Source organism: Pristis pectinata, chromosome 25, assembly GCF_009764475.1.
Source record: "Pristis pectinata isolate sPriPec2 chromosome 25, sPriPec2.1.pri, whole genome shotgun sequence".
Lineage (NCBI taxonomy): Eukaryota > Metazoa > Chordata > Chondrichthyes > Rhinopristiformes > Pristidae > Pristis > Pristis pectinata.
The window spans coordinates 32,461,016-32,601,935 of NC_067429.1; the positions used below are offsets into that span (position 1 = coordinate 32,461,016).

Here is a 140,920-nt window from a genome sequence, read left to right on the forward strand (position 1 = left end):
TACTGCTGGTGCTCCTCCCTCCTGCACCGTGTCCCAGACCGCTCCCTCCCCCTGCACCTGCAAACACGCTGCCACCTCTCCTGTCATTCGAGTTGCAGCGTGACCATTCACAACTGCTACCAAACCAGCGTGAGCACTTTCAACCGCTTCCCAACGGTGTCACACTTCTGGGCCACCGCGGAGGGGGCAAAGCCCACGCCAGCAGCAGCGCTCGGCGGTTTCCGGCCGCGCTCGGCGGTTTCCGGCAATGCTCGGTAATTTCCGGCCGCGCTCGGTAATTTCCGGGAATGCTCGGTAATTTCCGGCCGCGCTCGGCGATTTCCGGCCGCGCTCGGGTTTGGTCGCTGTCGTGCTGCCGGCCGTTGGGCTCCGGCAGCTGTTTAAATTTGAACCGGCTCGGGCCTGGGCTGTGGGATGAGACGGTGTGTTGCTGCCTCTGCGCTGACTCACACTCCTTGATGATGACGGTGTTGCAGGAACCCGTTCAGGTAAAGTTTGTTGGGCTCTTTCGCCGCGGCCGGTGGCGGCTGCCCGCCCGCCCGCCCCGGTCTCGTCGCAGGCCGCGGCTCTCCCCACACCGGCTCGGGGCCCACCTCCCGCTCCCGCTCCCGGCACTGGCACAGCAGTGAGGTGGCGGCCCAGGGCCGCTGCCCGCCCCGCTCCCAGCACCGGGCAGGGCCTCGGCCGTGGCCGCGCTGGTCTCGCAGGTGGGAGCCTGAGGCGGGGGACGGGAGAAGCGTGGCTCCCGGGAGGGGCGAGGGCGAGGGGGATGTGATCCTGTGCACGGAGTGTGGTGCGGAGTGACCCAGTCCCCCACCCATCCCACATCCTCACTGACCCCAGTGGCACAATTCTCAGTTTGGGAAGGAAAATGCCTCCCGTCCCTCGCACTCCTTCGCCCTGCATTTTTCTCAGTGATGCATTAGGGTAGAGCAGGAACATTCTGAGGTGAGTTAGGGCAACTGTGGAATGCAGCCCTGCCTTGGTTTCGGGAAAAGACCCTCCTGCCTTTTCATTAGCAGATGATGCACAAAGTTGCTAGAAGAGGCAAAACGTGTCTAGCAGGGCGGGGGATAGTGCATGTGGTCCACTGATCATCAGTGGCTCAAGAAATTCTGAATTAATGTTGTTAAGAGTGTACAAGATGAATCATTTTAGCTGACAATCTGTGTGTGATGTTTTCAGAACAATGTTTTAAGTAAGCATGGTGTTTGTTCCTTTCTTGCCATCAGTTTAGCATTCTTACTTAAAATGAATTGTGCATTTAATCCACATCCAATCTTGGATATGATCTTGGCTCTCTCTTTAGGAGGACAGTAAATTTGCATGCCTTTTCTGGATGTGTTTAGATTGTTTACTAATGTGACTCACAACATTGTTAGCTGAAGGGCCTGTTCCTGTGCTGTAGTATTCTATGACCATTTATAGAACATTGGTGTGGCCACAACTGAAGTGTTGTAACCAGCTCTGGGTACCAAACTTTTAGAAAGGATGTGAAGTCTTTCAATAGGATGTGAAAAGGATTTATAAAACGATTCTAATGATTTGGGACTTGGGTTACATGGATAGACTGGAAAAAAACTTGGAACTGAACACATTGGGAGGAGATCTGATAAATGGTTAGGGGAATAGATGAGATAGAGAAAAAGCTATTTTCATTGGCAGAGGGATCAAGAACTGGAGGGCATGGAGTGGAGGTAATTGGCAAAAGTGACATGTGGATCCTTTGGTGAATGTTTGGGGTCTGGACTGCACTCCTGGTGATCCTGGGAATTAGGAGCATTTTAGATTTTGGATAATCATAGAATTGATAAAGAAAAGGGATAGAGAAGAAATTGGTGAGTAATGTGAAAACAGACCTTAAGAGCTTCAACAGGGATGTAAAGAGCAAAGACCAACAAGGGAAAATGTGGTCCCTCACAAAATTTACAAAAAAAATCCAGAAACACTGAAGAACGAAGTCTGCAGTGCAAATAAGATTTTAAAAAAAATTGTATTATTAAAAAAAACTGTACGTTGATGAGTCTGGAAACTAATGATGAACATCCCAGAGCTTTGAAGGAGGTAGCTTTTGAGATGGCAAATGCTCTGGTTATCACCTTCCAACCTATAATGGCAAATGTAACTCCCCTATTTAAGAAGGGAGGGAAAAAACAGGAGACTACCATCCTGTTCACCTGAAATATGCTGGAATCTTTCATTTAAAAAAAAGTGACATTGAGACCTTTTGAAAATAATAATACAGTGAGCAGAGTCAACGTGGATTTTTGTTGGATTTGGAGTTCTTTGAGGATGGCACAGTGTCAGTAGTGGAACCACTGCCTCTCAGTTCCAGAGACCTGGGTTCGATCCTGACCACTTTTTTTTGTTATTTACAGCGTGGTGACAGGCCCTTCCGGCCCAACGAGTCCACTTCGCCCATTTCAAACTCAAATTAACCTACCTGTACGTCTTTGGAATGTGGGAGGAAACCGGAGCACCCGGAAGAAACCCACGCAGACACAGGAGAATGTACAAGCTCCTTACAGACAGTGACGGGAATCGAACCCTGATCGCTGGCGCTGTAATAGTGTCATCCTAACTGCTACACTACTGTGCCACGCTTGTGCTGTCTGTGTGGAGTTTGCATGTTTTCTGAGATTGTGTGGGTTTCCTCTGGATACTCCAGTTTTCTCCCACATCCCAAAGATGTGCACATTGGTAGGTTAATTGCCCACTGTATGTTGCCCCTTGTGTGTAAATGAGTCGTAGATGTGAATGGGGGAAGAGTTTTAAAAAAAATGGGATTAATGTAGGATTGGTGTAAGTGGCTGGTTGATGGTTGGCATGGAATGGCATGTTTCTATGATGTATCTCTCCATCACTGAGGATATAGACCAGATGAGGGGGAGCCAGTCAATGTGATGTATTTGCATTTTCAGACTGCTCTCAATGAGGTCTTTCACAGGGTTGGTGAACAATGTTGGAGAATGTGGAATGGGGGAGGGGGAGCAGTAATTTACCTATATAGATCGAGAGTTGGAGTAACCAGATCTTCCTTGGGTTGGCTGCTTGGGCTCTGACTATTTACAATCAGCACCTACATTTCAGTTGAGGGGCACCTGTGGAACATTTCCAAGGTATTTGGGAAGGCCTTCATTGCTTGAGGATTTGAGTACAAGAGTAAGGATCATGGCACAGTTATATAGGGCCTTGCTGAGAATGATCCTTTTGTCCTTTGGTCAACTTGCAGGTCAGACAACGAACTTTAAAACTAATTATTTTTAATGCTCTTTATTTTATGTCATTTACCCCTCTTAAAAACAATCATTACTTTGAACAATACCATCACTAAATCATAGCTTAGACTTGGGTACTATACAGTTTAAGAGGAATTGGCTGTGTCATTTCCAAGGTTCCTGGTCTTCTCTGAGCTCTGAACCAGTTTTATTTTTCATTTCAAAGATGTACTTTATTCTAAAAATCTATGTAGGAACTACAATACCATCAGTACATGTCTTCCTTTACACTTATTATGCTATCAAACCAATTAATACTCTTCCAAAGCACTAAAGTCACTTGTATTTCCTCTTTTAAACAGTACATCCATCAAGTGTTGAGAGATTATCACACAGGATCCAGCCCCCTCAGTGATCAGTGATGGGAGAACCTTAGACTCCAGTCGATTTTCCCCCACAAAGCCTTTGTGGTGGCTGCGTGGAGGATCAACAGGTTTTGGGCAAACCAAAGTGCATCATTCACCAAGTTTCTGATCTATCAACAGCAGTTGATATTTGTTTTTGTATGCATCCTTGAACAGCCCGTAGATCAGAGTGTTCTCTGTTCCGCAGCTGTTGGGGATGACAAGGACCATTGTGGCTTTTTCCAGACCTTGGTGTACGCACAGTCCACAGTGAGGTGGATGATCATCGCGTCTGCGCCACAGCCATCTTGTGGGCAGTATGCATTGGGAGCAAGACTCCGACTGTGCAGGTAGGGTCTGACCAGGAGAGTCCTTCTCACTGCCAGCCAAGTGAGTTCTGCCGAAGAGGTTCTACTGAACGTCTTTGATAGTCTGCTTGGGGAAAACACCCCATGGGATCCCTCGTGTCCTCCTTCCGCAGGATGTTCTGTGCTGACCAATGCCCGATGGAGAATATTGGTGGCGTGATTAGTAAGTTTGTGGATGACACCAAAATTGGAGGTGTGGTGGACAGTGAAGAATGTCATCCAAGGTTACAACAGGATTGAGATCAAGTGGGCAAAGGAATAGCAGATGGAATTAAACTTGTCTGAGTATGAAGTGAAATTTTGGGGAAATTAAACCAGGGCAGGACATGTGCAATGAATGATAGGGCCTAGAGGGGTGTGAAAGAACATAGAGACCCAGGGATAGAAGTAGATAATTCACTGGATGTGGTGATACAGTTGGACAGGGTGGTGAAGAAGGTGTATGGTATGCTTGCCTTCACTGGATGGGGCATTGAGTACAGGAGTTGGGATGTCATGTTACAGCTATATGGGACTTCGGTGAGACAACTTGGAGTGTTGTGTGCAGTTCTGGTCACCATGCTATAGGAAGAATATGATTAAGGTAGAGACGGTACAGAAAAGATTCACTAGGATGTTGCTGTGACTGGAGGGATTGAGTTGTGTGCAGAGACTGGGTAGGCTGGGACTGTTTTACCTGGAGCGGAGGAAGCTGAGGGGTGACCTTAAAGAGGTTTATAAAAATTGTTGGTGGGGGTGGGGCTGCGAGATAATCCACATTAAACAGTGATATGGGTTGCTAATTCCTGATGACCACCTCCTCTTCTGCTTGTAGATGAGGGTGATGGTACCCTTCCTTGTGGATTTTGACATGTTGCTAACCAGAAGCATAGTGTTGTACACTTCCAACAGATCTGGGCCCATCCAGTCTGACTGAACCAAGTACAACTCCACCAGTAAGCCATCATCCAGGAGCTTTATTCATTCTCTGGGAACAGATGGAACTTCTCTGCTCTCCTATGGTCAGGGGCTGGTCCAGATTCCCCCACTTCCTGTTTTCCACCTCTGATTTTAGATGACAGCTTGTTCCAGAAAGCTGTGCTGTCTATGGCCTTTCTTTCATGTAGACTAGCATAGAAGTATTTGCAGATCCTCAATATGTCCATCTGTGGGGATGTTGCTGAGTCACGCTTTGGATCACAGAGCATATCCCATTCTGCTCCACAGAGCAGCTTGTTCCAATCTCAGGGGTCCTCCCTTCTGTGTTCCTGGGATTGTTGCTGATTCCAATGCTAAGCCTCCATCTTTTTCTATTGAAGCTGCTGTTTGTAGTTGTGAGCTCCCGCAAACATCCCTGCATACATCATTGTCCTCTTTCTTAGGAATGTTGCTGTCACAGACCTCTTCCTTAATTCATTTAAAAGGTTATCAGCACATCCTTATCTCTTTTTTCTGTCTAGTCCTGACTTTCGTTGCTGTGTTGTAAACAAACATCCCATTGTCTCATTGTCTTTTCTTATGTCTTTAATTTTGCCTTCTTTGTGACATGGAAGAATGGAATGTCTTTTCATACAATAGATTGATGCTTACTTAAAATTGCATTTTCTTTCATCTTGTAGAAATTAAGGTTGTATGCAGTTCTGATTGCTTCATTACAGGAAGGATGTAGAGGCTTTGAAGAAGATTGAGCAGAGGTTCACCAGGATGCTGCCTGGATTAGAGAGGATTGGCTAAAAGGAGAGGTTGGTCAAACTTGAACAGTTTTCTCCGGAGTGTCGAACGCTGAGGGATGACCTGATAGAAGTTTATAAAATTATGAGAGGCATTTATAGGGTAGATGGTCAGAATCCTTTTCCCAGGGTGGAAATGTCATACTAGAAGACATATATTTATGTGAGAGGCAGAAAGTTTGGAGGAAATGTGCAGGGTAAGTTCTGTTTTACGCAGTTATATGTGCCTGGAATGTGCTACCAGGGGAGGTGGTGGAAGCGGATGCAATAGTGGCATTTAAGAGGCATTTAGACAGGTGTGTTATAGATAATGTGCAGGCAGATAGGTTTAGCTTAACTTTAGATCATGGTGGCACAGACATAATGGGCCTAAAGGCCTATTCCTGTGCTGTGCTGTACTGTTCTATGGCTGTCCTGGAGTGTTGCATCCAGATTTGGTCTCCTGACTGGGCAAAAGATCTACTTGCCATAGAGGGGAAGGTGTGAAGATTCACCAAACGTCTTCCTGAGATTGCAGGCCTATTCTCCAGAGTTCAGAACAATGAGGTGACCATGCGGAGACAAAACAATTGAGGGCTTGATTGCATAGTTACAGTGAGTACGTTACCCATGTTGAAGCAGTCTAGAACCATAGAACAATATAGCACAATACAGGCCCTTTGGCCCAGCATGTTGTGCCGACCTTTAAACCACACCTAACCCTTCCTCCCACATATCCCTCTAGTTTAAATTCCTCCATATGCTTATGTAACAATCCCTTGAACTTGACCACCATATCAGCCTCCACCACTACCCCAGGCAGTGCATTCCATGCACCAACCACTCTCTGGGTGGAAAAACCTCCCTCTGCTATCTCCCTGGAACTTCCCACCCATTACTTTAAAGCCATACCCTCTTGTATTGAGCATTGGTGCCTTGGGAAAGAGGTGCTGGCTGTCCACTCTATTCCTCCCAATATTTTGTATACCTCTATCATGTCTCCCCTCATCCTCCTCCTCCTCCTTCTCTCCAATGAGAACAGCCCTAGCTCCTTTAGTCTCTCCTCGTAATGCATACTCTCTAATCCAGGCAGCATCCTGGTAAATCTCCTCTGCACCCTTTCCAATGTTTCCACATCCTTCCTATAATGAGGTGACCAGAACTGGACACAGTACTCTAAGTGTGGTCTAACCAGAGTTTTGTAAAGCTGCATCCTTATCTCGCGGCTCTTAAACTCGATCCCATGACTCATGAAAGCTAACATCCCATAAGCTTTCTTAACTACCCTATCCACCTGTGAGGCAACTTTCAGTGACCTGTGGACATGAACCCCCAGATCCCTCTGCTCCTCCACACTCCCCAGAATCCTGCCATTAACCTTGTACTCTGCCTTGGAGTTTGTCCTTCCAAAGTGTACCACCTCACACTTCTCTGGATTGAACTCCATTTGCTACTTCTCAGCCCAGCTCTGCATCCTATCAATATCCCTCTGTCAGCTTCGGCAGCCCTCCACACTATCCACAACACCACTGACCTTTGTGTCATCTGCAAACTTGCTAACCCACCCTTCTACCTCCTCATCCAAGTCATTAATAAATATCACGAAAAGTAGAGGTCCCAGAACTGATCCCTGTGGAACACCACTAGTTACAGCCCTCCAATCTGAATGCACTCCCTCCACCATCTAGAATAACGGAAAGGCTGTTTATGGCTGAGTTAAGGAGAAATTTCTGAACGTGATAAACCTTAGAACTTTCTAACCCAAAAGGATATGGATGCGAAGTCATTATGTTCATTTAGATTGATAGATTCTGGGCACTAAGGGATTAATGCAGGAAAATGGTGGTGAGGTAGAAGTTCTTGTTCGATGATCGAGTCGAATGGAAGAGTGGGCTTGAGAGGCCAATGGATTTTATTGTATTCTTCTAAAGCACTGCGAAGGAATGGTGATCTTTGAATTCAAGTCAAAAATCTAAGTTGTTGAGCTGCACTGTTCCATAATTAGCCTTGCAAATCAGGGGGCAAAACCTCTTCCAAATGGTAAAATTCCTCAACTTTGAATACACTGTTAAACTTGGGCATTCGGACTTGGACAGATTTGGAAGGCCCATCTGTCACATAGTTGCTGAACTCTGCAGGTGAAACCCTGCCTTGCTGTGAGGATGCTACACCTGGTTGGATTTCATTTGGTTTATGGGATTGTGAATTAGGAAAAGGTAATTTCCTTTTATTCTGTTTCAGTGGAATGTTTTCAATTAACGTGTTATTTTAAGTTGCTTTGTGTGTGTCAGAGACCATTTATTAAAATGATTACAACTTTTCCTGCTGGCAAAGCTGGGGCAGGACTTTGGCTGAAAATATTTTTTGGGGTGGAATCTCTTTGCTGCTTGAAGCCTCTGCCACTTCTTATCTCACACTGCTGGAGCCTGGGCTGCATTGCGCCAGTGAATCTAAATCCTGGTCAGATAAGTACTTGTGTTGGGGGTGGGGTGGGGGGAAGGGGATGCAGTCATGGGCTATGATTCAGAGTGTGGAGAGCTGGGCCAGCAAGATACAAACCACTATTGCTCTGTCTGACCACTGAAGAACATTTGAATGGCGCACATATGTTGAATTTGTGCCATGGGTAAGAACTAAACTTTCCACATAACCTTCCACGTTTCACGATGGTATCCTTCAAATGAAAGGTTAGTTACCACTGAACAGGATAATTCCATCTTAAAGCTTTAATTGTTAGTATTTTATATTTCATTTCACTTCATTTCACTCTATTAATCTTTTTATTTACCTAATTTGATACTGAATTTACTCACTGTGAGTTGCACCTAATTCTTGGTAGTTGACAATTGATTTCACAATTCTTTGAGTAAAATCAGGAAAAGACCACTTTTCTAGAGGCCCAAGGTTCCTGGTTTCCTTTACAGCTATTCCTATTTAAATGTACTTTCAGAAGCAATTTGTATACAAAAAAACCTCACTAACTTTCTTGAGCATTTTGAACAAAAATGCAATGCTGTCAGATTACCCACTGAGTGGGCTAGATTGTGCTTTGCCTCATTTGCTTTCCTCAACTGTTCCTTTGTCCTTGCCAACCTTTGAGTCCCATGAGACAAATGGAGCTCTGGGCATCATCATCATCACCCAAACTGAGTGGTCTGCATGGACAACTAGGTCTTGGAGGACTGATCCTGAGGCCCTTCCCTATTCACCCTGGTGGCATTTTGCAGCTTGTGGTAACAGCAAAAATGAAAATTTTGCAAGCACTCAGCAGGTTAAGCACCCTCCCTTGGGAGAGAAACAGGATCTTTTGTCAGAACTGGAAAGTGATATAGCAGTTATGTTTTAAGTTGCAGAGAGGAGGAGAACGGAGAAGAGAACTGTTTTTATGTGCCTATGATTTTATTTTAAGATAAATTTGGAAGCTCATTTAATTTTTAATTAAAAAGAACCTTGAAATGAAATTTCCCCTCAAGATCAGAGATGCTGTTCAAATGTATGTTGGGCAAAAGCTGAGGTGTGAGATGCAAAGTGTATCTGCCCCACGGCTCAGCAAGGCTGAGCTCTGCTTGTGCTTAGTGTTGACTGCAATGTATGGATGCTTTTGTCAGGAACGCACTGATCTACCAACCAGACCTCACCAGCAGTGCTCCTCCGATCATCCACTGAAATGTCATCCGGTCATCCGGTCGTCCAATGTTCATTTCCTCACATATTTAATAACATAGAGCTATGCAATATTGTTTATATACATAGTTAAATCTTTTGATAGCTTCACTCTTTATTCTGTGCAATCTTTTAACATTTATTTTGGCTGCTTCCAGTCTTAAATAGAAGGATGAATCTTCCTAAATTATTAAATAGTTTGCACTGAATACTCTTCCTTCCCCATCTCCAGTCTCTCCTTTCTTGTGCATAACTTAGTAATTATGGTTCTTGTACCTATTTAAAATTCCCCTTTATTTCTCTGTATTTCTCTATAATATTCAATCTTGCACCTCATTCTGAGGTGGATTCCTTGCATACTGTCCTATATGACTTTATTCTTGCCCAGTAACATCAAATATTGATTTCCTTCCATAAGCTGCAGATTCTTAAAATGCAGCTTTCATGTTATTAGTTCTGCTTGATTTATTATGATTGAACATCTTAGAATTAAGATGGAAGAGGTGTTAGATGCCGGGGCATGATGAGGTCTATTCTAGGCTGGAATGGGAGCTGATGGAGGAGATTACTGGGACCCTGACAGAGATTTTTTGCATCATTGCTAGCCACAGGTAAGGTGCCAGATGAGCAAATGTGGTTTCTTTATTCAAAAAGAACAGCAGGGATAAGATAAGAAATTACAGGCTGGTGAACCTTGTATCTGTAGTTGGGAAATTCTTGGAACAGATTTATTTACACTTGGAAAGGCAGGAATTGATTTAGGCATAGTTAGCATGGCTATGTCTGTGGGTTATCTTGTTTCACAAATTTGATTGAATTTTTGAAGCGGTAATTAAATTGATGAGGGTAGTGCGGTAGATGGCATAGATAAAATTCATTAGATGACGTCCATTAGCAATTTGGATATCAACGTAGGAAGAATGATTAGTAAGTTTTCAGATCACATGAAAATTTGTAGTGTTGTGGATAGAGAAGATGGTATTCTTCAGCTCTCATATAATATTGATCAGCTGCAAAGTTGGGCAGAGCGATGACAGATGGTATTTAATCCTGCCAAGTGTGAAGCTGGATGGTCAAATCAGGATAGGTCATACACAATAAATGGTAGGGTCGTTGGGAGTGTTGATGAACAGGAACTTGGCCTATAAATCTAGTTCCCTGAAAGTAGCAGCACAGGTAGAGAGGCTGATGAAGAAAGCATATGAGATCCTTGCCTTCATCAACAGTGGTACAGAAGATGAGAGTTGGGATATCAGGTTATAACTTTATAAAAGGTTGGTTAGGTCACACCTGAAATCTTGTGTTCAGTTCTGGTCGCCACACTGTAGGAAGAATGTGATTGTGCTGGGGAGGGTGTAGAAGGGATTCATCACAATGTGGCCTGGAATGCAACATTTCAATTATAAGGAAAGATTGGACAGGGTGGGTTTGTTTTCCTCAAGTAGAGGAAGCTGAAGTGTGATCTTACAGAGGTGTATAAAATTGAGGACGATAGAGTAAGTAGTAATAAGAATCTTTTTTTCCCCTTGGTATCAGAGTCTAAAACGATGGCATTGATGGTGTGGGAGGAGGTTTGGAGGGGATGTGAGGAAGAATTTTTTTGTACAGTGGTTGGAATCTGGAATGCACTGCCTGAGGAGGTGGTGGAGCCAGGTGCACTAGACAAGCACTTGGCATGGAAGGTTGCAGACCAAATGTGGGTAAATGTACTTGTCTATAGTGGTGCCAGTGGTCAGCATGGACATGGTGGGCTAAAGAGCCTGTTTCTGTGTTGCATAACTCTGATTCCATGATTGCTTTCCTACTCCTTGCACCATGGGTTCTTTGCTTCATTCATTTTGGCCCTTAGCTTCTGTAAATCTTGGAAATAGTTAAAACTCAGTAATCTTTGTGTTGAATATTTTTTGCTTTTGTTACAAAAATTTCACAGCTATTAATAGTTTGTCTTTTATCAACAGGCTGCTATTTGGCATGCACTTAACCACTATGCTTATCGGGATGCTGTCTTCCTTGCAGAAAGGCTCTATGCTGAAGGTATGTAGGAAACAGCCTTGATGTGATTGCATGAATGGTGTCACTTGAGGCTGAACAACTGAAAGTTAAGGTAGCATGATTGTGATGTGCTTTCTGCCTGCTGTCTTTCAACTAAGCCCCAGAATTTCAGCTGGTTGCTGTGCAAGGAAGTGGCCAATATAGCAGTTTGTAGGCAGGAGCTGTGTATTGTGAGAAGTTTTTTTTAAAAAGATCAGTTTCAGAATTTTTCTGAAATTACCAAGGGGAAGGGAAATTAGTTGGGGATCATGATTGCTCTGCAAACTGGTGTAGACTCAGTGGGTTGAATGACCCCACCCCCCCAACCCCATGTCCTAAGGAAAAACATTAGGTTTCCATCCCTATTATAGAGACACCAGAGACTGCAGATGCTGGGACCTGGAGCAATGAACGAGATGCTGGAGGATCTCAGTGGGTCAGGCAGCATCTGTGGAGGGAAGTGGACAGTTTGTTTTGGGTCAAGACCCTGCACCTGGACTGAAAAATAGTGGTGGTAGCCAGTCTAAAAAGATAAGGGGAATGGGTGGAGCATGACCTCGATCCGGATGAGGTGGGGTGAAAGGCAGACAGAAGAGGCTGGGAGGTGTAGGTGGAGGCAATAAAGGGCTGCAGATGATGAAATCTGTTCGGAGAGGAAGGTGGAGCGTGGAACCAAATAAGGGAGGTGGAGACGGCAGATGGAAACATTGGGGGGAGGGGATCCAGTGGGAGGAGTGTGTGCGTGATGGCAGATGGAGTGGGTGGAGGAGGGGAAAACATTGGGGGTGGGGGGGAAGCTGGGGTGGGTGTAGGAGGAACTGGACCTGAAATTGGAGAATGCAGTGTTCATGCCGTTGGGTGTAGACTACCCAGGGGAAATATGAGGTGCCGTTCCTCTAATTTGTGTTTAGCCTCATCCCGGCAGTGGAGGAGACTGAGAACAGACAGGTTGGTGTGCGAATGGGGACGAGCATTAAAATTGCTGGCAACCAAAGATACATGTGGTCATTGCCGATGGAGCACAGATGATCAGCAAAGTGGTTGCCTAGTTTGTGCCTGATCACATCGATGTAGAGGGGAGGTCATATCGAAAGTACCGGATGCAATAAACTAGGTCAGAGTGAATGTCTTCCTCACCTGGAAGGGCTGTGTGGGGTCCTGGATGGTGGTGAGGGAGGGGTTGTAGGGACAGTTGGTACCCTTCCTACAACTATAGGTGTAGGTGCCTGGTGAGGGGGAAGGGATGGATGGGGTGGCATGAGCGGAGCAGGGGATCCTTGAGAGTGATCCTTGTGGAAAGCAGAAAGGGCTGTGGAGGGGGGAGATGTGGCTGGTTGTGGGATCACGTTGCAGTTGGTGGAAGTTGCAAAGGATGATGTGCTGGTGTGATGATAGGAGAGGAGCAGAGGAACTGAGGAACTCTATCCCTGTTCTGTGTCTTTTGGGCGGAGGGGAAAGGGGGGTTGGTGGTGGAATGGGTTAAGAATAGAAGTGTGAGAAATAAAGGAGATGCTGGTGAGGGCACCATTAATAACAGTGGGGGGGGGGGGCAGTGAGGAAGGGGGAGGAATGTCCTGGAGAGGAGGGCCTGGAGTGAAGTGGAATGTGGAAGAGATGAAGAAACTGAGGAAAAAGGAATGGTGTCCTAACAAGATATAGGGTGGGAGGAGGTGGTCTAGGTAGCTGTGGGAGTCACTGGGGTTGTAGTAGATGTTAGTGGATAATTTATCTCTGAGATTAAGACACAGATCAAGAAAGGGGAGAGAAGTGTTGGAAATGGACCAAGAATTAGAGGGCAGGGTGGAAGTTGTTAGTGAAGTTGATGAAATTGAGTTTCATATGGGTGCAGGAGGCAGCACTAATGCAGTCATCAATGTAGCAGAGAAAGAGTTGGGGTGTGGTGCCTGAATAGGATTGGAACATGGACTGCTACAGCTCTCTACGTTGCCAATGAAAAGGCAGATGTAGCTGGGGGCCATATGAGTGCTCAGGCTACATGTTTGATATTATAGACATCAAACTAAGGTCCTATAGTTATCCTGGTCGGTCATGTCTCCAATTTGAAAATGCAGACCACATTAGCTATTTCAAGTCTCTGGGAAACTTTGGATAATGTGAGTGAAAATATGGGCAGGATGCAATCTCAAGCTTTAATGATCTCCAGATCATTTTTTTTTCAAGCCTCAGGAATACCAGTCTTGTAACTTTAACCACTTTGTAAGTGTTTCCTCCTAGGTATTCTGTGAAAGAATATTTTGATTGATATTAATGCTGCCAGCTTTATTGCTGAAGTGATCATCAAATTCCAGTAGTTGAAAGAATATTTTTCTGATTTGAACTGAGTTATCTGTCATCTGATTTTTGGTAGCATTTGGTATTGTTATTTCACTTTCCACCAAGATCTTTGATTTTGAAAGACAAAGAATTAATTTTAAAACTCTTTACTGAGGAAAATTTTACTTTTGAAAAACATTTTTCTGAGCCCCACAGCAAGCTGCAGGTCAGAAATTCAAATTGCCATTCAGTCAATGAAATGGAACCCTGTCCAGTCCATCTGAAACACAAATGATTCTGTTAATCAGTGCTCTTCCTCAAAGGATGTACTGTGAATGTCCACATGAGAACTTTTTCAAAAACAAAATTGCTGCAAGTCCTTGTAGTAGAATGGTGTTCATAGCAGGTAAAATATTGTTTCCTAATCGTCTTGTTATTGCGATTGGCTTTCAGAAAACCTGCACATGTGTCTGATGAGAACTACTTTCATTTTATTCTGCAGTTTGTTCCGAAGAGGCTCTGTTTCTCTTAGCAACCTGTTACTATCGCTCAGGGAAAGCATACAAAGCCTATCGGCTTTTGAAAACTCATAGTTGTACTACTCCTCAGTGCAAATATCTTCTTGCCAGATGTTGTATGGATATCAGCAAGTAAGTAAATGGAAGTTTGAAGATTATAACCTCTAGTTCTCATAATGAAGCAGTCAATGTACAGTTCTATTAGTACTGTTGCCCTTGAGATGGAAATGATTACTTCACTTTTTAATCAGTTCCTTGTTTTTTAAGAATGTGGAGCAACATGTAGGTTTGTTTAACAATGTCTGTGATACATCGAAGGTGACTAATTTTCCGGATGTTGCTTGATTCTCTTGTGGAGTCAGAGAGTAATGTCCTGGAGGGTTGCGCAGAAATTGGTTTTGACAAGGAGAATACAAGAAATTGTACCATCAGGTGGAATGTGTGAGCATAAAGGACTGGCTGCTTTTTTGCACAAGCTGATGAGGTAGTAAAGAAGGTATGTGGAATTCTTGCCTTTATTAGTTGAGGCATTGAGTTCCAGAGTAAGGAAGTTATGTTGCAGCTTATATATAAAAAAAAATCTGGTTGTATTTTCAGAAGGTTGTGGAGGCTATGGTAAGGGCTCAAGAAGTTTTCCAGAATGCGGCCTGGATTAGAGGGCTTGTGCTATAAGGAGACATTGCTCCAGAGGAAAAAAAAAGTTTGTCCAGTGGAGGCTGAGGGGAGATCTGATAGAAGTTTAGACCATAAGATATGGGAGCAGAATTAGGCCATTCAGCCCATCAAGTCTGCTCTGTCATTCAATCATGGCTGATTTATTTTTCCTTCTTGACCCCATTCTCCTGCCTTCTCCCCGTAACCTTTGATGCCCTTACTAATCAAGAACCTATCAATCTTCACTTTAAATATACCCAATGACTTGGCCTCCGCAGCTGCTTGTGACAATGAATTCCACAGATTCACCACCCTCTGGCTAAAGAAATTCCTCCTCATCTCTGTTCTAAAGGGACGTCCTTCTATTCTGAGGCTGTGTCCTCTGGTCCTAGATTATCCCACTACTGGAAACGTCCTCTCCAGGCTTTTTAATATTCAGTAGGTTTCAATGAGACTATCCCCTCATCGTGAACTCCAGCAAGTACAGGCCCAGAGCCATCAAATGTTCCTCGTACTTTAACCCTTTTATTCCTGGGATAATTCTTGTAAACCTCCTCTGGACCTTCTCCAAGGCCAGCACATCCTTCCATAGATATGGGGCCCAAAACTGCTCACAATATTCCAAATGTGGTCTGACCAATGCCTTCTAAAGCCTCAGCATTACATCCTTGCTTTTATATTATAGTCCTCTTGAAATAAATGCTAACGTCGCACTTGCCTTCCTTACTACTGACTCAACCTGCAAGTTAAACCTTAGGGAATCCTGCACTGGGACTCCCAAGTCCCTTTGTACATCTGATTTCTGAAGTTGTGCCCCATTTAGAAAATAATCAACGTCTTTATCCTTTCTACCAAAGTGCTTGACCATGCACTTCCCTACGCTGTATTCCACCTGCCTCTTCTTTGCCCATTCTCCCAACCTGTCCAAGTCCTTCTGCAGACTCCCTGCTTCCTCAACACTACTTGCCCTTTCACCTATCTTTGCATCATCTGTAAACTTGGCCACACAGCCATCAATTCCATCATCCAGGTTGTTAACATATAACGTGAAAAGTAGCGGACCCAACACCGACCCCTGTGGAACACCACTGGTCACCGGCAGCCAACCAGAAAAGGCCCCTTTATTCCTACTCTTTGCCTTCTGCCAGTCATGCAATCTTTTATCCATGCTGGTACCTTTCTTGTAATACCATGGGCTCCTATCTTTTTTAGCAGCCTCGTGTGCGGCACCTTGTTTATAAGATTATGAGAGGCATAGAATAGACGGCTGGTATTTTTTTCCCAGGGTTGAAATGTCTAATACTGGAGGGCATGCATTTAAGGTGAGAGGGGGTAAGTTCAAAGGATATGTGCTGGGCAGGCTTTTTACACTGGTGGGTACCTGGAATTTGCTGCCGGGGTAGTAGTGGAGGCAAATGCGTTTAAGAGAGACACATGAACATGCAGGGAATGTGGATATTGTGAAGGTAGAAGGAATTGGTTTTGTTAGGTGTTTAATTATCTGTTTAATTGTGGGCCGAAGGGCCTATTCCTTTGCTGTACTGTTCTATGTTTGTCATGTGTTTCTCAGAAGTGCTGAAATATCACAAATAGTTAAAACTTAGTTTTGTTATTTTAAGCATTGTCAGTGTGCCTAATGGGAGAACCAGATTTTGCTGAATTTATTTTGTGGTTCTTTGATTTGCTATCTTGATTTCTTTCTTCACATGGACCTGGAACTTCTTGGTTTGTAATATTGAACTGTCTTAATTAGCTGACTATTGGAGATGGCTAATCTACCATTCTTATAACCAATAATGATGGGACAGTAACCAACATAATTATTCTTTGCCTTTGAAGGATAACTCCAGCTATCTTGGAATGGGCAGCTTGTCTATCTTTAAATGATCTTTGGTCCAATCTGTTTTGACCTCAACCTAACGTGCCATTCTGTCGTTGAACTGTTTGGGCATACGCTGTCCCTGTTAATTTTACTTGAGTAATGTCTGTATGATATTTTGGCCTGGTGGAGGTGATTGATCTGTCAGTTTTGATTCGATGTGTCTTAGTAGTGGAACCAAACATCAAAAGTAAATTCCCCTGAAATAAAAATTGAGTTTATCATAAATGTTTATGCCTTTTAGCCTAAATTACTGGAGGAGAATGAGTGTTTGTGTTGTGCTTGAATAATAGGGGTTGACTTGTCCAGGCCATGAATGAAGACTTGATCTTGTCATGTAGATGGGTTGCTGTTTCTCAATAAAATGTTTTCTGGACTGGTTTTTCATTATATAGTAGGAAGTCAAATGGTCACTACTGGTCAGGCAATGATAAAACTCTATAAAGAAAAGAATTTATTTTTAAACACTGCTTTTTATACCCTAGGTCCTGCTTGCTTTAGTCCCATAATATAATTCCTGCTTCTTATTTCTCTAGACTGGCGGAGGGAGAACAGATTTTAACTGGTGGAATACTGAACAAACAGAAAAGCCATGATGATATTGTTACAGAGTTTGGAGATTCAGCTTGTTTTACATTGTCTTTATTAGGACATATATACTGGTAAGGCCATGTGTATTGAATTGTAAATATTGACTGGTTTTGACCCTGAAATCAGGGACTAGTTAAAGATCCTGAAACTCCCATGGAAGAGATGTATTGATCTCTAGAGTAATATCATGTTAGATTATTGTGGTATAATGCAAGCTTTGCTGCATCTGTTCTAAAACGTTAATCTGAATGTACGTTCAAATTTGACCATTTGCAGTTGGAGAATTTAAATTTAAGCAATTACATAAATTTGGAATTCAAAATGGAGACTGATAAATTTTTGGAGACGAGAATGCAGATGCTGTAATTTGGAACTAAAAAACCAACAGCTGGTCAAGCAGGATCTATGGAGACTAAGGGCTAATTGATGTTTCTAGATGAGACCCTGTATCAGAATAGATTTTTGGTTACTCAAGGAATATAGGAATGGTGGAAGAAGTTTTCTGAGATGAAAGATTGGCCACCAAATAATGGAGAGGGTCAAGAGGTCAAATGGCACACTCCTATTTCTTGCATCCTTGACCTCTTGATAAAATACCTGATTCCAAGACAAAGTAATTAATATTTAATTCACTGGCCTTGTAATTTTTGAACTTCAGTTCATTGTTTTCAACAGTTAACGTAACAGATCTTGGTAAATACTGAAGAGTGTTCTTCAAGAAATGGGCTGGTTTGCAGTACCACTAGCATTTATTTCTTATAATAGGTGTAGACTTCTATTCCATCCCAACAATCAGTTTCAAATTTTAGTTTGTCTTGATGATAGTCGTCTTGGTGTGTTCAAGCTGTTGAACCCAGAACTTCAATGCAGTGAAGAGTATGCCTTGGCTCACAATTGAAGGAGAGGATTTTTTCTAATATGCACATCTTTGGATTGATGATCTATTGTAAACTGCTTGTTAAAACACCTAATGAGATTTGAGATGCTCTAGTGCCTGTGAAGCTGATTAAAAAGTTTACACAAGACTGTCGGTGCTGGAGGGCCAGGCATCTGTTGAGGGAAATGGATTGTTGATGTTTTAGGTCAAGACCCTTCATCTGGACTGAAAGAGAGGGGAGATAGTTGGTATAAAGGGAAGGGGTGCAGCAAGAACTGGCAAGCTATTGGTAGATCTACGTGAGGTGGGATGATGGGCAGATGGTGTGAGTGGAGGAGGGAAGAGAAACAGGGTGATGGTGGGTGTAGGTGGAACTGAGTAGATTAGGAGAAGAGGGGCTGAGGGGGAGCATTTTACCTCAAGTTGGAGAATTCAACGTTTATGCTGTTGGATTGTAGGTTACCCAGGCAAAATATGAGAAGCTGTTCCACTAATTTGCGTTTACCCTCACCCTGGCAGTGGAGGAGGCTGTGGACATGCGGGTTGGTGTGGAAATGGGGAGAGGAATTAAAATGGCTCGCAACTAGAACCTTCAGGCGGCCATGATGATTCTGCACTGGGGAGACAGAGTGCAGACTAGGTGACTGGTTTGCTGAGCACCTGTGCTCTGTCCAGCATGAATTGTAATCCATAGGTGCCATCTCCCCTCTACCCTTCAGTCCAGATGAAGGGTCTCAACCTGAAATGTCAATTGTTCGTTTCCCTCCACAGATGCTGCTTGACCTGCTGAGTTCCCCCAGCAGCTTTTTGTTTTTGCAATCTGATAAATTTATTTCACTTGTTCACAAAACAGGTTGGCCAAATGCAGTGTTGATGAGTGTGAAGATGGCTGTTAAAGCAGCTCGGGAATGGAGGAGGGCAGAGTGCATACAATTGAGGGAGAACCCTGAATTTGTGATGTATTTGGCTTTTTGCTTCTTAGTAATTGAAGTAAGAATGTGTCCTTCACAGAATTGGCTTCAATGAGCCCAAAAGTCATATAAATGAGGCCGACTCCTTTGGAAGAAATTGGGTCATTATATTAGGCCATTGTCATTTATGGCAAACTAAATTAATTTCCAATCCATGCACAAAATTACTTTGCAGTGTGCAACTTTTTTGTATGTCTTTATATTGGTGTTTTCTGCTGAATGGCTTTTAAGGGATTTTAAATTTAGAAATCTGCATTTTACAGAAAGGGTCAGACACTTGTAAATTTGGGTAGATGCAGATATTAAAATGGAACTAGAGAAACAAACTGAAAGGCATTACTGTGAGGAGGCAGAGAAAATCCCAAGGTTGCAGAGTACAAGTGCCTTGGTGCAACAGGTACGAAAGGAATCCAGGCGTGTGCAAACTTGAACATGAACCAGGAAATGCACACCTGTTAGGTTAGAGCATCCATAAGAATAGAATTTCATATGTAGGTTATGAGGAAGAGTAATTGAAAGGAAAAGAATGAAATGAGTAATTGTAAATGACTTCTGACTCTATCAATTTAGGACTTCCCTGAAAGGCCAAAGTTGTGGCATGGTGTTGGTTTCAGTCCACTTGTGCTGAATTTGCTGATTCCTTCACTGTTGTTAGTTGAGTGTGCAAAAATTAGCCTTAGTTCCTGTGAGTAATAGTTGGAAAAATCTGCCCAGATTGCTGCAATTAATCACTATTTAAGTGTTGACTTTAATTGTGATAATTTGGAACAAGAACATTTTTAAGTATGTGAATTTGGCTATAATTTCTAATGATCAGTTGTTGTGATCTCATGATTGTAAATATTTTTCCTTGCAGTAAAACGGATCGAATGGCCAAAGGAGCAGACTGTTACCAAAAAAGCCTTAGTCTAAATCCCTTTCTTTGGTCCCCTTTCGAATCATTATGTGAAATAGGTATGCAGATAACATATTATCTTTTTTCAATGTTTGTTTAAAAAAAAGTTAAAACTGAATACTGTTTCCACCTCTCCCTTTTATTTTAGGTGAAAAGCCAGATCCTGATCAGACATTTAAATTAACATCTCTCCAGAATTTTAGTAGTTATCAGCCAAGTTTATGTATGCCTTTGGTTTTGAATCACGGTGTGCAACATAACAGGCAACCTGACACTGTCCTGATGGAAACGCCACAAGACACTATCGTAAGTTTAATTCTTTCTTCCAAACAGCTGCAGCTTCATCACTAAAACTACTCTTTCAAATCCTTGATGTTCCTCTGTCTGCATGTTAACAAGAGATTAAATGACACATTTTAATTAGCACTTTTAATCACAGTCTGGTCCTAAAATATTATACAGTTTAGAAGACCTGACTTGATATTTGGCTCATCAGTTGAAGTTTGAGGGCTTTTTGATGAACTTCATGGATAATTATTACTGCTTTGATCCTAAGACATACAGTAGGCTTTCTTTAAATAAAAAAAGGACTAAATTAAGCAACCATTAGCTGGTGGAGAAGCACTGTGTCGTCAAAACAATCTTTTGATCTTTGAGTTATTAAAAATATAGCTTGCTGGTTTTGAATCCATGACTGAACGCAACTTTCTCAGAGACCATTCTTTGGAGAGCAGTTCTGAAAGGTAGGCTGCAATCCCAGTGGTGCAGCAAGTAAAGCTGCTCCCTCACAATTGAGTCTTGACCTCCGGCACTGTCTGTGTGAAGTTGGCATGTACCCCCTGTGACTGCATGGGTTTCGTCCAGCTCCTGTAGTTTCCCTTGAAGTGTCAAGGCTAATGTAAAATTTCCTCCAGTGCAGGTGGCTATTAGAATTGATGGGAATGTGGAGAGAAAAGTAAACAGTGGAAATTAATGGGGTGATGGGATTGCTCTGTGAACCGGCACAGACTTGATGGACTGAAAATGCCGCCTCTTGTGTCATCAGGAAATATCAAGGCTCTCCTGATGTTGATGGTATTACTTCAAACAACTAGCAGTGAGTCTAGTAGACTGTTCTAATGTATAAGAAAATTAATATTTGATGTTAATTTTGCTTGAAAAGTCATAGATCCCAGAGAGAAGTGGTGTTGCCATGTACAAATGCTCCCAGATCTAATTTAGAACATTGTGGTTTCAAGTAAAACTTCAGAGGCTTTGGCACATATCCTAGACAGATGTTTCATCTTTGTACTGAGAGAGTACTGGTCTTGTTTGCAATGAGATGTTTAAACATCTCTCTGAAAGGAATTGTGGAATCTTGTTGAACTTTTTGAAGAACAAAGTTAAGCCAAGCTTCCTGATCAAACATTATCACATTGCCATTTGTGGCAGTTTGCTATCTGCAGTTTTCTACATTACATTAGTAATTGCATTTGCTCAGTGAAATTTTTAAGTGTTGGGCAATGGAGAAAAATTAGGGTAGGATAGAAAAGTGGTGTTGAGGTGTTGCTTAATGTTAATGAATGGTGGTGTGAGACTGAATAGCTAACTCCTGCCTCTACTTGCTGTTGTGTACACTCAAATTGTGATCATTGTTTGAGATTCAACATGACTCATGTTTTTGCACTTTATTCTGACTCTAGTAAACTGAATACTGTACATGCTGTATGCTTTTAAAATTGCTTCCTCAATCTTTTCTACAAAGATTGCACATCAAAATGTACTTTTCTACTCTGCATCCATTATTAAGATTGTGTATCTTTTTTTTTATCATTCTTCCTACCAAAATGTATCAATTCAGCTTTCTCTGCATGAAATCTTGCCCATTCGGTCTCCCTATTCCATCATGCCCTTCATTTATATCTTACTGTCTATTTGGGATAGAGGAGAAAAGTGATCTGAGTACACTTAAAAGTTGTTTCATGAGTTAGCAAGGTCACTAAAAATAAAAACCAAGCACTAGTGTTTATTTTTGGAGGGATAGAATTGAAGAACAGAAGTTATGTTAAACCTTTTTCAAGCCTTACTTTGAACCTGGTGTGTGGTAGAGGTCAATGTACTCTGAATAGGATAATGAGACACTGGGAGAACACAGACAAGATTTACAAAGAGGATATCAGATATAAGATGTTTTATTTATCTTTTAAGGACTTGGATATTACTGGCTAAGGCTAGTGTTTATTGACCATCCCAAATTATCCTTGAAAAGTTGATGGCAATCTGCTGCCTTGAGTGTTGCAGTTTTTCTGGTAAAAATGCTTCAACAATGTTTTTGGTGAGGGAGTTTTGAGATTTAGAGTTTCGGTAAAGAACAATGATAAATTTCTAAGTCGAGATGGTGTGCAGCTTAGAGGGGGAACCTGCAAGTGATTCTGTTCCAATGTGCCCAGATCTTCCCTGGTGGTCAAGATCATGGTTTTGGGATATGCTATTGGAGTAATGTAGGTGAGTTACTGGAATGCATTTTGAGAATGGTGCATACTGCAGCCACTGTAAGCTGTTGATAGAAGAAATATATTTTGAGGGTATTGGTTGGAGTATCTTTTAGACAGGCTGCTGTGTCCTTAATGGTGTCAGGCTTGTGTGTTGCTGGAACTGGGCTCACCCAGGCAAATGGGGACTAGTCCACGATGTTGCTGACTTGTGTATTTTAAATTGTGGAAATTCACTTGGCCTACCCTGCTTTTATAGCTATTTGACCACATGCAACTTGTTACCAACCACTTACCAGCCCATAGCAGTATGTTCTCTAGTTTTGCTGCTTGCAAACATGGGCTGCTTCACTTGCTAAGGAGTTGTAAAGTTAATTAAATGTTGTACAATCAGCAAGCATCCCTGCCTCTGACCCTTGGGTTAGAAGTAAGGCAATTGATGAAGCAACTAAAGAAAGCAGCCAAGGACACTGCTGAGCAACTCCTGCAGTGACATCCTGAGGCTCTGGTGATTGATCTCTAATAAATGCAACCATATTTCTTTGTGAGGTGTGACTCCAACTGTTGAATTGCTATCCCCTTGATGCCCATTGACTTGAATTTTACCGGGGTTCCTTGATACACACTTGGTCAAATGCTGCCTCAATGTCAAGAGTGGTTCTCTCCCACACTGCAAAAATGCTTGTGCTATGGTCACTGAAGTGCCCCACCTAGAGTACATTCTATGCCCTAGCTACATCCAAGAATTGGATTTAATTCTTTTTTCAATGAAATTGCAGTGGTACAACAAAATGTCTTGCTTGGCTATTTAAGGACTCATTTAGAAGTCAACTGCTTTATTGGGTTTGGAGGCAAATGTAGGACAGCATGGTGGATTTCAGCCACGTTAGTTCTTTTGTTAGTTGTATTTTTTTCTAAATTCCAGATTGTTTCCACTGCTGCCGTGATAGGAATTAAACTCGTCTCCACATATTCCAACCCTCTGGATTACTGGCCCAGTAACTTGAGCATTGTGCCACCGTTGTGTATATATCAGGAAAAGAAAATGCTGGTTCTCTTTTCTCTTGTAAAAAGACGAGAGGTGATTGAAAAGAAACTTTTAAAAGGAGAAATTTTGATAGAGAAAGAATGCTTCTACTTGCAGGGAATAAGAGCAATACTTGAGTCAAATCAATATACAATGTTGCTACCACAGAATGGATGAAGCTATTTGTGTAGATTCTTCAAAGCTGCAGTTAGAAGCTGATGAGGGAACCAAGGGTTTGTGGCGACTCACCGTCTAGTCGGGCGAACCGGCTCGGCAGTCGGGTCGCGCGGCGTCGGAGCGACGAGGCCCAAGATGGCGGCGGGCCTCGTCTTTCCGAGCGACAGGGAGAACCCGCGCGCGGGAAAGTCCTGATGACGTAGGACTTACGTCATTGCTGGTTTTTTGGGCGGGAGTTTTTCTCCCTTAAAGGGCCCGCACAAGGCGGGAAAATAAACCAGTTCTGTTTGGCAATCCTCCGAGTAGAGTCTTGTTTTATTCCGCGGTAGCAACCGCTACATTGGTGACCCCGACGGTCCAAACGGCTTTTGGACCCGCGAAATGGACGACAGCGCAGCAGCCAACGCAGTGGCCCTCAAGCTGCCCACCTTTTGGACACTTCGGCCCAGCGTCTGGTTTGACCAGGCCGAAGCACAATTCCACCTTCGGCAGATCACCTCCGACTCCACGAAGTACTACCATGTGGTTAGCTCTCTGGATCAGGAGACAGCCGCCCAGGTTGGAGACTTCATCCAGTCGCCTCCGGAGGAAGATAAGTACCCGGCTTTCAAAGATCTTTTGATCCGGACCTTCGGCCTCTCCCGTCGTGAGCGCGCCGCCCGCCTGCTTCATCTGGATGGCCTGGGGGACAGATCCCCATCCGCCCTAATGAATGAGATGCTGGCATTGGCCGAGGGACACAAGCCATGCCTGATGTTCGAACAGGCCTTCCTCGAACAGCTCCCCGATGACATCCACTTGTTGTTAGCTGACGCCGACTTCAGCAACCCCCGTGAGGTGGCCGCCCGGGCAGATGTCCTGTGGAGGGCCAAGCGCGAGAGCGGTTCGTCCGTCAGTCAAATCACCAGGCCGCGAGCCCAACGCCCGCCTCGCCCGGCCCCAGCAACCGAGCAGCCACGCCCCAGGAACGCAGACGACGACACGGGTGACCAGCTGTGCTTCTACCATCAGAGGTGGGGTGCGGAGGCCCGTCGATGCCGCCCACCCTGCAAGTCAGGGAAACGCCAGGGCCAGCCGCCGCTGATGGCTACGGCGGCTGGCCGCCGACAGAGCCTTCTCTTCGTTCAGGACAAGAAATCTGGACGGCATTTCCTCGTTGATACTGGAGCGGAGGTCAGTATTTTGCCACCGACAGGCCGCGACACTCATGACAGGCCACCAGGTCCTCTACTCAATGCCACCAACGGTACAACGATACGGTCTTTCGGCACCCGTACGCTTCAATTACACTTTGGCGGCAGCCGTTTTACCTGGACCTTTACCCTTGCCACCGTCGTCCGACTAGACGGTGAGTCGCCAGACAACCCCCCCCAGAACTGGCGAGACAGTCCCCAAGGTCCGTGGGCTGTGCCAGCTGCCGCTTAGGGGGGCGGCCTCTGCGTCGTGGCGTGGCAACCTCGTGGGCCCTCTGCCGGTTTCAAGAGGAGCCCGGTACCTCCTTACCATCGTGGACCGGTTCACGAGGTGGCCTGAGGCAACCCCCCTGACTGACATCACAACTGATTCCTGCGCCCGAGCGCTGCTCACAACTTGGGTCTCACGTTTTGGCGTTCCGGCCCACATCACTTCAGACAGAGGCACCCAATTCACTTCCAGTCTCTGGGCTGCATTAGCGAACCTGCTAGGGACGCAGCTGCACACCACCACGGCCTACCATCCTCAATCAAACGGGTTGGTGGAACGTTTTCACCGCCATCTAAAATCGGCCTTGATGGCCCGCCTGAAGGGTCCTAACTGGGTTGACGAGCTGCCTTGGGTCCTGCTCGGCATACGCACTGCCCCCAAAGACGACCTCCGCACTTCGTCAGCTGAGCTTGTATACGGGGCGCCACTAGTTGTCCCCGGGGATTTCATACCTGCCCTTCAGGACCAAGGGGAACGACCCCCAGCAGTTCTACAAAGACTGCGCGAGAAGCTCGGCGCCTTGGCCCCGATTCCCACCTCACGGCACGGTCAAGCCCCATCCTGCCAGCCCAAGGAACTACGGGACTGTAAGTTTGTTTTCGTTCGCAGGGGCACACCTCGGGCGCCATTGCAACGACCATATGAGGGACCGTTCCGAGTCATACGGAATAACGGATCCACTTTTATTTTGGACATTGGAGGCAGGGAACAGGTTTTCACGGCGGACCGCCTCAAACCGGCCCATTTGGATCTGCAACAGCCTGTCGAGGTTGCCACGCCACGACGCAGAGGCCGCCCCCCTAAGCGGCAGCTGGCACAGCCCACGGACCTTGGGGACTGTCTCGCCGGTTCTGGGGGGGGTTGTGGCGACTCACCGTCTAGTCGGGCGAACCGGCTCGGCAGTCGGGTCGCGCGGCGTCGGAGCGACGAGGCCCAAGATGGCGGCGGGCCTCGTCTTTCCGAGCGACGGGGAGAACCCGCGCGCGGGAAAGTCCTGATGACGTAGGACTTACGTCATTGCCGGTTTTTTGGGCGGGAGTTTTTCTCCCTTAAAGGGCCCGCACAAGGCGGGAAAATAAACCAGTTCTGTTTGGCAATCCTCCGAGTAGAGTCTTGTTTTATTCCGCGGTAGCAACCGCTACAGGTTGGGTGAAAGGGAAGATAGAAGGTGTGGCTGGAGCAAAACAAAAGCTTGCACTGCTTGGGCCAAATGCCTGTCGTAATGCCATCTATTCCATGTAACTGTATGCAAGTCAACCTCTATCCTCTCCATTTACTTTTCACTGCCTTTTACCATCTACAGGTTTAAATGTATACTGTGAATGGTAGTATGTCACAGGTCCAATTTATTTGTTATCATGTGAATCTCAAGCAATCTTGTTTTTACTTTGTAAGTGTTTACGTTGTTGTGCTACTTGTAGGAGAAACTGCTGGGCTTATTGTCTATGGTGCAACAGATGATAAATGCCTTGTATATTGCTCATTTGCTTCAATTACATTTTCAAACAAGTTGTAGTCTGATAATTGCTGAGTACTAGCAATTACTACAGAGCATTACTTTTGATTGCCAAGCCTACAATCTCTATTTGATTGTTCCACACGGTGTCTTCAATATATGTGTTACAATACGGAAACAGCTGTTTGACCAACCAGTCTATGTGGGCAGTTTTCCTCCATTTAAGCAAATAGTCCTAATCACATTTGTCTGCTCTGTTTAACTCTCCTGGAAACTTGTTTCATAAATCTAACTGTGTATAGAGAAGACAAAGAAACTTGTGTAACCTGGGAAATTCCTTTCTAAAACTCATTTTATTGTTTGGCAAATCTTTTCTGCCACTTGGAATTTTGACTCTTCTGACATTCTCTTTTTGCCCATCCCCGCCCTCCAAATTAAGCTGGTTCTTGCGCTTAACAATGAGAACTGCTTCAACTGTTTGCAGGCTGAACACCTGATCAACCATTATGTAATTTCAGATCAAGGCATTTAGTTTGCTGGCGTAGTAACATGGGAATAGATGGTCATGTTAACTGTGAGCTGTTTTTGGAGCATTTTATTTGTGTGCTGAAGCATGTAGTTTCCCCCAACCAGCTGAGTAGGTTTACTTTCTACTGCAGAAAAGCATGCAATTCAAAAGGAGACCATCCCAGGAATTGTACTGGTTACTCAAAAAAAATTCTTTTTTTTTGTAGGAATTAAACAGATTAAATCTTGAATCTTCAGCCAACTCAAAATATTCCTCAATGATGACTGATTCTTCAGTATCGTTAATTGACGCATCTGTGATTTCTCCTGATGCTCTGCCACTTGGTTCTGGAACATCAGTATTGTCCAAGCAACAAGTAAACAAACCAAAGCCTGGAAGGAGCTTGCTTGGTGGTCCTGGAACTCTAAGTCCTTTAACTCCAAGGTAAAGGTTTTTTTAAACTCTGCAATCTCAAAACCAAACTGCTTTTGTGTGCTTGTGTTCAGTCTTATTGCCTTATTCCAAACGTACGGATCTTTATTATTGGATCCAGGGATAAAACACGGCTCTTATGACAGCCATTTGGCTTCTTGGCCACTGGAATGCTTTCGCCTTGCTTGTTTTTGCAGAACCAGTGCTGATTGTGAACCTCCCAGTTTTTTTATTTTGTTTGATACAATGTTATTTAGCAGTTGGTATAGTAAAGAATATTTCTACGCTTATGGGTGGATTTAGGCTCTACTGGAAACTTGTACAGAAGGACTAAAAGACACTGTAGGCTTTGCTGGTCTCCCCTTAGAGACACCAGTGTATTCTGGGACATTCCGTTCTCTCTCTGAAGACGTTTACAATCAATCTTTTCCACTGACTGCCTGTGATATCCAACCTCGACAGCACGTAATTTTCTGCACCTTGGTTTCGGTGACCATTCCACCCTGACTTAATTGTCCTCCTGTTTTCAGAATCAGTTTTTTCCCTTTTTTTAAGAGCTAGTTTTTTTTTCCCAGAATTTAAAATGCAACTCCCTCTTCCTTCCATAATGACTGTGAAGACTTGGTACTATTCCAGTGGCATTTCTGAACTTTCTCCCAGGCCACCTCTTCCACACCAAACATCTGGGAACATTTTGCATTTCATATACTGGAGATAGTGTCACCTAAATCTAATGCACTGCATTTATCAACATTGCCACATTGCCAAAAAGATTCTCTGTATCCACTCCGCAATCTATTTTTCTGGAGTCCACACTTCTGCTTGGATCTTGATGTCATAAAAGTTGGATACAAGCCACATCCCAGAAATAGCTGTAAATTGGGAAATGGAAAGCAGGGTGGAACTTGCTGAAAATTAACAAGAAGGCAGTACTGAGCAAATTGTTGGGAGCTGTTATGGGCTGACAAGTCCCAAATCCTGAGGGATTTCATCCTAACATCTTAAAAGAAAAGGCTAGTGTGATGGATGATGCATTGGTTTTAACTTTTCCACAATTCCAAAATACATTTGGGAAGATCCTATTGGATTAGAAAATAGCGAATGTAGGTCCTTTATTCAAAAAGAGACAAAGCCCATTGACTTCTGTCATGAAGGAAATATTAGAAACTTATTAAAAATATTATGGCAGGTTAGGAGGCAAACTTAGTTTTGTGAAAACAAAATGGTGTTTGACCAATTAATTGGAGGTTTTTTTTCCTGAAGAAAGAACATATGAACATGTGTTGAGGATAATGAGCAACCTATAGATAAACTGAGATTTCCAGAGGCCACATGTCAGGCTGTGTCAAAGGTTATTGTGGGAAAATAAAGTTTTATTGTGCAGTATGTGTTGGTGTGGATGGAAGATTGACTGGCTACCAGGAAACAGTTGGAAAAATTCGTCTTTTCTGTGGTTCGCAAGATGTAATGAGTGGTGTGCTGCAGGGATCAGTGCTGGGGTTCAGTATTTTCTAGTTTTTTTTACATAAATTACTTGGTAGGGTTGCTAAATTTATTGATGACACGATAGGAAAGTAACTTGTGAAGAAGATGCAAGCACACTGCAAAGGGGCTTGGATAGGTTAAGTGAGTGGGCAAAGACTGGGCAAATGGAGTATAATATGGGCAAATATGAAACTTGCAGGAAAAATGAAAATGCATATTACCTAATCAAGGTGAGATTGCAGAGCTCAGAGGTTCAGAAGGATCTGGGTTTACAAGTGCTTGATTTGTAAAAGGTGAGTATGTGAACACTACATGTAATTAGGAAACCCAAGAAGTAGGGAGGTTGTGTTTTAGTAATGTACGTTATTGGTAAGACCAATCTGGAGTACTGCATGTGGCATTTAATGAAAGTAGTAAAAGTGTGGACACAGCTCAGAGAAAGTTAGAGTTGCAGAGTCAGAAACAGACTCTTGGGCCTACCATGTCCATGCCGACCATTGTACTTTTCTACATTAGTCCCATTTATCCTCTTTTGGTCCATAGCCTTCTCTGTTTTGGTGATTTCAAGTGCTTGTCTAGGTTGTCAAATGTGAGAGTACCTGCCTCCACACCCTTGGGTAGTGCATTCCAGATTCCAACCGCTCTCCATGTGGGGTGGTGGAATTTCTTTCCCCCTCACCTCCCTCCACATCGCCCACCACCACCACCACACCACCAAAATCTCCTTCCTCTCCCCTTACACTTATGCCCTCTTATTTTAAACACATCCATCAAGGGAAAAAGATTCTATCTACCCTCTGTCTCCATCATAATTTTATATCCCTCTATTGAGTCACCCCTCAGCCTCCTCAACTCCAGGGAAAAACAGACTTAGCCTATCCAAAGTAACACACAGCACTGGAGGAATTCAGCAGGTCAGGCCCACCTCTGGATCCCACTCTGGCCCCCACCACCATTGGTCCCCATCTCTGCCTTGGCTGCCTCCAATTTCTTGTATCTCCATTTGGCCTATCCATACTCTTTTTATAACTGTAATTGTCTAATCCAGACAACATCCTGGTGAATCTCCTCAGCACCCTCCCCAGCATAATCACATCCTTGTTATGGTCTGGCAATCAGAATTGTGCACAGTACTGCAGATATGACCTAACCAACGTTTTACAAGGTTGTTACATGACACCCCTGCTCTTGTACTCTATGCTACAGCTGATAATGTAAGCATCCCATAAGTTTCCACCAGCCTAGCTCACTGTGCTACCATTTTCAGTGATCTATGGACACATTCCTCTGTTAATTAACACTCCCTATGGACCTACCATTTACTGTGTATGTCCTACTTGTATTTGACTTTCCAAAATCATCACTTAGCACTTGTCAGGATTAAATTCCATCTGCCATTGCTCTGCCCAACTTTCCAAGTGATCAATATCGTGATGTAGCCTAAGATTATCCTCCTTGCTCTCCACAAACACAACAAATTTTCTTGTCATCTACAACTTGCCTATCATACCTCCTACATTTCCATCCAAGTTATTAACAAATAAGACAATATCAAGATTGCCCGCACTAATCCTTTTTGTATACTTCTTGTCGCAGACTTCCAATTAGAAAATTAACCCCCCATCGCCACCCTCTGCTTCCTATTAGTAAGCAAATTCTGGATCCCATGGGTTTTAATGTTTTCGGACCAGCCTGCCATGCAGGAACTCATCAAAGGACTTGAAGTCCATGTGGACAACATCTGCTGCACTGCCCTCATTAGTATATTTAGTTACCTCTTCAAAAAGAGCAGATAAAATCAGTGAGACAGGATTTCCCACATGTAAGTATGTCCCTTCTGATGTAAGGGTTACTGGTCTGTTGTTACCTGGCTTATCTCCGCTGCCTTTCTTGAATAAATGAACCATATTTACTATCCTCCAGTCATTTGGTACCTTGCCTATTGCCTGCTTGTACAAGTGCTACCCGTCCCAGAAGTAATTGGAATAATCCATCAACAAACAATCTGTTGGAGGAACTCAATGGGTCGAGCAGCATCTTTGGGAAGATTTAAAAAATTTTTTAAATGGATTTTAAGAGGGATTAATATCAGTCATGAAAGAGATGCGTGATTAGCTCCTGTTCTCTGCCCTGCACTCCAAGCTCCACATCGATTTTTTTGTTTTAATCAATGCCAGGCTTACTCCCACTCCTATTTCCTTATGTTGGGGTTTTATATTCAGATAAAATATTCCCATCTTTAGTGTATTAGGCGAGGATGGTAACTCCAAGAAAAAAAAAACCAAAATATGCTGAAGACTTATTGTTTTGAAAACACCAAGGATTGGGTTTAGTTCCGCAAGCCATAAGGTGAAACATGAGCAAGGGCTTCTTCAACAACCACCGTTGTCTGAAGATAAGATGTAGATGTAGAAAAACATAGAGAGAGTACATACGAAATCCAAATGTTCCACGATGGAACCCAAACGACACTTCAGTGTTTACTCGGTAGTGACTTCCTCACCCCGAAAAGCATCCGAACCGTGGTCGTCCACACACAAATACCTGTTTCCTTCTACAGGTCAGCAACAAAGTGAACTCCACCGGATTACTTCCAACTTCCATACATGGATTTCAGTGGCAAACACAGTTATTGTTTCTCATCCATCGATAGAGAAAACAAGCAGGCTGGTGTCTCTCTCCCTTCTCTCTCTCTCTTTCTTCTTCTTCTGACTTCTTCAACAACGTCATTACATCCTCTCACCCTATGTCCAAACACAAGCTCAAACGGACTAAATCCTATTGACTCCTGGATCGATTCTCTAACGGCAAACAAAAGTAAATGGATACCTTCTTTGTTGATGTTTCTGGTCAAAACTCTGCATCAGGAACATCTAAGAGTTTTGTTTGCAGCCACAGAAATGCTCAAGTGTTCTCGCTGTCAAGTTTCCCTACAGTTCTTTTCCTCCCCTGCTGTCCAGCAATGTCAATATGATGCCACAAACCTGGTTGTTGCTGCTTTTCCCTGGGAGGCTATCTTCCCCCAATAATATCCAATTGCTATAACTGTTTGAGGAGGAGATGGCCATAGGGAACTCCTGCACTGTTTGTCTGTACCTGCTGCTCGTACTGGTGGCTATCCATTGTCTTTCTGCCTGTGGATTCCACATTCAGCCAACTAGTCACTACCTCGACCACTGGGTTCTCAGTAAGTTCTTGAGCCACAGGTGAGGTTCTGCAGGACTGGTGAGTAGCTAATGTTACTCCATTGTTCAATGAGGGAATTGGGATAATCCTGGAAATTATAGACTGGTGGGTCTCACCTCAGTGGTAGGGAAGCTATTGGAGAGGATTCTTAGGGTCAAGATTTATGAGCATTTGGTAAACCATGGCCTAATTAGGGATCCTTAGCATTGGCTTTGTGCAGAGCAAATTGTCTTTCACTTTCTTAAACAAAAAATCAAGAAAGAAGTAATTGATGAAGGTAGAGCTGTGGATGTTGTCCGCATGGATTTAGTAAGGTGTTTGACAAGGACCTTCATAGTAGGCTTGCCCAGAAGATTGAGATGCATGGGATCCACAGTGACTTGGTTATGTGGATTCGGAACTGGCTTTTTCATAGAAGATGGGGGTAGTGGTCGATGGGAGTTATTCTGGTTGGAGATCTGTGAGTAGTGGTGTTCGGTAGGGATCTGTACTAGACCTCTGCTGTTAGTGATATATATAAATGACCTGGATGAAATGTGGTTGGGTGGGTCAGTAAGTTGGTAGATGATACAAAGATTGGTGGTGTTGTGGCTAGTGTAGAAGATTGCCAAAGGATACAGTGGGATATAGATCAGTTGCAGATATGGGTGGAGAAATGGCAAATGGTGTTTAATCTGGCCAATTGTGAGATGTTGATCTCCCAAAATGCAGATGTAAAGGGACAGTACATTGTTAATGGCAGGACCGTTAAGTGTTGATGTACAGAAGGATCTTGGTGTTTAAGTCCATAGTTCCTTCAAGGTGGCTGCATGGGTTTATAAGGTGGTAAAGAAGACGTATGGCATGCTCGCCTTTATTAGTTGAGGCACTGAATTCAAGAGTTGGGAAGTTAAGTTGCAGCTTTATAAAACTCTGGTTAGGCCACATCTGGAGTATTGTTCATTTCTGGTCACCCCATTATAGGAAGGATGTGGAGGCTTGGGAGAGGGTGCAGAAGTTTACCAAGATGCTGCCTAGATTAGGGCGTGTGCTGTAAGGAGAGTTTGGATAAACTTGGGTTGTTTTCTCTGGAGTGGCGGAGGCTGAGGGCAGACCTGATAGAAATTTATAAGGTTACCAGAGGCTTAGATAGAGTAGACAGCTGGTGTCTTTATCCCAGGGTTGAAATGTCTAATACTATAGGGCATACATTTAAGGGGAGAGGTGGCAACTTCAAAGGAGATGTGTGGGGTATGTTTTTTTTAAACACAGAATGGTGGTGCTTGGAATGTGCTGCCAGGGGTGGTGGTGGAGGAGGCAAATACAATAAGAGGCTCTTAGATATGCACGTGAATGTGTAGATAATGGAGGGAAATAGACATCTGTGTAGGCAGAATGGATTAATTTAGTTAGGTGTTTAGTTTGGCCCAATATAGTGGCCTGAAGGGCCTGTTCCTGTGCTGTATTGCTCTGTTCATTGAGGATGCTCCATAGTGAGTTCATCTGCAGCTCCAGCTGCACTATGCAGTTGGGGGCTGCAGCCAGACACAGTTCCCGCACACATGGTCACCAGGGATATTGGCAGAATCTCTGATTTCCCATCCTATGTAGGAGAAGCACACCCTGACTTTCCTGCCGTACCCTTGGATCACCACTTATAATTTGGAGTACCACACTAATAACCTTCCTCTGATTTTAAACACCAACAACTGCACCAGTTACCTTTCTCCAATTTTAAACAGTAAATAACCATAAAGAGTTACAGAAAAAAAGGAAAGTACTCGCCAATCACCCTCATCGTCAAAGCCTGCAGTCTGTGACTGCTGCGCATTGGTACCGACTGCAGGATTACACTGTGGCTCACTTGATGTTTCCTGGAGGGGTGGGCACAGCCATGTGGGTTTATAGCCTGTGGATCCAGCATGGGCCAACTGGCCTTCAGTGTTATAAGTAATATAAACCAAGCAAAAAAGGGGTTGCCCATTTAAGTTGACATTTTCTGTCCTGTTGGTTAAGTGTCTTTGGGATTCCTCAAAGGGCAGTTGCTTTGATTATTTTTTTTAAAACGGATAAATTCTTGGTTAAGTGAGTGAAAGATTACTGTGGCAAGATCATAGAACTGAGGTTGCACACAGATCAGCAGTTATCTTTACGAATGTTGAAGCAGGCTAGAGGGGTCAAGTGGTCCAAATTTCTATTTTTGTATTTCTGATGCTATCATCCAAATCATTGATGAAGTGGAAAAAAAATATTTTCTTGGAAAGATTTTTCTGGGTCGAGTGACATTGTTTCATTTCTTAACTTTTTAATCTCTCTTTCAGAGAAAATAAAGCTAATTTATTATGAAGCTCATTGATTTTTCTTCAATTCAAACTTCTTTTCATAGAGCGCTCTTCTCTGACAGATCTGTATCCATTTAAGGCAGCAATATTCTGTCCACTGGGTGGCTAGAACCAAACATCTGGCACAGCTGGAAACTTGCGCTAGTACGAGAACCTGGTTGCAATCCATTTTATTTTTCCCTTCCGTTGTCTGAAACTGCCTTGGCCACTCTTCCTGGTTTCTAAAATACATTGGAGTGAAACCATATTTTTATACCACTATTTTTAAAGTCTGTTAGATTAAATTGCATTTATTTCAATGCAAGAGGCCTGACGAGTAAGGCAAATAAACTCTGGCTTGGATAGCTATGTGGGATTAGGATATTATAGCCATTACAGAAACATGGCTAAGAGACGGACAGGACTGGCAGCTTAACATTCCAGGATACAGGTGCTTTGAGGGGCATGGAGGTGTATTTCTGATTAAGGAGAACATCATGGCAATAGTCCAAGGTGAAATTACTGAGGGATTGTCTTGTGAGGTCTTGTGGGTGGAGCTGAGAAGTAAGAAGAGGGTGATCACCTTGTTGGGATTGGACTATAGAGCCCCTAATAGTCTATGGGAATTAGAGGAACAAATATGCAGGGAGATTGCAGAAGGTTGCAAGAATAATATGGTTGTCATAGTAGGGGATTTTGACTTTCCTAATATAGACTGCAACTGTCAAAGTTCTAAGGGCTTAGATGGGGTGGGATTTGTGAAGTGTGTTCAGGAAAGTTTCTCAGTCAATATGTAGAGGGCCTATCTAAGGAGAGGGCAAAGTCTGTCCTACTCTTGAGTAATAGGGTGGGGCAGGTGACTGTGGTGACAGTGAGAGAGCACTCTGGGACCAGTGACCATAGTTCTGTTAGTTTTAAAATAGTTATGGAAAGGGGCAGAACTGGCCCATGGGTTCAAGTTCTAAATGGGGGGGGGGGGGGGGGGCGGTGGTGGCTAAGACAAATTTTGATGGTATGAGACAGGAGCTTGCAATGGTTGATTGGAGTAGGACCTCCAGCAAGTGGGAGGCTTTTAAAAGTGAGACCATGAGAATTCAAGGTCTGCGTGTTCCTGTTAGAGTGAAGGGCAAGGTTGGTAAGAGTAGGGAACTACTGATGAGATAATGATGCCCTAGCCAGGAAAAAGGAGGAGGTGTGGGTCAGGTACAGGCAACGAGGATTAAGTGAATCCCTGGAGGATCATAAGGGATGTGGGAGTGTACTTGGGATGGAAATCAGGAGGGCAAAAGGGGGTATGAGATAACTTTGGCAGAGAAGATTAAGCAGAATGCAGAGTTTTTAATAAGTATATTAAGGGGAAAAAAGTAACTGGAGATAGAATAGGACCCCTCAAAGACCAAAGGGGACATCTTTATGTGGAGCTGCAGGAGATGGGCAAGGTCCTCGATGAATATTTATCCATTGATTTTCCTATGGAGAAAGATGTGACGTCTTCAGAACTAGGGGAAGTTAGTGGGGAGGTCTTGGGGATAGTCCGCATTACAGTAGAGGGGGTGCAGGATGTCTTAAAACTTATGCAGGTGGACAAATCTCCAGGACCTGACCAGGTATACCCAAGAACACTGTGGGAACATGGAGAAGGAATTGCAGGAGGCATGGCTGAGATATTGGCATGATTGTTAGTCATAAGTGCTGGAAGACTGGATTGTGGCTAATATTTTGCCTTTAAGAAGGGCTACAAAGAAAAACTAGGAACTTGTATACCAGTAAGTTTAACATCTGTGGAGAAGTTTCTGAGGGATAAGATATACATGCATCCGGAAAGACTGTTTGATTCGGTGTTAGCAGCATGGCTTTGTGCGTGGGAGATCATATTCTGGGAACTTGGTTGAGCTTATTGATGTGATCAAGAAGGTCAGTTTGGGCAGGGTAGTAGATGTTGTCTATATGGACTTCACTAAGGCCTTTGATAAGGTTCCAAATGATATGCTGCTCTGGAAGGTTAGATCACATGGGATCCAGGGAGAGATGACCAATTGGATACTCAGCTGGCTTGATGGTAGAAAACAAAGGATGATGGTGGAAGGTTGTTTTTCAGACTGGAGTCCCATGACTAGTGGTGTGCCTTTGGGTGGGTGGGGGGGGGGCACGGGGGTGGTGGAGTTGCGGGTCAGTGCTGGGCTTATTGGTTATCAGTATCAATGATTTGGATGAGAATGTACAAGGCGCGGTTAGTAAGTTTGCAGATGACACTAAAATAGGTGGTGCCATGGACATTGATGAAAGGTCATCAAAAATTACAGGGGGATCTTGATCAGCTGAGCAAGTGGGCTGAGGCATGGCAAATGGAGTTTAATTTGGATAAGTGTGAGGTGTTACAGTTTGGAAAGGAAAATCAAGGTAGGATTTCCATAGTGAATAGTAGGGCCCGGAGTAGTGTTGTAGAATAGAGGGACCTATGAGTACAAGTACATGGTTCCCTGAAAGTGGAGTCACAGGTTGATCGGTTGGTGAAGAAAGCTTTTGGCACACTGGCCTTCATCAGTCAGGGCACTGAGTATAGAAGTTGGGAGGTTATGTTTCAGTTGTACAGGATGCTGGTGAGACTGCATTTGGAGAATTGTTCAGTTTTGATCACAATGCTATAGGAAAGATGTCATTAAACTGACAAGAGTGCAGAAAAGATGTATGAGGGTGTTGTCAGGACGCAAGGGACTGAGTTATGGGGAGAGGTTGGACAGGCTGGGCATTCTCTTTCCTTGGAGCCTAGGAGGTTGAAAGGTGATCTTGTATAAGTAGTGTGAATGCACTCGGTCTTTTTCCCAGTGTTGGGGAATCAAGAACTAGAGGGCATAGGTTTAGGGTGAGAGGGGAAAGATTTAAGAGGAAATAGAGGAACACTTTTTTTTGGTTACATAGAGGGTGGTCAGTACATGGGACAAGTTGCCAGAGGAAGTGGCTGAGGCAGATATATTAACAACATTTGAAAGGCACTTGGACAGGTAGATGGATCAGAAAGGTTTAGAGGGATGTGGGCAAATGGGATTCGTGTGGATGGGCACTCTGTTTAGCATAGACCAGTTGGCCGAAGGGCCTGTTTCCTTGCTGTATAACTCTAAATCAATGCTTTTTGTAGCTTTGTTCAGCCAGCAATAACCTCAAACAAATGAAGGCTTCAGTTGTGTAATCCCAGTAATGAACTGGCAAGCTCATTGTTGGAAATTGGAGTGACTGGTTACTATACAGTGGAAAGGTATGCTTTGACTGCTGCAGACAAATATTGAAATGAAGCCTTTGTATAACCTAATGGTTTCTGATTTTATTTTTACGTTTTTAGCTTTGGAGTCTTGCCCCTGGATACCCCAAGCCCAGGTGATGGTTCTTTTTTGCCAAACTATACAAATTCTTCTTCTGTAATTGATTCATCCTCCACAGGGGCCCCCACGAAGAAGGTAAGGTTATTTATGAAATGAGGAAGAGAATTTAAACACTTTGTTTTGCTTGCAATGTGTGTTACTGGTGTTGGCGGGTATTTACTGAAAAAGTAAATCCTATCTTATTTTCTCCTTTCATAAGTCTGTAGCGAGAATAACGCAAGGTGGAACCAAGTCCGTATTCGCGCAAAGTGGAAATAGCCGTGATGTAACTCCAATTCCACTGACTCAGACACAGTCTTCAGGCCCACAGACCAGGTTGGCGTGCAGCTGTGTATTGACATGTCTTACTCTTGGTGTTTAGTTCATACTGTGCCTATGGACTTGTGAAAACAAAAGTAACAGTTGTAATAAGCCAACCAGCCTTACAACCTGGCTCTGCCATTCATTGATACGGTAGCTGATCTTCTATTCAGCCCCACTTTCTTGCACTATTCTCATACCCCTCTTCTCTTGACATTTTGCAATCTGTCAGTCTCTGTTCTGAATGACAGCAGTGATTTGGCCTCCACAGACCTCTGGGTAGAAAATTCCTGATAGTCACCATCATTTATGTGTAGAATTTTCTGTGCAGCTCGATCCAAATGGCCTATCCTTTATTCTGAGACTGTGAACCCAAGTTCTAGACTTGCCAGACAGAGAAAAGATTCTTCCGGCATTGAAGTTTTAGTGATGTTTCCTCCCTTTCCTCTAAATTCCAGAGATCGCAGGCCTAGTCTACTCGGTCGTCTTCATGGAAAGAAACAAAGGTTCATTCTATCAAGTCCGTACTGCATCCCAGGGGAGCAGTGGCATTAATCCTATTTCCACCTCTCCTTCTGTGCCTGCAACTTATTCTCTCTCTCTCATCCATCAATTGCCCTTTGATTCTTTTGATCATTTAGCTACTATAAGAGGTAATTTACTATCGCCATTTAACCTACTGACATCCCTTTATGAGGTGTGGGAGGAAACTAGAGCGCCGAGAGGAAACCCACAGGGTTGTGGGAAATGTATGCACTCTCTCTTTGTAACAGGACACAAGGTCAGGATTAAAACCAGGTCACTGGTGCTATGGGGCAGTGGCACTAATAGCGGCACCATTATGTCACTTCTCACCATCCCTGGAGCCAGTACAATGAATCCTTACCACACTCTCTAACAAGTATATCCTTGGGTAAGGAGCTCTAAGCAATGGGAAATGAGTTAAGGCACCAACCATCTATGATCCAGTGGAACAATGCAAGAGATTTGATTGGCATGCACTGTCCATTCCTCACTGACATATGAAGTACATTACAGAAGTGATCAGTGTAGCTTTAAACTGTTCCACACTTGACCTGTGGTTAATTGTCACCTTATGAGATATTGTTAATGTTGTGCAATCATTGAAATTGCACATTAAACTCTGGCCTTGGCCAATTTGACAGAACCAGCATCAGTAACAGTAAGAGAGACAAATGTTTAGCATCCCCTTAGAGCCATCAATTGAATGCCATTGCTAAAGTTTTTCCAAGGCTAAGCATGCTCATGCCATCTCTGTAGTTCACAGTAAATAAGTCGTGCGTGCACGGGATTCAAACCTGTGTGCTTGTTTGTTGCTGAGGAGAATGAACGTTGACCTCTTGAGCACTGAGAGCCAGAGTTAACTTTGCAACGTTTTTGCTAAATTAGAAAACCATTTTGATACTGTATTGTACTAGTTTATTATTGTCCATGCACCAAGATACAGTGAAAAGATCTTGTTTGCATGGCATCCAGACAGATCATGCTATACTTTCAGTACACAGTGTTGAATGTTCTTTTTCTTTATATAAAAAAAAAAGTGCAGAATATAGTGCTGTAGTTACAGAGAAAGTGCAGTCCAGGTAAAAGTGCAAAGGCCATGACAAGTTAGATTGGGAGATCAAGAGTTCATCTTTACTTCATGAGGGGTCACTGAGTATGATGACAGCAGGATAGAAGCTCTCCTTGAGTCTGATTCTATGTGTTCTCAACCTTTCGTATCTTCTGCCTGACAGGAGAGGGGAAAAGAGAGAATAATCGAGGTTGGAGGGGTCCTTGATTACGTTGGCTACTTTCCTGAGGCAGGGGAAAGTGTAGACTGAGTCAGTGGCGGGGAGGCTGGTTTGTGTGATGGATTGGGCTGTGTTAGCTGGAGGAGTTTGAGTACTGTGGAAGTTAACTGTAATTTCTCTTGATCTTGTTCAGTGCAGCACAGGTACTATTTCCAACAAGCACAGCCCCCACCAATGCACCAGGTAATGCACCGCCCCGCCGAAGTTCCAGGCTCTTTACAAGTGCCAGTTCAACTACAAAGGTAAGAAACTCCACCAGCTGTTGATTTCTGAGCAACACAGCAACGGCTCTTTCACTGTATCTCATTCATGTTCCTGAAGCACTTTTATGATTCCATCCTAACTAACATAAAGAAAAAATGTAATAGATACTTAACATCTAACAAAAGCATATTAGAAAAACTCAGCAGGACAGCATCAGTAAGGAAGCTGAAGCTAATGCTTCATACTTTTGGCCTGCCTTCTCTCCCACAATGATGTTCTCCAGTGGTCCTACATTTACCTTGGTTATCCTCTTCCTTTTTATATATCCACAGAAGCTACGGTTTGTTTTTGATGTTACTTGCCAGTTTACTCTGTTGATCAATTTTCTCCTTGTTATTAGTTTTTATTTTGGTCCTCCACTGCTGGTTCCTGACTCTGTCCTCTGGTCTACCACTAGTTTTTGCTACTTTGTGTGCCTTCGTTTTTGATCTGATATTTTCCTTGACCTCCTTTTATTAACCAAGGTTCATCTTTCTCGTCAAGTCCCTCTTTCTGATTGAGATAAAGTTCTGCTGAGTATTAAGAACCAGCTTCTTAATTGTCTGCCACTTTTCATCTACTGACCTTTTCCTTTATCCTATTTACCCAGTCCACTCCAGCCACTTTTTTCCTTCTGACCTTTTTGTAATTGCCTTTTATTTAAGTTGAGGACACTGGTTTTTGGACCCCAGGTGTTTGCCTGCAAACAATCTGGAATCCAGAATGTTGTGATCACGATTCTCTAGATTCTTAACTCTATTTCTCATTAATTCTAACTTGTTATACATGACCAAATCCAAAGTAGTCTCTTCCAGGGTAGGTTCTGTAATGTATTGCTACAAGAAACAATACCTGATGCATTGCACAAAAAAAGTCTTTACCTTGGAGTGAAGAAGGCTAAGGAGGAATCTTACTGAGCTATAGAAAATTGAACACATTGATGGAGAGAGGGGTTTTTCCTTGGCAGAGATATCTATAACGAGAGCATAGGGTTAAGTTGAAGAGGAACAGATTTAGAGAGGATTTGAAGTTTCTTTTTTGCTCATGGGGTGATTGAAATCTAGAGTGGGTTGCCAGAGAGAGAGTTGTGAAGACACATACACTTGCAATATTTAAGGAGTGTTTGGATGGGAATATTTGAGAAGGGCAGGCAAAATGGGAGAGGAGCACTGTTTGTTAGAGGAAATGAATGCAAGAGTAAGTAGATATTAGCTCAGAATTTGTATGGCTAGAGCAGAGAAACACCAAGGGCAGAAAAAGTCAGGGGGAGTTGTATGAAGTCCCCAAACATTGATGGTGATGCAGGATGGGACATAAAACAAGAAATTAAAGATGCATGAAATAAAGGTACAACTGTAATTACAGACAACTTGCTGCATATAGATTGGGCGAACCAAATGAGCTTTGGTACTGTAGAGAAGGAATTCCTCACATATTTGTGGTGGTCTTTGGACTAATACGTTGTGGATCCAACTAGAGAACAGGCTGTCCGATTCTGGTTTTTGTGCAATGAGGAAGGATGAATCTTGTTGTGCAGGGTCACTGGGGAAAAGTAACCATAGCATGATAGAATTCTTCATTTAAAATGGAGAGTGGGAGAGTGGATTTCGACTCTGGGGTCCTGAATCGAAATAAAGAAAATGAAGGTGTGAGCTGCAAGTTGGCTCTAACAGTTTGGGGAATATAATGGGTTGATAATGGATCAGCAAAAGTTAACATTTAACGGGTGCATGGATGAGTTACACCAGACAAGAACAAACAAATGTAAAAAAAAACACAAAGTAAAATGGAAAATTGGGGGAAAAAGTCTGCAGGTGTTGGGAACCTGACAGAAAATGCTGGAAATACTCGGCAGGTGAGGCAACATTCAGAGAAAGAGAAACAGAGTTAATGTTTCAGGTTTTGAGACCCTTCAGAAGTTTTTGTTTGTAGAGAAGATGGAGAAGAGATGGGCACAACAAAGGGAATCCCTCTGAAAGGGTGAGACCAAAAGGGTTAGGTTGGCAGTTAGAAGCAGATTTTAGTTTTGTCTGTAGTTCTTCTAGTCACAAACCAGGAAGGCAAGTTATTATCTGAATGGCAGTCAATTGGGAAAGGAGGAAACTGCAACAGGATTTGGAGTCGCCAAAGGTAAGCATGCAGGTGCAGCAGGCAAATAGTCTACTGGCCTTGGTAGTGAGTGGATTAAAGTATCGGAGCAGGGATGCCTTACTACAATTGTGCAAGGCTGTGTTAAACTATACATTAAGTAACGTGCAGTTTTGATTTCCTCATCTGAGATCTATCCTGGCCTCAACTCCTCTGTGCCAGTTCCCCACAGCTCTCAATTCACTTCCTTGAGTCTGGTTTTGGGCAAGCAAATTACATGCCTGCTCTTTTGAGCCAGTTGAGTATAACTTGGGCCTTAGCCCTTAGTGCTGGGGATGTTGGTTTGCTCGTGGATTAGGAGGATAGTGTGGGTGGTACCCCTCTAGTTCCTTTGGGTGATTGCTCAGAACCTGAGAGAGAGCAGGGATTCACTGCTGTCTGGTTGGTTATGAGGTTTGCACACTTGTAAAAACACTCTTTCCCACAGTTGGCCTTCATTGGCTAGATGGCCTTTGGCCATGATGAATTTTTTCATCTGTTTTCTTTTGTTGAGAGGTGATCCTGAAATATGGGTAGTGGCCTCTGTTTCCCTGGGTCTTGATACAGACCTTCATTGTGTCAGTACAGAACTGTACAGTGAGAGAATTTGAAAGAAAACCTTATTTGGCATATCGTAAGAGTAAGGCCCATTCTGTTGTGTCCTTCAGTGAGCAAGTAAATAATGACTGAAAGGAGTGCAGGAGCAGAGGGACCTTTGTGTGTGCACAAGTGACAGGGCAGGTTGAGAGAGCAGTTAATAAGGCATGCAAACACAAAGATTTAATTGTGCTGCAGAGGAGATTGATAGGTTGCTATTTGGACTGAAGCATTTTCGTTGTATTGGATAGGCTGGGTTTGTTTTCCTTGGAGAGGAGGAGGCTGAGGGGTGACCTGATAGAGAGAGACAAAGTTATGAGGGGCATAGATAGGGTAGATGGTAAGAATCTTTTTCTCGTGATAGGGGCTCCTGAAACAAGAAGGCATGGTTATAAGGTGAGAGGTAGGATGTTATAGAAGGGATCTGAGGGGAATTTTTTGTACACAGTGATTGCAGTCTGGAACGTGCTGCCTGAGGTAAATGTTGTGAGGCAGCTACTCACAACATTTAAGAAATGTCTAGATAAGCAGTTGAATGGTCAAGACGTAGAAGGCTATGGACCAAATATGTGTAAATGGACTAGTATAGGTGAGTACAACAGTCTGCTTAGACATGGTGGGCTGAAAAGCCTGTTTCTGTGCTGTATGGTCCTGACTCTGACTAATGCTGGGCTTTATCGATAAAGGCATAGTGTTTAAAAGGAGGAAAGTTGTGTTGAACCTTAATATAAAACTGATTCGGGTTCTATTGGAGTCCTGTGTTCGGTTCTGGTTGTGCCAAAGTAGGAAAAGTTGGGTAGCATTGGGTGAGATCCAGAGGTGGTTTATGAGAATGGCTCTTGAGATGAGGGACAACATCTACAAGGAAAGATGAGAGAAGCTGGACTTTCTTCTTTAGAGAAGGCTTGGAGGAGATCTGTTAGAATAATATAAAATTGAGGGGTTGGGACAGGGTGGAGAGTGGGAGGCTGTTCCAGTTGGTGGAAGGATGGAGGACTAGAGGTCACGGGTATGAAATGGAGAGGAAGGGAGCTGAGTGGCGTTGAGGATGAACTTCTGCACACAGTGTGTTTGGAATCTGGAATGTACTGCTTGCAGATGAGGTGGAAACTGATTCCAATGTGGCTTTCGAGGGGAAATTGAATAAACGTATGATGAGGAAATATTTGCCATGCTATGGGGAATGGGACAGTGGATGGAACCGGAGAGATGTTTTGATAGAGAGCTGCATGGACGTAATGAATTGTGTGGCCTCCTTTTGTTCTGTAATTATTCTAAGACTCTCTGCTTCAAAGATTCTGAGTTCAGTCTCTGAATTGTGCACACATGTAAGTGTTACCCGTATGTTGCAGTTTGACAATGATGTTGGGGTGAATCTTGTTCTAGATTGGAGGCAATGTCATTTCCCTCATGTTCTGTAGATGAGCTTCACTCCAGCAGGAAGCTTTTTGGAGGTGAGGCACATTAATGAAGCAAGCAAGATTGAGAAAAGCATTGGGCCTGTATCAGCAATCTGCAGAGATTGGCACAAGAAAATTAACTTGAGGATCTTGCAAACACTTTTTCTTTAGACAACGCGTTACAGACAACCTGACTATCCCCACCTATGGGTAATGTGTAAGGCATCTGGAATTTTCTGAAAAGACTCTTGGATTTTCATTCTTAGGAAACAGTTCTGTTGTTTTCTGGTGGGAAATCCAAGATCCAATTACTGACAAATGCAGTAAGTTTTTTGGATTGAAAACCTCACTCCAGGTATCTTAAGGCTGAGGTCTAACAAAGGCTGAGGTCTAACAAAGTCTGAGAACCAAAGAGAACATGGTGAGTGAGTATAGGATTTGCAGCAACTTGCTATTAACGCAACGTGTTGATTCTTAAGTGTTGTCAAGAGCATCTATGGCCTAAACATCAGAGCCCAGGTCGATTGGGAGTTAAGAATGGCGAAACACTTATCAAGGACCGAGGCAGTCAGGGTCCATAGTGAGGTGCACTTCAAATAACTCTGACAAAGTCTGCCCTTAAGTCCTCCAGCCTTGCATCCTCCTGACACTGACAATAAATCCAAAGACCAAATGGCAACTGAAAAACACAAAGGTATTGGAAGTAAATGCTATCCCTGGTCAAATTCTGAAGCTTGGCAAAGACAAACTTAACTTCAGTCACATTTGCAATCTCGTCCCGTGTGTCTGGGAAGAGGAATAAATGCTGGCGGTCCTTTTGAGACTATAATTGTGACCATCTTCAAAAAAGGAGACAAATTGGGTTGCAGTAACTGCAGGGGATCTCTCCACTATTTGCCACTGGGTAAGCCATTGCTAAGGCCCTCCTCCCAATGGACAAAGAGCTGCTGAGTTGGAGTGTGGTTTGTTTACCTGTGGGCACAACACCAATCACACTACACAGCACTTTTTGATCTCATAACCTTTTTCGTGAATGAGGAGGAACCACAGAGCACATTCCTCACATGTGACTGCCTGCAGAAATTTGTCTCTGTGTGCAAGTTGTTTCTTCAACCTATGGGTCTACAAGAGATGCAATATCTATTTTTTTCCCCCTTTTGTTTTTATATTTTAGTTGTTTTTTTTTCACTCTGCTTGTTTCTGGAAATACTGCCAGTCCTTGGGCCTGCCATTCATTTATTATCTTCCTTAGCAACTTTGGTTAGCTGCAATAGAAATAAAGAAAATGCTGGAATCATTCAGGAGGTCAAGCAGCATCTATCAAAAGAAAAATGGTTAATGTTTCAGCTCCGCAACCCTTCATTGGAACTTGTTAGAATTGTGACAGTTTTCAAAAAATGGAGACAAATGTGTTGTGTTAACTACAGTGGGATCTTTCTGCTATTTGCCACAGGGCAAGCCATTGCCGAGGTCCTGCTGCAGTGTTTGTTTCCCCACAGGTAAACAAACAACACTGCAGCTCAGTTCTGATCAAGAGTCCCAGACCTGAAATGCTATCTGTTTCTCTTTCCACAGATGCTGCCCGATCTGTTGAGTGTTTCCAGCATTTTGTGTTTTTTATTTCAGATTTCCAGCATCTGCGGTTGTTTTTTTATAGTTGGATCACTTTTCCCATGACATCCTTCTTATTCATATTTTGGGAAGTAGGAGGTCATTCAGCCCATAGTCTAAACCAGCTTTGCAGAGCAATTCCATGAGTCCCAGCCCCCTGCTTAGTTTCCCAGTTTTCTCCCTCATTCCCATCAATCCTAACCCACATCAATTCTGCTGCCATTTACACCAGCCAAATAACCTACCAGCATGTCTTTTGGATGTAGAGGAAGGTAGAGCACCTGGTTACCAGGAGAGTGTATGATCACCAAACAGACAGCACTTGAGGTCAGGACAAACCCACATTTCTGGAACTATGCAGCAGCAGCACCAAGACATGTCATCTGGAATAACATCTGAGAAAAATTGTGAAATTTCTTCAAATCTCTTGGTGTATATATCAGCAAATCTTTTGATCTAATCTCCTTGGCTAACTTGATCCTTCCTGAAACATTAACTCTCTTCAGATGCTGCTTGGCCTGCTGAGTACTTGCAGTATTTTCAGCTGTTTTACATATTCATTTTTATTTTAGGTGACCAGCATCCAACAAATTCTTTCTTTTCACCACAGTATAATTGCCTTAAAATAAATTTGAAATTCTATGCCTGAAGCAAGAGTCGGATTTGGTTTGAGAGTAACAATTATCAATTTTTGGGTTTGCTCTTCATCAGATCCTTTGCGTGATAGATGTAAAATACCATTGTTCTGAAAAACTGTCCTGAATGGGTTGTCATGGACTTGCTTTTCGACCTTGCTCTCACCTTTGCTAACTTGAAGTGCCCTGTTGACATGAAAGTTGGTCTCCCATAATTATTGTGTCACCTTTATGTTGCAAACACTCGTTTTTTTTTCTCGTTCTTTTGAACAGTATAGCTACTTGTAGGGGGCCCGTCATAGAACAGAGAAAAACTACAGCACAATTCAGGCCCTTCAGCCCACAAAGCTGTGCCGAACATGTCCCTACCCTAGAAATTACTAGGCTTACCCATAGCCCTCTATTTTATTCAGCTCCATGTACCTATCTAGCAGTTTCTTGAAGGACACCCTATCGTATCTGCCTCCACCACCGTCTCCGGCAGCCCATTCCACGCACTCACCACTCTCTGAGTAAAAAAAACTTACCCCTGACATCTCCTCTATATCTACTCCCCAGCACCTTAAACCTGTGTCCTCTTGTGGCCACCAATTCAGCCCTGGGGAAAAGCCTCTGACTATCTACCCTATCAATACCTTTCATCTTAGACACCTCAATCAGTCCCCCACCCCCCCCCCCCCCACCCCCCATCCTCCGTCTCTCCCTCCAAGGAGTAAAGGCCGAGTTCCCTCAACCTGCTTTCATAAGGCATGCTCCGCATTCCAGGCAGCATCCTTGTAAATCTCCTCTGCACCCTCTATGGCTTCAACATCCTTCCTGTAGTGAGGAGAACTGAGCACAGTACTCCAAGTGGGGTCTGACCAGGGACCTATATAGCTGCAACAATACCTCTTGGCTCCTAAATTCAATTCCCCGATTGATGAAGGACAATACACCATATGCCGCCTTAACCACAGTAATCTATTCTCTCCAGTGTCTTCAGCCCTTTTGTCATTCTGTACTCCACCCAAACTGATTCTGCTTGCTTTCTAAAATTGAGATTATTTCTTACTGCTGTCCTGTTAATTTTATGAGATTTGCCCTGTCTTTTCCCCCCCACTCCCCCATACTTTGTGTACAGGCCATCTTTTCCTATTCATTTTCAGCTTTCATCACCTTGCAATGGTTTATCTGTTAGAGGTCTGTTATTAGACATCTATTCATTAATGCATGGATTTCATGTACCTACATGCACACTCAGATGTGTATTTGTTTTAAAACAGGAGAATAGTAAAAAGCTGAAGATGAAATTTCCACCTAAAATTCCCAACAGAAAGCCAAAAAACAAAACCAGTAAAGGAGGCATAACGCAACCAAACCTCAATGACAGCCTGGAAATCAGCAAGCTTGACTCCTCTGTCATCCCTGAAGGCAAAATCTCCTCAGTCACACCTCAAGTGCAGGCCTTTAATATACAGAAAGCAGCTGCAGGTAAGCTTTATCCCTGGCAAATACAACTGATGAGTGGATTCAGTCTATTTTCAGATTCATTGCACTGCTGGTAATGAATTCCTCATGGTGTAGGTAGGTGGTAGGAGATTCTGGCTGTGGGAGAGAATGCGTTTTGGGGAAATGCGTGAGGGAATGGGGTCTATTTAAGAGCTGGCGTACACGTGATGGGCCAAATGACCACCTTGTATGTCATAAGAATGTGGTAATTCTGGTGGTTTGATTTTTTTTTTGTTTGTGTGTGAGTGCAGCAGAATGTATTTGATCTTTTGATTTTAATTTTAAATATGTGGAACCTTTCACCAGATGATTATTGAAGTCATTTGGTTCATTTGCATGAACACTTCCTTTTTCTGACTTTATTTACTGTGCCTCATTTCTTGGTTATTGGGTACTGGGTGGGAACAAGTCGCATATGATTTCTGCAAGCCACACCAATGTTTTTCACAGACTTGGAAGAAGTGGGTTTTAAGGTATATGTAGGGGAGAGAGGCAGAGCGCTTTGAGGGCTTTGACAATTGAAGGCACAACTGCCAGCGATGATGTGACTGAGATCAAGGATGGTAGGAGATCAGAACTGTACTACCACAGATTTTTATTTCCCCATAGGTAGGCTAGATTTCTGTGTCAAATGGCCACTTAATCTAAAGTAACCAAGACATCAAAACCTATTTGAGTGAATTATAGCATATGCATATTCAATCTTGGCCTTGCCCAAATTCTCAAACCCTTTGCATCAGGGGTGAGCTACCAGTGAGGTGAGAGAATTTCACAATTTTTGGTGATCTGTGTACCAGGCATGTGTGAGAGCAGAAGAACAGCAGGCTGGTGCAGCTTCCTCACAGTTCTAGGAACCTGGGTTCTATTTGGATCTTGGGTGCTGTCTGTGCACATTTTGTTTTCCCCAGGTGCTCTGTGTTCTTCCTACATTCCAAGAACATGGTAGAATAACTGGCTATTGTAACTTATTTCTTAAGTGGCAAAAAAGTCAAAAGGGGATGGGCATCAGAGAAAATAATTAGAAAGGCTTCAGGGAAATAAGGAGAGGGGCGGGGGATAGGACTAATGGGGTTGCTGGACCTAATGGACTGATTTGGCTTCTTTCTGTGTTATGATAAGTAATATTCCTGTCTTGAGCAATTGTTGACTTTTGGGCAGGAAACAAACAGCTCAAATGTATGTGAACCCTGTCCTTCAGGCTACCAGTTAGGTCTGTAAACAGTTACTGGGAATCCCCTGGACAACCCCAGCTTTTTTATAGGTCCTGATGGTGACATTATCCAATAGAACCACCCTTGGGAGCTGGGAGGAGAGTGGTAGAGGTAGGACTTGACTCTTCCTTGTGGGCAGTTTCACCTTTTGGCTTGTTTGCTGGGTTTTTCAATGACACCACCTGCCCACCACCACCACCACCCCCCCCACCCCCACCCCCAAGTCATCCAACAGTGCTACAATTATCTGTTCCTGAGCAAAAATCAACTTTATAAAGAAATTAAGGTAGAGACAACAAATTTTTCAATGGCCACAACTTGAAACAAACCATTACACATAATATAGCTATACAACCTCAAAATAGGGGGTTGACCATTCAATTTCTTCATCCATAGAGCAGGGAATCTTTGGAATTCAATATGCCCAATGACTGCAGAGACCCTATTGCTGATCATACTCAAGAAACTGATATATGGATTTTTTTGTTAGAGATCGAGGGATGTTGTGCAAGAGCAGGAAAGTGATGCTGAGGTAAAGGATCGGCCATAATAGCATGAAGGGCTGACTGACTGCCTCTTTGTTTTCATGGGTTATGCTGGCAAAGCACTGGTGGCAACAGAATATATTTTATTTAAAAATACATCTGATTCTGTTGTGGAAATCCCATTATATTGGCTTTTGGTGTTTAATATATTAGCTTAGAAATTCAGCCTCATGGATTCTTGTTTATCAGCACAGTGTGCCTGAAAATCACTTGGTTACAATGTTGAGCATGATGGCCCTACAGAAATCTGGATATTTCAAACCTTTTGTCTCTCACATCAGTCAGAACCTTATTTCCCATGTTAGTTTTTCACAGGCTAGGTCATGTTTATCTGAGGAGACCCTGTTGTTGAGTATGCCTGAAGCATGGAAGCAGTGTTGCCAATGTTTCAGTTTTGCTGCAGGTGCTAATTGTTATCAAAGTTTATTGGGAGCTCGTGCAATGCTGCTCCACTTCATGTTTCTAAAACTGAAGATATTGGAAACAGTGCTCATTCAGCTTTTGTCCAGAACACCTTTTACTTTGTTTTGTTCACCTGATTTGCAGTCTAGTTCAATTTACATTTCCAAATTGTGATGTTGCATGAATCTCTCTGGAAATTAATTGTCTTTACATTTGAAGCGTTCTGTTCTGTTTAGCTGGGGGAGTTCTGGTTTTAGGAACCTGTAACTGGTAGCACACACTGTGTAATACAAAATTATCCTTGTGGCTGACCAGATGGTGCAACTAAAATGGATCACAGAACATTGTGTTTGGAAACTTTCTGCCCCAGTAATCAAATGTATTCAAGCTTTTGCTGAAGTAACGCTCTTTTGAGGGTTATGTTCTAATGTTTTTGCTGCAATGGTGCTGCGTTGACTTTTAGTCCGCCAATAAAACTTCCACTTTTTTTAAATTGAATTTTGACAATGCCAGATGGACTGATGAACCTTCTGCGTGAGATGGGCAAAGGATATTTGGCGCTTTGTTCTTACAGCTGCAAGGAAGCTATTAGTATCCTGAGTCAGTTGCCTTCACATCACTACAACACTGGTTGGGTACTATGTCAAATAGGAAGAGCACACTTTGAGCTGGCTGAATATATGCAGGTAAGTGTCTGTCTGAATTAATGAAAGCGTGTTTAAAAATTGTCCTTGGGGGAAATCGGGATGAGCTTGCTTATTGATGGAAAATGAATGATGGCTGATAAAGCACAAAGTTACCTGCCCAAAGACCAAAAGGGAATTTTCCAGAATTAACAGGAAATATCAGGTTTTGAAACATTTAAGGTAGGAATAGTTCTAAAGAAGGAACTTGTGGGAAACAGTCTCAACAAAAGATTATTTAAGCTAAGCCACTGTGAATAAAGAAACCACCATCAACCAAGCCATTCGAAAGACTGAGCAACTTCCTGTTTAGTTCTGTAGATGGACATACTATATTTAGTCAAATGGCTATTTTCTATTAAATTAGATGGGGAAGGAGATTTTACAAGAACTTTACTCTTGGTTGCCACTTCTCCATTGTCCTCCTCCTTCCTGCCCCCACCTCATTTTCCCTCCCCACTCACTTTCAACAAACCTGTATTTTCTATCCTCTTTCATCCTCTTCTCCACCCACTCACATAAATTTGTTAAACATTGTTCACCACAGAACAATCAGTAATGACACCATGCAATACTGAATGAGTTGTTCAATCAAGCAACAGGTGAGGTTTTCATGGAACATTTTGAAAGAAAAGGAAGAACTCCTGCGATGTCCAGCTGAGATGGCCCTTAAGAAGCCATTAAGAGGTCAATTATCTACTTGGATGTTTGTGAGACCTATATTCTGATATATTCTGCTGAGTGAGTGAGTGACACAGAAACGCTTTGAACTATGTGAAAACCCTTCCCCCACCCCTCCTCTCACTCTATCAGTTAGAATGCTGCACCATAAAATGGCGATTAACTCTTGCCACAACATGACAGGCACCACATTTTCCTGACTTCTCAGTTTCAGCCTTGGCCCAAGCCTGGGTGAAAGGGCTGAATTTCAGAGGCAAGGACTGCTTTTTCAAGGCAGCTTCTGACTGAGGCCTGAAGGAGCCCTTGTGCAAATGGGCATCGAGGAGGAAACTCCACTATCAACAAGGATAATTGTAATAGTTGTTGGTCAGTCACCTTTGCTACAACTCATCACAGGAGTTCTTTATGGAAGTGTTCTAAGGCGAGCAGCTTCTTCATTACCTTCACTGCATCATAGCTTAAGTCGAGATTCTATAATGTTTTAAAAGGTGCATGGGATGATGTACCTGGTTTGTACACTGTCCACAAAATATACTGTAGTTACTCGCCAAGCTCAATGTAACAGAGTTCCAAGATTTGGAATATAGCACAATTAGGGAGGTCAACTGGTGTGTGGCAACTGAACCACATACAATCCTCTCCAAATCATCCTGCCTTCGAAATGTTGTTGCTGTTCCTTCAAAGGTAATTAGTCAATTTCCTGGAAATCCCTGCCTAGAAAGACAGCAATTCTTCAAGAAAGCAGCGTTCCAACTATGCTTCAACAAAAACCACTAAATAAATAACACAAAAGTGGAAAATACCACATTGTCAAACAGGAATTTAAGCTACATAATTGTTGGATTAATTAATTACTTCTCGTGCTGAAGTGTAAGAATATCAACCAGTACAAGATGATGCACAATATTTCAAAAGCAAAAGCCTGCATGCAACTTCTATGAGCTTCTGTGTATTATGGGTGTTTGTCTGAACAGATTTCTTCCCATCTTTCCACTATTGATGTGGAAACAGTCTTCTGTGCAAGGCAGTGGAGAAACTTGGCAGAATATGTAGTATTTCAAGCTGCAGATCACAGATGAAAGCAGTCCTTGGTTTTGGTGTGCAGTTGTGATTTTTATTCAATCTCAATCCTGTTTAATAGCTGAATATCTTATTGAGTTCGTGGAGGTAACAATAATTTGTCCTGTCTCTATTTAACATTCCTAAGGTAAATAATTTCCTTTTTCTACCATGCCACTCCCCTTTTCCCCCAAACAAGTTCAATGTGTTGAAGAACATGGAGTTCAGAATATCATGCTCGAGCAACCCAACCATATCCCACAGCTTGATTTTTTTTAACAAATGCAAATTGATGCTCCCATAAAAGTGAAGTATGATTTGAATAACGTTCAAAAGCAATGGTGTCATTTCATTGTTGCAGTTACATTTAACAGCCATTGAAAGTCCAGTCTTATTGGCTAGCCAGCAGGAGCTGCTGACTGGTCAAGCAGATGCTGAAGATAGCTCCTCCTGAGCCACACTTCCCCAGCCCTTGTCACATCTGAAATCTTGGACCTCTGACTACTGACTGTCCACACACTTCATTTGATTAGAGCTATTCTTTGCCTTGCTGGTGTCATTCTGTATCAAAAACTTTTCTCGTTCTAGGCAGAGAGGATATTTTCAGAAGTGAGGCGTATTGAAAGCTATCGAGTGGAGGGTATGGAGATTTATTCCACCACATTGTGGCACCTGCAGAAGGATGTCTCACTCTCTCTTCTTTCCAAGGATCTCACAGAGATGGATAAAAATACACCAGAGGTGAGTTATTTTACAATTTCTTCATGGCTATTCATAGCTTTTTTTGGAGGTTCTTTTCAGCATTAACCAGGTGGGAAAATTTGATGGGTGAAAAGTATCATCAGAGCATAAGAAATGGTAGTGGATATATGTCTCAAGCCTGCAAGATCATAGAATAAGATCATTGCTGATCTCCATCTAAAATCCACATCCCTGTCTGATCCCAACATAGCCATATCCTCCTTGAATACTTTGTGGTGAAGAATTCCAAAGATTGTTTCTTCTGCACTTTTTCCACATTGGCTAACCCCCTTAACCTGAAGCTGTACTCCCCAGTTCGAGTAGCTGGAGCAAAGTGTCTCTCAACATCTGCCCTGTAATCTCAATCAGAATTTTATTTTGTTTCAATGGGATGTCCTCATTTAAACCAAGGGACAGGCCTATCCTACCTAATGCTCCTCATGGGCAACTCCCCCATCTCAAGAATCTACACCACCACATCCAAGGCAATTATATCCTTGAGCATGGAGATCAAAACTGCACATAACACTCCAGGTGCACTCCCATCAAAGCCCTGTCTCCTGCGACAAAGGCTGGCATTGCCACTTACCTTCCTAATTATTTCTTTTTGTTTACTTTTTGAATCTTATGAAGCAGGACTCCAGGATCCTTCCATATAATAATATTTAAGAGATTCTTGCTAGAATGAATAAGTTTACTTTCTCATTTATACCTCAATTTCCATTGTTTTGCCTGCTTTCTACAGGTTTTCAACTTTTCGTTTGTAATTCAGTACTTTAGCTTCCACCTTCTCTAACCAGCCAATTTGTTTCTCAAAAAAAACCTGGATTTATCAAACTCCATTCCCCTTTCATAAAACCATTTGAGTCTCTGCCTTTATTCCCAATAATATGTCCAGGCAGTGAACTGGATGAATAATATGTCGGCACGATGGCATAGTGCTTTACAGTGCCAGCGAATCAGTTCAAATCCGGCCACTGTGTGTAAGGAGTTTGTACGTTCTCCCCGTGTCTGTGTGGGTTTCCTCCGGGTGCTCCAGTTTCCTCCCACGTTCCTAAGACGTACGGGTTAGGAAGTTGTGGGCATGTTATGTTGGCGCCGGAAGCGTGGCGACACTTGCGGGCTGCCCCCCAAAATCACTACGCAAAAGATGTATTTCACTGTGTTTTGAAGTACATGTGACTAATAAAGATCTTATCTTAACTGAGGGCACAGACAGATAAGTGATTGCAGAAACCTGATTTGAAGAAGAGTAGGAATGGCAGCTGAACTTTCCATGTTGCAGAATTTTCAGGACGGTTAAATAGGAGGCATAGCGTTATAGGTAAAGAATGTGGTGTAAGTTGATTATGTATTGGCAAGGTCAACAAATTGGGACATATGGGTTGAATTAAAGGGCCAAAAAGTAGTGTGGTTGATGGATGCGTATTGTAGGCTTCTTAGTGGGAAACTAAAAAGCAAATGTGTAGACAAAAAATCCAGAGATGTGCAAGTGAAGATACAGCAGTGAGAGATGGGGTTTCTGCTATCCTGATGTCAACTGGGACAGTTAAAGAGTTAAGTAAGAGTGGAATTTTTGCAATGCATTGAAGAAAACGCCAGCATTTCAATATGAAACAAGCCATTAAAGAGAGTGTAGTTTTAGGGAATGAACTTGTGTGTGTTAAAGAAAACAATGGAAGTGTGAGAAGGCATTGGAGGCAGCAATAATGATTTGTTATTTATGGACAAAAAATAAGCAGCACGGGTGGACTGCAAGCAGCTGCTTGAAGATAAATTAGTGTTGGGGCAGTGCGAGGCATTCAAGGGTAAACTGGTGAGAACTTGAAGAGAGTGTACCTATTAAAGAGAAGGGAAACGCTTAGTTCTAACTCTTCCTACCCTAAAGATATCAGAACGTGCAGGAAGCTTTTATGACTGATCTGGAGAGGTCAATATTGCAGAAAGTTCAGAGGAGTATACCAGAAGGCAAAGGGGTACATGAGGAAATTATTGGCCATCAAGATCAATTATTTTGCTCAACTTTGGAGAGGGCTATGAACCAAAAGGTGGGAAGTAATATTAACCTCTAGTCTATTTCTAGCTGTCATGGACAGAATGGCTGAATAATGCCATATGTTCCTCTGATTCCTAAAAACAGGCTGTCCCTGGGTTACATGAGGATTCCCTTCCTGAGAACTGTCCGTAAGCCAACGGCTTTTTACTGTACATCAGAAATGAACAATTTCATTGAGGATCAATTAACATGAACATTTATTTAGCGTCTTCTCCTGTGTGGTTAGAATTGTACAGAATCAGAATGTCCCACATCTAGTGGCTAGTTTAGATGCCCTTAAAGTATCAACGGATGTTACATTGTTTGAAGTATTTTACAAGTGTCAAGAAGTGAGTGCCTTGTCAGTTTCCAAAGCAAGTTTCATAAGTAGCCTCCTGCTCTGAGCTGGCAGCTGGTGCACATGTAAATGGTTTTTGTTTGAAGACTGGTTGTCTTTTGAATTAACTAGCTGCTATACCTATTCCATAACTCCTGAAGATAGTTGAATTTTTGTAAATAACTTTCCTATCTTAAAAAAAATTTATGGGAGAATTTGCATAAAGTCAGATTTCTGCAAGTTGGGCCTTCTGTAGCCCAGGGAACCCCTGTACACTGTTAGTTTCCGCAGTAACATGGCTCAACATTAGATCAACCAGAATTTCATGTGGTTTTCCAGGTGTGGTCTAACCAAGGTTTGATACAGGCATGGCATACCTTTTCTCATGTGCAATTCTATCCCTCAAGAATCAACCCCATTGCTTAGTTTGCTTTCTAACGTGGCACAGTTTTAGTGTTTGGTGCACATGTGCTCCATGATTCCTTTGTTCTCCCCACCTGGGCTTGCATTCCAAGTAATAAGTGACTCCTTCTCAAAATGGACAACTTAATATTCTGTGAACTTTACCTAATTATTTTCTAAATTTGTTGCAATCCCTAGAATCAACTATTTCCCCCCACCCCTAAAATTTGGCAATGTTTGCAAATTTAGGCATTTTGTTTTAATCCCAGAGTCGAACTTGTTCAGGTAAAATGTTATCCCAGCACTGAGCCTTGTGGAATCCCACTTATCCATCTTCCACTGCGAATAGCTGATTTTTACTCCCACTCTCTGCTGCATTCAGGGCAGAAAGTAAACAGTTATTCTGCTACTTTTCCTTTGACTCTGCATTCTCTTTACTCTTTTATGTGGAACCTTCATCAAAGCCCTTCTGGATATCTTTTGTATACAGGAGTAAATGCTATTCTAGTCTTCTTGGTCTTAGCAATTCAATCTTGTCTTTTTTTTTCCTTCCTCTTAATCTATGTCATAAAATTGTCGCATTGTTTTGATGCACGAGGAGGCCATGCAGCCCATCATTGTTTTATAAAGGGTTAAGTGCGACTTCCCTGCCTCTCCACGCCTCTGTTGATTAAGCCCAGAACTGTGTATACCTTATTAATTACTTTCTCAATCTGACCTGTCACCTTTACCAACAGTTGGTCCAAAGCCATCTATGTCCTGGTGATTCAAGTGCTCATCCATATACTTTTAAATGTTGTGATAGTGTCTGTCTCCACCCACTTCTCAGACAGTGGGTTTCAAATTGTAACCGCTCTGAGTGAAATTCTTCCTCGGATCCTGTCTAAACTCCTTGTTCTTCACCTTAAACCTTTGCTATGGGGAGAAGTTTCTCACTATTTGCCCTGTCTTTGCCCACTCTTCCAGGAGCACAATGGCTCTGAACTCACTATTTTCACTTTTAAAAGGCTCCCACTTGTTGGATGTAGATCTTCCTGCAAATATCTGCATCCAGTCTACTTTTGCCAGGTTTCTGAAGCCCATTAAGAACCCTGATACTTGGGCTATATCGTCTGTCCTTATTCTTTCTGCCAACATGTATCCCTTCATGTTTATCAGCAGTAAATTTCAAATGCCACTTGTCTACTCATTCTGTCAATCTAGCTATGTTGTCTTGCTGTTTATTACTATCCTCCTCACTTTCCCACACATCCTAGTTTTGTGTGGTCTGCAAACTTGGAAATTTTATCCTGCGCCCTCAAATCAAAATGACTTGTATGTCGAAAATGGTAGCATCCCTGGCAGTGGTGGCCGGCCCCTCAATTTGCACAACTTCAGCTTTCTGCCATTTAAGGCCGTTTCTTACACTTGCTCTGTTAACCCTTTAATTCCATGGACGTTAGTTTTACGTAGAAGATTTCCTGGTTTTTAGAACTCCCAATCCTCTGCTTACTATTCTCTTGTCATTAATATAAGCCTTTTTTAATTAGCCTGATTACACTTCTCAATATCTTCAGATAGCCACCCATAATGTTCTCTCGTGAAGATCTTATTTCAAAATAGAATATATTTCTATAGAAATGTTTGGACTACATCTAGGGCTTCAATGTTTTAGGAAAGAGAGGGAGGTAAAAGAGGTAGATAGTTACAGATGAGAACAAGTATGGACCTTGCAGGAGAGTATTAAGTTTGAGCAGGGCAAATTACGAGAGTATTAGGCAGGAACTAGGGAGAGTTAATTGGCACATGTTTTTGGGCAAGTCCACATCTGATGTGGAGGGTGTTTAAAGACCGACTGCACAGAATACAGGACAGGTATGTTCCAGTGAGAAGGCTGGCAAGGTAGGGGAACGTTGGATGTTGAGAGAGGCGGTGAATACAGTTAAGAAGGAAAAGGAAGCATATGAGGTTTAGGAAGCTAAGATAAAACAGTCCTTGAGGATTATATAAAAGCTTGAAAAGAATTCAAGAAGGGAATTGGGAGAGCCAGGAGAGGCCATGAAATATTCTTGGCAAGAGAATCCCAAGGCATTCTGTATGTGCATCTAGACCAAGAGGATAAATGGGGAGAGAGTAGGACCAGTCAAAGGCAAAGGAGGAAATGTATGCTTGGAGGCAAAGGATGTCGGTGTAGTCCTAAATGACTACTTTGTCGGTATTTACCAAAGAAAAGGAGGACAGTGAGATCGGTGTTGGGAGTCCTAATATGCTAGGTCATTTTGAGATAGATAGAGGTAGTATGGGTCTTTTAAAGAACATTAAGGTAGATGTCCCCAGAGCCTGATTGGATATGTACCAGGTTATTGAGTGAGCCAAGTGATGAGATTACTGCGGCCTCTTCGTGTCCTCTCTAGCCACAGGCAAGGTCCCAGAGAACTGGCAAGTAGCCAATGTTCTTCCATTGTTCAAAAAGCGAAATGGAGATAATCCTGGAAACTACAGACCGGTGAGTCTTGCATCAGTTGTAGGGAAACTATTAGAGAGGATTCTTAAGGATAGGATTTGTGAGCATTTGGAAAAACATGGCCTAATTAGGGATAGTCAGCATTGTTTTGTACAAGGCAAGTCGTGTCTTACTAACTTAATTGAGCTTTTCAAAGAAGTGACACGGGTGATTGATGTGAATGTTATCTACATGGATTTTGGTAAGGCATTTGAACAGGTCCCTCATGGGAGGCTCCTCCAGAAGATTGAGATGCATGGGATCCATGGTGATTTGGCCATTTGGATTCAGAATTGGCTTGCCCATATAGAAGACAGAGTAGTGATCCATGGGATTATTCTGGATGGAGGTCTGTGACTAGTGGTGTTCTGCAGGGATCTGTACTGGGACCACTGCTGTGTGTGTGTATTAAAAATGTGGATGGGTGGGTCAGTAAGTTTGCAGATGATACAAAGGTTAGTGGCGTTGTGGACAGTGTAAAAGACTGCCAAAAGGTATAGTTGGATATAGGTCAGTTGCAGATATGGATGGAGAAATGGCAGATGGAGTTTAATCTGGCCAAATGTGAGGTGTTGCATTTTGGGAGATCAAATGTAAAGGAATAGTACAATGTTAATGGCAAGACCCTTAACAGTGATACAGAGGGATCTTGGGGTCCATGGCTCCCTGAAAGTGGCTGCACAAGTTGATTGCATGGTAAAGAAGGCATATGGCATGCTTGCCTTTATTTGTTGAGGCACTGAGTTTAAGAGTTGGGAAGTTGTGTGGCAGCTTTATAAAACTCTGGTTAGGTCAAATCTGGAGTATTGTATTCCATTCTGGTCACCCATTATAGGAAGGATGTGGAGGCTTTGGAGAGGGTGCAGAAGTTTACCAAGATGCTGCCTGGATTAGAGGGTGTGTGCTATTAGAGGTTGGACAAACTTGGGTTGTTTTCTCTGGAGCAGCGGAGGCTGATGGGAGACCTGATTAGAATTTTATAAGATTATGAGAGGCATGGATACAGACAGCCACTATCTTTCTCCCAGGGTTGAAATGTCTAATACTGGAAGGCATGCACTTAAGGTGAGAGGGGGTAAGTTCAAAGGAAATGTGTGGGGCAAGAATTTTACAGTGGTGGGAGTCTGGAATGTGCTGCCAGGGATGATAGTGGAGGCAAATATGACAAGTATTTAGGTGGTACATGAATATGTAGGAAATGGAGGGATATGGGCGCTGTGTAAGCAGGAGGGATTAGTTTAGTCAGGCACCTAATTACTGGTTTAATTAGTTTGGCACAAGGTCGTGGGCCGCAGGGCCTATTTCTGTGCTGAACTGTTCCATGTTCTAACATCCTAAGGCATACTTGCCCATTTTTCTTTTGAGTGAAGTTTTAATCTAATTTCTCTTAGCAGTTTGTACATCTCGTAATTGGCTTTCAGTTCAAGTCAGAATATGTAGCCTTGTGCATTATGTTAAGGAATTGGTTATTGGAATTGGTCACTTGTACTGAGGTACAGTGAAAAATTTGTCTTGCATACAGATCAATTGTGCATTGAGGTAGTACATGGGAAAACAATACAGAGTGCAGAGTAGAGTGTCACAGCTGCAGAGAGTGCAGTGTAGGTAGACAATAAGGTGCATGGTCATAACGAGGTAGGTTGTGAGGTCAGAGTCCATCTTATTGTACTAACGAACCATTCAATAGTCTTGTAACAGCAGGATAGAAACTGTCCTTGAGCCTGGTGGTACGTGCCCTCAGGCTCCTGTATCTTCTGCTTGATGGGAGAGGGGAGAAGAGAAGAATGTGTAGGGTGGGTGGGGTCTCCAAGTATGCTGGCTGCTTCACCAAAGCAGCAAGAAGTATAGACAGAGTCCATGGAGGGGAGGCTGGTTTCCATGATGTGCAGAGCAGTGTCCACAACTCTCTGCAGTTTCTTGCGGTCACGGACAGAGCAGTTGCCGTACCAAACCATGGTGCATCCAGATAGGATGCTTTCTATGATGCATTGATGGTCAAAGGAAACATGCCAAATTTCTGTAGCTTCCTGGGGAAGTAGAGGTGCTGATGAGCTTTCTCGGCCATGGTGTCTTTGTGGTTGGACCAAGACAGGGCATTGGTGATGTTCACTCCTAGGAACTTGAAGCTCTCAACCTTCTCGACCTCAGCACAGTTGATGTAGACAGGTGCATGTGTACCACCCCCCCCTTCCTGAAGTCAATAACCAGCTCTTTTGTTTTGCTGACATTAAGGGAAGGTGTTGTGACAACAGCCTATCTCACTAAGCTCTCTATCTCCTTCCTGTACTCCAACTCATTGTTATTTGAGACATGGCCCACTATGGTGGTGGTGCACTTCTGAGGAAGAATCAAAATGGAAGCCATGTGCATTGTAAGACTAAAAATGCATCAGACCGGAGAAATTGGGGTTATTTCCATTACAGCAACAGCAATTGGGAAGGATGTAAATACAAACTTTTAAAAATAGTAAATTGCAACTAGGGAATGAATTGAAATGGTAAAAGAATTTTAGGTGTTTTTTTTTGTTATCCTGATGCTCATTGGAACATGTTCATTGAACTAAAGAAAGCAAAATTCATCAACTTTTTAAGGAAAGAATTTGATTTCCATTTTGTTTAAATAAGTAAGGGCCCTTGTCAGGGCACTTGTTCCTTAGTCATTCAAGTGTCACACTTGGTCCCTGTTTTCCTTTGCTTTGGCGTTGAAAAAGTTTATTTTGAAAAGCTTTCCATATTCTTAGAATTTCCACAATCTTGATTGCTCTCTGTCGTGTCTCCTTTCTAGTTCCTTTCTCCTCTGTCCATATCCTTATAATTATGTGCTGATTTTTTTCTGCAGAGTTGCTGTTCCTTTTGTCTCATTGTAAGCCTGTTTCCATGATGATCATAAATGAAACCTTTCCACTATATCTGGATTTGGGGAAATGTCCATCCCTCTCCACTTCCCGTCCGAGCTTTCTAAGGGTTTGGATCAAATCAAAGCTGTATATTTTGTTCCAGTTTGTAGATCTGCTAAGTTATTCTAGATCAATGCAATTGTCAGATAACATTTGGTCCCTCAATGCTACCCTTATTTGACTTCCTGATCTGTTCCCTGATATTTGCTCTGTTCCTTTCTCCCCTGATTAAAGTTTGTTTGTAATCTCCATGTCAGTTTGCATTCCTTTACCTTTTCAAACCTTGCAAATTTCATCCCGTTCACATCTGCGGTCTGATCTGCTTTCATTAACATCGATCTGCAGATTTTTTTTTTCTCTTCCATTGCACTGGACCTTCCTCTGTCTCTGCTTCCATTGTTTTTCTTTTTTAAAAAAAACCTATTGGCCAGCTTTGCTTAGACTTAACCACTGCACCCTTTGTACGTGGACAGTGATCAGAGCAGCTCAAATGAAGTGCATCGCTGTTGCAATGCCAGCTCTGAAGCTGATACAGGAAATATGCTTGAAGGATATAATCTTGCGTTAGGCTGTGTGCAAAAGGTGTTCTTGAGTGTATAATATGTTTACACTAGACATTGAAATGAAGATGAATTGAACAGTTCCAGATGCTGAGTAACTTGCATTTTAATATAAGATCATAATTGCTGTAAACCTTGGTATCTTTGTGTTGTTTGCTGGTTATGTGTCCTTAACATAGTTTATGCCTATGGAATTGATACTGCCAGTGTTGCTGTGTTGAATTCTTTCCTCCTCCTAACAGGCTTGGTGTGCAGCCGGGAACTGCTTCAGCTTGCAGCGAGAGCATGATATAGCAATCAAGTTCTTCCAGAGAGCCATTCAAGTAGATCCAAACTTTGCTTACGCATACACTCTACTTGGTCACGAGTTTGTATTAACAGAAGAGTTGGACAAAGCACTGGCCTGTTTCCGAAATGCAATTCGTGTAAATTCCCAGCACTATAATGCCTGGTAAGCACAGGTTATTAATGTCTGGAAGTAACTTCTCATGGGCTCTGTGAGGTAAGAGTTTTAGTAGCCCCATGGTGTGTTTCAGCCTGTGGGTAATGCTGCTGTATGTACTAAAGGAAGCACAAGTTTTCCTGCCTTGGGTATGACATTTTTTTCTTCTGACTGAGACTAAGGTAACCTGTGTGGCATGTTTAATAATACTTAAGTTTTGCTTAAAACAATAATAAATTGTACAGAAATTTTTTTAAGAAATATTTTCTTACATTGAAACTCGTATCTTTTGGTTTATCAACTCAAAAAATATTAATTTGTCAAGATTTAGCTTTAAGGAAGGACTGCTTATTTAGATTTTTGATTAATTAAAAGTACAACTTTCCAACCAGAGTTCTAACCCTCATGGTATTGCAATGAATATACTTGACGTTTAGTTTGGAGAACTGTAAATTGTTTTGTTCTGCTACTTTTGGCAATTTTATTTTGCACCTCCTGCCACATTTTGTCCTGTTAAAGCATGTTCCTACATTTTTTTCCAAAATTCTTCCACGTGATGTGTGTTATATTTACACAGTTCTTTGGAACAATGGGATATGGTTATCGTGCACATTCTGTGTCTTAATTTTTTTGTTCTAACTTTCCATTCAAGATTGCTTTGTTTGCACACGTATAAAATAGTCCATTATTGCTTTCTGGTATTGAATTTTGGGTCATCTGAATCGTACTGCAGTCTGCAATTCCTGAAAGCTTCTCTTCAATAATTTGTGCTGCTTTTAGATACTTGTTTTTACTTGTGGAATCCTTGACGTGTGGGCCAATATTCAATCAGTTCCTATGTATAGGGCACAATGTGTTTTGAGTAGAAGCAGAGAATACAGCTACTAGTAACAGGTTAACACACTTCTGGTACAACTCGCCTCTTCCAAAGACAGAAGAAACTGCATTGTGAAGCACATTGGAAAGGATTGGTTGCTGTCATGGGAGATCTGGATTGCCTGGAGAGCAAGTAGTTTCTACTGTTGTGCCTAGCTTTTAATATTTGCTGAACTGCATGATTGAATGTACTTAACCCTTGGAGACACAAGACTGAAGATGCCAGCCCAGATGGAGGGTCTCAACCTGAAATGTCGACTGTCCATTTCTCTCCATAGGTGCTGCCTGACCCACTGAGTTCCCCCAATGCCTTTGTGTGATACTTAACCCTTGGACTACTTTATTTGGAGAACCTCTGTAAACCAGTGTAATGGGAGCTCTTTTTTAAAAAAAAACACACTTTTTCACCCTCAATGTAATCTGCTTTAAATTTACACAGCTAGAAGAGGGAGTAAGAAAACAAAATGCCCTTATCTTGATCTCTTGCTGTCTCATCTTCCAACCTGCTGCTTTCTCTTAATTGTCAGAAATTAAAAATTACATTGAATAAGGACAAAATTAATTTCTTGATCACGCGTGACACAATAGAAAAGCAATAATGTTATTGATTAGTTGAATGAAAGACCAAATGCCAAGGCCACTTGGGTGTAACATGGGTTCCTGGGAGGGGTAATTGCTGATGCCTTGTGGTATTTCCAAAGTGGCCGATATGTGATTCCAAATCCACAGCAACAGTAGTTGATTCTTTACTGCCTTCTGAAGTGGTTTAACATGGTTGAATCAAACCATTACTGGTCCTTGAGTTGAGGTTCTAAATTGGAGAAAGGCCAATTTTGTGGAAATGAGCAGGGATCTAGGAAAAGTGGATTGGGATAAGTTGTTTATTGGCAAAGATGTGTTCAGTAAGTGGAAGGCCTTCAAAGGCGAAATTTTGAGAGTGCAGAGTTTGCATGTTCCTGCTAGGATTAAAGGCAAAGTTAACAAGCACAGGGAACCTTGGTTTTCAAGGGATATTGGTGCTCTGGTTAAGAAAAAGAGAGAGGTGTATAGCAGGTATAGGCAACAAGGAACAAATGAGGTACTTGAAGAGTATAGAAAATGTAAGGAAATCAGGAAGGCAAAAAGAAGACATGAGGTTGCTTTGGCAGATAATGTGAAGGTAGAAACCCTTTGGGTTTACAAGTCTATTAAGAGTAAAAGGATAGTAAGGGACAAAATTGGTCCCCTAGAAGATCAGTGTGTCGTCTATGTGTGGAGCCTCAAGAGATGGGGGAGATCTTTAAACAGTTTTATTTTGCATCAGTATTTACTCAGGAAATTGGCATAGTGGATATGGAAGGAAGGGAAACGAGCAGTAGTGTCACGGAGCATATAGAGATTAAAGAGGAGGAGATGCTTCCTGCTTTACAGCGAATAAAGGTAGATAAATCCCCCGGGCCTGACAAGGTATTTCCTCGGACCTTGAGAGAGACTGGTGTAGAAATTGCAGGGGCCCTGGCAGATATATTTAAAATGTCCTTAGCCATGGGTGTGGTGCCGGAGGACTGGAGGTTAGTTCATGTTGTTCTGTTGTTTAAAAAAGGCTCTAAAAGTAAACCAGGTAATTACAGGCCAGTGAGCCTGACATCAGTAGTAGGTAAATTATTGGAAGGTGTTCTGAGATCAGATATACAAATATTTGGACAGCCAAGGGCTGGTTAAGGATAGTCAGCATGGCCTTGCGCGTAGTAGATCGTGTTTAACGAATCTTGTCGAGTTTTTCGAGGAGGTTACCAAGAAAGTAGATCAAGGAAAGGCTGTGGATGTTCTCTCCATGGACTTTAGTAAGGGCTTTGACAAGGTCCCACGTGGGAGGTTAGTTCAGAAGGTTCAATCACTAGATATCCATGGAAAGTTTGTAAACTGGATTCGAAATTGGCTGTGTGGGAGAAGACAGAGTGGTAGTGGATGATTGTTTCTCAGATTGGAGGCCTGTGACTAGTGGTGTGCCTCAGGGATCTGTGCTGCGGCCATTGTTGTTTGTTGTCTCTATCGATGATGTTGTCTACATCGATATAGATGATGATGTGGTAAATTGGATTAGTAAGTTTGCGGATGACACTAAGATTGGAGGTGTAGTAGACAGTGAGGAAGGCTTTCAAAGCTTGCAGTAGGATCTATCTGGACCAACTGGAAGAATGGGCCATAAAATGGCAGATGGAATTTAATGCAGACAAGTGTGAGGTGTTGCATTTTGGAAGGACAAATCAAGGGAGGACATACACAGTAAATGGTAGGGCACTGAGGAGTGCGGAGGAAGAAAGGGATCTTGGAGTTCAGATACATAATTCCCTGAAAGTGGCGTCGCAGGTAGACAGGGTTGTAAAAAAGGCTTTTGGCATCCTGGCATTTATAAATCAAGGTATTGAGTATAGGAGTTGGAATGTTTTGGTGAGGTTGTATAAGTCATTGGTGAGACCAAATTTAGAATATTGTATGCAGTTCTGGTCACCGAACTACAGGAAGGATGTCAGCAAGATTGAAAGAGTGCAGAGGAGATTTACTAGAATGTTGCCGGGTCTTCAGGAGTTGAGTTACAGGGAAAGACTGAGCATGTTAGGACTTTATTCCTTGGAGCGGAGAAGAATGAGGGGAGATTTGATAGAAGTTTACAAAATGATGAGGGGTATAGACAGAGTAAATGCGAGTAGGCTCTTTCCACCTAGATTAGGAGAGATAAGTACGAGAGGACATGGCTTTAGGGTGAAAGGGGAAAGGTTTAGGGGGAACTTCTTCACTCAGCGTGGTGGGAGTGTGGAACGAGCTGCCATCTGATGTAGTAAATGGGGGCTCACTCTTAACTTAAGAATAAATTGGATAGATACATGGGCGGGAGAGGTCTGGAAGGTAATGGACTGGGTGCAGGTAAATGGGACTAGCGGAATACTGTTTCGGCACAGACTAGAAGGGCCGAATGGCCTGTTTTCTGTGCTGCAGTGTTCTGTGGTTCTATTACACTTACATAATGTAACAGTTGTAGAGAAAATGGCTGCCACATTTCCTACTTTGTAACAGTGACTGTATTTCAAGCATACAGTATTTTTGGGATATTGCTGCTATGAATGGCACATAAGATGTAAATATTAACAATCTTCATAAAATTGAGGGGGAAGTATAAATAAGTAAGCATTGACACATGTACCATTTATCTTAAAAAAAATAATTGGTCATAGGAGTTTCACATTAAAGTGGAAGATGTTAGGTTTTGGCTGACTGGAACAGCAACGGTTGTATTATGAATGGAAGAAAAGGGAAAGGAGCTGGAGGTGGTGGAGGGTGAGGTATGAGTCATTTTGCAGGAAATTAGAATGCCGTCACAATAAAGCCAAAGGAATAACACGAAGACTTAAAGTAGTAATGCAATGAAAGATGAAGAATTTTTTTGGAATGTTGGAATATGCTATGACTGAAGGATCATTCATTTTTAACAATTCTTAAATGTGCATTCTCCAGGGCATATGTAATATCTGTTGAGTGTCCAGCTGTTCTGTGTTTGTTTTTCTGATCACTCCCTTCCAGTTGTAGAAACCTGAATTTCTGATTTCCTGCCCTAGTGTCTGATTGACTACCTGCATTTAGCAGCCTCAAAGATGTTCACAGCTAGCGAATTACTGTTTTAAAAGTATCTAGGACAGGTGTCTGAAATTGGAAGAGCTGTCCCGTAGACCGGTCAAGCAACAACTTAACACATTCATCTGGATAGTATGCCAGGTTTCTCCATTAGCCCCTGGCTGCATTTAGTCCTGCAGGATGAGACCCATCAGAGGGGCACAGTGGGTGGGAGAAGCCTTTGACTTCCATGCATTTTGAAGTCATTATCAGGTCAGACAGCACAAGGAGCTGTCCTCCTGATTACCACCCACCATCCTCCCTCATCTGATGAATCAATGCTGCTTCATATTGGATAACCCATGGAAGAAGCACTGAAAGTAATAAGGGCACAGAATCTACTCTGGGTAGGAGCCTGTCACCCAGAATGGCTTTGTGCCTTTTACTGACGGAGCTGGCTGAGTCCTGAAGGGCACAGAGGCCAGATTTGGCTTGTAGCAGGTAGTGAGTGAGCCAACACAAGCGATGAGCCTACTTGGCCTCTTCCTTGTGGAAGATGTAATTAGCCTTATTAGACACCCACCCACCCCCCCCCACCCCCAACAAGATGCATTACCTCATAATTATCAGAATTAAGTTCCATCTGCCCACCTTGCCAGTTGAGCAATATCATTCTGTGATCTGAGACTGCCCTCCTCACTATCAATAACACCACCAATCTTGGTGTCATCTACAAATTTGCTAATCGTATCTCCTACATTTGTATCCAAATCATTTAACGTATAAAGATCCGAGCACCAATCCCTGTGGTACACCACTAGTCAGGCTTGTCATCACAAAAGCAACTGTTCATCTTCAGCCTCTGGCTTGGTAGCAGGAGACAATTTTGGATCCAATTTTCCAACATGCCTTTGATCCCATTGGCTCTAGCCACATGGGACCTTTTCGCTGGTCCGGCAGAAGTGCATGTAGACTCCATCAATCACACTGCCCTCGTCAATATTTCATTACATCAAAAAAAAACTCTCTCAAATTTGACAGAGAGAATTTCCCAGCAACGGAGATGTGCTAACTATCTATGATCACCCCTTTCCTTTCTAGACCAGTCCCTCAGAATTTTTTTTTTGTCTAATAACCTCCCTACAGCTGATGCTAAACTCACTGGCTTGGCTTATCCCTGCTGCCCTTGAACAAAGGTGCCACATTGGTGCATGGCAGGTCATGTCTAACCAATCTTACTGAGTTTTTCAAGGAGGTTACCAGGGAGGTTGATCAAGGGAAGGCGGAAGACATTGCTTACATGGACTGCAGCAAAGCCTTTGACAAAGTCCCGCATGGGACGCTGCTTCAGAAAGTGAAGTCATTTGGCATTCAGGATGAAGTAGTCAATTGGATTAAACGTTGGCTTAACGGGAGAAGCCAGGGTGGTGGTAGTAGATTGCCCCTCTGATTGGAGAACTGTGACTAGTGGTGTGCCACAGGGTTCAGTGCTGGGCCAGTTGTTGTTTATCATCTATATTAATGCTTTGGATGATAATGTGGTAAACTGAATCGGCAAATTTGCAGATGACACCAAGATTGGGGCCGTGGTGGACAGCGAGGAAGGCTATCAAAACTTGCAAAGTGACTTGGACCAGCTTGGAAAATGGGCTGAAAAGTGGCAGATGGCATTTAATGTGGACAAGTGTGAGGTTGCACTTTGGGAGGAAAAACGAGTGTAAGACTTAGAGTGAATGGTAAGGCACTGAGGTGTGCGAAAAGGACCTGGGAATACAGATCCATAATTCCTGGAAAATGGCATCACAGTTCTGAAAAGAGCTTTTGGCACAATGGCCTTCATAAATCAGGTCATTGAGTACAGGAGTTGGGATAGTATGTTGAAGTTCTACAAGATGTTGGTGAGGGTGAAATTGAGAGTATTGTGTGCTGTTCTGGTCACCTACCTACAGGAAAGATGTATCAATAAGCTTGAAAGAGTGCAGAGAGAGTTTACGCAGATGTTGCCGGGACTTGAGTTATAGTGAAAGGTTAAATAGGTTAGGACTTTTTTCCTTGGAGTACAGGAGAATGAGGGGCGATCTTATAGAGGTATACAGAATTGAGGGGTATAGATGGGGTGAATGCTGGTGTTTTCCCCTCTGGTTAGGTGAGACTAGAACTAGAGGTCATAGGTTTAGGGTGAAAGGTGAAATATACAAGGGGAATCTGAGGGGGAGCTTCACTCAGTGGTGCGAGTGTAGAACGAGCTGCCAGCGGAAGTGGTGGATGCAGGTTCAATTGCAACATTTAAGCGAATTTTGGATAGGAGAGGTAAGGAGCGCTATGGTCTGGGTGCAGGTAGATGGGACTAGGCACAAAACCAGGCTGCATGAACTAGATGGGCTGAAGGGCCTGTTTCTGTGCTATACGATCCTTATGACTCTCTTTGCTGTTCTCCAGCCTTGCTTGTGGCCAGTGAAGATGTAAAAATCCATGTCAGGGTCCAGCAACCATTAGCAGCCTGGGATATACATCAAGTCAGGCCCTGGGAATTTATCCATCATTATGCCTGCTGGGTATGAGCAGCAGCAAAAGTGTACACAGCCACAATTTGTAACCTTGTGGCCCATTATGTCCCTAGTTCAGTGAGGAATGCAACAGGGCCTGGCAGGAGCAGTCTGTGTGCCTAAAGATGAGATGCCAATCTGGTTAAGCTGCAACATAGGAAACAATAGACAGAGTAAAGAAATGTCACAATGGATCAGACCAATGACTGAATGTAGACTAATTAGGGCTATAAATAGGTCCCCAAAGGGGAGGGAGAGCAGCCAGAGGTCATGGTGCATGTTGGTACCAATGACATAGGTAGAAAGAGGATGAGGTCCTGCACAGTGAAGAGGGAGTTGAGACAGAACCTAAAAAGCAGGACCTCAAGGGTAGTAGTCTCTGGATTACTCCCAGTGCCACATGTTAGTGAGGCTAGAAATAGAAATGTATCTCAAATGAGTCGGGGTGACCTGCACAAGGGAGATGGGTTGCACCTGAACTGGAGGGGGACCAATATCCTGGCTGGGAGATTTGCTAGTGCTACTCAGAAGGCTTTAGAGTGGCAGGGGGATGGGGCCCTGACCAGTGGAGTGGCTGATGAGAAATCAAGGGATAAAACTGTAGCCAAGGAGAGCAAATTTAGTCATCAGGATAGACAGGAGCACCGTAAAGGGAGAGGGAAGGCCATTGGTTTAAACTGCATTTATTTCAATGCAAGGGGCTTGCCAAGTAAGGCGGATGAACTCTGGGTGGGGATTAGGATATCATCTTCATAACAGAAACATGGCTGAGTGAAGGGCAGGACTGGCAGCTCAGTTTTCCAGGATACAGATGCTGCAGGTGTGACAGAGGTTCAGGGAAGAGAGGAGGGGGAGTTACCTTCTTGATGAAAGAGGACTTAGTGGTTCTTGGAGAGGATATTCTTGGGTGTTCATCCAGTGAGACCATATTGGTAGAACTTAGAAACAAGAAGGGGATGGTCACTCTGGGACTATTATTGGCACCGCCCCCCCCCCCCGGCCAAGTAGTTGGTGGGAAATGGAGGAGCAGATATGTAGAGATTGCAGCTAGTTGTAAACAATTGGGTAGTATTAGTGGGAGATTTTAACCTCCCCATTATTGACTGGGCCAACCATAGTGTGAAAGGCTTGGATGGAGTGGAATTTGTGAAATGTGTCCAAGAAAGCTTCCTTGATCAATATATACTAGGGAGGGAACAACACTAGGCCTCCTGGGGAATGAGGTAGAGCAAGTGGCAGAAGGAACCGCTATACTACCGTGCCGCTATTACAGCATCAGCGATCGGGGTTCAATTCCGGCCGCTGTCTGTAAGGAGTTTGTACATTCTCCCTGTGTCTGCGTGGATTTCCCCCGGGTGCTCAGTTTCCTCCACGTTCCAAAGATGTACGGGTAGGTTAATTTTTTTAAAATTTTATTTACAGGATGGTAACAGGCCCTTCCGGCCCAACGAGTCCACGCCGCCCATTTTAAACCCAAATTAACCTATCAGTACGTCTTTGCAATGTGGGAGGAAACCCACACAGACATGGGAGAATGTACAAACTCCTTACAGACAGCGGGAATCGAGCTCCGATCGCTGGCGCTTGACGTGGGCGGTACAGACTTGTTGGGCTGGAAGGGCCTGTTACTGTGCTGAAAATTTTTTTTTTGAGAAGTGTCTGTTGGTGAACACTTTGGGTCCAGAGACCATAGTTCTCTTAGCTTGAAAATGGTTATGGAGGAGGATACAACCATTTCACAGGTGAAGGTCCTGAACAGGCATGGAGCAAATTTTGGAGCCATCAGGCAGAATCTTGCAGAGGTTGACTGGGTGAGATTGTTAGCAGGGAAAGGAGTGTCTGCCAAGTGGGAGGATTTTAAAAGAGTAATGTCAAGAGTTCGGGGTCTGCGTGTTCCTTTTAGGGTGAAGGGCAAAGTTGGCAGGTTTCAGAAACCTTGGTTGAAGAGAGATATTGAGGCTCTGGTTAGGAAAAAGGCCACAAGATGTAGGAGCAGAATTAGGCCATTTGGCCCATTGAGTCTGCTCTGCCATTTTATCATGACTGATTTATTTTTTTCCTTTTTTAACCCTCGAGGGAGGCATACACTGCATAAGCAATTGGGAACTCGTGAATCTCTTGACTACAAGTTAGGAGAAGTTAGGAGGGCAAAAAGAGGATCTGAAAGGGATCTGGCAGGCAAAGAGAGACAAAATCGGGCCTGCCCCCAGCACATTCTCAGGAATGCAAAAAGACACATTTCACTGTGTTTTGCTGTACATGTGACTAATAAGTAAAAAAAAAAACCTTTAAAAGAAAAATCCCAAAAGATTCTATAGGTATATTAAGAGTAAAAGGGTGGCTTTGGAGAGAATAGGTCCCCTTAAAGATCAGCATGGCTGTCTCTGTGTGGAACCAAAGGAAATGGGAGAAATTTTTAATGAATATTTCTCTTCAGTTTTTACTGTAGAGAGAACAATGGAAGCTAAGGAAATGGGGGAAATGAGTGGTGACATCTTGGACCACAAATGAATTCGCAGTGAGGAGGTCTTGGAGGCCTTGAAGTGTATTAAGGTGGATAAAACCCCATGGCCTGACCTGATGCATTCTTGGACCTTGTGGGAAGCTAGAGAAGAAATTGCAGAGGCCCTTGCTGAGATTTTTGATTCATCTCTGGCCACAGATGAGGTTCTGGAGGACTGGAGGGTAGCTAATGTGGTACCATTGTTTCAAAACAACAGGGTAGCTAAACAAGCCAGGAAACTACAGGCTGATGAGTCTGCCATTGTGGTGGGTAAATTGCTGGAGGGGATTCTGAGGTACAAGATTTACCAACATTTGGAGAAACGGGGTCTGATTCGGGATGGTCAGCATGGCTTTGTGCAAGGGAAGTCGTGTCTGACAAACCTCTTGGAGTTCTTTGAGGAGGTAACCAAGGGGGTAGATGAGGGTCGGGTAGTGAATGTTGTATATGTGGACTTTGGCAAGGCCTTTGAAGTCCCTTATGACAGGCTAGTCTGGAAGATTATATCACGTGGGACACAGAATGCTGGAGGAACTCAGCAGGTCAGGCAGCATCTATGGAGGGAAATGAATAGTCAACATTTCGGGCTGCGACCCTTCATCAGGACTGGAAAGAAAGAGGGAAGAAACCAGCTTTTTGTGTGTGTTGCTCCAGATTTCCAGCATCTGCAGTCTCTCGTGTCTAGATTGCATGGGATTGGGGGGGGGGGGGGGGGGCGTGGGGGGGTTGGTAGCTGATTGGATTCATATTTGTCTCAGTGGTAGGAAGCAGAGGGTGATGGCTGAGAGTTGTTTCTTGGACTAGAGGCCTATGTCTAGTGTTGTGCCATCGGGGTCAGTGCTGGGACCTTTGTAATTTATGTAAAACAATCTGGATGTAAATGTACAAGACATGGTTAGTAAATTTGCAGTTGATACCTAAAATAGGTGGTGTTGTAGACAGTGGAGAAGCTTATGGAAAATTACAAGGGGATCTTGATCAGCTAGGTATGTGGGCTGAGGATTGGCAAATGGCTTTCAATCCAGATAAATGTGAGGTATTACATTTTGGGAGATCAAACCAGGGTAGGACTTGTATAGTGAATGGTAGGGCCCTAGGTAGTGTTATTAGAACAGAGGGACCGAGGAGTGCAAGTTCCTAGTTCGTTGAAAGCAGCATCACAGGTAGATGGGGTGGTAAAGAAAGTGTAAGGCAGTGTTAGTTCTTCTTTACCCTTCAACAGTCAGGGCATTTAAGTATAGGTTGTATAAGTCATTAGTGAGGCTGCACTTGTAGTACTGTGTACAGTTTTGGTTGCCCTACTGCAGAAAAGACATGGTTAAACTGAAAAGATTCACCAGGATGTTTCCTGGACTTGGCCTGAGTTACAAGGAGAGGTTACATCGACTAGGACTTAATTCTCTCGAGTGTAGGAGATTGAGGAGTGACCTGATAGAGGTGTACAAGATCATGAGGGGCATAGGGTGAAAGCACATTATCTTTTTCCCAAGGAGGTGGGTGCTAAAAGCAAGAGGCATACGTTTAAGATCAGAGCTGAGAGATTTAAAAGGGACATCACGGCAGCCTCTTCATGCAAAGGGTGGTGCATATTTGGAATGAGCTGCCAGAAATGGTGGTTGAGGAGGGCATATTAGCAACATTTAAAAGCCATCTAGGTAAGTACATGCATAGGAGGGGTTTTGAGGGCTATGGGTCAAAGGCAGACAGATGGGACTAGCTCACTGGGCAGCACAGTCGGCATGGAGTAGTTGGGCCAAAGAGCCTGTTTCCATGCTGTGTGACTATGACTTTAAATAGCTTCATTTAGATCTGTTCTGCTTTCTTGAACAGTATAACCCTGGACAATTTTCTATCTTGGGTTCTTCCTGAGATCCCCACCATTCCAGAAGCTGGTTTTCAAACAACTTAATTCCTTCCACATGATCCATGGGATATCCTACCAAGAAAGTGGAATGCATCTATTCAGGCTATTTGCTGCTCTCATCAGTCTACTTTTGGCAGAAGAAATGAAAGGTGTTATCGGTAGTGCTGTCTGGTGGCACTTGCTCTCCAATGAGCTGCGCACTCAATTCCAGTTTGGATTTTGCGCGGACCACTTGGCTCTGGACCTCATCACAGCCTTTGTCCAAACATGGACCAAAAAGCTGAATCCCAGAAGTGTGGTGAGAGAGTCTTCCCTTGACGTCAAGGCAGCACTTGTCCAAGTCAATGGGCATCAAGGGGATAGCAGGCCAACTGTCAAAATTGGATCTCTCTCAAAGGAACATGGTGTAGTTATTAGAGGTCAATCGTCACAGTCTCAGGCATCATTTGCAGGAGTTGCTCAGTGAAGTCTCCTTAGTCCAAGTGTCTTCAGTACACTTGCAATGTTTAAAAGGCACATGGACAGGTTTATGGATAGAAATTTAGAGAGATGGGCCAAATGCAGGCAAATGGTCAGCATGGATGAGTTGGGCCGAAGACCCTGTTTCTGTACTGTATAACTGATTCTGACTCATTTGCCTTATTTCTAACCCAAGGTCAGAGGCAGGGATGTTTGCTGTTTATAGAACATTTAATTTTCTGTGCAACTCCTCAGCAAGTTAGCTGGTCCATGCCTGTATGCAGTAAGGCCTAGAGAACATACTGGCATGAGCTGATCAGTGGCAAGGAACATTCCTGCAACGGATGTCCCAGACAGTGACCATCTCCAACGTGAGCGAGTCCCCTACCAGCAACATCCTGGTGCACTATTGACTCTAAATTCATCTGGACCAGCCGTTCACATTCTGTGACTGTAATCAGAGGTGAATGACTCTCCTCCTAACATCATCCACCATCTGAAAGGCACAAGTCAGATGCATAATAGAATGCTCTCCATTTATGTAGATGACCCCAGATTCAACATAGCTTGACACCATCTTGACACCATAAAGCAGCCTACTGGACTTGTGTATCATCCAGTGCCCTAAAAATTCATTCCCTGTACATCTGGTTCTTCATGTCTGCAGCGTGTGCCATCTGCAAAATATATTACAGTTACTTCAAGAGCATCTCCCAAAACTGACCACCTGCCAGCTAGAAAGATCAGAATGAAGCATGTGGGAATTCCACTAAGTGCAGATAAATCTCCAAGTGACATTTCTGGTCTGAATCCTCACTCCTACCCAAAAACACTGGGACTAACTTCAGAAAGGCTGCAGCAGCGTTTGGCAATAAATGTTGGCCTTGCTAGCAATGCTCTGATTCTGAAAACGTAAAACATAGACAGTACAGTACAGCACAGCACAGGAACAGGCCCATCTGCCCACAATATCTGCGCTGACCATGATGCTGAATTCAATTAACTCTCTTCTGCCTGTACATGATCCATATCCCTCCATTCCCTGCATATCCATGTGTCTATCTAACGGCCTCTTAAATGCCACTACTGTTTCTGCTTCCACCACTATTGGTATTTGGTTTATTATTGTCACTTGTACTGAGGTACAGCAAAAAAAAACTTGTCTTGCATACTGTTCGTACAGATCAATTTGTTACACAGTGCATTGAGGTAGTTCAGGGTAAAATCCAGGCACATGCCACTCTGCTTTTTTTAAAAACAAAACGACTTGCCCCACAGACCCCCTTTAAACTTTTATCCCCTCAAACGAATAAAAAGCTGATGGTGGACTCCTTGTATGTCTCATTAGCGTTGGGTTATTTCAACTGATGAGTGATGAGATGTATATTTCTCTTCATGGTACATTCCTGCTGTGGTTTAGAAAGGCAGTGAAGTGAGGAGAGACTGTCTGATGTTGCACTCACTCGCAACTGATCAAAGCAGAATATTCCCTTTCCAATGTGCTACTTGATTGATTTCATCAAGAATCTCGGAATGTGCAGTTGCCATAATGACTCAGTGAGCTTGAGGAGGCCCAGCAATAATAACAACAGGGCCCACAAGGTTGGTGAAGTTTTCCTCTGCATCTCACCCATCCCTCTCTGCCTTCTCCATTCTTGCCTGGTCTTGTTATTCTGATCATTTTATTTGGTGGCTGGGGTGGCAATGGGGTGCTTGATTGGTGGGTAACATTTGTAAGTGAAATTGGAGTTGTTGGTTTCAACATCAATTGTTTTAAACTCGTTTGTTGTCTGTGCACAGATGTACACTAGTTTGAGATGGTGGTGAGGGCTTCAAATACTTAGTGCTTGGTTTGCACAAGTAAACCAAACTTTTAAACAATGTACTCTTATATATAAAAAAAAGATAAACAACAAATCCAAGAGCTGTTGACCAAGTCTGTAATGCCCTCTGAAATGGAGAATGAGACTTGTGTAACCTTCTTTCCCTGCAGGTATGGTTTGGGGATGATCTACTATAAGCAAGAGAAGTTCAACCTAGCAGAAATTCATTTCCGAAAGGCTCTTAATATCAACCCCCAAAGTTCTGTGTTGCTGTGCCACATCGGTGTGGTAAGTAAACCTAAAACAAAGGGTCTCCTTTGTTCCCCTTACTGTTGTTCTGTCACCGTGTGCTATTTTGAAGCAGGTATAATCTCTTGCAACATTGATCTATTTCTTTGAACATTTGCAACTGCAACCAAGTGACCATTGCTTTTGTCACCTGTATTGTCATTGACAAGAGAGAGAGGTCTGTGCAATCACACCATTAAACATTGCCTCTTGGTGTTATTTGTCCCTAATTCACTCTTGTCATAGTTGGTTTGTCTAATGCTATTGTAGTGAGATGGGTAAAGTTATTTGGGGCAGAGTTGTCAGTTCTTGCAAGTAATTCAGATATAATGAGTTAAAGCCTTGTGACTTAGACTGCAAGAGGGCATGAGGTTGTAGAATGGGCAGACAAGAAGCAGATGAAACTTAATATAGACAGCTGGTGAAGTGATGGATTTTGAAGTAGCGAAAGAGACAACATGAATAAAGTAGCATAGTTCTGAAGTGTGCAGCCTGTACAATTCTTCAAAAGTGGCAGGATCTGTTGAGAGATGAGCTTTTTTAAAAAAAAATTCCTAAGATTTGTAAATAGAGGCATAGTTACAAAAATAGGAAGTTTAAGTTTAATCTTAAAATGATTTGCTGAACAGGTTCCACTGAGAGATTTCAGCTGTCAGATTAGATTGGAGAAAAGGAGAGAGGGGTATACTGAATGTTGTCAGGCTTACACAGGATCATGGAGAGCAATTTGCATTTATGGATGGCTCTTGGATTAAGGAACATTTGATTCAGGATGGTGAACTAAAGCCATGGGTTAGGAGGAAAAGCTTTCTTGAGGCAGTGGTTATGATCTTGAACTTGCTACCTGTAAGTTGGGAAGAGTTGATTGTAACTTTCAAAAGTATTTGAATGGCATTTAAGAGGTTTTAAGGACTTTTGGGGAAGAGCACAGTGACACGACTAGTAGAACAGCTGCCTCACAGATCCAGTGACCAGGGTTCCATCCTAACTTTGGGTGATGTTTGTGTGGAGTTAGCAGTGCTCTGGTTTCCTCCTAGATCTCAAGATGTGCAGTTGGCCACAGTAAATTGCTGTTAGTGTGTAGGTCAGTGGTAGAATCTGAGGAGAATGATGGGAAGTGGAGAGAAAAGAAATGGGATTGGTGTCTGAGAGCTTGATGGTCTGTGTAGACTCGGTGTTGAAGGGCCTTGTTCTGTGCTTTATGGCTCTATGGCACTAGTAGGTTATTGGGAGTGAACAAATCTGCAGAATGCCTAGGTGACCTCTTGTGCCTAGGCAAATTCATTTTAATGAGTGGAACAAACAGGTGTTTCTGTGGCTGAGAGTGAGACTCCAGAATGGTCTGTTGCCTTGTTAACCAGCTATCCAGTATGTCAACAAGTTTCAAGTCACGTTTGCAATAATGTTCTAGTTCTTTTGAATTTGGGGCCCCAATGCCTCCCCCAGTGTAGTCATTTGTTACATAGGCCAATGTGGTGGCTGATAGGAAAGTTCCATTAACAGCAGGTGAAGTTGATAGTTTGGCTATGGTCAGAATGTGGAACGCCTCCCTTTAATGTCAGGCACTGAACACTTGGTTGGATGTTAGAGGCCCCATTATTATGTTGAAAAGAGCTTATTGATGTACCCTGGTGTTCAATGTAAATATATTGAATTCTAAACCTGATTTGTTCCTGCTGATTTGGATTATGAAGCTAACTGATGCTCACGTGGTTTATTTTCCAGGTCCAGCATGCATTAAAGAAATCCGAGAGTGCACTTGAAACACTAAATAAAGCCATAAGTATAGATCCAAAAAATCCCCTATGCAAATTCCACCGAGCCTCCATTTTGTTTGCGAATGAGAAGTACAAGGTAAGTGTGTTGGTGGGTATCGTGTAAGGCATTCTTTAGGTACATGCAGTCATGGTTTCAACACCCAGTGATGTCTCTACTCTTTTTAATAGGCAGCTTTGCAGGAGCTTGAAGAACTGAAACAAATTGTTCCCAAAGAGTCACTTGTTTACTTTCTAATAGGAAAGGTAAGAGATTTGATTTGCCTCTTCATTCAGAAGCACTGTATAGTTCTTATTCAGAAAATCAATATCTGTGATGGAGAGCTGTTGATGATTTTGAGAAACAATTTCTTTAATCCTTAATGCAATGTTTGCTATTGTTACAATGTCTTGGATTAATGTTATTTAGCCAATGATGTAAGACTTTGAATATTGTCTCCTGGTGATGAGACCAGGGGTTTGATGAAAAGTCCAAAAGTGAAGCTGGAAGGAAATAATTGTGAAACAGTTGTAATGTTTTTCATTTTATGAAGATCATGGCAACCTAGGGTCCAAAAAGTAGCCAACAACATCCCTGCATGCTGCTGATATTTAGCAGAAAAGAACTCTGAAGCAAGTTAAATAATAATCAGTGGTTTAGTATATTTCCTCCTACAAATATTTGGACACCAGGCCCTCTTTGTATTCAACACATCCTCCTCCTTCTGCCAACCTAGTAATATCACCCTTCTGGAACAAACCATAATGCTGGTAAAACTCTGCATCCATGCAGACAGAAGGTATAAGTCAATGTTTCAGGTCAAGACCCTGCATCGAGACTGAGAGGAAAGATTGCCAGAATATATCAGTATGAGTGGGGTGAGACAGAAGCTGGTTATGGTAGGTGGAACCAAGTGGGGAGGAGATGATCACCAAAACATTGACATTCACCTTTTGCCTCCACAGATGCTGTTTGACCTGCTGAGTTTTTTCTAGTGTTTTTTGTTGTTCCAGATTTCAGCATATGTGGTTTTTTTGTCCTCGTATACCTTTTTGTTTTGTTGTCCCCTTTCAATCTGTGTGTCCAATTGGCCTTTAATGCAAGGATTGGCTTTGGCTCAAAGGTAGCATTCACCTCAAAGTCATAGATTGTTTCATATCCTACTGCAGAGACTTGAATCCTCAATCCAGGGTGACATTCCACTTCACTGTTCAGTGGGTACTGCACAGTCACAAATGCATTTGCTCAAATTACTACTTTTGGCAGATGTTGTGGATCTGATGGCACTATTGGAAAAAGAGTGGAGATATGCCTAGCCTAAAATGTATCCTGGATTAGCATCAGTAAAACGGGTTCTGTTTGCTTCATTTGTTGTTGTTATCTCTGGAACTTTATGCAGAAATGGTGTATTTGTTTCCAACATACAGTGGTGGTATTTTGGCTGTACAATGGTCTAAAATTGAGAGCCAACTTTGTACTTTCATATGTCAGTATTGCTTTTGACTACATTGTTATTTCATCATATAATATTTGATTAAATATGAACTTCCCTTCATAAATTTGTGTAGAATACTGTTGTATTGTTTCTAAGTGTTTCATTTAATCTTGTCACCGAGATTCTAGAATGTTTTTGTTGCCTGTGAAAGTTTTGTTTCACAACCCTTGGACCATGGGCATTACCATTGTTCTTTGTCAACTGTTATGACACCATTCCTTTTATTTCGGGATCCATGGTAACTTGGCTGATTGGATCCAAAATTGGCTTGCCCACAGAAGATAGAGGGATGGGTCTGATTCTGGATGGAGGTCTGTGACTAGTGGTGTTCTGCAGAGATCTCTACTGGGACATCTGCTACTTGTCATGTGTATATGATTGATTTGGATGAAAATGAGTAAGTTTGCAGGTGACACAAAGATTGGTGGTGTTGTGGATTGCATAGAAGATTGCCAAAGGATACAGCGGGATATAAATCAGTTGCAGATATGGGTGGAGAAGTGACAGATGGAGTTTAATCCAGGCAAGTGTGAGGTCTTGCACTTTGGGAGATCCAGCATAAAGGGAGAGTACACAGTTAATGGCAGTATCCTTATCAGCGTTGATCTTGGAGTCCAGGTACGTGGCTCCCTAAAAGTGGCTGCACAGGTTGATCGGGTGGTAAAGGTGGTGTATGGCATGCTTGCCTTCATTAGTCATGGCATTGAATTCAAGAGTCAGGAAATTATGTTACAGCTTTATAAAGCTTGGGTTAGGACACATTTAGAGTACGGTGTTCGATTCTGGTCACCTCATTACAGGAAGGATGTGGAGGCTTTTGAGCGGGTGCAGAGGAGGCTTATCAGGATGCTGCCTGGTTTGGAGGACGTGTGCTGTGAGGAGAGGTTGGCTGAGCTGGGGCTGTTTTCTCTGGAGCGGCTGAGGGGAGATTTGATGGAAGTTTATAATATTATGCAAGGCATAGATAGACGGCCAGTATCTTTTTCCTAGGACTGAAATGTCTGGTACTAGAGATCATGTATTCAAGGTGAGAGGGGGATAGCACAAAGGAGGTGTGTGAGGCATGTTTGGTTTTTTTTTAAAGAGAGTGGTAGGGTCCTGGATTGCACTGCCAGAGATGGTGGTAGGGGCAGATAGCATAGGAGCATTTAAGAGACTTGTAGGTAGGCACATGAACATGCAGAGAAGGGAGGGAGTTATCAATGTGCAGGGAAGAGGGATTAGATTAATTAGGAGTCATTGGTTTAATTAGTTTGGCACAATATCGTGGGCCAAAGGGCCTGTACTGTTCTATGTTCTCTATTTTTTGGATATCATTGAGTAATGAATAGTCTGCTTCCTCCTTCCTAGTTTTTGAGTGTTCAGTTGCAATCTATCTAGACCTAGGATCTTCCAGTTTCTTTCATTTAAATAATATCCCTTCAACCTCAATCCTCAACTCCACTGTTCTACTTTCTTCCTTACCTCAGTTTTCATAAGAGCAAATATCAATGTGTCTGTCCCTGTCATTTCAGTATCATCAGTGCATTTCCCACTCATTCCTTAGTAACCCCATTTTTGCCTTAATTATAGAGTCATACAACACACAAATGAGCCCCTCAGCCCAACTCGTCCATGCTGACCAAGATGTCTATATGAGCTTGTCCCATTTACCCAGATCCCTCTAAACCTTTTCCTATCCACGTACCTGTCCAAATGTCATTTATACGTTGTAATTGTACCCACTTCTACCGCTTCCTCTGGCAGCTTGCTCCACATACCCACCACCTGCCATGGTAGAACTTGCCCCTCTGTTCCCTTTTCAAATCTTTTCCCTCTCACCTTAAACCTATGCCCTCTAGTTTTAGATCCTGTACCCTGGAAAAGGACTGTGACCATCCACTTGCCCCTTGCCCCTCATGATTTTATACACCTCTAAGTCACCCCTCAGCCTCCTAAGCTCCAGGGAAAACAGTCCCAGCCTATCCAGCCTCTCCTTATAACTCAAGCCCTTCAAACCTAGGAACATCCTCGTGAATCTTTTCTGCACCCTTTCCAGCTTATTGACATCCTTCCTATAGGATGGCAACCAGAAATGCATACAATGCTCCAAGTGCAGTCTCAACAGAGACTTGTACAGTTGCAACATGACATCCTAACTCCTGTATTCAACTTCCTGACCAGTGAAGGCAAGCGTGCCAAACGCCGTCTTCACCACCCTGTCTACCTGTGTCGCCACTTTCAGGAAACTATGTACTTGTATCCCTAGGTCTGTCTTCTGCAACACTCTCCATGGCCCTGCCATTTACTGTGCAAGACCTACCCTGGTTTATCTTGCCAAGAAGCAACATCCTATACTTGTCTGAATTCCATCTGCTATTCCTTGGCCTGCTTCCTTATTCCCCTAGGTCCTGTTTCAACCTTAGATAACTTTCTTCACTGTCCACTACACTGCCAATTTTGGTGTCATCCACAGACTTACTAATCATGTTAACAACATTGTCATCTATATCGTTAATATAGATGACAAATAACAGTGAACCCAGCACTGATCCCTGTGGCATGCCAAGGCCTCCATTCTGAATAACAAACCTGGACTAACACCCTCTGTTTTCTACCATCCCAGTTGGTTAGCTCACCCTGCATGCCATGTGATCTAACTTTCTAAACTAGCTTACCATGCAGAAGCTCGCCAAGGACCTTAAGACAGCATCTACCACCCTGCTCTTGTAAATCCTCTTCTCTTTTTAAACAAAAAAAAATTCAATCAAATTTGTGAGTCACAATTTCCCATATACAGAGCCATGCTGTCTATCCCTTATCGGTCCTTGCCTTTCCAAATGTTAGATCCTGTCCTTCAGAATCCCCTCCAGTAACTTTCCCACCACTGATGTTAGGCTCTCTGGCCTGTAGTTCCCTGGCTTGTCCTTGCAGACCACCTCAAATAAAAGCACCACATTAACCGTCCTCCAGTCTTCTGGTACCTCTCCCGTGGCTAAAGATGATACAGATATCTCTGCCAGGGCCACTGCAATTTCTTGAGCAACACCTGAAATGCTGGAGGAAATCAGCAGGTCAGGGGAGGGGAATGGACAGTTGATGATTTGGGCCGAGACCCTTCATCGGGACTGGAAAGGAAGAAGGCAGAAGCCAGAATGGCCCCTGCAATTTCATCCCTAGCTTCCCACAATGTCCTAGGATTCTCTTGATCAGGCCCAGGAATTTATCCACCTTAATATGCCTTAAGACTGCCAGCACCTCCTCTATTGTAATGTGGATCTATTCCAATACATCACTGTTCACTTAATTCCTTAGCTTCCATGAGCACCTCCTCAGTAAATACAGATGAGAAATATTCATTTAACACCTTGCCCATTTCCTGTGGCACCGCATTTAGACGACTATATTGATCCTTGTGGACCTCCTCATTCCCTAGTCATACTTTAGCTCTTAATACACTTGTAGAATCCCTTGGGATTCTCCTTTACCTTAGCTGCCAACACTGTCTCTGTGTCCTCTTTTTCCTCTCCTGATTTCTTTCTCAAGTGTACTCCTCAAGGGACTTGCTTGATCCCAGTTCTCTATACCTATCATACACTTCCTTTCTGCTGACCAGTTCTGCAGTATCCCTCGTCAACCAGGTTTCCCTAATCCAGCCAGCCTTGCCTTCACTCCAACCTAATATGCTGTCCCTGAATTCTCCCTATCTCACTTTTAAAAACCAGACTTGCTAGACCTTAAATTTGCCTTGCCCCAATTTAAGATTTAACTTGTAGATCAGTCCTATCTCTTTTCATATTTATTTTAAAACTAATAGAATTATGGTCACTGGTCCCAAAGTGCCCCCCCACTGACACTTACAGTCACTTGCCCAGCCTCATTGACCAATAGGTGGTCCAGTGTTGCTCCCTCTCTATAGAGCATATTGTTTGTAAAAAAAAACTTTCCTGTACACGTTTAACAAATTCCACCCCATCCAAGCCCTTTGCACTCGAGTAGTCCCAGTCAGTGTTGGGGAAGTTGAAACCACCTACTATTGCATTCTCTATTATTCTTGCAGCTATCTGTGATCTCCCTATATATTTGTTCTTCTAATTCCCGCTGACTGTTGGGGTGCCTATAATACAATCCCATCAAAGTGATCATCCCCTCTTTATTTCTAAGTTCCACTCATATAATCTCTCAGGGAGGATATTCATGGGGGATCTTCCAGGGTATTGCCATGACATTCTCCCTAATCAAAACCACAGCTCCCCCTGCTCTCTTACCTCCATCTCTGTAGCATCTGTATGCTGGAACTTTGAGCTGCCTTTTTATGCATTGAGTAAATTCTTTACAAAACACCAGTATTTTCACTTAATAGGTATTTTCCTTCATATTACCATTTTACTCATGGCCTTGAATGTGTCTTATTCCATTCTTTTATTAGGGAGAAATGTCAAGAAAGGTATATTGAGGTAGGGTGGAAGGATGTTTGCCTTGGACTTCTTCAGCCAAGTGAACTGTTTGTGTTGAGTGTATATATTCTATCCTATATTTGTACATGTCATTATTTTCTTGTTCTCCATTTTATCCATTCTCTATCTATCAAGAGCATTTCATTCCTGACATGTTTTCCTTTCTTTTCATTGGAATGTAGCTTTCAAGGTGTCTCATTCTTGGTTTCAAGTGTTTTCCTACTTTTTTGACATTGATTTCTTCAGTTCACATACCAGAACCCCTTCCTCATTGATTTGTTTTTCCAATCTCTTGTTTAGGTCTTCTAACTGTATATCTCAATCTATTGAGATATTGTTATCACTTGCTGGATATGGTTCTACTCTTTCTTTCTCCACTTCATAGACTTTTGGTGTGCTGAAGGGCCTGCTTTTGTGCTGTATCGTTGTATGGCTCCATGTTCATGTCCACCATCAAATCCTCTCTTATTAATCCCATTTACTAGCACTTTGTATATAGTTGACCATCCCTTGACAATTCAACAGCTTGTCTAAATGCTGCTTAAATGCAGTGAGATTACCTACCTTCACCCACCTTCTCGGGCAGTGCACTCTAGATTCCAACCACCAACTGGGTGGGGGAAAAAACAATTCTTCCTCAGATCCCCTATAAACCTCTTGCTCCTTAAACCTATGTCCTTTGGTCTTAGTCACCTCTGCCATGGGTAAAAGTTTCTCAATCTCTACCCTATCTGTACCCCTCTATCAGCTCCCTCTATCAGAGGCCATCAGGTCTGCTGCTCCAAGGAAAACAAACCCAACCCATGCATTGTTCCCTCATAACTGAATCATTATATCCCAGGTAACATCATGGTCAAACAATCAGTCTGCTGGAGGAACTCAACAGGTTGAGCAGCATCTGTGTGTCGGGGGGAGGAATTGTTGACATTTTGGGTTGAGACCCTGCTGAGTTCTTCCAGCAGATTGTTTCTTGCTCCAGATTCCAGCATCTGCGGTCTCTTGTGTTGACGTACTAGTGAATCTCGGCACCTTCTCCAGTGCAGTCATGTCCTTCCTATAGTGTGGTGACTGACATTGCACACAGTACTGTATACCAGCTGTGGCTTAACAAATGTTTTATAAAGTTATACCATAACATCCCAGCTCCTAAACACTATGCCTCACTTAATGAAGTCAAGCATCCTACATACCACCACCACCACCCTGATTACCCATGCTACCACCTTCAGGGATAATTGGACTTGTCCACCAAGGTTTCGCTGGTCTTCATTACTCCCTAAGGATGAGCCATTCATGGCATTTGTCCTACCCTTAGGAGATTTCCAAAAAGCATCACCTCACACTTGTCAAGATTAATTTCCATCTGTCAACTTCCTGCCTAGCTTCCCAGCCAATCAATATCATTTAGTTGCCTAGGACTACTCTCCTCACTGAGTTTTTGTGTCATCTGCAAACTTATTAATCTCACCACTTTTATTCACATGAATTTGTTAATGTGTCTGACAAACAGCAGAGGTCCCAGCACCAATCCCTGTGATACACCACTGGCCACAAGTTTCCAATAGCAAAAACTGCCTTCCACCCTCATCTGCTTCCTATTACCAAGCCAATTTTGGATCTAAATTGCCAACTTGCCTTGGACCTCATGGGCTCTAATCTTGTGGACCAGCCTTCTGTGTGGGACCTTGCCAAAGGCCCCACTGAGGTCAAGGTAAAGTGCATCTACTACACTGGTCTCATTGTGTTTAATTAACTCTTCAAAAATAAACTCAGACAGGATCTTCCACCTACAAATCCATGCTGACTATCTCTGATCAATCCCTACCCCTCCAAGTGTAGATTAATTCTATTCCTCAGACTTTCTAATAATTTCCTGACCACTGACATTAGACTCACTAGCCCATGATTACCTGTCTTATCCCTGCTGCCCTTGAATGAAGGTGCCACATTTGTCATCATTCTGTCAAGGCCCCAGCATTTCCTCTCCGGCTCCCCCAGCAACCTGGGATACATTGCAAGCCCTGGGGTTTATTTGCCTTTACACCCACTGAGACATCTAACACCTTTTCAATCTTAACATGCTCTTAGAAATGCATTCTCCCAACTGAAATCTCCAATTATAATGTCTTTCTCCTGAATGAATGCAAATGAAAAGTTTGCCCATGTCCTCTGGCGCCACTTTTGATCTCAATGGTCATCCTCTTGCTCTTAGTATACTTACACGGTGCCTGGGGATTTTCCTTTTTGTTATTGGCCAGCAATAGTTTGTGACTTCTCTTTTCCCTCCTAATTTCTTTTAAGTACTTCCCCCACCACCCCACCCCCCCCCCCACACTTTCTTTACTTCTGAACAGCCCCCTCTGTTTTCAGTGCTTCATACCTTCTGTATACTTTTTATTCCCTTTATCAAGCCCGCTATCCCTTGACATCAAGAGTTCTGAACTTCCAGTCCTTGTCCTTCACCCTTAAATTGGTAAATTGATTTATTATTTTCACACGTATTGAGGTACAGTGAAAAACTTGTCTTGCATACTGTTCATACAGGTCAATTCATTACACAGTGCAAGGTAAAACAATAACAGAATACTGACTATAGTGTTACAGTTACAAAAAGTACATTGCAGGTAAGACAATAAGGTGCAAGGTCATAAAGAGATTGTGAGGTCAAGAGTCCATCTTATTGTACCAGGGAACTGTTCAATAGAAGCTGTCCTTGAGCCTGGTGGTATGTGCTTTCAGGCTTTTGTATCTTCTGCCTGACGGGAGGTGGGAAGAAAGAATGACCCAGGTGGGTGGGGTATTTAATTATGCTGGCTGCTTTACCGAGGCAGCGAGAAGTATAGACAGTCCATGAAGGGAAGGTTGGTTTCCATGATGTGCTGAGCTGTGTCCACAACTCTGCAGTTTCTTGTGGTATTGGGCAGAGAGCAGTTGCCATACCAAGTCGTGATGCACCAGATAGGATGCTTTCTGTGTTACATCAATCAAAATTGGTGAGGGTCAAAGGGGACATGCCAAATTTCTTTGGCCTCCTGAAGAAGTAGAGGCATTGGTGAACTTTCTTGGCCATGGTTGGACCAGTTCAGGTAATGTTCTCTCCTAGCAACTTGAAGCTCTCAACCCTTTTGACCTCAGCACCATTGATGTAGACAGAGTGTGTGCAGTGCACCCCCCGCCCCCACCCCCCTTCCTGAAGTCAGTGACCAGCTCTTCTTGTTTTGCTGACATTGAGGGAAAGTTGTTGTCATGACACCATGTCACTAGGCTCTCTATCTCCTTCCGGTTCTCCGACTCATCATTATTTGAGATACGGCCCACTACCATAGTGTGATCTGCAAACTTGTAGATGGAGTTAGAGCAGAATCTTGCCACGCAGTTGTGAGTGGCAAGGGAGTAAAATCGTGGGTTGAGGACGCAGCCTTATGGGACACCAGTGTTGAGGATAATCGTGGTGGAGGTGTTGCTGCCTATCCTCACTGTTTGTGGTCTGTTGGTCAGGAAATCAAGGATTCAGTTGCAAATGGAGGTGTTGGGTTGCAGGTCTAGGAGTTTGGTGATTAGTTTGCTTGGAATTATGGAATACATTGAACATTCACTATTTCAGTTTTAGGAGACTCCCACTTTGAGGATGTAGATGTACCTGCAAGTCTCTGCTTCCAGTCTACGTTTGCAGGTCTTGCCTAAAGATGTTGAAATCGGTCTTTCCCTAATTCAGATATTTAATTTCAGGACTACCCTTATCCCTTTCCATCTCTACTTTGAAACTTACCAAGTTATAATCACTCTCTACAAAGTGCTTGCCCACTGACACTTCACTCACTTGCCTGGTTTCATTCCCTGGGATTAAGTCAGATGTGACCCCATCCCTAGTCAGACTGTCTGTATACTGGCACAAAGCTCTCCTTGAAAAATTCCACCACGGCGAATGCTTTCGGACCAAGGCGATTTGAGTTAATAAGAGGGATATTGAAATCATCTAGTGCTGCAACCCCATGCCTCAAGCACCTCCATGTTTCTGTTATGTATTTGCTCCTCTGTCGCCTGCTGACTGTTAAGTCTGTAGTGCAATCACAACAGTGATCACCCTTTTTATTTCTAAGCTGTATCCAAATGGCCTTGTTTGAAGAGCCTCCTTGGTATATAGAATTGAGGGGCATAGATGGGATAGACTGCTGGAATCTTTTCCCCTTGTCAGAGGTGAATAAAACTAGAGGACATAGATTTAGGGTAGGGAGTAAGAGATTTAGAGGGGATCTGAGAGGGATGTTTCTCACCCAGAGAGTGGTGAGTACCTGGAATATACTGCCTGAGAGAGTGTCACTGACGGCATTTAAAACGTGCCTAGATGTGCACTTGAATTGCCCAGGCATAGAAGGCTCCGGGCCAAGTGCCGGAAGGTGGAATTAACATGGATGGGTGCCCACTAATCAGCATGGATGTGGTGGACCGAATGGCCTGTTTCCATGCTGTATGACTCTGACGTCCTCCTTCATTACTATAATGATGGTCTCCTTGAACAATAATGCAATGCGCCCTCCCCCACTTCTTCCGTGACTGCAGCTTTGCACTCTGGAATATTGAGCTGCCAGTCCTGCCCTTCTGAGAACCATGTTCTAGTGGTTGCACCAGTATCACATTCATCGCTGCCTTCTTACCAGTACAGGGCTACATAGTGGTTCCTCTTGTGTTGCATGACTTGCTGGGTCAAAAGTATTCTAAATAAGCTTTTAACTCCATTCTTTCTCCTACATAACTGGATAATTGAAATCCATGATTTTATTGGAAACTATTTGTATGAATTCTTTTCATGATGCATCTCCTTTTCATTTCTTTCATCTGTAGTCAAAGTGTATACCCTATCAATGTGACTGATCTCTCCTCTGTCTTAATTGTCTCTCAAGTGGTTTTATTTTCCTTCCTATTGCTGTCTCTTTAAGATGAGAGTTGACCAGGGTTTCTGTCTCTACAAGAGTATTTGGGTGGTTGTAACATTTTTCTTATTTTAAAAGTAGTTTTTTTTTCTCTCCTCCAGGTTTACAAGAAATTAGGGCAGACACACCTAGCTCTGATGAATTTCTCCTGGGCAATGGATCTTGATCCAAAGGGAGCCAACAACCAGATCAAAGAGGCTATTGACAAACGTTACTTACCAGATGATGAGGAGCCTGTAACAAATGATGGTCAGCACAGTGAGGGTTACCAGTATGACACAGGTTAGTATTGGTGAATGATTGTAAAAGAGCCTTCATTGCAAACATTCTGTTGGGTTCCAGGCCAGCCCATACATGCTATAAGTCCATAATCATGAGCATATAAAATGTAAACTTTTATATAAAAATTAACAGTAAAGTTCTGCATTGCAACATTGACGGTAGTCACTGCTGCAAAACTATTTGCTTTGTCCAGAAGAGCATGTGTCTAAGGTTTGCTTTGGCTATCTTAGTACAGAAAGTGCACTTGATTGACCAGAATCCTGTCCAGGATCACAAGCATCAGTACCTAAGCTGATTGTACTTGATATTCTACTGTGGCTTAATGTTGGATCTCTTCAAACTACCATGGGCCTGTATGAGTTCCTTTGGATCTGGAGAAAGTAGGTGTAGTTGAAGGAGAAATTGTTCAGTGTGAGGACATTACGTTGGGTGAACGAGTGTGTTGGTGGAGGGGGAGCTGGTTGGGCCTCTGTCCAAGGAAGAAGTGGAGATCCCTCAGGCTCACGTAATGTTGGATGTAGATGTCGAAGGATTCTCTGTCTGTGGTAAAGATAAACCTGTTAGGACTAGGGAATTAAAAACAAAACTGTTCAAATGGCAGAGAGCATCCAAAGTGTCATGGATGTAAATGGGAAAGGACTGGATCAGGGAAGAAAAGATGGAATCAATGTAGGCAGAAATGAGGTACGTGGGGCAAGAATGTTCTCCTTTGCTGGGGGAGTAGAATACCAAAGATGGGAGATCATGCTTTAGTTCCACAAGGTACTGGTGAGATCACATCTGGAGTACCGTGTGCAGTGGTCTTATTTAAGGATATGTTGGAAGCAGTTCCAAGAAGGCCCACTGGACCAGTTCCTGAAATGGGTGGATTATCTTGTTTGGAAAGCTAGTATCCCCTGAACTTTGGAAGGGACTTGACAAAGGTGGATTTGGAGAGGATGACTAGATTCTCCTCTTACAGGAGAATCTATTAATAGGGTGACCTTTGTAAAATACAGGGTCTCTCATTTAAGAAATGAAGTGAAACTTTTTTTATTTTTTGGAGGATTGAGGATCTTTGCAACACACTTCCTCGGGACAAAGGAAGCAGAGGTTTTGAATATTTTTAAGGCAGCATTAGATTCAGTAAGATTATTGGGAATGCGTGGGACTGGAGTTGAGGCTGTAGTCACGTCAGCTGTGATCTGATGAAATGGTGGAGCAGGCCACTCGGCCCTGAGTGTGTATTCCTATCTCCTGAAGCATGGCCTCTAGATACTGTATTGTGTCTGTGTGCCATGTAACACAAAATTGCTCGTTTGGGAGCCTGAAGGTAGAATGGAACACTTCATGAATGACCATCTCCACTTTTTTGCCTTTCCTGATCTGTTTCATGCAAAACGTATCCTCTGGCCAGAAAGGTGTCAGTTGGAAAGCCACAAATATTGTAAGACAAGGGCACCATGTCTGCTCAAGTGTTACGTACAATGGTTTCAGAAGGGAGGAGTCACAGATTCATTACTGCTTAAATTTCAAGATTGGCTCCATTACATGTCGCTGTCTGGACCCCTGTCAGTCAAACTGTATGTAGCAATGAACCTCAACTCTGCACAGGCTGACCTTATCCTGAGATGTGAAAGTTAGCCAGACTAATGTAAAGTGGGTGTATGGGGAATGGGGAGATGATACCCAAGCAGGTGACATAAAATATAAACTTTAAGTGGGAGAGGGGTCATGTTGACTGTAATTGCTACATTAGTGGTTAGGCCGAATAACTGTCTTTCTCTACTGGATAGCTTGAATTACCCAGTACAGAGACATAACCTCATGCTGGGCATGACTGGGAGCTGAATATTCCACGTTATCGGATCTTTGGAAAGGACCAGGAAATTGAGAAGAAAATCTGGAACAGCAACAGAAAGCATCTTTGAAGCACAGGATAAAAGAGTGATGGGCAGTAGAATTGTAATAAGGTGAAAGGAAAAGTGAAGGAGACAAGATGGCTACGTACCTGCTGCTTCGATAGAGTAATTGAGCTGACAAAAGATTTGAGGTTTAAATTGTGGCAAAGGACACACGTAATGCTCGATAACCAAACTGGCTAACTCCCGGAAAGGCTGCCACGTCAATAGTTAGCTGCTTCCTGCAACTAGTCTTCATGTTGGTGCAATGTCACCTGGTTTCTTTTTATTGTGTCTCCCAAATCTATGGGGATATTTTTTTAAAAAAAAACAAGTTGTTGCCCATTTCAGACAGATGAGGTGAAGATTTTTCACTCTGGGTTGAGTGTCTTCGCCTCTCAAACATTGAGAAAGAGAGTTGCAGAGCCTTTGCATATTTTTAACGCAGATAGATTCTTGGTGAGAGGTTACTGGGGTGAATGGGAATGTGGAATAAAGTCATCGGAGCAGCAATGACCTTAATGGATGGCAGAGCAGGTGTGAGAGCCCACGTGGTCCACTTCTCCCTGCTCCCGATTCGTGTGTTTGCAGACCTTCTAGTTACCTTGCTAAAAATCGGCACTAATTGTAATGTTCTTACAGCTGGAACAGATGAGTCCCAGGAAAGCAGCATGACTGATGCTGATGACACCCAACTACATGCGGCGGAGAGCGATGAGAGCTTCAATTTGTAAATGCCACCCCAGCCAAAACATGGCTCCAGAGCAAGAGCTGCTACTCCCTGGCCTTTCCCTCTCCTCTCTCATTAGGTCTGTACTTCTGCTTTGAGCATTTTGAATGATGCAGTTTGCCAACGTTATGAGCGTAGGCTGGAGAGACCTATCACTGGGTCACGAGGAAACCTGGCACCGACAACTTTTAATTTCCAGCCTCAACAATATTTGTGTTGAACAGGGGGCTTTGTTTTTAAATGTAATTGTTAAAAATGATCTGAATGTGAACTTGCATAACTCCCCTCTCCCTCCTGCTACTTCTGCTCATGCAAACCTTGACCTTCACAAAAGATCACAATTATGCTGCTGTTATTCACATCTTAAAAGGGGGTAAGGGGAGGGGGGTTGAAAGTCCAGTGGCTGGTGTTACCTCAGTGATTAACCAGCAGAAGGTACAGGTGGTCAAAATGGCAGCCACTTTCGAGCAGCACTTTGTTCATAGTGGCTAATGTACTGCCTTTGGCCACTTAGTTGCTGTGAATGGAGGTATTCTCTCATCTTGCTCATCTCCTGTCTTTATTTCACCATAGAGTGCAGTGCAGCCTTTTCTGTAAAATGCACATGCTGATTGCATACAGTGGTGGCACCCTTTTATGGTCTTCCTGACACGAGGAGCCGCTATCACTTTGTGCAACCAGAAAGTGTTAACGAATGGAAAATGCAATGTGTGTCTGTACGTGTGGATGTGTATGCGCATGGGTGTGTGAAATCTGGTCTATTTTTTTAATTTCATTTTTCATTTAAAACTGTAACTTGGTGTCTTAAGTGGATTTTTTTCTGTTGCTTATCCCTTTTTAATTTCAGATATTTGTACAGTCTTAGAAAAAGTCTTTTTGTTAATATATTTGCAACTCGGTTTAATGATGTGGAAAAAAAATCCAAAATAAAATACTTTGAAAACCTTTTAGCTGCTGGATGTTGATGCTGGGTATCCCCTCTTAAACATTTGGGAATTGTAGAGTTATTCCAACACAGAGGCCAATTAGCCCATCAAGTCTGCCATGACCTATACTGTCAGTGTGAGGAATAAAGGCTGCTGCCCAGCAAAGATTAAAAACCCACATCAGTCAATTGCTTGAAGCTTAAATGTTACATTTTCTTGTAGTCAGTACCCATGTTACAAAGGATGCCTACATCTCATGGATTTTTCAGTCTTCCAGGTCACGACCTTCCATCTCACAATCTTGCATTGCAATTGCTTTTAAGCTTGACCTGGGGGCCATTATCAATGTCTGCTCACAGGTGGGTGCAGTGTGTGAAGTCCCTGTGCATGCTGTTCCTATTTTCACCCTATAATCTTCAGCCTGGTTTTTAAACTGCTGTGGTCACCCTCGTGTTTGCTGACATTATCTTCAGCTCAGAATGCCTTCATTTCATGCCTTGCTTTCTGCTTGGGTCAAGGCAGCATGAAGTAGAGCTGCAAAGCCTCCTTTGTCATTTGCAGCTGTGCCTTTTGCTGCTTGGGTCCAAGCATGAGAATTGGCCCTCAGACCTGGTCTCTCTTTCCCCTTGCCCTTGGATAGTTGAACACCTGCCCTAAGAGGTGCATTTTGTGACTTTTTGGACCTTGGCATTAAATTCAGTCAGTTATTTGATATTCCTGTTAATTTGAGTCCTGGAGGCAGGAGATTTAAGCAGAGGGTTGAGGAACAATTTCTGATTAGCTAATTGTGAGGCACATCAGCCAATAAAAGGAAGGCAGGCTCTAGCAGAGCAGCCAGTGTTTGAGTGGTAAGTAAAGAACCTTTGACTCGTGAGGCTTCAGCAAGAGGAGGCTGAGCAGAGATGCAAATGGTGCAGATCCTTCCATTCTCTGTATATTCATGTGCCCATTTAAAAGCCTGTTAAACTCTTTCAAGGTATCTGCCTCCACTGCCGTCCCTGCCCGTGCATTCCATGCACCCTCCACTTTGTTAGTGTGTGTGTCTCTTTTATTTTACACACACGCACACGTACTTACGTACGTACCCTGCACATCTTTGAACTTCTCCCTCTCACATTAAGTGCATGCTCTCTAGTGTTAGACATTTTGACCCCGGGAGAAAGATCCTGGCTGTCTGTCTATGCCTCCCATAATTTTATAAACTTCTATCAGATCTCCAGAGAAAACAACCCAAGTTTGTCCAACCTCTCCTTATAGCACAGACTCTCTAATCTAGGCTACACCCTGGTGAACCCCCTCCAAAGCTTCCACATCCTTCCTGTGATGGGGTGACCAGAATTGAATGCAATACTCAAGATGTGGCCAAACCTGAGTTTTATAAAGCTTCAATATAACTTCCTGAGTCAAACTCAACACCTCAACTAATGAAAGCAAGCATGCCATATGCTGCCTTTACCACCCTATCAACCTATGCAGCCACTTTCAGAGAGCTGTGGACTTGGACACCAAGATCCTCCTATAAGGGTCCTGCCATTAACTGTATTCTTTCTCCTTTCTTTTGTTCTCCCAAAGTGCAACAGCTCACACTTGGCTGGATTAAACTCCATCTGCCAGTTCTCTGCCCGTGTCCGCAACCAATCTATATCCTGCTGTGTCCTTTGGCAACCAACAGTGTCACCAATCTTTGTGTCATCAGCAAACTTACCCACCCACGTTGTCATCCAAGTCTTTTACATACATCACAAGCAGCAGCGGTCCCAGTACGGATCCCTGCGGAATACCACCAGTCACAGATCTTCATCCAGAATAAGTCCCATTGACCACTACCTTCTGTCTGCTATGGGCAAGCCAATTCTGAATCTGAATGGTGAATTCACCGTGGATCCCATGCATCTTAATCTTCTCTATGAGCCTCCCATGAGGTACCTTGTCAAACGCCTTACTAAAGTCCACGTGGACAACACCCACAGCTCGCCCTCATTGATCACCCTCGTCACCTTCTCAAATCTCAAGTTAGTAAGAAGTGACCTGCTTTGCACAAAGCCATGTTGACTGTCTCTAAATAGTCCATGCTTTTCTAAATGCTCATAAATCCTATCCCTAAGAATCCTCTCCAATAGCTTCCTTGAAGACATGAAACTCACCGGCCTATAATTTCCAGGATTATCCCTATCTCCCTTCTTGGACAACGGAGCAACATTAGCTAACCTCCAGCCCACCAGAACCTCACCTGTAGCTAGAGAGGACACAACGATCTTGGTCAAGGCTTCAGCCACCTCATTGCTCGTCTCTCAACCTGGGGTATATACACCATCAGACCCTGTAGACTTATCCACCTTGATGTTCTTCAAGAGACCAAACACTACCTCTTGCTTTACTTCAAAATACCCAAGTATATTATCGTGCTCCACACTATCCTCTGCATTTTTCTCGGTGAATACCAACGAACTCATTTAGAACTGCACACATCCTCTGCCTCCCAGCACACATTCCCATCTATATCCTTGAGTGGTCCTACCCTCTCCCTGGTTATCTTGATGTATGTATGGAACTCCTTGGGATTCTCTTTAATCCTACTTGCCAAAGATGTTTAATGGCCCTGCTAATTCCCTTCTTGAGTTCTTTAAAAATATTAGTTTTAATATAGTTATGGAAAGGGACAGAACTGGCCCACCGATTCAAGTTCTAAATTGGGGCAAGATGAATTTTGATGGTATAATTTACAGGAGCTTTCAAAGGTTCATTATAGTAGGTTGTTTGCAGGCAAAGGAATGTCTGGTAAGTGGGAGGCTTTTCAAAGTGAGTCAGCAAGAGCTCAAAGGTCTACATGTTCCTGTTAGAGTGGAGGGCAAGGCTGACAGGAGTAGGAAACCCTTGATGATGAGAGATAGAGGCACTGCCCAGGAAGATCCAAGAACACTGGGAAGCTAGAGAAGAAATTGAGGGAGCCCTGGCTCAGATCTATGCATTATCAATCACGATGGGTGAAGTGCTGGGTGGTTAATATTGTGCCTTTATTTAAGAAGGGCGGCAAAGAAAAACCTGGGAACTATAGACCAGTAAGCTTAACATTTGTGGTAGGTAAGTTACTGGAGGGGATTCTGAAGGATAAGATGTACATGCATCTGGAAAGGGAGCGGTTGATTAGGGTTAGTCAGCAGGCTTTGTGCATGGGAGATCAGATCTTACAAAATTTGACTGAGTTTTTTGATGAAATGACCAAGGAGATCGATGAGGGTAGGGCGGTGGACGTGGTCTATATGGACTTCAGTGAGGCCTTTGAGATTGCACAAGGCAGGCTGCTCTGGAAGGTTAGAGCCAGGGAGAGCTGGTTAATTGGATACACAGTTGGCTTGATGGCAGGAAGCAGAGGGTGACGGTGGAAGGTTCTTTCTCAGAATGGAGGCCCGTGACTAGTGGTGTGCCTCAGAGGCCTGTTGTTTATCATCTATATCAATGATTTGGATGAGAATGTACAAGGCGCGATTAGTAAGTTTGCAGACGACACTAAAATAGGTGGTATTGTTGACAATGAAGCAGGTTATCAAAAATTACAGGGGATCTTGATCAGCTGGGTCAGTGGGCTGAGAAATGGCAAATGGAGTTTAATTCAGATAAATGTGAGGTGTTGCATTTTGGAAAGTCAAATCAAGGCAGGATTGTCACAGTAAATGGTAGAGCCCTGGGGGGTGTTGTAGAACAGAGGGACCTCGGAGTTCGGGTACATGGTTCCCTGAAAGTGGAGTCACAGGTAGACGGTGGTGAAGAAGGCTTTTGGCACACTGGCCTTCATCAGTCAGGGCACTGAGTATAGAAGTTGGGAGGTTATGTTTCAGTTGTACAAGGTGCTGGTGAGACAGCATTTGGAGTTTAGTGTTCAGTTTTGATCACAATGCTGTAGGAAAAATGTTATAAAACTGGAAAGACTACAGAAAAGATTAACAAGGATGTTGCCAGAACTCAAGGGACTGAGTTATAGGGAGAGGTTGAACAGGCTAGGACTTTATTCCTTGGAGCGTAGAAGATGAGGTAATCTTATAGACATGTATAAAGTCATGAGGGGCATAAATAGGGTAAAATGTGCACAGGATTGGGGAATCAAGAACTGGAGGACAGGTTTAAGTGAGGGGAAAGATTTAATAGGAACTTGATGGGCAACTTTTTTTACACAGAGTGCTCTGTACATGGAACGAGCTGCCAGAGGAAGTGGTTGAGGTAGGTACGATAACTTTTAAAAGACATTTGGACAGGTACATGGATGGGAAAGGTTTAGAGGGATATGGGCCAAATGCAGTGTTGTGAGAAAGATTCTTTTGGTATCTTAAAGATAAAGGTCTGGACACACAGTCTTTGTAATTTAAAAATGGTTTATTAACAAAGACAAACGTGGGGACAGAATGAATGGGAACAGATGCTCACTTGCACACTCTCAGGCAGGAGATTGTGAACGTGGAGGGAAATCGCAACAGAGGGTGAGGCGCGCGCACACACACACACACACACACACACACACACAAAAATAACTGGGTACAAATGATCAAGGAATAAACTATACAATGTTTGGACACCCTGATTCTGGACAAACATTGGCTCTCTGGTCTCAGGAGTCCTTAACTAACTGCCCTGGAGTAGTGCACAGCTCACCTCAACATCCTCGGAGACAGAAAGAGGTAGAAAACCAAACATGCAGCACTTTTATACTGCTGGGGGGCTGGGTGGTCCAGCAGGACAAAGGTGTTTAAACAGGCCAACAGTAGGTGTGCCCAGGACAAAGGTGCTCACACAGACCAATCCGTGGTCCACCTAGTGGGGTGGAGCCAAACCTTGATTGACAGTGGTGTCACTTTCGGCCATGTGTTCAATGATGTCATCCCAGCCAGAGGGGTCAGTGTTGTAACGGTCACATGACAGCCATGACCTTTTACACTACATTCTACCCCTTGAAAGCTACACCACCCACCAGTCAAGGGAATAACTAGAACTAAGCTAAGAAATATACATCAGGGTGCAGTACTAATGGAAGGCAGAAGTAGCTCTAATAACTTGACAAAGCACAGCACAGAATACAAAATACCATAACAGCTGAAACGAGGGCGAAAAACTATAACAACTAAAAGGGGAGCAGTGGCCCAAACAGCCACCTGTTTCCCCATGAGGTGTTGTGCTGGAGGATCTAGTCCCTCACTTTTTGAATTTTGGCCACCGAGTCCCTATCGTGAGCAGCCAGGCTGGTGATGTTGCTGGATTCATCAGGGATAAAAGTGCAGTACTCCTTACTAATCACTGCACACGTACCACCATCCGCAGCAAGTAGGTAATCCAGGGCCATCCATTTTTGCAGGGCCACCAGCCTGGCGGCAGCCAGCTCCGCTGCCATCCTCGTTTCGTTAGCCAGCGTCTGGATCACGCTGGTCATTTGTATGACCTTACAGGATGGTCGGGCTGTGCCATACGTGGGGAAGGCTATCATCCAGAAGCTCACTGCCTCCACGATGGCCCTTCTGTCCCTGTGGCCGCTGCATGCTGGGTTATCCCCAAGTTCATCAAGAGCGTGGATGTAGGGCACCACGAACACAGGAAAGCAGCAGCTGTACCAGCTCGTGGGGAGCCACCGGTAGGCACGGTAGCCACAAATCCAATGGTTCCCGTTCAAAGTGCAGGGAGCCCCCAGCTTAGCGGCACTATCGGCAGTGGTCACGGAGGCACTTGGATACCAGTTTCGCTCACACTCATTATGGCCAACTGAAAAAGTGGAACTGTGCTCATAGTGGAGTCTGCACCACCATTCCCTCGGCTTACTCAGCGTCTGTGGGATGGCTTTGAGGGTCAGGACTCGGGTGGAGGTCAAATTGGAGGAAGGGAAATACCAGCTCCTGAAACACCCACCCCATCGGGAATCTCTGGAAGGACTGTGCTGCACTGGTGGGGAACTGCTGTCCGGCCCCCTCCCAAACCGAAATACCGAACCCGACAGGCGTGAAAGGAAAAGGAAAGTCCATGGGAACAGTTCATTCGAAGAGTATCCAGGGGGATCTGTGTTAGTGGTAGAGCTTCACCGGCGTGTGCAGGGGTTTGGGCGCAAGTCCCACAGTCTGATTGATTGCAGGTGCTGGAGAATTCATAAGCAGCTCTGCGCCCTTGGATCTTCCGCCAGAGGCTCCATTCGGTGACCGTCTCACTGGCCGAGACCTGCAATTCAAAAGGGACACCTGCCTGGTGGGGAGTAAGTGGCAGTGCTTGTCCCACAGCTTGCTTTGCTGCTTCAAAAGCGGCCTGTTGTTCAGGTCCCCATAAGAACATGACTGTTTTACGAGGGATTAGGCCATGGCAGATAGTGGGGCTATGAATATCTAAATCTACCACTGCCTGCCAAGGCTTGTCCAGGCTCCCTGCAATGGCCTCAGTGATATCTCTGCATCTCCCTGGCACTCTGTACTGTCGGCTATAGCCAACTTTGGAGGGAGGGGGAACAACTGGTTCACATTTGGCTGCCCCAACCACGACTGTAGCCCGCGTGACCCCAAACGTAAACTTGCCCCGGTTAGTATGGAGGGACTGTCCCTTTAAGACATTGATCCCTAGGATGCACTCGGGCAAGTTTGCTATCAACACTGTTATGGGTCGAGGGGGTTGGTTCCCAATGGCCATGCGGACCGTGGCCTCTCTTGCGAGCAAAAGGGAACCCCCCCAACCCCTCTATCTGCATCTGTGCCCCCGTCCATGCGGCGGGGTTACCCGGGATGATGGTGTGTTGGGCACCCATGTCGATGAGTGCCATCCACCTCTGTATGTTCCCCCTTCCCCAATGTACAGCGATGGGTAAATGTGGCCTCAGATCTCCCGGACAGGAGAGGGCAGTGGAACAAATGTGCCGGGACCCCTGGCCTTCATCCTATGGAATGGGGGTGGGGGTTTGCCACCCCGTGGGTGAAGGTTCCTGCGGGCGGAGATGGGCTATTTCCTGCCTCAGCAGGTCCCGGAGCTCAGCCTTGAGGGCAGGAGAGATTGTTTCCAGTGGGGGAGGGACAGAGGCAGTGTCGTTGGGGGCAGCCTGTGTGGCCTGGAAGTTGGGGGTGCCCCCGTGTCGGGCTTGATCCCAGGGTGGTTATGGGTTTTCCCCTGGCCAGATGTCCCCTCGCACTGCTCTTTCCAGAGCACATAGATGGTGGAGGTCGGGATCCCATCTACGCTGGCATGGTCCACCCCTGCGCGCAGCGGGTCCAAGAATAGCCGCTTGTGTGCAAAACTGGGGGGTTGTGTCTCCAGCCTTCGTCTTTGCCCTATGGACCTGGGTGGGCTTCCCCCGCTGCAAGAACTCTAGCCCTTCCAGGAGGGTGATGGCGTCCTGCACGGTCTTCCCATTAGCCGGTCCCATGAGGGGTAGGACCACTGGCCTCAAATCAGGGCGCGCAGTGGTGACCAAGTATCCCGTTAGCGCTCTGGTCACCCTGGTGTTTTCTAACAACCCGCGATCGCCGGGCCTCTCATAGATGCCAGTCACCAGTGCCCATTCCCTGACGACCCCGGTGCCCTCACTGACTGTGCTCCACTGCGGTCACCCATATAAGTCCCATTTGAGGAGGGCAGGGTACCGGACCCTCACTGCGGTCACTACCCGATCCCACAGGGTAGTGACGTTCCCAGTCCCTCCACGTGGCGCCTGCAGGGCATTGTTAATGCTCTGTTAGTCAGACAAGCTCCCTAGGGCACTCGATTCCTGGTGAGAGAGGCTCACATTGGGGGGCCCCCTCACAGTCGGAGCAGCCATGTAGCCAGGTGCTCGCCCAGCTGCTGGCGGTACTGGTCCGCCAGCTGGGTTAGCTCCTTGATGGAGAAATCCTGGGTCTCTGTAGTCTCGGAGGGACCATGGGCACTTTCCCCTGTGGGGGCCTTATCCTGACTCCCCTCCCCTCTGTGGTGGACCTGGGACCGCATGGTGGGTGGGGGGGGAGGGCAGGCGCGAGGGAGCCCCTTCTCATCCAGCGCCCCCTCATCGTCCGTATCCATCCATATATCCCCATCCCCCAGCCACGCATCCAGCCCGTCACCAAGCCAGACCAGGGCTCAGATTTTAAATGGATCTGGCTGTCAGCCAGCCCTGCGGGCGGCTTGTGCCTGCTGTGCCTGAACCAGCCGGCAGGCGATGTCGGTACCCCAGACCTCGAGGTCATTGGCCCAGGTCTGAGTTGTTTGGGCTGCCTCTTGCAGCGTGCAACATCGTTGCCGGAGGGTCTCCATCTCTCTTTCCTTCTGCAGGCAGGTATCCTGCAACTGGCCAGTAATCTCGACCTGGCGCCTCAGGAGGGAGGCCAGGAGCCAGAGGGCCTCCCTTCGGCTCCCCTTGGCTCTGGGGAACCTTGACTGCTGGAGGAGGGCCACCATGTGGTGTCCCAGTTTTTCACCACGTGGATCTAACTGCTCAGCCCAGTCCACTGGCTCTCCGTGGTCTGCCAGCATGTTGGCCAAGCTCCCAAATCCCTCACTCTCGTCTGTCCATCCTGGGATCCTCTCCTCAGTGCCTACACTTTCTTTCTTCCCCTTGTTCCAGAACATCCCACCCGCGTCTGTGTCCAGCCAATACCCTCAAGACCCTGCTCGCAGCGCCAAATGTTGTGAGAAAAGTTCTTTTGGTATCTTAAAGATAAAGGTCTGGACACACACTCTTTGTAATTTAAAAATGGTTTATTAACAAAGACAAACGTGGGGACAGAATGAATGGGAACAGATGCTCACTCACACACTCTCAAGCAGGAGATTGTGAACGTGGAGGGAAATCGCAACAGGGGGTGAGGTGCCCATGCTGGGGGCTGGGTGGTCCAGCAAGGACAAAGGTGTTAACCTAATGGGGTGGAGCCAAATCTTGATTGACAGTGGTGTCACTTTCGGCCATGTGCTCAATGATGTCATCCCAGCCAGAGGGGTCAGTGTTGTCACAGTCACATGACGGCCATAACCTTTTACACTACACATGGGCAAGTGGGACTGGCTTGGATCAGTTGGGCCGAAGGGCCTGTTTCTGTGCTGTATGTCTATATATATATATACAGGAAGTCCCTGACTTACCAACGCCCGTACTTACGAACCGACCTTCGTGGTCAGTTCGTAAGCGGGCCCAACCCCTGATCCCACCATGGCGGCAGTACACCTTCTTTGGCCCAACCCCGGGCCAAGTGCGTATGTGCGGCTGGGGCCATGTGCGGCCGCGATCCCCGGCCCAAGTGCGCACACGCGGACACTGTTCCCAGTTACATACAAAATCAGGTTACGAACAGTCTCAAAAACAGAACTCGTTCATAAACCGGGGACTTCCTGCGGTTAGCTTTGGATACATTCAAGGTCAACTACGAGCTGCTGACATTCCAAGCAAACAGCGGATGGCAGTGTAAGCCCAGTGTTTTGCTCGTGTGTTCTTGCACAAGGTAACATTTACTGCTGAAGTTGTGTTCTGAGTTACAAAGGTTGAAATCAGAAACAAGTGGGCACTGGGTGACTGTGGTATGGGGGCAATGTGCCACATCTTCAAGTCCCAAAGTCTCTCAGTACAATCAATCAGTGGAGCAGCACTTGAGGGAGTGCTGCATTCTCAACCCCAGCCAGCTGTGGAGGCTGCCACTAATTGTACAGATGATAGATTTCTAAATGCTAAAGGAACTGGAATAGCATTACTGAGGGAGAGATGCAGCACTGGAGGAGAACCACATTATCTAAAGGGAAATACTGGGTGACAAAGTACTCTGTGTCGGAGGGGCATCACGGGGAGCTCCACTCTATCAGAGGGGAGCAGTGAACACTGGCCTAGTGTAGGGGCACTGGAGAGCACTGCACTGCTGTCCTCCTTGTGACATCAAACTGCAGGTTCCCTCGACTATCCCACTGCAACTTTGGAAGAGCAAAACCGTTTTCTGCATGAATAAAACAGAAATAGGACGAGACCACTGAACCCCGCCCTGCCTGTAATCAATGCCTGAGCCTCCGCATCCTCTGCAAGTTTACTAATTTCTGTCCAAGTGGCCTACCCTTTATTTTGAGACTCTTGATCTCCCAGTCTGAATTCCTTAACCAAGACAAACATCTCCCAACGTCTGCTCAGGCCTAGTAGATATTTGACATCTTTCAATTAGGTTATCCCTCCAATATTCCAGCAATCTTCACTTACTTGGATACAATAAACCTTCAGAGAGACCACATGTACAGAATCCTCCAGGTCCTCCATAATGTGGTAAGACATGGTAATGACAAATTCTTGTATTCAAATCCTCTTGTGGTATTGGCCAAGAATCTATTTACCTTCCCAACTTACCTGCTGCACCTGCACGGGGCCTCTCTGCAAGTTCTGAAGGACATCCAGGTCCTTTTGCACATCACGTTTCCCACTCACTATTGAAATGATACACAGCACTGAAGTTTTGACTTAGTTTTCCACCTTGTACTGTACATTGTACACAATCTGCCATGTTGTCCACTTGTCATCTGTATCCCCTGAAGCCCTTTGCATCCTCACCATGACTTGAACTCGTGTCATGAACAAATCTGGAAATGTTACCTTTAGTTCCCTCAGCCAAATCATTGACACAGATTGTGATAGTTGAGGCTCCAGCAGCGACCCCTGCCGTGCCACGAGCCACAGCCTGCCAATCTGAGAAGGACCCAATCATTCCTACTCTTTTTCCTATCTGTTTAACACCCTAGTCAATTACACACAATCCCGTGTTCTCGAACTTTGTGGAACCTTATCAAAAGCATTCTGGAAGACCAAACTCCACTGGTCTCCCCTCAGTTGGGCAACTCAATATTACCTCCCAAAGTGCAACACCTCGCACTTGCCCAGATTAAACTCCATCTGCCACTTCTGTGCCCGTATCTGTAACTGATCTACAGCATAAGATATAGGAGCAGAATTAGGCCATACGGCCCATCGAGTCTGCTCTACCATTCAATCGTGGCTGATTTATTTTTCCTTCTTGACCCTTACTAATCAAGAACCTATCAACCTTTGCTTTAAATGTACCCAATGACTTGGCCTCCGCAGCTGCCTGTGACAATGAATTCCACAGATTCACCACCCTCTGGCTAAAGAAATTCCTCCTCATCTCTGTTCTAAAGGGACATCTTTCTATTCTGAGGCTGTGTCCTCTGGTCCTAGATTATCCCACTACTGGAAACGTCCTCTCCATGTCCACTCTATCCAGGCTTTTCAATATTCAATAAGCTCCCCCCTCATCCTTCTAAATTCCAGTGAGTACAGGTCTGGAACCATCAAATGCTCTTCATACATTAACCCTTTCATTCCCAGGATCATTCTTGTAAACCTCCTCTGGACCCTCTCCAAGGCCAGCACATCCTTCCTTAGATATGGGGCCCAAAACTGCTCACAATACTCCAAATGTGGTCCGACCAACGCCTTATAAAGCATCAGCATTACATCCTTGCTTTTATATTCTAGTCCTCTCAAAATGAATGTTAACATTGCTGCTATCCTGCTGTATTCTTTGATAGTCCTTTACACTGTTCACAGCCCCACCACTCTTGGTGTCATCCACAAACTTGCTAATCCACCAGCCACATTTTCATTCAAATCATTGATATACCGTAAATCACAAACAACAGAGGTCCCAGCACCAATCCATGCGAAACACCACTGGTCACACACCTCCAGCCAGAATAACAGCCCTCCACCCCTACTCTCTGCCTTCTATGGGCAAGCCAGTTCCGAATCCGAATGTACAATTCACCCTGGATCCCCTGCATCTTTACCTTCTGAATCAACCTACCATGAGGGATCTCATCAAATGCTTCACTAAAGTCCATGTAGATGACATCCACTGCCTTCTCCTCATCAAGCAAAAAATTCACAAGTTCACAATGACATGCCCCACATAAACCCATGCTGACTGTCCCTAAGCAGGCCGTGACTTTCCAAATGTGCATAAATCCTATCCCTCAGTATCCTCTCCAATAGCTTCCCTATCACTGACATGAGGCTCACTGCCCTATAATTACCTGGATTATCCCTATTTCCCTTTTTGAACAAAGGCACAAAATTTGCTACCCCCCAGTCCTCCAGGATCTCACCTGCTGCCAGGGAGGACACAAAGCCTCCCTTGTCAAAGCCTCTCCTCACTTCTTTCAATATTCTGCGATAATATGCCATCAGGCCCTGGGGATTTATCCACCTTAATGCTTTTCCTGATGCAGGCTTTTCAAAAGAAATTCAAAAGCATTTTGAACACCAGTTTTATTTTTCTTTGTTTCTCAATCACACACATATGTAGCTTCAAAAATCACCACAAACTGATTCCATGTGCAACTCAAAGCTTCTTCATCCACTCGAGGGTAGGCCCAATTTTCTCACAAGGGTGCGAAGGAATATCCGGCATATTCCCATCATCCCGGACAGGTACTGGTGGAAAACACACAATAAAGCAGTAACTCAGAGGAGAGGAATAAACTTAAACAACAGATTGCCCCAGAGTGATTTTGAGAGGGGTATCAGCTGGATTAGGGTGACGCTGGTACATCAGTGTCACAGTGAGGGTGTGGGCGGTGGCAGTGTTACAGTTATACTGGAGATCAGACAGTCACCATAGTTTAGTGAAAGTGAAATTCAGCTTGACCAATTTATTGGTGTTCTTTGAAGAAGTAACTTGCTATGGATAAAGAGGACAGCTGGTAAGGTCACATTTGGAGTATTGTGTGCAGCCGCACTATAGGAAGGATGTGATTAAGCTAGAGTGTGTACAGAAAAGATTCCTGAGGATGATGCCAGGACTCGAGGGCTTGGAGAGGGAGGATAGGCAGGGACTGTTTTCCCTGGAGTGAAGGAGGCTGAGGGGTGACCTGATAGAGGTTTATAAAATCATGAGAGGGCATCGATAGAGTAGATGGTCACAGTGTTTTTGCCAGGGTTGGGGAGTCTAAAACTAGAGAGCACAGTTTTAAGGTGAGAGAGGAAAGATTTAAAAGGGCTCTGTGGGGAAACTTTTTCCACACAGAGGGTGGTGGGTATGTGGAAGGAACTGCCAGAGGAAGCTCTAGAGATGGTTACAACTACAGGTACAACCATGGACTGGAACATGGAATAGAAAAGGTTTAGAGGGATATGGGCCAAAAACAGGCAAATGTGACTAGCTCGGATAGACACGAGATCCAGAGGGGTGTTGGGAGGATGTGGAGAGAACATTCCCCATCTGGGAGAACCTAGAACTAGGGTCACTTTAACAGTAAGGAGTTGCCTGGTTAAAACTGAGATGAGGCAAAATATTTTCTTTCCATGAAACTTTGGGACTGTTCTTCAAAAAATGAAGGGAAAGGAGGCAGAGGGAAGTTGGTTTTTGGAAAGCAAGAGGGTGAGGGGACACTGTGGGCGGACGGGAGTGTGCAGCTCGCACTCAGATCTGCCATGGCACCACATGCAGTAGCAGGTTTGAGGAGCTAGATGTCCTTTGGCTGCTTCTAATTCACCTGTGTGTTGTGGGGTGTACGGGAGGGTCACCGTGAGGGGTGTGGGATATACCCCACACATACACTGATTGCAATGAGTCCTGACCTGGGTACTGGAAAGGTACAGCACGATTCATCCGTGTCTGATACTGGGTAAAGGGGCTCAGCAGTGGTGTCAGAAGAGCTGAAACCAGAGCACATGGACGTTAGTCACTGATCACTTTCCCCCTCCCCCACCCCTCTAACTACTCCCACCCCCACCTCTCTACACCTCCCCCCACCCTCTGTTCCAAACCTCTCCTCTCTGCGCCCTCACCCCCAACACTCTCTGCCATCACCGCATCAGCCCTTCCCTCCATCAGCCCCTCCCACCACTCACCAACGATGCCGATGGCGAACGAGGTCACGATCACCGGCTCCTTCGCCCACGCCTTCTTCAGCAGGGCGGCCACATCTGTACACAGTCCAGGGGTCAGTGGGAGGTCAGTCCGCACCCCCTCCCCAAGCACCGCACCGAGTCACTGCAGACCCGGGAGGTGCCACGCCCTCCCAATTCCCCTACCCAACCTCCCCCATCCTCCCCCATCCTCCCTCCTCCTCCTCCCCCCTCCTCCTCCTCCTCCTCCCCCCTCCTCCTCCTCCCCTCCCCTCCCCCCTCCTCCTCCTCCTCCCCTCCCCCCTCCTCCTCCCCTTCCCCCTCCCCTCCCCCTCCCTCCCCCTCCTCCTCCCCCTCCCTCCCCCTCCTCCCCCCTCCCTCCCCTCCCCCCCTCCCTCCCCTCCCCTCCCCCCCCTCCCTCCCCTCCCCTCCCCTCCCCTCCCCCCCCTCCCTCCCCTCCCCTCCCCCCTCCCCTCCCCCCCCCCCCTCCCCTTCCCCCCTCCCTCCCCTCCCCCCCCCTTCCCCCCTCCCTCCCCTCCCCCCCTCCCTCCCCCCCTCCCTCCCCTCCTCCCTCCCCTCCCCTCCCCCCCTCCCTCCCCTCCCCCCCTCCCTCCCTCCCCCCTCCTCCTCCTCCTCCCCTCCCCCCTCCTCCTCCCCCCTCCCCTCCCCCCTCCTCCTCCCCCCCTCCCCTCCCCTCCCCCCTCCTCTTCCCCTTCCCCCTCCCTCCCTCCCCCTCCCCCCCTCCCCCTCCCTCCCTCCCCCTCCCCCCCTCCCCCTCCCTCCCCCCCTCCTCCCTCCCCCCTCCCCCCCCTCCTCCCCCCCTCCCCCCCCCCTCCCCCCCCTCCCCCCCCTCCCCCCCTCCCCCCCCCTCCTCCCTCCCTCCCTCCCCTCCCTCCCCCCTCCCCCCCTCCTCCCTCCCCCCTCCCCCCCTCCCCCCCCTCCTCCCTCCCTCCCTCCCCCCTCCCCCTCCCCCTCCTCCTCCCTCTCCCCCCCCCGACCTCACGGTGACCCCCCGACCGGCTCACTCACTCCGCACACCCGCCATCTTCCTGGAACGTCACCGCGCAGACCCCGCCCCTAGTCCGTGACGTCAATACGACGAGCCTGCCCCGAGATCAGCGTTCAGACCGCGCCTCTCCCCGTGACGTCTCCGCGCAGGCGCCGCCGCGAAGCACCGCCTCTATCATGACGTCACCTAGAAGGCCCCGCCCCTGCCTCAGCACAGCCGGTTGGTGCCGTGACACGTGACCCTGCGGCCCGTCTGTTCCCCCCTCAGCCCCGCCCCCTCCCCCTCTCAGCCCCGCCCCTCCCCCCTCCCCCCCTCAGACCCACCCCCTCCCCGCCCCTCCCCCCCTCAGCCCCGCCCCTGCCCTCTGAACCCCTCCATCGTTCCTGCCTCTACCGGCTGTCCGCTCTGTCCCTGCCTCTGGGGCAGGTCTGCCCTCAGCCCCGCCGCTCCGGAGAGCACAACCCAACCTTGTCCAACCCCTCCTGCCCTGTCACCCAGGCAGCGTCCCGGTGAACCCCTCCTGCACCCTGTGCACAGTCTCCACATCCTCCCGGAACGGGGCGACCAGAACTGAACACCACACTCCCGATGCAGCCCGACCAAAGCTGCACAAAGCTGCAGCCTGTTTCACCAACTTTTATACTCGGTGCCCTGACCGATGAAGGCAACTATGCCGTACGCCTCCTTTACCACCCTGTCTGCTTGTGTTGCCACGTTCAGAGACCTTGACCACATCTCATCTATCTCCTTCACCAGCGCTCTCACCCCTGGATAGGTCCTCATCTTCCATCACACCACCTCATCCTTCACAATTTCTGCCAGCTGCATGAAGATTCCACCGCCAGACACACCGTCCCCTCTCTTCCCCTCATTGTTTCAAAGGGACTATTGCCTTCATGATTCCCAGGTCCACCGTTCTGTCCCCACCCACACTTCTCCATGCAACTGCAGGGAGATGTAATATCTCTCCCCTTTCTTGTGTACTGCCAACGTGTTCACTGTGTGGTCTGCTCGCCACTGGAGAAACAAATGCAAATTAGGTGATTGCTTTATGCAGCACATAATCAGTCTTCAAGAGTGTCTCAGAGCTCCCTGTTGTTTGCTGTTTCAATTCTCCATCCCTCTCCCACTTCGCATGTGAAAGACTGCCTGACCTGGAAGGGCTGTTTGGGGCCCTGGGTGGTGGTGAGGAAGGTGGTGTAGGGGCAGGTGTTACACCTGCCTGAGGAGGGATGAGTAGACAAGGGAGTCACAGAGAGAGAGTGATCCCTGTGGGAAGGTTTTGTGGGGGGGGGGGGGGGGGGGGGGGGGGGAAGGGAAGGTAGATGAGTTGGTGGTGGGATCCTGTTGTAGCGGGCGGTAGTTGTGAAGAATGATGTGTTGGATGCATAGGTTGGTGTGGTGGTAGGCGAGGACCAGGAGAACTGCCTGGGATGGGGGTGGGGGTGGTAGAAATGGGGTAAAAGGACAGAAATGCAGGAAACAGAGGACCTCTGGGTGAGGGCTCCATCAGTAACAGTGGGGGCGGGGGGGTGCCCCATTTTCTTAAAAAGGACATCACCATTCCCATCTGACAGAAGGGAATGGTGCCCTTGCAAGTGACAGGGTGGGTGGAGATATACACAAGGTAACTGTGGGTTTGTAGCAGATGTCGGTGGATAATCCGTCTCCTGAGATGGAAAGGGGAGAGAGGGGTCAGAGATGGACCACGTGAAGGAGGGCAGTGTGGAAGTCACTTAAGAGGCACTTGGACAGGTCCACGGATAGGAAAAGTTTAGAGGGACATGGGCCAGACGCAGGCAAATGGGACTAGCTTAGATGCGCAACTTGGTCAGCATGGATGCGTTGGGCCGAAGGGCCTGTTTCTGTGCTGGGACTATGACTTGGGGGCTGATTACTGGGACCTGACCCAGCACCAGGACCACCTTATTTGTGCCACTCCTACTAACAAAGCAAGTGGTGAACATACTGGCCGGTCCTTCCCACAGTTCCAGGCTCGAGTCTTCAGCTGCACAAACTGTCCAAACACAATGACTCAGGGATGGTTAAAACTAAGCGTAGAAATTAAAGAGCTGACAGCTACAAGGAAGCACAAAATTATTTCTAAAACAAGTTTATTTTACTAAACAAAACCGGAGGTTGGGCTGAGGACATCACTCGGTGTGATCCAGCTCGCCTGCTGTGTTGGAGTGATCTGACTCGGTCTCTGCTTTGTGCTTCTTCATCTTTGCTATCAGTTCTGAAACATAAAGAAAATTGCATTACACACCTCCCAAATCATCACTGCAGGCACTGGGTACATCAGCACCGGAAATGACAACAGCAGTGGGCCATTCACTCTTGTGTCTGCTCCTCCATTCATCAAGATCATAGAGTTAGAGTTATACAGCACAGAAACAGGCCATTCAGCCCAACTCATCGATGCCGACCAAGGTGCCTACCTGAGCTAGTCCTATTTGCCCACATTTGGCCCATGTCCCTCTAAACCATTCCTATCCATGTACCTGTTCAAGTGCCTTTTAAATGTTCTAATTTTACCCACCTCTACCACTTCCTCTGGCAGCTCGTCCCACACACCCACCACCCTGTGTGTGAAAAACTTGCCCCTCAGGTCCCCTTTAAATCTCTCCCCTCTCACCTTAAACCTGTGTCCTCTAAGTTTTAGACTCACCTACCCTGGGAAAAAGACCGTGACCACCCACCTTTTCTCTGCCCCTCATGGTTTTATGAACCTCTGTAAGGTCACCCCTCGGGTCTCTTTCACTTCAGGGAAAACACTCTCAGCCTCTCATAGAGCCATAGGGTCATACAGCAGAGAAACAGGCCCTTTGGCCCAACTGGGCCTTGCCGACCAAGACTCCCCTTTAAACTAGTTCCATTTGCCTATTTCTCCTCACCACTGCAGTGCTCCAGTCCGGGTAACATCCTCGTGAACCTTTACTGAAACCGTTCCAGGTTAACGACACCTTTCCTATAGCAGGGAGACGAGAACAGCAAACAATACTCCAAGTGCAATCTCACCAACTACCTGTACAGTTGTAACACGGTGTCCGTACTCCTTCACCACCCCATGACACCACTTCAGCAAACTATGTACCTGTACTCCTGGTGCCTCTGTTCCACAACACTCCCCAGGGCCTGACCATTCACTGTACAAGCCCTACCCTGGTTTGAGCAATGCCTCACACTTAGCGGAATCAAAAGCCATTGCTATTCCTCAACCCACAATCAGTATAATCCTCAGTTCACTTAATCCCCCTGTAATTTTTGATAACCACCTTCACTGTCTACGATACCACCTAAATTTAAAAGTTAAATTCCTTGTTGGAGTTAAAGTCCATCCGCCATTCCTTTGCCCACCTGATCCCGTTGTAACCTTAGACACTGTCCACCACATGACCAACATCTCCCGACATCTCCTTGCACCATCCCACATCCAAGGATATCGCTCAGTTACGGATATGGGCGGAGAAGTGGCAGATGGAGTTTAATCTGGGCTAGTGTGAGGTTTTGCACTTTGGAAGATCAAATGTAAGGGGAAATTACACAGTAAATGGCAGGACCCTCAACAGCGCTGGTGTATAGAGGGGACTTGGGCTGCAAGTCCATAGCTCCCTGAAAGTGGCAGCACAAGTAAGTAGGGTGGTGAAGCACTTGCCTTCATCGGTTTGGGCATTGAGAATAAAAGTTGTAAATTATGTTGCAACCTTGATTACACCACATTTGGAGTACTGTGTGCAGTTCAGAGGTTGGACAGACCTGGGTTGTTCTCTCTGGAGCGGTGGAGGCTGAGGGGAGACCTGATAGAAGTTTATAAAGTTCTGAGAGGCAGAGATAGGGTAGGCAGTCAGAGTCGATTTCTCAGGGAGGAAATGTCAAGCAGTAGAGGGCATCGGTTTAAGGTGAGAGGGGGAAAGTTTGAAGGTGATTTATGAGGCAAGATTTTTCTCTCACACACACGCTGACAGGGGAGGTGGTGGAAGCAGATACAACAGACGTTTAAGAGGCCATTAGACAGACACATGAACAGGCAGGGAATGGAGGGGCATGGACCATGTGCAGGCAGATGGGATTAGCTTAATTTGGCATCATGTCCAGCAGCACAGACATGGTGGGCCTGTTTCTGTGCTGTTCTATGTCCCTCAATCATTTAGCATCCAGCAATTGATGTGTGTTTGGAATTAACTCAGTGATTGAGTCTTTGGGATAGAGAATTCCAAGCACTCAGCACTTTCTGAGTGAAGAAGTTTCTCCTCATCTCAAGAGCTGACCCCTTAACCCAAGGGTGTGACCCTGGCCTCTGCTCATCCACTGACCCAGCTTTGCAATGATATGAAGGTGGAATTGTCAAGAGTGGACTGGAAATAGGCACAAAGACCCTTATGACACCGTTGAAGACACTAGTGTTGGACCTGGGGTGTTCTCCCTCAAACTGCTACCACGTTGTGTCACTTCTTCCTTGGCAATCTTTAACCACAAGATCACTTATTAATCCTTCTTCAGTACACACGGCCATACCTAAAGCAGCTTGTCCCCAGGTAGGTTTTGTAATGTACAGCTCAGAGTAGGAGACGGATAGAAAGATGTTTCAAATCCAGGTAAGCTGGCAATATCCCCAGAGCCTCTCAGTAACCACGATTTCACCAAGTAACAGGACATGGGACTTTCTGGATCAATGACCAGTGGGAAGGACAGACTTACAACACAAACTAGTTCTGAGACACACATCATATATCAGGAGGGAGATGTATTCCAGCATTGAACTTGGCACCTTACACTGATCTCCAGACTGGGGAGAACTGTGCACCCAAAGAGAGGGGAGACACCAACATCCACCAGGAAGTGAAGCAAGAGGCGATAATGGCCCACACCCATCGTGCTGGTCAGGACGCAGCCCAGAGCTCCACATCCCCGTACTGAGCAGCTAGCCCCTGCCTGCCCAACCACAGACTCTGCAGGAAGCCTGTGTGCTCAGTGGCTCACTCCATACCAAATGTTGATGAGATCACGTGAAGTGTTTCATTGGCGCAGGAGTGCCAGAGGAGGGCAAGCCCTCAGCCCAGCTGCCAGGACACCAGCGCCATCAGTAACAGATCTGTCTATAAACTTTACTGACGATTCCAGTGCCCTCACTTACTGGGAACACATCCCAAGCACCGCCAGGTGCCCGTTGTACACAACTGAAAGTCTTTCTTTTGTTACTACACAATTTCAAATGAAGAGTTCTATGAGCAGAGGGTAACAACAGTTTTGGAGAGTAACACAGTTTAAATATTCTTAAAGTTTTTTTTTTACTCGTCTTACAGCACCTTTGAAGAGCTGTATTGCCCAAACCACAAGTGGAGATGTAGTGGACACAAGACATGCTGTACAAAAGCAAAATACCACTGTTGTCAGAAACCTGAAATAAAAGTGGCCGTGCTGGAGGGCCAGTGAGCAAGGCAGGAGAAACGGCACTCGAGTTCCCCACATCCCGAGACCAGGAACCTGGTTCCAGACCCGAGTCAGGGCACACACCCTCCCCATATCCAGACTGTCAAACCTCTCACAATACTGAGCATTTAATGAGATCTCCTCCCACTCACCAGTGAAAACAGGCAGTTGGTCCAATCTCTGCCCACCACAGAAATCAGGGCACACCTGATCAGCACCTCCTCATTGTCAGAGACACAGAGCACGGAAACAGGCCCTTCGGCCCACTGAGTCTGTGCCGACCACTGATCCTACATTAATTCCATTTTTCATTCTCCGCACCCTTTCAGCAATTCCTCCCAGATTTTACCACTCAGCTGCACACAAGGGGTAACTTATAGCAGCCAATTAACCCACCAACCCCCTTGTCTTTGGGACGTGGGAGGAAACCCAGGTGGCCACAGGGAGAACGTGCGAACTCCATGCAGGCAGCACCCAGGGTCAGCATGGAAGCTGGGGGGCTGGTGCTGAGGTAGCAGCTCTCCCTGTTGTGCACGGTGCTGCCCAGGTGATTCCTGCTGGTTATCAATTCTTCTTCTCTCTCCTGAAGTAATTTTCTCCCCAAATCTCACCCATGTTCATGGCCAGTGTCCTGATGTCAGCACCACCATCGCCGGAAGGCAATCCCTCCATTCCCTCTCCAAACTACATTTCTCCAGTCTGCCTCTCGAAAATTCTCTTAAAACTGTCCACTGCTCTTTTAAATTCCCAGTTATTTAGAATTTCGACAGAAAATATTGGCAATTGGTTCTGATTAGAAGTCACCTATCTCAAACATTAATTCTGTTTCTCTTCCCGCAGCTGCTGCCTGACCTGTTGAGTATTTGGTGGTGTTTCAGATTTCCAGCATCTGCTTTGTCCCAACTATTTACACCCAGCTCGGTGCCAGATCTGGCTGTCAACGATCTGCTAACACATCGTTAGAAAGGGGGATGAGGTCCGGTGCAGAGAGTATAGGCAGGTAGCAAAGAGGCTGAAAAACAGGACCTCAAAAGGTAATAATTTCTGGATCAGTCCCGGTGCCACGTGCCGGTCAGGGCAGGAGTAGGACAGGCCAGGTGAGTGTGTGGCTGAGGAACTGGTGCGGGGGAAGGGATTCAGGCCCTTGGATCACTGGAACCTCTTCTGGGGCAGGAGCAACCAGTACAAGAAGGACGGGTTGCACCTTCATTGGAGGAGAACCAGTATCCTGGCCGAGAGGTTCGATGGTGCTACTCGGGAGGGTTTAAATGAATTAGGCAGGGGGTGGGAACTAGAGCATCAGGTCAGTAATGGACAGATCAAAAGGAAGGTAAATGTCATGGCCAGTAAGTAGACAAGGACAGACAGGGTAATGGACACGATGGGACAGACAGGTTGAAGTGTGTTTATTTTAATGTCAGGAGTACGAGGGGTAAGGGTGATGATTGGAACATGGAACTATAACATTGTGGCCATCGAGAGAGGGACAGGAATGGATGCTTAATGTTTCAATGATTTAGAAAAAAAGAGGGAGGTAAAAAAAAAGGGGGGGGGGGTTTGCACCATTAATCAGGGACAATGTCACAGCTGCACTCAGAGGGGACATGATGGAGGCTCATCCACTGAGTCTATGTGGGGAGAACTCAAAAATAAGAAAGGTGCAATCACTCTGATGGCATTATACTACAGACCCCCCAATAGCCACTGGGACATTGCGGAACAGATATGCAGGCAGATTAGAGGTGTAAAAACAACAGGGTTGTTGTCATGGGTGACTTCAACTTCCTCAATATAGACTGGGACCTCCTTAGTGCAAGAGGTTTAAACAGGGCAGAAGTTGTTAGGTGGGTTTCTTAAATCAATATGTGGATAGTCCAATGAGAGGAGGGGCCGTAGTAGACCTGGGGTTGGGAAATGAGCCTGGCCAAGTGACTGACCTTTCAGTGGCAGAACATTCAGGAAACAGTGACCACAACTCCTTAAGTTTTAAGAAAGCTATGAATAAGTATGAAACTTGCGGGAGGGTATTAAATTAGAGCAGGGCAAATTATGAGAGTTTTAAGCAGGAACTAGGGAGAGTTAATTGGGAACAGCTGTTTCAGGGCAAGTCCACATCTGACACATAGAGGGTGTTTAAAGACCAACTGCACAGAGTACAGGACAGGGTTGTTCCAGTAAGAAGAAAGGACAAGGATGGCAGGGTGAGGGAACCTTGGATGTCGAGAGAGGTGGTGAATTTAGTCAAGAAGAAAAAGGAAGCGTTTGTAAGGTTTAGGAAGCTAAAATCAAACAGGGCCCTTGAGGATTATAAAAAATAAGCTAGAAAAGAACTCAAGGAGGGAATTAGGAGAGCCAGGAGGGGCCATGAAAAGTCCTTGGCAAGTAGGATTAAAGAGAATCCCAAGGCATTCTATACATTCAACTAGGGAGAGGGTATTCCGATCAATGTGTTAATGGGGACAGCTGGAGAGAGGAAATGAACAAAAGCTGTGAAGTGAGAGCTGCTCGACAGCAAAGTTGCAAAGACAGGGCTGCAGAACATGCCTGGCTCACACAGGAAAAAAACCAAAATCACAGATAGATGACTTACAACAGAATTGGCCAGTTCTCATGCAGACAGAGAAGTCAAGTTACCTGAAGTTGTTGAACTATTATCCATTCTGGAAGGCTATAATGCGCCCAGGCAGAAGATACCTTGCTGTTCCCTCAAGCTTGCTTGTTTTCAGAGCTTAGAAGGCCACAGACCGATAGGCCAGAGTGGGATGGTGAATAAATCAGGCAACAGGGAGTTCTGAGATTGAGGAACAGCACCTCACCTTCCTTTATTTGTATAACTGTCCTCATTTCACACTTTTTATCTATTTCCTCTCTTTCTAGCTGCCAGCATCAACCCAGCGCCTGAGAGACCTCAGCAATGGCAACACTGGCCTCACATCAAAGGAATTCCCTTTATCCTATCCATTCCTCCCAGACCTTCTTTGCACTTTGTTCTCTCTTTCCCAGTTCTGAAGAATCTTCATCCTGAATTGTTATTTCCGTACCCTTTCCACGGATCCTGACTGACCTGCTGAGTGTTTCCAGCATTTGCTGCTTTTATTTCTGATTTCCAGTATCAGCAGTTTTCTTGATTTTTTTTTTAAAAACACTCAAGGACTTCAATACCATTCAGGACAAACAATTTATCAACATAAACATTCACTCCCCCACCACAATATGTTTTTAAAATTCCTTCATTTCTTTGGATCCGGTCATCACTGGCAAGGCCAGCATTTTGTGCACCCTCATTGCCACTGAACCGACTGACTTTCACAAGACTTTTAATTGTCAACCACAAAGTTGTGGATCTGGAGTCTAAGGTAGATCGGGTAAGGACATTACTGCATTATGTAACAATCCAGGAGTTTCAGGATCATCATTACCAAGATGGGCTGTTCTTTTTTAAATTCCAGATGATTAACTGAGTTTAAATTCCACAGCTCCCCTAAGTGGGATTTGAACTAGATTATTAGTCTAGGCCTCTTGGTCACTGAAAATTAAAAATTTTTTATTTCAGATTTTCAGCATTTGCAAAGTGCTGAAAACACTCAGCAGGTCAGGCATCCTCAGTGGAGAGAGAAACAGAGTTACCATTTTATGTCAGTGACCTTTTATCCGTGTTATTTGTCCCATAACTTTACCCCACCACAAAACACAACCAAGTAACCTGCCTAGATCAGCACTTATCATACCCAAAACCTCCACTACAAGCAAGGACACATCAACAGGTTCAGGGAACAGCATTCAACTTGCACGTTCCCATCCAAGTCCCACATCATTGCGACTTGGATGTATACTGCCATTTCTACATTGTTGCTGGGTCCAAATCCTGGAAATCTCCTCGAAAGCACCACAGGAGCACCTTCAGCAGAGGACTTCAGTGAATCAAGGAGGCGGCTCACCAACTTCTCAAGAGCAACAAGGATGTGCAAGAAACTGTGGACTTGCCAATGAAGCCCTTTTACAGCTAACCAAACCGAAAATGACCCAATTATCCCACTCACGATTTTTAATAATTTGCCAATTCTCTATCCGTGTTGATATATCATGTCCAGTGAACACAGAACAGTACAGCAATGGAACAGGCCCTTCAGCCCACCATGTCTGTGCCGACCATGATGCCAACCTAAACCAATCCCATCTGCCTACACATGGTCTGTATCCCTCCACTGTCCAGACGCACAGTCTCAACCTGAAACCTCGACTGTCCATTTCCCTCCACAGATGCTGCCTGACCCGCTGAGTTCCTCCAGCAGTTTGCTTTTTGGTCCAGATCCCTCCATTCCCTGCCTGTTCGTGTGTCTGTCTAAATGCCTCTTAACTGTTGCTCTGTTGCTACTTAAATGATCTACTTCCACCACCTCCCCTGACAGCATGTTCCAGGCACCCACCGTTCTCTGTGTAAAAAACTTGCATCACAAATCTCCTTCAATCTTGTCCCCCTCACCTTAAACCTATGCCCTCTAGTTTGAGCTTTCCACCCTGAGCTCTCATTTTCTGCAACAATGTTTTACGTGGCATCCCTATCAAATCCAAATATACTACCTACTGGTTCCTTTTTACCCAACCTACTTGTTACTTCAAGGAATTCAAGTAAGTGTGTCACCACAATTTTCATGGTGACTCTACTCGTTTGCATTCTGATTTTCCAGATGTCCTCTTAATACATCTGTCATTATAGACGCCATGAAGATAGGTTTCCTACTTTCTGTCTCAATCTTTCAATCTTTTTTCAATCTGCTGGGACCTTTCTGATATCCAGTCACACCAACGCATTCACCATCTCCGCAGCCACTCTTTTTAGACCGCAGAATGTGGCCATCTGGTCCTGGGGACTTGTCAGCCTTCAGTCCCGTCAGCTTGCCAAATAACTTCCTCCAGTGATTGCAGTTGTTTTAAATTCCAAGCTCCCGGCCCACTTGTTCCCTGATGTTCTGCTTTAATCAGGAAGGTTTTAGTACAGACAAATATAAAATATTTGCTCAAAGCCTCTGCCATTTCCCCTATTTTTTATTATTAATTCCCTGGTCTCATCCTCTAAGGGACCCTCATTAGCATCACCTTCCTTTACATAGACTTGTAGAAATTCTTGTTGTCTAGTTTTATATTTGCCAGTTTATTCTCCATCTATATTCTTTATTGTTTACAAGTTATCCATTGCACATTTCCTAATCTGCTGACAGAACAGGGATAGAGTTCCCCGGTCCTCACCTACCACCCCACCAGCCTATGCATCCAACATACCATTCTTCGCAACTTCTGTCATCTACAAATGGGATCCCAACCACACCCCCCCACCCCATCTTTCCGCAGGGATCACTCTCTTTGCAACTCCCTTGTCCGCTCACCCTCCCCAGGCACTCTCCCCTGTAATCGCAAGTGTAACACCTGTCCCTACAGCTCCTCCCTCACCACCACCCAGGCCCTAACCTGACCTTCCAGGTGAGGCAGGCATTCACATGCACATCCCCTGACCCTGTTTATTGCATCTGGTGCTCTCGATATGATCTTCTCTACATCGGTGAGACCAGGCGCAAACTGAGCATCTGGATCTCCTGGTTGCCAACCATTTTAATTCTCCTCCCCATTCTCACACTGACCCGTCTGTCCTCAGCCTCCTCCAATGCTGGGATGAGGCTAAACACCAACTAGAGGAACAGCACCTCATATTCCCCCTGGGTTGTCTACACTCAAACGGCATGAACACTGAGTTCTCTAGTTTCAGGTGAACTGCTCCCTCTCTGTCCCTTTACTCTCTCCTCCTCATCTACCCAGTTCCCCAACCACCCACCACCCACTCCAGCCCCCATCACCCTGTCTCTTTCCCCTCCTCAACCCACTCCATCCGTCCATCACCCACACATCCCTCCCACTGGGTCCCCTCCCCACCACTGTTCCCACCTGCCCTCCCCAGGTTCCAAGCTCCACCTTCCTCTCCCATCAGATCCCACCATCTGCAGCCGTGTCACCCCCACCTCTCACCTCCCGGCCTCTGTCACTGTTCCCACCCCCCCCCCCACCCAGATCCACCCTATCACCCACCAGCTCTTGCTCCACCTGTTCACCTCACTTGTTTTATTCTGGCCATCTCCCCTCTATCTTTCCGCCCACAAGGGTCTCTACCCGAAACATCGACTGTCCATTTCCCTCCACAGATGCTGCCTGACCCGCTGAGTTCCTCCAGCAGCTTGTGTGTTGCTTCAGATTCAGCATCTGCCATCTCTTGTGTCTCCAAGTGGCCTCTTGGAAGTTCTACAGTGACAACTTCCTTTATTAGGACTTAACAATACTTGTGTTCTACATTCCTCCACAATTTCTGGAGAAGAAAGATTTATTTAAGCCTCTTCTGTTTCTGATACGAATCCTCACACTGTCCTGGGCAACAAGTCAGGAGGATTAAACATATTTATAAATTCCACTCAACAACTGTGCCATGCATCTATATTAGGGGAACAACAGCTCGTTTGGCAACTATGGCCAACAATGGGATCAGTGATGTGCACTAGAACTCTGGTGAATGCTCCCTACCATTCCCGCTCACTACATATGGGACTCAGTATCCTATAATGTTGACTACAGCACAACACAAAATAGTATCGGGTAACCAACATCATCATACGAGCAACTCAGAGACCTGTGCTAATAATCCTGAGGTCACACATTTAAATACCAGCAAGGCAGTTTGAAAATTTGGATTCAGCTTCTAAAATCCTGGACGTATAAAACTTGCATCAATAAAAGTGACCACATGCTGTTAGTGATGAAAACCTGCCCGCCTCACCAACTGCATCTACACACAACTCCAGTCTCACATTAACTCAGGGGACTAAATTGCTCTCATAGGATCCAGCAAGCTATTCACTTTGTGCAAATTCACCATCTCAGTGGAACTAAGAATAGGTAATGATGCACTAAGTATGTTGAATGGTGCTAAAGAGACAGGGAAATTGCACAGCAAGTTCTCTTCAAAGTATGAATGTGGAGTTTCTGTGCTGATTGCTACCTTTAAACAGGAAAGCCACTGACAGTAAAGGCACTTACCTTTGGCTGGATTGAAGACCCCATTGGTCTGCTCGTTACACACATAACAACGTTTAGATTTACGGTAATGCTGCAAGGCACAACTTTCACAGAAATAGTGCTTACACCTGTGGAAGAACATGTAGCTGGTTAAGTATCAGGGACATCTCATAAAGACTGCAAGATTTTTTTTATATAATAGCAACCACATTTCTGGATAAATAATGCGAAGAACTTGTGGCCTTTTTCCAACAAACCTACTCACTTTGTCATCACTGGGTTGGTGAAGGAGGCCCTGCAGATGAAACACTTAAAGGGCAGGGCATCCTCATCACTGCTCACTTCATAGTTCTCATCATCTGCAAATTAAAGCACACGGTTGTGAGAAGCCACCCAACTCTGCTGAAATTCCCCAAAAGCGTTGAACTGTGCTCTGATGAACTGAGAGTGGAACATTTCCCAAACATAGCAGTAGCTGGTTAACCAAAGCAGTCTCCCAAAGATCAGTTTAGGTGACATTTGATTTTGATCGACTCTTCAATTAGTCAAGAGCTGTTTCCCAGTTGACCATTAGAACTAGACCTCCATAAAACTGGGTATATTTGAGAAAATCAATTGACTATAAATATCGACAGGTATGCCTAATCTTAGACCCAAACCCAAGATTGGTTTAATCACTTTTAAAGAGGTTAAATTTGTTGCTCTGATGTACACTTATCTATCACCATAATGGTGGGATGATAACAATTGGTTATTCATGCTATAAACTTGCTTTTATTAAGCGTGGAACTGCATTCAATCTTTAACTGATACTCTGAGGATTCAGAACAAACCATTGCAAAGCTGTTCTTTTTCCAAACACAACCAGGACTGAGACTCCTCTGTCACAGTACAAGAAGATCACAGTTTCCTAACATGACCATACCAATATAAGAAACAGGAGCAGCCACAGAGTCTGCTCCACCACTCACCAAGATCATGGCTGACCTTCCACCTCAACACCATTTTCCAGTACTATCCCTACACCCCTCAACTCCTATTGATCTTGGCTTTTGGATGTACACAGTGACTGAGCATCAGCCCTCCGGGGTAAAGAATGCCAAAGGTTCACCATCCATTGAGTGCACAAATGTCTCCTGATTTCACTCTTAAATGGCCCAACCTTTATTCTCAAACTATGCTGCCTGGTCCTAGATTCCTTAATCCGGGGACACATCCTCCCACATTTAGCTCATCAAATGCTTTAACAATTTTGTAAGTATTGATGCGATCTCCTGGAGAATATATCCCAATCTACTCAAATGCTCCTCATACGGCAAATGCAGATTGGGAGACAAGTTTGCTGTGCTCCTTTTTTCAGTGCACAGTGGGTCAATTACAAAGACAAGGCTGCAGGACCAGGGATGGGAACTGAATTCAGGGGCATTCAGTGTTCGAGGAGGACAGGCTAAAAGGGAAAGGAGATGGAATAGTCTTGCCAGTAAAAAGAGGGAATCAATGCGGTTGTGGGCTCTGAGATCGCCTTGCCTGAAACTAGAGCACACAGCTTAAAGGGATAAGGGGTTCAGAGGGGATATGAGGATTTTTTCATCCAGAGGGTGGTTGGAATTTGGAACACACTGTCTGAGGGGGCAGTGGAGGCAGAGACTCTCACAACAATTAACAAGTATCTAGACAAACACTTAAATTGCCAAGGCATAGAAGGTTATAGATCAAGTACTAATAAATAGGATCAGTAGAGAGGAGTGCTTGATGGTTAACATGGTGGGCTGAAGGGCCCATTTCTGTGCTATATTTATCTATAATCCTGATATAGAATCTGTATGGGTGGAGCCAAGAAAAATCACAGGGTGGAAAGTGTTTGTGGTTTTATATAGACCCCCAAACAGTAGTATTAAACAGTAGTATTAAATAAGGTGCAAGTCTATTATGGGTGACTTCAATCCACACACAGACGAGGCAAACCAAATTAGCAATATCACTGCAGAGGATTATCTGGAGTTCCCTTGGGATGCTTCAAGGACCAAGATGTTGAGGTATCAATTAGACAGTGGGCCATGTGAGCTGGCTACTGTGCAATGAGAAAGCATTAATAAACAGTCTTGTTGTGTGGCGTCCCTTGGGGAAGAGCAACCATAACGTGGTAGAATTCTTCATTAAGATGGAGACGAGGATTTTGAATTCTAAATAAAGGAAGTGATGAAAGTCGGCACTGTTTCAAAGAAGTTTGAGGTAAACCTAAGGAACAGTGCTCGAATCTCATCTGGGCACGTTGCAATGTTCAGGACCAAATATCATGTCTTACAACATAGAAACAGGCCCTTCGGCCCAACTGGTCCATGCTGACCAAGATGCCCATCCAAGCTAGTCTCATATACCTCTAAACCCCTCCTATCCTACCTGTCCAATTGTCTTTTAAAAGTTGTTATTGTCCCTGCCTCAACCACTTCCTCTGGCAGCTCGTTCCATTTCCTGACCACCCTGTGTAAAAAAAAATTGCCCATCAAGTTCCTATTAAATCTCTTCCCTCTCACCTTAAACCTATGCCCTCTAGTTCTCGATTCGCCAACTCTGGAGAAAAGACTGAGTACATTCACACTATCTATGCCCCTCATGATTTTATATACCTCTATAAGGTCATCCCTCAGTCTCTTTCGCTCCAAGGAAAAATGTCATAGTCTGCTCAATTGCTCTCTGTAACTCAGTCCCTCAAACGTCCTTGTAAATCCCTTCTATACCATTTCCAGTTTAATAACATCTTTCCTATAGCAGGATGACTAAAACTGGTCATCAGTATGGTATGGTACAGTAGTGTAGCCATTAGCTATCACAGCACCAGTGACCCAGGTTTAATTCCAGCTGTTGTGTGTAAGGAGTTTGTACGTTTTCCCTGTGTCTGTGTGAGTTTCTTCCGGGTGCTCCGGTTTCCTCCCACATTCCAAAAGACATACAAGTTAGGAAGTTGTGGGCATGCTATGTTGGCGCTGGAAGCGTGGCGACACTTGTGGGCTGCCCCCAGAACACTCCATGCAGAAATGCATTTCACTGTGTGTTCCCATGTACATGTGACTGATGAAGATCTTGTCTCATCTAATACTCCAAGTGCAGTGTCTTGAATAACTGCAGCATAACCTCCAGACATCCATGTCCTGACTGATGAAGGCCAGCATGCCAAAAGCCTTCTTCACCACTCTGTCTACCTGTGATGCCACTTTCAGGGAACCATGTACTTGAACTCCAAGGTCCTCCCATTCTACAATGCTCCCCAGTGCCCTACTGTTCGCTGTGAAAGTAGTACTTTGACGTCTTTCCAAAATGCAACACCTCTCACTTATTGCAGCACCGACCTGAGGAACGCCACCAGTCACCGGCCTCCAGTAAACATTGTGAAAGATTTAACTTGTTCTTGTGAACATTGTGTATCTGATGCTTTGTGCCTGTGATGCTGCTGCAAGTAAGTTTTTCATTGCATCTGTGCACACATGTACTCATGCATGTACTCGTGCACATGTCAATAAGCCCAACTTTGTAAGGTAGCCCATCTGTAAGAATAACTCTGATTTTCTTGCTCCACGGACACTGCCTGATCTGCTGCCCATTTCTGACATTCTGCTTTGGATTTTATCCCTCTGCAACAGCTCTGACCGCCATTTCACAGCCTTTTCATTTCCCTTTGCTTCCTTTAGCCAACTGCCCTCATTAACCCATCAACCAAATGGCTTCATAAACTTATCACCATGGCAATTCCTTTCTCACCCTATTAGAAATGTTCCTCCTCCACAGATGCTGCCCAATCCACCAAGTGTTACCCTGTCCATATCTTAGCATCTGCAGTTCTTTTTATTTCCAAAGCTGGGTGTGATCGTGTCATGAGGAGCGATGAGGCGTCACTGATGGTGGGGGGTGAGAACTCTGCCGGCCCTCCCTGATACAGTGGCTTTTGTCCCAACGCAACACCACAATTCCAGCCTGATTCAGACCAGCTAAAGGAGCACCGACCCTGCCAGCGCAGCACAGTGGTGCAGGTAGTCTCACAGCGCCAGAGGCCTGGGTTCAGTCCCAACCTTGGGCACTGTCTGTGTGGAGTTTGCACATTCTCCCTGTGACTGCGTGGGTTTCGTTTGCCTTCTCCAGTTTCCTTCCACATCCCAAGACAGGCACAGGTTGGTAGGTTAATCGTCCGCTGTAAATTGCCCCAAGTGTGTAGGTGAGGGGTAGAATCGGGGGGGGGGGGGGGGGGTGAAGAGAATGTGGGAAGAATAGAACTGGGGCTAATGTAGACGAGTGTGAACGGGTGGTTGATGGTCAGTGCAGACTTGGTGGGCTGTAGCTCTCTCTGACTCCATGAACTGAAAATTAACTACAGATTCGTATGTTTGGCAAAGTCCAAGTGATGCAATAAGTTGCAGTCCTCACATTACTTTGTACTTTAATGAGATGGGTGATGCCAATAAGCAAGTCACTTAACTCAAAGGGGAATGATACGTTGTACCTCAGTGTAAACGTAGAAGAGACTGGGAGATAACTGAGCTCAGGGTTACAACACTCACCATTTATACTGTAACGGCCTTCATCCAGCTCCCGTTCTATCTGCCAGCCATGCTTGTAGTCTGAACGGTCATGCAGGAACTTACAGCTGTCTGCAAGGAGAAGAAAATCCCACTGAAGTCAGTCAGAAATCAGTGTATACCCTGTAAACACTGCACGCATCTGGAATATTAAGCTCAGCTTCTCTCTCCACTGACATTGCCAGGTCTGCTGGGTGTCTTCTACAGCTCTCACTTGCACTGCACAGCTTTTCTATCTCTGTTTTCTAATTACCAATCAACCAGTTGGCCTCATCAACAGGCGATCACCATGCCAACCCTGTGCCATCCTACCAGCGATACTCCTGCTATCCCATTAGTCCATTCCTCCATCTCGGCAGCATCTTGATTTTCATTCCCTAAGGACTTGTCTTCAGTCCCTTTCTTCTCCAGTTTGTTTTCCTGCTCTCCTCGCTGCTGAGCTAAGAGGTCAGACACGTCTCCTACCCTCCCAGGTCCTTCCCCAGTCCAAGCGGATGCCAGATTTGGCTCTGGGTGCATCAGAGCTGCGACTAATCCTCAACCAACTCTCTGTACATGGCATTGCTAGCATTTTGGAGAATTTAACTCTCCCCAAAAATGAGCCCCACTGCACCAAGCTAAAGATCACCTTGGTCACGATCAGCTGAGGCAGCACGGGGTAGGGATCAGAGCCTCCTTAGTTCAGGGGTAGGGGCAAAGGGATGGAGGAGTGTGGAGAACTGTGAAAACATCTGCAAATCACTGCTCTCACATGTCCATCTCCGACCTAATGGAACACAAGAAAGGATGAACTTGCCTCCGAACCCGCAGAAGCCCGTCTCCTTGTAATCCTTACAGATGTCGGGCTGGTAATCCCACCGCACCGTTGCTCGGAGGTTTTCATGTGCTCGGATCGGTCCTTTCCTGACACACAATAAGCACAATGTTGATACCAATATTGACAGCCCCATTGTCACAATGCAGGCAGTGTCGAGAACAGCTGAACCACGGTCAGTTTGGGTTGCAGATTCAGCAACAGGCAGGCGGAGGACAGGGTTGGGGAAGAGCCATCACCAAGCAGAGCAGAACGGCAAGTGCAGCATTAGGAAGCATGGTGACTTTGAGGCTGGTGGTCCCGTCCACATTCACTGTCAGCGAGGAACAGTCAGGAATGGCAGAGGGAGTTTTCAACAACTGAAGAATGAGCTAGTTGGATTAGGAAGTTTGTCAATATCCAGTCACATTACTCTGTTCCAAAGAGAACAAATCCAGCTTCTTCAGTCTATTCAGACAACTAACATCTCACCATGTAAACTGTATCAGTAAATCCCTTCCGCACCCTCTCCACAGCCTTCACACCTTTCCCACAGTGTGGCACCCAGAACTGAGCACAACCCAGCTCGGGCCGAACTTGCCTTTTATAGATGACATCCTGATCCCCACGGCTTCTATTTATAAAGCTCGGGTCCCTTTTTCTCTTAAATCATCTTTTCAACCTGCCCTTCCAGTTTCAACAAACCAAGGCCCCACATCTTTCTGTCCATGTACCCCTTTTAAAACGATATACTCCCCTCTCACTCTTCCTATCAAAATGTAATAGCACTTCTCAGCACTAAATTTCATCTGCCATCCAGGTGCCGCAGGATACATCAGCATGCATCTCCTTGAAGTCCATCACTTCAACTTTCCTCCTCACAGTTCCCTGTGCCTCTGAGTTTTGTGCCTTTTGCTAATTTGGAAATTGTGCCTATGCTCCCAAGTCCAAATGATTAATATATACAAAGGAAAGTCTTGGTCCTAGTACTGATCTTTGGGGACCGTCATGCACATTCACCTCTAGGCTGAAAAACTAATCTGCTTTTACAACTCTGCTTCCTGTCACTCACTCAACTTTCTATCAAAGCCTCTATAGGTCCTTTAATTCATGGCCTTCAATTTCAGAATGCACATGGAAGTCCAGATATATCACATCAACTGTAGTTTCCTCATTGGCCCTCTGTCACGTCATCAAAAACCTCTGCCAAGAACACTGATGTACAGAGATACCTTGGGGTACAAGTCCAGAGCTCCCTGAAAGTGGCAACACAGGTAGATGTGGTAGTGAAAAGGGCATTTGGTTTGCTTGCCTTCAGAGGTCGAGGCATTGAGTACAAGAGTGCGGATGTCATATTGCAGCTGTACAACACATTGGTCGGGCCACACTTGGGGCACTATGTACAGTTCTGGTCGCCACACTACAGGAGGGATGTGGTTACAGAGAGTGTACAAGAGATTCACCAGGATGTTGCCTGGAATGGAGGGCTGTAATTATAAGGAGAGATCGGATAGGCTGGGTTTGTTCTCACCGGAATCTAAGAGGCTGAGGGGTGACCTTATCAAGGTTTATAAAATTATGAGGGATGTAGATAGGACAGATAGTCAGAGTCCTTTTTCCAGGACAGGGTAGTCTAGAACTAGAGGGCACAGGTTTAAGGTGAGAGGAGAAAAATTTAAAGAAAACGTGAGGGGTGTTTCCACACAGAGGGTGGTGAATATTTGGAATGAGTTGCCAGAAGAGGTGGTGGATGCAGATACAATGATGTTCAAAGGGCACTTGAACAGATATTTGGACAGGAAAGGTGTAGAGGGATTTGGGCCTAAAGCAGGCAAATGGAATCAGTGGAGATGGCAGAGTCGTTGTGGACAAGGTGGGCCGATAGGGCCCGTTTCTGTGCTGCACGATTCTTTAATTCTTCAAAAACTTTGCGATCCCAGGAAGGAACAGAGGATGTCATTAAGGTAGAAACAGAGGCAAATGGGACTAGCTTAGAAAGGACTCTTGGTCAGCATGGACGAGTTGGGCTGAAGGACTGCTTTCTATGCTGCATAACTCAGTGACCATAGGCGATGCTCGTTCACTCACCTCACCATTCCTGAAGATGCATTTGCCATGGGCGTTGTCCTTGGGTTTGATGTATTTGATGTAGTTGTTTATACCGCGATAGATTTTCTCGTCATCTTTCCCTTTCAGCTCCTGCAAACACAAACACCTCACTCTTCACTCCAAGCAGAAAACAGGAATGGTGAAGGCAAACTGCACCTCCGAGAAAAACCTCATAAGATGCACTCTATACAGAACTTTATGGCACTTCTTGGACTGGAGAGGGATTCACAGGTGGGTCACATTACTACTCAATGGATGCAATACAATTCAGCTATACAGCAGGTCCGTAATCCTCACTGCAGAGATGAGAGCAAACAGATCCAAGGTTGGGCCATTTTTGTTATCTATTTTTCTCAACTTGCTTACATCTTTCATCAGCTGCAATACTCATTTCTTCACCAGCTTCCACCCATCTGCTTCCCTCATCTTCTCTCCAGGCTCCCCCCTCTCCTTCACCTCTTGGGTCGTCCCTTGGGATTAAGGAGGACTTGCTTCCTCCCCTGTTCTGTGGGATCTGTGATGACTGACGAGGCTAATACATGAACTTCACCGTGACCCCGAGGCAGTACCACACTGGACTAGAATCTGCTGTTGCCCTAATCACTGATCCTCCCTAAATCTACATATTGTGCTTTTTCTCTTTCTCATAACTTTGTTCAACCTAATGATCTGCACTCTGACAACCTGTATCCCACTTCTCACAGATAATGTACAATGTACCTACTGGATAGGGTGGGTTCTCCCTGGTCTGGCATGGCTCCAGTCAGTGGAAATCTCTCCATCCATCCTGTCAGGCCTCACGCTACCTTAAATACTACAATGAGATCAGCTCTTATTTTTCTAACTTGCAGATCACGTGGGACCAGGTGAGAGATCAAGTTTGTCTTAGCAGCAGGTCACACAGCAGAGAAACGGCAACAGTGGAGACGGATTAAAAAGACGGGGACCAGGTAAGAGATCGAGTCTGTCTTTCCCTACCAGCAATATACAAAGGGAGGCAAGCTCTGGTGGGAACAGCCATTTCAGAGCTGCCATTAGAGAGGAACTGAGAGGTCAAAGTGCAGGCTTGGGTGAACATCAGGCTTCAATAGTGACAAGGTAAGGATTGTATCTCTATCGTACTGTCTCAGTTGAAGGGAGCAGTCATAAAGGTTATAGAGGCTGCGACAGCAGTACGCTCCTCCTGCGAGATGTGGGAACCAGGGATATTTCCAATGCCCCTGGTGACTATACCTGCAGCAAGTATATCCGGCTGCAGCTCCCGTTAGATCACAGAGCAGCTGGAGCTATGGATGAACTCACTGTGGATTGTCCAGGATGTGGAAAATGCAGTAAATGATATGTTTGGTGACCAGTCATTTAGCAGGTACAGAATGAGAGGAGATGGGTGACCACCAGGAAGGGCAAGCCAGCACAGGTAGGTAGTACAGCAGTCCCTGGTGGTCACTGCCTCACTACCAAGTACACCATGCCGGGTACCGTTGGGGGACATGGCCTCCCAGGGAGAACAGCGGCAACAACCTAGTTTGTAGGACCATAGGGAGTGCTGCTGTACAGAAGGGGACCAGGACTGGGAGAGCGATAGTGGTAGGGGGATTCCCTCATAACGGGGTCAGATGGGAATATCTGTGACTGCAAGAGAGACTCCAGGTTGGCACGTTGCCTTCCTGGTGCTTGGGTCAAAGCTGTCAACGGAGCGGCTGCAGGACACTCTGAAAATGGGAGGGTGAACATTCAGAAGCCATGGTACATGTAGGTAGCAATGACCTGGGAAGGGGAAGGGATGAGGTCTTGCAACATGAATTTAGGAAGCTTGGTAGCCATTTAAAGAGCAGGGTGTCAAAGGCTGTAATCTCTGGATTGCCTCTGGTCCCACAAGCTTGTGCGTACAGGAATAGAAGGATGGGTCAGTGGGCTGAAGGGATGGTACAGCAGGATGGAGTTTAGGTTCCTGAATCATTGGGACCGTTTCTGGGGAAGGTGGCATCTGTACAAAATTGCTGTTTGTGAAGTTTGCATGTTCTCTCTGTGACTACGTGGGATTCCCCCGTGTTTCCAAGTGGCCACTGTAAATTGCACCATGTGCAGGTGGCTGGTGACAGAATCAGGTTGTGTTGATGGACACATGTGGGAGAACATGGGGGAGCCGGACTGGCATAGACTCAACGGGCCCCAACAGTTTCCTCAGGAAGAAATGAGAAATCTCCTCAGATATTATCTGTCACTGTTTTGCCCGTTTGCTGAATTTGTCTGCAATGCAGCTGACATTTCTGCCTAAGTGGGCGAGCTGGGTGCTGTGTAGAGGCAGCACTTCCCTGCAAAGGTGGCATCTTTCAAATGAGACAATGAAACAATCTCTCATGTGGAAGGAAAGATGCAAAAGCACTACTTGAAGGTTGCCAGGGAAGTTATCCGTGCTGCCCTGACCAATATTTATTCCTCAATCAACGTTTCTAAGATAGCTCATGTCGGCAGTATCTCACCAATGTTCGTGGGAACTTTGCCACGTTCTACATTCCAATAGGTGTTCAAAAATTCTTCACAAGCAAAATAATGCAGATACTACAAACCTGTAATAAAAACCTGGCAGCATCAGTGGAAAGAGAAAACAGAGTTAATGCTTCATGTCTTTCACCTGATCTGGGAAAGTTAGAAATAGACACGTTTTAAGGGGAGGGTTATTTCCTTGGTACACAGAAGGTAGAAGTGAGGCGTATAATCGAGGCGTATAAAGTTATGAGAGTATGATAAGTAGAACAGCAATACTTCCTTCAGCAAAGGGAGCCTAGGGCTAAAGTAATTGGTAAAGGGATTGGAGATGAGGTCAGGTCATATTTTTTCTACCCAGGGGTGGTGGGGACGTCTCTTGGTAGGTGGTGTGGATTGGGTCATGTGCACGTGTGGAGAATACTGTTCGGTTCTGAGCTGGTCATTGACCTGTCATTCATTGGGGAATTGGTGAACAATCTGCTCCCTGTATAGTTTTGGATACAAGTTACTTTTTTTAAATTCTGGTTATCTGCTCATTCCCAGACTGTGAAAGCAAACAGTACCGAGGGAGCAGTATAGTGACGATGGAGCTCACCTCTTGGATCTTCTGGCTTCGTTCAAAAATAGCTTGCATATCTTTATCTTTCTCGGTGTCCAACCTGATAGACAGCTGTCGCGCCCATGTCTTCTGGCCCCACAGGTTTCTAGGAAGCAAAGATTGTACATTACTGTAAGTAAGACCTTCAACAAGGTCATATCACAACTAAACCACAACAAAACAGCTTGGAGAGCCACTGCCTCACTGTGCCAGAGACCAGAGTTGAATCCTGACCTTGGGTGCTGCCTGCATGGAGTTTGCATGTTCTCCCTGTGATTGCGTGGGTTTCGCTCTGGGTTCCTCCAGTTTCCTCCCACATTCCAAAGTCATGCTGGTTGGTAGGTTAATTTGCCACTGTAAACTGCCTCTAGTGTAGTAGAATCTTGGGGGGGAGGGGAGCGGAATTGATGAGAATGTGGGAAATATGAAGTGGGATTCATGCAGGATCAGTGTAAATGGGGTGCTCGACAGTCAGTGCGACTCGATGGGTTTGAAGAGCCTGTTTCTGTGCGTACCTTTCTGACTCTCTAAACCATCTCACCCAATCTCTTTTCCAGGTCTGTGTTTCACATCCTTCCTCCACAATTCCACACTCTTCTGAAGGTAGCGCCTGACACTGGTGTAAGGTCCACCGTCACCACCAAGCACCTGATACAAGAGGGGGGACTGGACTGCAACCTCAATGGGCAGTGAGTGTCAGCAATTATTTCCCTGCAGGAAAGCAATAATGGCTACCCCAATCCAATCTCCCTCCAGCACTCCTCAGCACTACTCTCCTCTGAATAGTGACCAGAGTGAAGAACCTGTCAAATTTTCCACTCCCAGCTCAAATCATAATGCAAGCTTGGAGACCTGGTGAGGTGTAATGTTCTTGTTTGTTAGCACTCTGAAATTCTGAAGACATAACAGAGAATTCTGGCAGCTTGGAGTGATCTATGTGACCATCCAGACACCAGAGCTGCCGACAATGAGTGTTGTGTAGAACTTGATGCGATTCTTACCGCTGATCGTGTGGATTGTGTAGGAGATGGTGATTTGCTCCGGTCCGTCACTGTCAGTGTCAGTGTCGCTATACTTCTCCTTTGGTTCCTGTTGTTTTTGCAGTCTGGAAATGAGCAGATAAGCGGAATTAAAAAAATGGCAACTTGGTCCAAGAACCTTACAGGGAACAGATTGGCTGGGGAATTGTTGAACAATCACAGGTCGGTGACCAACACAGAAGCAATCAGTACTCTCCACACCCATGCCGAGACCCATCCACACACACCTGCCAAGTTTCCCACCTCCTCTCCCGATAGCAACAACTCCTCCAATCTGTTGGCTTACACAAGCTGTTCTCTACTGCTGGAGCACTGCCTGTGAGTGGATAGTTTGTGAACTTATTGCACTCAACACAAGGGAGGAACTGCCAACTGCCTGTGCTTTTGTAAACCAGGGAATGGGGTAAAAAAGCAGAAAGTTCTGAATCTTCATTAGACACCAGCATGGGTATCAAATTCTAGTAAGGACGTTAAGACTTGGAGAGGGGGGAGAAATTTATCAAACTTGTGGAACTTCAAACACTAGGAGGGACTACAAGAGTCAGAATCGCTTGCAGGAGGCTAGGAGAGATTTAATTAAGACATCCAGAATTGTGAGAAGCTTTGATAATAAAGGGGGTTTACAAACAACAGAAGCAGAAACAGACCACTCTGCCATTTAATGAGACTGAAGCTGACCTTTTACCTCAATGTTATTTTCTAGCACTAACTTCATATCCCCAATTCCCTCAATATCCTCAGGTCAATCCTTCTGTCTTGAATATTCTCATCAACCAGGCCTCCACTACCTTCTTGGGAGGTTGAAAGCCATAGATTCACTACCCTCTGGATGAAATTTCTCCACATCTCCATCATAAGTGGCTGACCCTAATGTTAAGAGCATGATCCCTGTTCCATCAGAGGACCATCCTCCCTGCGTCTACCCTGTTGTGCTCTGTAAACATTTTGTATGTTTCAATGACATCTTCTCTCATTCTTCTAAACTCCAGGGAGTAAATACTGTAGGGGAAATGTGGTACCTTTACTTAAGTGTGTACTGCAGGGATCGGTGCTGGGGCCTTTGTTGTGTTTAACATATATAAATGACTTGGATGAGAATGTAGGTGGTCTGATGAGCACATTTGCAGATAACATGAAAATTGGCGATGTCCCAGAGGACCATAGAATAGCCATTGTTGTTCCTGTTTAAGAAGAGCAATAGAGACAAACAAGGAAATTATAGGCCAGTAAGCCTTACTTCAGTGATAGGGAAATTATTGAAGGTTCTTAGGGAAGGGATCTGCTCACATCTGGGAAAGCATAGACTCATTAGGAATAGTCAGCATGGCTTTGTGCAGGGAAGGTCATGTCTTACAAACTCGATGACTGATGAGGACAGGGCAGTGCATGTTGGATACATGGACTTTAGTAAAGCTTTCAACTCAGTGCCTCATGGTAGGCTGATTCAGAAGGTTAGGGCACATGGGATCCATGGAGACTTCTTACATTTCATTCAAAACCGGCTTGGCCAAAGAAGACAGGGTGGTGGTAGAGGGGTGTTATTCTGACTGAAGGTCTGTGATCAGTGCTGGGACCTCTGTTGTTTGTGATATAAACGATTTCAATGAATATGCAGGTGGGCTGATTAGTAACTTTGCAGACAACAGAAAAGTCAGTGGAGCTGTGGACAGAGGGGAAGGTTGTCAGATTCAGCAGGATACAGAACAGTTGGAAATGTGGGCAGAGGTTAATCCAGACACGTGTGAGATGCTGCACTTTGGGAGGTCAAATGCATGAGGAAAGTTTACAGTAAATGGCAAGGACCCTTAAAAGCACTGATGTACAGAGCGATCTTGGGGTGCAAGCCCAGAGTTCCCTCCATCGGTCGGGGTGTTGAGTATAAAAGCTGGGAAGTCATGTTGTAGTTATATAAAACTTTGGTTAGGCCATATTTAGAGTACTGTGTGCAGTTCTAGTCGCTGCATTACAGGAAGGACATGGAGGCTTTGGAGAGGGTGCTAAAAGGTTCAGTACGATGTTTCCTGGATTAGAAAGTATTAGCTATAACAAAAGGTTATACAGACTTGGATTGTTTTCTCTGGAGCGTTGGAGGCTGAGGGGTGACCTGACAGAAGTAGGATAGAGCTACGAGAGGCATAGGTAGAGTCTGCTTCCAAGGGTGGAAATGTGAAATAAATATAAGGCAGAGATTTAAGGTGAGAGGAGGAAAGTTTAAGGAGATTTATGAGCCAGGTGTTTTTTTGCTTTATTTTTTCAGACACAGAGGTAGGTGCCTGGAACGCACTGCAGGGAAAGTGGTGAAGGCAGATACAATAGCAGTGGCATTTAGACAGGCACATGAACAGGCAGGAAGGAGGGATACAGACCACATGTGGGCAGATGGGATTACTTTAGGTTAGCATAATGGTTGGCACAGACATGGTGGGCCAAGCGGCCTGTTCCTGTGCTGTACTGATCTATGTTCTGTGGTGGAGTCGCAGATAGTTAAGAAGGTTGTTGAAGGATACAGTGGGATACAGATTATCTGGAAAGTTGGGTGGAGCGGTGGCAGATGGAATTTAATCCAGACAAGTGTGAGGTAAGGCACTTTGGGATGTCAAATACTAACAGGACAGATACAGAAAATGGCAGGGACCTCAGAAGTGTTGATGTACAGAGGGACCCTAGGGTGCAAGTTCATAGCTCCCTGAAAATGGCAACATAGGTGTGTAGGGTAGTGAAGAAGGAATTCAAATAATAGGAGACATTTGCATGCCTGCCTGCATAGGCTGAGGCATTGAGAGAGTTGGGATGTCGTGTTACAGCTGTACAAAGCATTGCTCAGGCCGCAGCAGTGTATCGTGTACAGTCCTGCTCGCCACACTGCGGGAGAGATGTAACAGCATTAGGAAAATTGCAGAAGAGATTCACCAGGATGTTGCCTGGAATGCAGGGCTTTACTTATAGGGAGAGTTTGCTCAGACCGGGATTATTTTCAGTAGAACATAGGAGACTGAAGAGTAAAATCATGAGGGGCATAGAAAGCATATATCAGAGTCTTTTACCTCAGGTGGGGGACTTTAAAACTAGAGGGCACAGGTTTACGGAGACAGGGGAGATATTTAAAGGAGATCAGAGGGGCAGGTTTTTCCACAGAGGAAGTGGAAGAGGCAGGGACAATTTGGAGCGGTACGTGGACAGGAAGCAGTAGAGGGATACAGGCCTAATGTCCGCACGTGGGATTAACATAGACGGGCATCATGGTTGGCATGGACGAGTTGGGGCAAAAAAAAAGGGTCCATTTCTGTGTTGTACAACTCTTATGACTGTCCAGGACTCTACAAGTGTTGCTCTTTGATTTAATACTACCTTTACCTTCTCTCATTAACTACGAATGAATCACTTTTCCTTTTGGGTTTTGTGCCTTACTTTAAACTCTGCATCAATTTCATTTCAACGTTAGCCACAGCTTGCTTACTGTCATACGTTTAATGTTGTCACTCCATCTACCAAATCCACTCAGGCCTTGCATCTTCATGGATTCCTTTGTTTAGATTTAAGATCAGACTCTCACATAAATCACTTTCAACCTTTGGATAGATTCTATGTTATGACCACTTTCCCTTAATCTGGTAGTTAAAGGACCATATCATTTCTCATTACATGATACTAGATGTGAAATAGCCTGTTCCCATGTAATGTTTTTCCTGCCCCAACTAATGGAAGGTCTGCTTGTTGCTCTGCTCCTTCCTGACTCACCCAGGTTATCAGTACCCATTTTGCTACTCTGCACCATCACTTTGTCCTAAAGTCTTCACAAGTCTTCTAAACTTCCCCTAACCAGAACTCTCCGCCTGAAATAATTTAGGACCATCAAAAGATTTTAGATAGGGGGAACTTTAGAATGCAAAGGAGAAAGGACAAGACAATTGTGCAGGGCAGTGAAATGTGTTCTGGTGTCTACAGTGTTACAGGAAGGGACAGCATATAAAACCTCAAAATTACTCAGCAGAAACAGAATAAATATTTCAAGTTGATGACTTTTCAGCAGATCCAGGATCAGTTGGAAATGAAATGTGCTTGAAGTGGCAGGGAAGGGGGAGAAGTGGAGAGAATAAAATGATGGTGACTGTAATAGAGTGAAGAGTAAGAGCAACTGAGCAAGAGCAAGAGGCAAGGATGAATCTCCTGACCTGTCCTGGAGGTAGATGAAGAGAGAAAAAAATGTCAGGGCTGGAATTGTCAGAACAAAACATTAAAGATGCTGGAAATCTGGAAGAAATTGCTGGAAATATCCAGGTCAGGCAGCACGTGTGGAGAGAAAACAGAGTTAACTTTACACGTTGATGAGCAGTTCTGATAAACTGGAAAGGGTGGTTGTCTGAAATTGTTGAATTCATTGTCGAGTCCCACTGGTTGTAATGTGTCCAGCTGGAGGATGAAACGCTGTGCCTCGAGCACAAGTTGGACTTTGTTCAAAATGTAGGAGGCCAGAGACCGAGGGCATGAGTGGGAGAGAATAATGCAGTCACCTAACTTGTAACCCAGTTTCTTCAACTCCTGCTCTTACTTCCTTGCATTCTTATGCCTGGTCAACATTAATCCAGTAAACCGTCACTGAACTACTTCCAATGTGTCCTTCTACAGTACTCCAGATGTTGCATCACCAATTCCCTGAATAAATGAAGCACAATCTCACTACTCATACATTCACTCCCTAGCAAGAACCAGTAATGTTGTGTCAGCTTTCCCAATTATTTTCTGTGCCTGCATGGTAGCCTTTTGTGAATCACACACCAGGACGTGCAGATCTCTCTGCATCACGAAGCTCAGCAAACTCTCACCACTCAGATAATATGCTTCTTTATTTTCTGCCAGAATGATCAATTTCACATTTCCTCATATCCCCGCGACAACTTACTTTCCTATCAATCTGCACCTTTCAACTGATGGGATTCAGCACTCACCTTCTGAATCATGGGATTTGGTACAGCCTTTCTCTTTTCTCTCCGCACCACAGTGTTTCCATCATCATCTCCACTGCTGTCTGTGAAACAGAGGGGCAAATCCGCTCAGTGCAGCAATCCTCAGAGCAGGAGGTGAACCCAGACTTGCCAAGAATACTGAGTTTTAACCCAGTACAAGAGTAACTCTTCAGGACATTACAAAGTAATACCAGTATCATTAAGTCTGACATAGTCTCAGATCCAGAACACTCTGCAGAGCATAGCCTCCAGTTTTTGATCAGACCCATCAGTTGTATGTACTCATTGGAGTCATGGGGTCACACAGAAACAGGTCTTTGGCTCACCCTATCTGCGCTAAATATTAATTACCTGTCTACACTCATCTCATTTATCAACCACCTTGGCAATTTCAGTGCCCACCTAGATACGCCTTTAACGTTGAGAGAGTCTCTGCCTCTACCACCTACTCTAGCAGTGTGTTCTGGATTCCAACCACACTCTGGGTGAAAAAAAAGAATCTGCTTTAATCCCTAATTGTCCTGCCCCTTAACCTTAAACCTATGGCTGGAAGGCACAGGTACTTCTGATACTTCTGTCAGGTCGCCCTCAGCCTTTCATGCTCCAAGGAAAACACACCTCATAACTGAAATGCTCCGTCCCGGGCAACATCCTGGTGAGTCTCCTCTGCACCCTCTCCAGTGCAATCACATCTGTGGTGACCAGAACTGTGCACAAGACCCCGGCCGTGGCCATGCAATGTTTTATTAAGTTGTTACACAACATCCCTGCTCTTATATTGCTACGCCCTGGTTAATGATCCCAAGTGTCTTCTGGTGTACGGCAAGTTTTTCACTCAACCTCGGTACAGCTGACAGTAATGAACCAAAGCCAATCCTCGGGCTTGTCCACCAGCCCCTGCTCCTCAGTACTGCCGGGGTGGGGGCCGCACCCCCAGCCCTGCACCACTGCACCCGCACCCCCCCTGCACCCCTACCCTGGGTCCGCACCTGCCACCACCCCATTACGACCCCATAGGCTGCTCCGCTCCGGCCACGGAGCTCAAGGGCTGGGCCCCGGCCCGGCGGGAGGGGGAGACCCGGCCCTGGCTCCCCGCGGGGGGGGGGGGGGAGTTGGGGTGAGGTGAGGGGGGGGTGAGGGGTGGGGTGAGGTGTGGGGTACGGGGGGTGGGGGTTACCTGGCTCCCCGCGGGAGGGGGGGGGTGAGGGGGGGGTTACCTGGCTCCCCGCGGGAGGGGGGGGTGAGGGGGGGGTTACCTGGCTCCCCGCGGGGGGGGGTGGGGGGGGGTTACCTGGCTCCCCGCGGGGGGGGGGTGTGGGGTGGGGGGGGGTTACCTGGCTCCCCGCGGGGGGGGGGGGGGGAGTTGGGGTGAGGTGAGGGGGGTGTGAGGGGTGGGGTGAGGTGTGGGGTACGGGGGGTGGGGGTTACCTGGCTCCCCGCGGGGGGGGGGGGGGGGGGGGGGTTACCTGGCTCCCCGCCGGGGGGGGGGGGGGGGGGATAGTTGGGGTGAGGTGAGGGGGGTGTGAGGGTGGGGTGAGGTGTGGGGGTACGGGGGGTGGGGGTTACCTGGCTCCCCGCGGGGGGGGTGGGGGGGGGTTACCTGGCTCCCCGCGGGGGGGGGTGAGGGGGGTTACCTGGCTCCCCGCGGGGGGGGTGAGGGGGGGTTACCTGGCTCCCCGGGGGGGGGTGAGGGGGGGTTACCTGGCTCCCCGCGGGGGGGGTGAGGGGGGGTTACCTGGCTCCCCGCGGGGGGGGGTGAGGGGGGGTTACCTGGCTCCCCGCTCGCTCTCCGCTTCCGACCCGCGAACCGCCGCCCGCATTTTTTAAACACAAAACTACAGACCGGGGCCTCCGGCTCCGCCATCTTGTCCCCACCCCGCGCCCGGCTCAGTGCGCAGACGCCGGCAGCAGCGACCCCCGGCGGCGGAGGGAGGGAACACCTGCGGGAACCGTAGGAGGTGGGGAGGGGGGAGGAGTGGGGGGGGGAGGGGGGGAGGGGAGGGAGGAGGAGGGGGAGGGGGAGGGGGAGGAGGAGGGGGAGGGGGAGGGGGAGGAGGAGGGGGGAGGGGGAGGGGGAGGAGGAGGGGGAGGAGGAGGGGGGAGGGGGAGGAGGAGGGGGGAGGGGGAGGAGGAGGGGGAGGGGGAGGAGGAGGGAGGAGGGGGGAGGGGGAGGAGGAGGGGGGAGGGGGAGGGGGAGGAGGAGGGGAGGGGAGGGGGAGGAGGAGGGGGAGGGGGAGGGGGGGAGGAGGGGGGAGGGGGAGGAGGAGGGGGGAGGGGGGGAGGGGAGGGGGGGGGGAGGGGGGGAGGGGAGGAGGGGGAGGGGGGGGGGGGAGGGGGAGGAGGGGGGGGGGGGAGGGGGGGGGGGAGGAGGGGGGGGGGGGGAGGAGGGGGGAGGGGGGGAGGAGGAGGGGGGAGGGGGAGGAGGGGGGAGAGGGGGGAGGGGGAGGAGGGGGGAGGGGGGGAGGAGGAGGGGGGAGGGGGGGGGGAGGAGGAGGGGGGAGGGGGGGGGGAGGAGGAGGGGGAGGGGGGAGGGGGAGGAGGAGGGGGGAGGGGGGAGGGGAGGGGGAGGAGGGGGGGGAGGGGGGAGGGGGAGGGGAGGGGGGGAGGGGGGGGAGGGGAGGGGGGGAGGGGGAGGGGAGGGGGGGAGGGGGAGGAGGGGGAGGGGAGGGGGGGAGGGGAGGAGGGGGAGGGGGGGAGGGGGGAGGAGGGGGAGGGGGGAGGAGTGGGGGGGATGGAGGGGGGGATGGGGGGAGGAGGGGGGGATGGGGGGGAGGGGGGGATGGAGGGGGGGATGGGGGGAGGGGGGGGATGGAGGGGGGGATGGGGGGAGGGGGGGGATGGAGGGGGGGGATGGGGGGATGGAGGGGGGGATGGGGGGGGGGGGATGGAGGGGGGGATGGAGGGGAGGGGGGATGGGGGGGATGGAGGGGGGGGATGGGGGGGAGGGGGGGATGGGGGGATATAGGGGGAGGGGGGGATATAGGGGGGGGGGGATATAGGGGGAGGGGGGGATATAGGGGGAGGGGGGGATGGGGGGAGGGGGGGATGGGGGGATGGAGGGGGGGATGGGGGGGGGGGGAGGGGGGATGAGGGGGGGGGGATGGGGGGATGGAGGGGGATGGAGGGGGGGATGGGGGGATGGAGGGGGATGGAGGGGGGGAGGGGGAGGGGGGAGGGGGAGGGGGGAGGGGGGGAGGAGACGGGAGTGGGTTGTGGGGGGAGGAGAGGAGGAGGGGGAGGGGGGAAGGATGGGGAGGGGGTGGAGGAGGGAGGAGGTGGTGAGGGGGAGAGAGAGGAGGGGGAGGGAGTTGGGGATAGGAGGGTGGGTGGTGGGGACTGGGGTAGGGAGGCAGGGAGGTGGGGATGGTAGGGGGAGGGAGGGATGTGGGGACGTGGTGGAGGGGGAAGGGGAGGAATGGGAACGGGGGAGTGTAGGAGGGAAAAAGGAAGAGTGTAGGAGGAAGTGGGGATGGGGAGCCAGGGAGGGAGGTGGGGATGGGGGTGAGGGAGGAGGTGGAGTTGTGAAACAAGTTTGAGGCCTTGAAGGACAGGGACTCTGAACACCAGTCTTAGACTTAAATGATTTATTTGAAGGGAAACACAGGGAAAGGGTAACGAGGGTGATACACACGCACACCAGCGATAGCGGGTGTGGGAAAATCGCAACAAGGGTGAAATACACACACACGACAAACTGGATGCAAACAATCAAGGAAAAGCAACACGCTACCTGCTTGGGAGGGGGGTCCAACCCAGGAGTTCAAAAGGGCCAATGGCTCAGTGCCAGGTACAAAGGTGCTTAAAGGGGCCAATGGTCAAGTGTGCACTGATGGGTGGGGGTGGAGCCAGGCCTTGATTGACAGTAGTGTGTCTTTCGACCAGGTACTGGGCACTGCTGTCACGTGACAGCCCTGGCCTCCACAGTACAGATGGAGATGGGGATGGGTTGGGGGGTTGGATTGGGTATGTGGATAGAGGGAGGAGAGGGGATGGAAGGAGATGGGGATGGGGATGGGGAGGGGGAAGGAGAAGGGGTGTGAGGGATGGGCAGAGAGTT

General features: G+C 45.4%; 3 protein-coding genes across 5 annotated transcripts in view; 1 reads left to right on the forward strand and 2 right to left on the reverse strand.

The window, feature by feature from the left end:
* The first annotated feature begins 329 nt into the window (after positions 1–329).
* cdc27 (cell division cycle 27) lies at positions 330–93,009 on the forward strand. Of its 2 annotated transcripts, none has more exons than XM_052038503.1 (19): positions 330–488; positions 11,300–11,375; positions 14,149–14,296; positions 17,234–17,359; positions 19,993–20,090; positions 20,180–20,337; positions 27,361–27,578; positions 37,875–37,989; positions 38,114–38,229; positions 40,162–40,270; positions 47,904–48,111; positions 50,801–50,973; positions 53,299–53,451; positions 62,406–62,614; positions 76,435–76,552; positions 78,278–78,406; positions 78,499–78,573; positions 89,271–89,451; positions 91,974–93,009. In XM_052038503.1, exons 1-19 carry the CDS (start codon positions 459–461, stop codon positions 92,063–92,065), a joined length of 2,532 nt encoding a protein of 843 aa, XP_051894463.1. In that variant the 5' UTR covers positions 330–458; the 3' UTR covers positions 92,066–93,009. The 2 variants fall into 2 exon arrangements, with proteins under 2 accessions (XP_051894463.1, XP_051894464.1); XM_052038504.1 differs by lacking the exon at positions 330–488 and adding an exon at positions 5,663–5,711.
* A 12,196-nt stretch (positions 93,010–105,205) lies between these two features.
* Positions 105,206–140,920, reverse strand: part of ndufa3 (NADH:ubiquinone oxidoreductase subunit A3) — a 36,121-nt gene continuing 406 nt past the window's right edge. The window contains exons 1-4 of one of the 2 annotated variants that reach the window (XM_052038707.1): positions 107,833–107,921; positions 106,807–106,881; positions 106,534–106,611; positions 105,206–105,387 (exon numbers count right to left, since the gene is read on the reverse strand). In XM_052038707.1, the coding sequence (XP_051894667.1) occupies positions 105,296–105,387; positions 106,534–106,611; positions 106,807–106,881; positions 107,833–107,848 (261 nt within the window). In that variant the 5' untranslated portion in view covers positions 107,849–107,921 and the 3' untranslated portion in view covers positions 105,206–105,295. Of the gene's footprint in view, positions 105,388–106,533; positions 106,612–106,806; positions 106,882–107,832; positions 107,922–140,920 lie in introns of those variants that run through there. The other variant, XM_052038708.1, reaches the window with a different exon arrangement.
* rnf113a (ring finger protein 113A) overlaps positions 109,910–140,920 on the reverse strand; it is a 62,310-nt gene continuing 31,299 nt past the window's right edge. The window contains 2 exon segments of the mRNA XM_052038706.1: positions 109,910–110,051; positions 120,323–120,429. Coding sequence (XP_051894666.1) covers positions 109,966–110,051; positions 120,323–120,429 — 193 coding nt within the window. The 3' untranslated portion in view covers positions 109,910–109,965.

Bases quoted from the DNA above. Each gene is read 5' to 3' on its own strand.
- cdc27 (XM_052038503.1), top strand. From the start codon at position 459: ATGATGACGGTGTTGCAGGAACCCGTTCAG. The intron at 53,452-62,405 runs GTGAGTTATTTT...TCCTCCTAACAG, and splicing joins TGGATAAAAATACACCAGAG to GCTTGGTGTGCAGCCGGGAA. The intron at 78,574-89,270 runs GTAAGAGATTTG...TCTCTCCTCCAG, and splicing joins TTTACTTTCTAATAGGAAAG to GTTTACAAGAAATTAGGGCA.